The following is a 144179-nucleotide window of genomic DNA, read 5'->3' as shown; positions in this document are numbered from 1 at the left end:
CCCCCCCCTCCTCCCCCCCCCCCCCCCACCCCCCACCCCCCCCACCCCCCCCCCCCCCCCCCCCCCCCCCCCCACGCTAGAATCATAATAAAAGGTGCGAGTGGAACCAGCATACGGGAGAGTTGCCTGGACTTTCACGGAAACCCGCTGGCTCCCGTTGCTGGCGCTCTCCACAGATGAAATCACCGCGTCTCGCCTCCGTTCTTCACAGCTGACCTCAGCAGCCACGACCTAGCTGGTGCCGAAACCCGGGAATCCCTCGAACCTCCACCCTTGCTCACCACGCTTCTGGGAAAGAAAGGTCACGCTGGTACCGAGATCCGCTGGATCGGGCGCATCCAGGGACCACCATTTTCGATATCGCCCGGTCCGGCTGGATGCGAGCGCATCCAGGAGACTTCGAGTCCTAGGACACTCTCTCGGGTCCCGACGGAACACCGGTGAGTATGGGAGCTTGCAAAAGCAGGGAGACTTAAGACAAGCACGTTAACGAGCCTAAAAGCTGTTAGCGAAACGCGGGCAGGGTCCCCGGTGAAAGAGAGGGGAGCTGCGCAAATTGGTCGAGAGGAGATTGAAGCTCACTGTCCATGGTACCCGGAGGGGGGACATTGAATCTTAAGGATTGGGGAAAACATCGGGCGCATTCTTCGCGACAGAGCCTCAGCGCGCCGGTGTCGCTGCTTACTGACCAGTGGAGACAATGTTATGTCGCCATCAGCCTGCAGACCTATGGCCCCCTTGCTGTAGGCCGCCCTCCTTTCGATCTTTCAACTTCAATTTCACCCCCGGAATTTTCTCTATCCTCTAAATTGGACGCCTCGTCCTCCTTCTGCCCCCCCCAATGCTCCCCTGCCTCCTTTTCTCAAATTCTCCCGCGGCTCGCCCGGCTTCCCAATCTCGCTCCGCCTCTTTCTCATTTTCGAAGCCATAGCACCTCCGTCGGTGACGGCACGTAATGGCGGCGGGTTTCAAAACCATCGCAGAGCCGCATTAACCACTCTTAATTCCTGCGTAAAAAAGGAAACCTCTGACGGGAAGACGATACCGGGATATTCACCAGCTTTATGCCCCGTTCACTTCCAATGGATACCGAGGGGGGGAGGATGGTATTGTTCGGCGTGGTTAGCTCGAGTACCGCACCGTTGAGCTATAATATCCTCACCAGAACTCCGCTAAGGCGATCTTGCGGACGTGAGGAAGTCACCAGCCCCTATGTGAGAGGCATGCTAGAAGCGAGTCGCCCAAAGGAATCACCTAATGGTTCCCGATGACTGGAAGACCACCTTTCGTGATGCTTTTTTGAGCCCTGCACGAATTTGTGATCTGGGGAAAGCGAGTTCCGCCAGCAGTGTATCGCTAGGGGAGCCAGCTCGGGCGGCGCCTACACCGCCGCCCAGGCTTTACGGGCTTCGATAGCCTTCGCCAACCCCAACGATCAGATTGTCCTGCACAGAGGCCACCCTTCCTGGTCGCCTCTGAATGCGCCTACAAGGCGTTCATCAAAGGTCCCTAATGCTGGGCCAACCTACCCAAACTTTCTCCACTATCCGGACATAAAACCCCAAAGAGCCCTACGCCGACTTTTTTGTGAACAGGCTCCAGGAGGCGCTTAAGAGGCAGAGTAGATAGCGGGGAGGCCCAAAACGAGCTCCCTATGCGCCTACGCTAAAGAGAACGCCTCCACTGAGTGCCGTGAGGAGCAATCATGGGCTCTAGGGTAAAGAATCCGAACTGGCTGACATGCTTAAGGCTTCTGCCAGGACATCGGATCCTCTGCCCACCAAGCTAGCCTCCTTTGCCGCAGCACTCTCCACCGCCAGGGGACAGCCCCAAGGTGATTGCTTTAATATGCGGCAGGTCAGGACACTTACTCGGAGGGAGTGTAGGCCGCCCGGCGGGGGGGGCCTCCAACCCCGATGGAGGAGGGTCACTCCCCAAGAAGGCGAAGGCCCCTCGAGGTCAGCCAAGAACCCGGATGCCCCCTGTGCCAGAAAGGTTTCCACTGGAGAAGCGACCGTCCGCTAGGGAACTTCAAGCACTCCAGGCATCTCCCCAGCCCCAGGACCAAGGGGAAGGAGTACTCAGGAAGCAGGCCCAAACACCAAGACCCACACCCAAACCACACCCCCCTCTGTTGGCATCTCGGGCTCATGTGCACTCCAGCCAATCTCCTTTAAGTTCCCCCACGAGGTCCTCGTAAGCCTCCCAACCCAATATGGCGACCCCATCCTCAATACCGGGACTATTGGGCTGAATTGCTGCCAAAGCCTGGGCCGCTGAGCAGGGATTGTTCATCATCCCCGGAGGTCATTGACTCCACGCACCAGGGACTCATCCATCTCCCCAAGTCTGGGCAAACATCCCGCAGGAGACTGCCCAGCTGGGACCAGCTGCATAGCCAAGAGCTGGGATCCTCTCCCTGCCCACATGCGCTTCGCTCTGCTGCCGACACAATAAAGGCCACGAGCCCCAGCAGCCATCAGGGCGCAGCCAATGCTACCATCGCGAGCCGTGTGGAAACACCCATCGGAAGCTCCCGGGCCTCAGTATCCTGGAGCTCACCGGTGGAGGGGTGCTCTGTTCAAGGGGCCTGGTGGACACCGGCGCCTGATGTGACCGGTCATCAGAGCAGCCGAGGTGGCCTGACCAGTGGCCAACCGAGACCTGTCCGCGCATCTGGGGTGGGGAAGACAAACCTAGCGAGGCCGGAGCATCCGGGCCCGCTCCACGGTCCACAGCCCAGGGCTCGAGCGGCAGCTCACAGTCCGCCCCATCGCTTCTGGACATCCCATGTCAATCTCTTGGGGAAGGGACCTCGCCATGAGCCAGGTCAAAACGCATCTCTAGTCTGGGGATGGATAAACCCATCCACACAGATCATAGGTCCTAATTGTGCCTTCCGAACTCATTCTCGAACTTCAAGATGGAAAAACTACCCCCTTTTTTTCTCTCTTTTTTCTTTTCCCCTCTATCTTTCAACCAGCAGAGGCGGGAGGGCCAATTGGCTGACTGGCCCTCCCTGGATTGGGGTAAATCTGGGCCCGTTCTGGTGCACCGCCAGCACTGCCAGGACAGGCCCCAGTTTAAAAAGGAGGTTGCCGCCACTATGCCCCTGACAAGCCTGTTTGGCTTGTGGCTACCATCGCCAGGGCGCTTAGCCGAAACCGTCCCCTATAAAGAGTGGTTTCGCGCGGCCAGGGCAGGCTCTCTAGTCAAAGGGATGCTGCCGCGACCAAATTCACACACAAACCTGTGTGGGATTGTGGTTGCTGCGCCTGGCAACTTTATCAATACCACGCCGTCCAAAGGCCAGGCGCTTGGCGGGCATATAAGGAAGCGGTTTCGGGCGGCGGCAATTCCCCAAGATATTCGATTACATAAATTCCAGCACCACATTCCAGCCTCTCAGCTGTTAATCCACCAAGGTCACGGTAAGTACATTTTCCCCGCAAAGAAAGAACCCCTCCCCTTTTTTATTGTGTGAAATTTACCCCTAATCGCCTGATTACTTTGTCTCCCGGATGCGTCCATCACCCAAAAGGCGCATCCAAGCCCTCTTTGTGTTGCAAATTAAGCATGCATACCCACAATTCCCCAGGGTCCACTTGCCCCTCCTTCCTCGAGGATCGGACCCTACGCTTTGACGCACTCCTGATGACGCCTCTGAAGCCAGCTTCCATCAGGATCGCTTCACCCTCTGCCCTTCCTGTCAAACAATTTAAAGAAAGAGGAGTGGGCGGCCCCCAGTAGACTGCATTAAAAGCAAACTCCCTTACGCCAGGCTGCAAAATAAAGCCTGTCAGCCCTATATCAAACACTAACCCAACAAACCTGATTTAACAAACTTGATTTTGACTCTCCTCGGGCCATCGTGCTCTCCAAGCCTGGCAGGACCCGGCCCCCTCCTATGTAACCTGGGGAAGGGGGGTTGTGTTTCAGTCCCTCTTCCTACAGCAGATCTCCGGTGGATCCCGACTTTAAGCCATGACAGGCCAGACCCATGGAATGAAGCGCCAGGAGTGAAATCGACTCCCCATTCCGGAGATGGAACGAATCTCTCTGGAGGATCCCGCCCCAGCGGCCTCGACAGGAAACGCCGCCACAGCATGGAAGCCCAGACGGTCCAAAGAGCCGGATGACCTGGGGAATGTCCAAAGCAACCGCCAGCCATAGCTTCAAGAGCTGCTGGCGCTAATAGCAAGGCCACCCCGAGACGCCAGAGAACCTCTGTGCCGCCTCTCTTTGCAATCATCACTGCCAACCTTCGGGACGGCCCACCATCCTTTGCCTGCTCTGCTGCCTCCTGCCGGTGGCAGTCGGCCACCCCTGACAGATTTGCGACCAGACCAACATCTGGGAGCAATTTGCTGCCGCTGCCAACGCTTTCGTCCTTCTGCTCTGGGCCAAGTACCTAGGAGTCGGGAGCCTGCTAAGCTCCTGCCTGCTCCCCGTTTGCAAAGCCCTGGAGACTTCCCTAGCGGAGTCTGGCTTAAAACCCTTTATGAATGCTTCATCCATCAGAGTACTCTATGAGCGCTGACTGGGGACCGATAAGATTCAAACCCTTCCCCGGCCGGCGCTCTCTCCCTTGTCACCAAGACTGTCGCTAATCACTGGAAGTCCAACACCTGCGCCTCGCATCTCCGGGCGCTGACGAGACGAGGAACCGACCCGAGCCCATTCACCCGGTTCGGGCCAACTGGAACTACCGCACGCCAAGACACAGAGGACATTCCCCCCGTGTAATGCGGGAACATCTCTTGCTCCCCGAAGGGGTTGGTTCTGGACTCTGGCGGGGAGAGAACTTTTCAACTACATCCCTGCTTTCGGCTCTCTGCCAGGACTCTCTGTTGCCTTAGTCGCCTCACCATGCGTCTCTCTGCACTCAGGCTCCACCCCAGGAGCCCGGAAGCGCCGCCGCTCCACTCTGCCTCCCCCTCGACCCCTCTTGCCGGAGCGATGCGCGTTGCCACTCTCCGAAGCGGAGTTCGTCTCCCTCGCGACTTCCTAGTGGGAGTCTCCCTCGACTCGCCCTTACAACTGCATAAGACCATTGGCCGGGCTGGCCTGTGCCCTTGCTATGGTCCATCAACTCTACCTCCATTGCTCTGGATGCTCTTGGCCCCTCCGAGCAGCAGGAACTTCACGGGTCAAGCGACTTTAGATAATCGTGTCAGCTATTGATTATTTGTTGTTATTGTATCAACATGGTAGTGAGAATGTACATAATATGTGTTGTTTTAATCTTTCTGATAATTCCCATTTCATTCATATGAAAGTACGTGAACTGCAAATGGATGTTGTATCTAATCTGAAGTATGACGTTTTACCCCACTGGTGGTCGAGCCCTCTGGAGCTGGCTACCGGGGGGATGGTTGAGTGCTATTGTACAGCTCTGCATTGGCTTGATTGTGTGCCTCTATTGTCGGATCTTGTTTCATTCAATGTATATCTAATATTGCCTGCTTAACATGTGTAAGAAACTCCCTTTGACTTTCCCTTACATACGCTAAACCAAGTCCCTAATGTTGCACAAGCAATCTTCGGCCAGCTTGGCCAAATGGCGGAGGAGACGAAGGCCCCCCCTAAATCGCCCCCTAACATTTCGAGCCTCCCTTCTAAATGTACAAAAAGGAGCAGCTGTAGGGATGCACTGCTGACCCAGCAGCACCGTATGTAGAGCACCGGCACACCGGCGCTCCTGCGGCCTTCTGGTCGCACCGCTCCCCCACCCCTCATCCTCCCGATGAGTCACAGGTCATGAACTGCACCTGGCTCACAACCAACCAGGTGTCCCAGGACAAAGGGACAATGGCCTTGCCCCTCAGGTGAGGATTAGGCCCAGACGCCGATGCTCCTCTCCGCACGTAGCAGCCAGGTGAGATCATACATCACATGATGATCTCTCAGTCCCCCGCTCTCCCGCTCTCCCGGAATTCCCCCCGTTCCGCCCTTCTACACGCCCCCGCTAGAATCATAATAAAAGGTGCCAGGAACCAGCATACGGGAGAGTCGCCTGGAACACGGAAACCCGCGCTCCCGTTGCTGGCGCTCTCCACCAGATGAAATCACCGCATCTCGTCTCGTTCTTACGCTGACCTCGCGGCACGACTACAGAAGGGCAGCAAGCAATGGATAAATACTGTCACTGTCTTCAACCATATAGGCCAACAGAACAGGTTCATCTTACAGTCCCTAGGGTATTAAGCAAGATCCCACATTTGACAGACCAGGCCAGGACCAGAGCCAAAAAGGCTCTGGCTGTGGTCAGGAACAGCCAGATAGTATAAACTGAGGATGTCGTACTTTGGTCAAATTATGAGAAGACAAGAGTCACTAATGACAATAATGCTAGGAAAGGCTGGAGGCAGTGGGAAACAAGGAAGATCCAGCCTGAAATGGATTGACTCTATAAAGAAAGCCTTAGTTTGCAAGACCTGAGCAAGGCTGTTAACAACACGGCATTTTGGATGACATTAATTCATAGGTTCGCCATGAGTTGGAAGCAACTTGATGGCACTTAACACACAGAGACACAAAACTTCCAGGTTGCACCTGGGGATCTCATTCTATTACAATTAATCTCCAGGCAATCAAGATAGTTCCCCTGGGGGAAATGGAGCATGGACTTTCTGGCATTATACCCAGCTAAGGTCCCTCCTCTCCTGTGGTGGGATTCAAATAATTTAACAACTGGTTGTTTACAAGCACCGTTTTAACAACCGGTTCTTTTGAAGTGGTGCGAACCTGCTGAATCCCACCACTGCTCCTTTCTCTGTGGACTAGGCTGACCAGCCGTCCCGCTTTTGGCGGGACCATCATGCCTTTGAACAATTTGTCCCGCGTCCCGCGGGTTCTACAAATTGTCCCAATTTTTGGGAGGCTGCTGCACTGCCTTGGGGGCGCAAGGCAGTGCGGCAGCCTCCCGTGCGCCTGGCCGCAGGAGCGCAGGGCCTTCTGGGGCTTGCCATTTGCCGCCCTGTGACAGATGCACGGCCGCTTTCCCGTCCCGCATCACAAAGGTGACCATCTGGTCACCTTACTGCAGACCATCCTTCCCAGATTCTACCCCCCAAAATCTCCTGGTATTCCCCAACCCAGACCTGGCAATCCTAATCAGACTGGATTTAGCTAACTAGCTAAAGTCTGAGGAGCAAAGTGGAAACTGAACCAGAGTCTAACCCACAGTCCCATAGCTCAAAATCCCCAGTTGCATTTTCAATCTATTAAACTTAAAACTATGGGCAGGGGGCGAGGGAGAGACAGGAAACAACAATACCACTTTGCTTAATACAGGCACATCCAGGTGAAGAGCCCTGTGTGTCAATCTGGACATCACAGTTGATATATAATCATGACAAACAAGACAGGAATAAGAATTTAGAACAGGATCTGCTTGTTTTGACAGACCTTCATAGCCTACTATTATTTGTGAATTCTATTGACACTTTTCCTCCCACCGGGTTGGTCCCCAGGGATACACTGAGGACAAATGGATTGCAACCCTGGTATTATACTCAGTTTCAGAGGAACTTAGGCAAAACAAGAAGTTCCACTGTTCTGAAGCCCTTCACTGAGTCAGAGACAGGACGAGTAACACGCAATGTTTTGCCAGCAAAGCAGGAAGTACCTCCTTGGAGCCTTCAGGTCAAGAAAACAGCAGGGGAAGCGGGGAGAGACTTATGCCCCCTGTCCCCAAGCACCATAATTCCAATCCATATAAGACTCCTATGCACTTGAGAAACATGGAACTCCCTGATCACACCCATTGACTAGATCTGGGGACATACTTGGGGAAAGCGTATTTTTTAGAATTAGCCCAGGGACATGATCTCTTTGTGGGTGTTGTATATCAGTAACTCAGGGCTTCTCCATCATTATGTATTTTTTTCCATTTCAAAAGCAGTCCAAAAGCCAGCACCCTCCGTACCAAAATAAAAACCCATCCTGCACATCACAGTTTAATGTTTATACTAGATGCAATTTGTGTACAACTTTAAAGCCACAAGTGGGGGTCTGTTTACAGACCTCAGTGCCAGAGACAAAAAGAAAACAAATGAACAGCTGTGCAGCCATAGTATGGTGAGATATATTGAGATATACTTGATTGACTAATATACAATCAAGTGAATGGCAGGCCCTTTTCACCTGGACAAGCCCATGACTTCAACATGTATTCACATCACAAGTGGTTGCACATACTTTTGTCCAATATGAAAAATGGGGGCAGTGAAGTGGCTCTTTGTAACTGGCCTGAGTAGCAAATGGTGATATTCTTTTCTCCTGGTGCAGATCTGATGCACAAAAGCACCTAGGACAAGAGACAACTTCAGTCGGCAAATGTGACATGCTTTTAAATGAACTGCGTAGCAAAAGCTTATTGAATCGTTGAAGGTATTGCTGGGGAAGTAATCATCTGCCTCTCTGAATGCCTGCAAACAAGCCCTGCATCCTTTTCTGTGCCATTAGCCATAAACAATTTCTTGTGAGAACAGAATGAGAATTGCAGCTTATTATCAGAAGCTTTTCAGAACAATGCTTTTAACCCAAGTCAGAACCCATAAGCCACCGTTCTGTATCTGCTGCAACAATGATCGTTAGCAGTGAATCAAGGGCTACCTTGACTTTCATCTGTAGTTTGTTCAGCTTGTGACACCTACACATGTTTTTGCAAAATGCATATCTGTTTGCAGGTCTGCTTTTAGAAAGGCCTGTTGCTTGCATATGCTAAGTAGTACCAAACAGCTCTGAGGAGTGGCTGCTGTGAGTTTTCCAGGCTATGGGGCCATGGTCTGGTAGTTGTGCTCCTAATGTTTTGCCTGCATCTGACTATACCAAGTGGTTTAAAAGGCACTGTAGCTGTTCTTTCACTTAGTCTGGCTCTGGGAACAGAGTTAGAAATGACACCCAAAAAACACAAAAGTTCACACAGAAGCATGCCACGTTGCTGGTTCAAGGAGGGGATAGGGAGCAGGCATGGAGTGGAAGAATACAGAGACACCTTTTCTTTTGGTAAAAATTTGCTCATGGAAAACCAAGGAATGGCAGCTAACTGGGAGCTAAGCAGGCACAAGTTTCTAAGTGGTCCCCCCTTTGCCACCCGGGGGTGTAGACCAGCCAGCTGCCTCCTCTTAGGCACGTGGCTTAGTGGCCTCCAACACCACTAAGTTCCCTTGAGGGGCCCTCTACAATGGGGAGGCAGGCTTGCAGGATCCATCCCAATGCCCAGAGGATCCATCCCCCGAAAAGGATCCACCCCGATGTCCAAAATTCCAAGCTGCGACAAAGTAAACAGGACAGAAGTACACAAGCAAATATAATGAACAATGACTATGCTGAGAAAACAAGGAGGGTGAGTGGGGAAGTTGTTGATTTGTCATAAGAAGTGGAGGTCAGTGGAGGCCCGCCATTTATGGCCCTTCAGACCCATAACTTCACCCCCATTTTCCTGATGTACCAGGCTCAGTTTTGCACCATGCTGGTCAATGGTCTGCCCTGAGGACCCCATGAGGCCCACTGGTCTTTCAACTCCTGCCTCCTGGTGCTCTCCTGAACAGCAACCAGTGGTCAGCGGTGAATCAGGACTGCATTTTTAGCTCAACAAGACAAATCTATTCCAAACCTCAAGCCTCTTAAATCCAAAGATCATAACACTCTTGAAGAAGTCCTTGTCAATAGAATTTTAATGCAACTTATGTCAGTGACTGTGCACAAATATATATTTACCTAGTACAGTTCATTGTGTATAGCATCATAACTCTGGATAGTCATATCTGACTTCTACTGTCATAGCTCAAGTTAGCACAAATATAAACCCACTAATAAAAAGACACATAGAAAGTAGACTGGGAAAGATCTGTGGGGACCTGCTTACAACTCTTTACACAGCCTGCCGCACATATTTCTAGGAATTAAGAACATAAGAACATAAGAACAAGCCAGCTGGATCAGACCAGAGTCCATCTAGTCCAGCTCTCTGCTACTCGCAGTGGCCCACCAGGTGCCTTTGGGAGCTCACATGTAGCAACGTAATACGACGCCAATGGCCTTCATTGTTGCTCCCGATCACCCTGGTCTGTTAAGGAACATTTACAATCTCAGATCAAAGAGGATCCAAGATTGGTAGCCGTAAATGGAACTTCTCCTCCATAAAGCTGGTCCAAGCCCCTTTTAAAATATCCAGGTTGGTGGCCATCACCACCCTCCTGTGGCAGCATGTTCCAAACACCAATCACGTATTGCGTGGAGAAATATTTCCTTTTGTGAGATCTAATTCTCCCCCCCCCCCCCAGCATTTTCAATGAATGCCCCCTGGTTCTAGTATTGTGAGAAAGAGAGAAAAAATTCTCTCTGTCAACATTTTCTACCCCATGCATAATTTTGTAAACTTCAATCATATCCCCCCTCAGCCGCCTCCACTCCAAACTAAAGAGTCCCAAACGCTGCAGCCTCTCCTCATAGGGAAGGTGCTCCAGTCCCTCAATCATCCTTGTTGCCCTTCTCTGCACTTTTTCTATCTCCTCAATATCCTTTTTGAGATGACGGTGACAAGAACTGGACACAGTACTCCAAGTCTTGATGCTTCTGCTGCTTTATATAAGGGCATGACAATCTTTGCAGTTTTATTCTCAATTCCTTTCCTAGTACATCCCCAGCACAGAGTTTGCCTTTTTTGGCTACCAGCCATTGAGTTGACATTCCCATGGAACTATCAACTAAGACGCCTAAATCCCTTTCCTGGTCTGTGACTGATAGCACTGACCCCTGTAGCGTGTATGTGAAGTTTGGATTTTTTACGCTATGTGCATCGCTTTACATTTTGCTCCACTGAACTGCATTTACCATTTCTAAGCCCACTCACCCTAATTTATCAAGGTCGGCTTGGAGCTCTTTAAAATCCTTTGTGGTTCTCACCACCCTACCATTTGGTATCATCTGCAAACTTGGCCACCACACTACCCACCCCTACTTCCAGGTCATTTATGAATAGGTTAAAGAGCACTGGTCCCAAAACGGATCCTTGGGGGACACCACTCCCGACATCTCTCCATTGTGAGAACTTCCCATTTACACCCACCCTTTGTTTCCTGTTTCTCAACCAGTTTTTAATCCATAGGAGGACTTCCCCTCTTATTCCTTCATTGCTGAGTTTTCTCAACAGTCTCTGGTGAGGAACTTTGTCAAAAGCCTTTTGGAAATCCAAGTAGACAATGTCCACCGGTTCACCCCTGTCCACATGCCTGTTTACACCCTCAAAGAACTCTAGTAAGTTTGTAAGACAGGATTTGCCTCTGCAAAAGCCATGCTGACTCTTTCTCAGCAGGTCTTGCTTTTCTACATTTTTTATAATTTTATCTTTAATGATAGATTCTACTAATTTACCAGGAACAGATGTCAAACTGACTAGCCTGTAATTCCCCCCCCCCCCCTAGATCCTTTCTTAAAGATTGGTGTGACATTGGCCATCTTCCAGTCTTCAGGGATGGAGCGTGATTTCAGGGATAAGTTGCATATTAAATAGAAGCAAACTGGTGCTATTAAATTAGTGGCACTTATCATTGGGTGTTAATTTGCTCTATTTGCATTCTATTTACATCACAAATCCTTTGTAGTCTGAAAAATATCCAATATTCAGAACCAATGTTTATTCTCTTGTTTCTGTTAACTCACAATAAGCTGCAAATGAAGACGCTCCTATGTCCATTATTACTGCCAAACTCTGGCACAGGACATCCAGGAGATGTTAATCAAGGTAAACAGCCTTTCTAAAGAAGACAGGGTTTGCCTAGTGCATGTTTTGCTGTCAAGTCACTGCTGACCTATGGCAACTTCAAAGGGTTTTCAAGGCAAGAGACGATCAGAGTTGGCTGGCCATTACCTGCCTCGGCGTCATAACCCTGATATTCCTTGGAGGTCTTCCATCCAAATACTTGCAACCGTCAAAGTTTAGAGTATGATTGGACCAAGGGCACTCAGCAAGTTTCCATGGCAGCAGGGGTGTACCACCCAAGGCGAACATATAGGGTCAAATGCCCTCTGGCTGTGGCCATTTAGTTACATGGGGGGGGGGAGAAAAATCACCCCGCATACCCCTCCTCCTTCCCCCCAGGTCCATACATTGACTTCAAAACCTGGTGCAAAAAAAGTTGTTTGGTCAAGGTGGAAAAGGGCATATGTGGGGGGGTCAGAAAACTCAGATTTGGCATCAAGCTACAATTTCCCTAGATACGCCTCTGCATGGCAGAGTCGGGATTTGAACCCATGTTTCCCCAGTCCTAGTTCAACACCTTAACTGCTACACCATTCTGGCCTCAGGATGAAGTAAACAGCAGAGCTGCCATGAGTTCAAGTTAGAGATCATCAACATTGTCCTCGGTATCAATAACACTACATTATTGTTGATTTGCTCATCTACACATGGGCTGCTATACTAAATATGGGTATTAATGACTAGAATTTGAAATGGTTTAGAGTTGGTTTTATTAAATAAGGCAGCTTCAACTATGGTTTCACATGATGTCTTACTCCACACTTGTTCCCTAGTACCATTCTTGTCACAATGGACAGAATATCAACCAAATCTCTTTGGGAAAACAAGCAAAGGCAACAAAATTACATCTGTTGACGCAAGGTGAATCCTGGCATCACAAACCAACAGCCCAATCCAGGGGGGTCTGGACACACCACTGGAGCTGACACAGCCCTGCACTGGCATGGGAGTCCACCTGATTGGCGCAAGAGGCAAATGCGCCAGAGAAGACTTACCCAGGCGGGCAGTGCTGTGCGGTTTCACGGCACCCAACTTCCAAGTTGCCATTCACGCCTAGGTTTGCTAGCACAGCATTCTAGCAACAAGTCAGGTGGTTGAGTCGACCACAGTGGAGCTGGCCTTGGAGATACAGAGATCTGTATCTGGGGGATTTCCACCGCCAGTTTCTGTTTTGTTTTTGGGTTTCCCACACTGCAGGGAAGCCATTTGAGGAAAGAAACTGGACAAAGAACAAATTAATATCTGGGGTGATGTGGTTTCTGAGCTGTATGGCCGTGTTCCGGCAGCATTCTCTCCTGACGTTTTGCCTGCATCTGCTCACAGATATATATACTCCACTTGCTTTTTCCTTTCCTATTAGATCCTCTGAAGATGCCAGCCACAGATGCAGGCGAAACGTCAGGAGACAATGCTTCTAGAACATGTCCATACAGCCCAGAAACCGCACAGCACCCCAGTGATTCCAGCCGTGTAAGCCTTCGACAATACAAATTAATATCTGTTTGATTTAACTTGAAAAAGCTAAAAGCCAGGTAACAATGTCTGTTCTAGACTACAATGTCGAATGTTTTAGACTACAATGTCAAATGTCGAATATTTTAGACTGTAAGTAAGACATGAAGGCCAGGAATCCTAGATTGCAAGCCAGCAAAGCAGTGGGCATCATAGGTCAGGGTTGATAGAAAAAAGTTCAGTACATCTGGTTTTTTATCACTAGACCAGACCAGACAAGGTCTTTTCTCAGATACTCAGCACTGCTGCTCAATTGTTTATTCAAAACTAAAAGTAGTTCTGTAAAAGCTCTTTGTCTCGTGTTTTAGACCAATCACCTGTTTAGTTATGAACTACCAATCAGATTCTGCCATTGTTACAAGGCAGAAGGCGGATATTATAAAGTGATTTTCTTTGTATTATTTCTGGGGCACACACAATTGTGTGTGTCTCCCAAACTTTCTATTTGCAAATAAAGGGTTTGCCTTCATGAAACCCATTATGAGATGTGTGAGTTCGGACTAAATTTATCCAACAGTAGAACTATGAAAATAACTCTCCTTGTGGGTTTTGAAGTTAAGCAAAATTCCCTGCCGTTTCACTCTTAACAGCAAGAAATCCACTGTATAATACAGAAACCATTAGACCTAAATCTGAAAGTAACAGAAAAATAATACCATCAAGGAGTGTGTAGGGTGGGGAAAACACAGAAGAAGCCACTTATGAACATAATGCCATAAAGGAAAAAAACACAATTTTAAAAACACAGACCGATACAACAAGATTAAAAATTAATCAGACAAGTTAAACTTATACTTGGGTAAGCAAGTACATGTTTGTTAATGTGCAACTTCAATGAGCTCATATAAAAATTCGACAGCTATGATCTATCTATCTATTAAAAACAGACATATTACTATTCCAACTTCAGATTAACTAACAAGAATAATATAGCTTGGTGTAACTATGGAATTCTTCAGAGGAAGTGGTTTTCAAACTGTAGTCTGGGAAACTCCAATGTTGAAAGGCAACTTTATATACAACGTCAATCTTTTTGCTGCTAGAAACAAATGAGAGTGTGTACTATATGGGGGGTGAAGTGAAAACTCAAAGACCTGGGCAGCTGCCCACATACACAACACACATTCCCTGCAGAATATTCTATATTTTTTAAACACTACAAGATCCCTCTGCAAACAAATTCATCTTCAAAGAATTTCCTGAACGTGGGAAGCGTGTAAGCTAACACTTTAAGGAGTTACTTAGGTACATGTTCTGCAATGGACGCTCCTTGGAGGAAAGGTAACCTTGGTAATTCCATTTCCTTTTATTTGAGAAAAAGAAACAGCATAGATTTGTAAAGTGAATGTTCATTGGCTGTTTCTCACCACAGATGTATAAGCACACAGGCAAGAGGTATGTCAGTTCACCATAACATGTGAACAGGGCAAGAGTGGTTGTTGTGAGGATAAAACGTGGAAGACGACAGCAATGTTGTAAGCTGTTTTGAGTCCCACTGGGAGGCAAAGAGTGGTATTAATATCTAATTTTAATAAATGTTACTTTAGCAGCAGCTGCCACCACAGCACAATGATCTTTACAGGATGACTGAAAATAATCTGTTTGTACTTAAAAAAAACATTTTAAAACATCTCATTTAAACAAAGTTTTTGCCTGAAATGTCCTCAATTCCTGACATATGCAGTTAGTTAAGTATCCTGTGGCAGCCATTTTGTGGCTGTGCCCACTACCCCATGTCAAAATGTCAAAGGTATCCACAGGCTCAAGAAGGTTTGGACCCTAATCTAAATAAATACTTCTTCCATGATTAAGCCACTGATTTGTGTTGTCAAATGTGACTACTTTCTGTACAGACTTCTCTCTGTGATACACCTCTGAAGATGCCAGATGCAGGCAGAACGTTAGGAACAAGATCCACCAGACCACGGCCACACAGCCTGGAAAACCCACAACAACCAACATCGGGCATGTTTGACATTATTTGACCAAATGGACTATTGGTTGAAAATGTCATAATTTAAAGGTTTTTTAATTATACCATGAAACATTATCACAATAATTATCTACCACAAACAAGAAAGCTTATGAATTTGCTTTCCACCTTTTCATCTAAGAGAGCAAAAAAGCAGTTTACGTTAAATAAAGTTATATAAAGCAATACGGGAACGTCACACAAAACAAAAAAATCTTGCAGGAGCAGGCATCCCATTCAAACCATTTGCGGGAGCAATTACAAGTATATCAATATAACTACAATTTAAAGGGCTTAAACAAAGCCCTTTATTTTGCAGCTACAGTTGTGATGAGATATGTGCCTTTAAGAAGGAGTTGATGGGCAGAGTCAGGCGAACCAAAAGAAGCAGAGGTCCAGGATAGTTCTCTGCAGAAAAACTGCATGGCAGGAGCAGTGACTCCTCGGGTGTAAGCAGAGAACTATGAGGAGACCCCACTGCAAGCCCACTGCGCAGTGAAAAGCCCCGAGGTAAGCGTTCCATGTATAATGGGCCAATGTTTGCAAACCTGATCTTTTAAGAGAGATTATGAGTTAATCCAGAACTGGATGAACCTTGCTTCAAGGCTGTGTCTCTACCTCTTTTCCAGAGAAAGCTCTGCCCTTCATGAATGAGTCATGTCATACACTTCTACATATTTTCTTCATTATTCCCATGACTGCAACAGAGAAACAGAGGCAAAGCATTATACTAGTCCTGAGCTTCATATTACTGAAAAGTCAATACCATTAAGTGGGAGTAAGTGTAGGCACTAAAGATCAGTGTTTTTTTTTTTCTTTTCTTATTTTAGCTTGGGAAAATAAGACTGCAGTTTGATCGTGCCTCCCTTGAAAGCAGGGAGAATCCTCACAATCCCCTAATGTGAAGGATCTTTTAGAAATGGGGAAAGTTGGTCTCCATTAAACCACAGAACTCTGTTGCTCTCCTGAAAAACAATATGGAGTAAAGCATAAAAGCATAAAAGCATAAAAGCAGAATCCATTCTTCTTTGATAACAGCTGCTGCAGCTTAATTTCTAGTCTCACCAAATTCAGGACAATAATTTCATTCAATTCCAGTGTAAACACAAGTATAACAAGGTGGAAAGACGTTTAACATAACTTTGGGTTTCCGGAAGTGCCAAAACTTACAAGAATTTGCAGAAAAGCTGTCATTTTGAAAAACAGGACAACTCTGTCTCTTTCAATGCACGTCCTGTCTGTATCTATACATACCAAGGTCTCTTAGGGTTATGATACCCAAGAGTTTATAAAATTAGGTGCCAAATAGAAAATGTAATCAGGTAATATACCTAAAACTGCAAAGGCATGCATCAGGTTTCATTGAGCTCATTGGGAAGTTTAGCTTTAGACCTTGATCATATAAACTCTCGGAGTCATATAGCATACACCATAGGATTGTTTTATGGAACCACGGAAATGGTGTGTTTTGGCATATAAAGAAACAAACATGTCCAGTTCAGAGTTATTACAGAAGAAATGTGTCCTGTATGATTTGGCTATTTCTTTTTTTTTTTAAAAGGAAAAATAACCGGTATTTCATTTCCTTGTTATATTACATTAATGATTGGTTAGTCCCTCCTGAACTAGTACTTTGTTCACGAGCGAGAATGGAACGCTCAGTGCAAAGTTATTTGGCACAGGCAGCTAAATAAACATTTGTGAACACTGTAAACTTATTCAGTCCTTCCAATGGCCCTCAAACTGCATTTTTAGACTCGAGAGGCAGAAATTCTGGTGCTGTACTAAGCCAGAACAGAATAGAATAATGTCTTGTGGCTTCTGGATGTTATTGCTGGTGTGTATGCCAGTCCTTCTGTGTTGAAAGACAATCAGCTTCTCATGACTTCCCATTTTAGCTTATTTCCAAAAGGAAGAGCAAAGTATTATGTTCGAATCACACCAAAGTCCAGTTCTCAGAGGCAGGTACACAGGAGGACATGAAAGCAAGTGGTATAGAAACCTTAACAAATGAGTAATGCAGCAAGCAAATGTCAGAATCCCCACTCAGCCATGATGTTCACTGGGTGGCGTTGGGTCTCCGTCCTTTTCTCTCTCCACCCCACCCCCACTGCTCAGGGTTATTATGGGGATCAAACTGAGGATGGAAAATCATGTATAGCACCCTCAGCTCTAAGGAAGAGCAGAAGAAAAACAGATAGTGGGAATAAAGTGAACACAGTTTATAGAAAAGACTTATCAACTTTTTAGTTGAAAATTGGAGGGGAAAATTTCTAAGCCTCCTGGGCTGCAAAAAGCACCGAAGTTCAAGTCCTTTTCAGCTCATGAATTGAGGGGGAGGGTCAAGATTTTCAGACATGTGTCTCTATTGCCTCTAACAAGTCCTGATCTTCAGTCCCATCTGTTATGCCCCCTTTTAAGAAGAAGAAGAGTTTGGATTTATATCCCCCTTTTCTCTCCTGCAGGAGACTCAAAGGGGCTTACAATCTCCTTGCCCTTCCCCCCCTCACAACAAACACTCTGTGAGGTAAGTGGGGCTGAGAGAGCTCCGGAAAGCTGTGACTAGCCAAAGGTCACCCAGCTGGCATGTGTGGGAATGCATAGGCTAATCTGAATTCCCCAGATAAGCTTCCACAACTCAGGCAGCAGAGCTGGGAATCAAACCAGGTTCCTCCAGATCAGAGTGCACCTGCTCTTAGCCGCTACGCCACTGCTGCTCTTAACCACGTTCCTCCCCTTCACAGCTGTAGCTCTGCCAGTTAACCCCAAATTTGAACATGTTAAGAAAAAAAAGACCACCATCTGTAAGATAAGCGACTGGAAAAACTGATCTGATCCAAGTTCAGTCAGGTAAACATGACCTGGAACCAAAACCAAGTTTTCTGGCTGCATCTTTTGTATCCTATCTATCAGCATGTAGTTTACAAGCTAGATCAGGTCTGAAGACATTAGAGTCCTTGATATCATCTTGACATTTTTCCTTTGGTCACATGTGGAAGTTATTGTTGAACTCTGGAACTGAAAACAGTGGAACAATAGATTGCCATGAAGTATGGAAAATGTGTGGCCAAAGCCACATAACAAATCCTGAAGAAGAAAAACCCAATTCATTCAAGAGATGAAGAATGACAGCTGATGCTCTGTAATTGGCCATATATGCACTTGTGGTCTCCTTCGCACTGAGCATTCATTCCCTTCACTTTGGATTCTCAGATACGCACACGTTACCCTCTCTCCTGAACTCACGGTGGAGTCTCTCCACGGTTTCTGACACATCTGAAAGTGTGCCTTTTCCTCTTTCTTTGCAGGGAGAGGGACGGAAAGCAATATGAGTTTTGCTTTCTTTGGGTTTTCTTTCTCTTTCTGGCTTTCCCCACCCACGCAGCAGCAGATCCTCCAGCTCTTCTGGACACCACTTCAGAAGGATCAAAAGGGCCGTGGAGGGTTCACGCTGAGAGTCTATATTGCTTGAGCAACAGACCCTTGAAACTGACCTAATTGACCAGCAAATTAACACTAGATCAAGCACCCCCCCCCCAAAAAAAGGCAGCAGGCAGCCTCCCCAGCAGGGAGTTGCACAGTTAATATCAGGAAGTGGGGGTGGGCAAAATGGAGGATCAGCTCAGCTGGGGACACTTTACAGCAGGAGAATCCCGTTTGAACAAAAAACCCTGGGAAAAACTCACAGCAAAGCAAACAGCTTTAAGTTAAGCACTGCATGCACCAATGGCCAAATAGTTCCCCAACTTCTCTCACATCAATCAGCATTCACTGGATTACTAGCTATGGACTGGAAAATACATGGAGATTTGATGGAGCCTGAGAAGGGCAGAGTTTGGGACGGGCAGGGATGTCAATGGAGTTCAATGTCATAGACTCCACCTTCCAACATGGTCCTTTTCTCCAGGTGAACTGAGCGCTGACACCTGGAGATCAGCTGTAAATCCAGGAGATCTCCCGTCATTATCTGCAGTCTGCGGCTCTCCAGGTGTTCATGGACTACAAATCCCATCAGCCCCTGCCAGCAGGGCCAATTGACCATGCTGACTGGGGCTGATGGGAATTGTAGTCCATGAACATCTGGAGAGCCGCAGGTTGCAGACCCCTGATCTAGAGGTTCACAACCCTAATCAGTAGTGAAGTGCAGATTATTTCAAAAAAACAGAACAGAATATATAGCAGTTGAGGGACAGAGAGTTCAGTTCTTCACTCCAGGTTTTCAATTCATGAGGTAAGCAAATTAGTCATACCTTACTCTCTGCTGGTTGGAACAAATGAATGACAGGGAGGACTCCGTGGCCTTATACCCCCACTGAGGTCCCTCTTCTCCCCAGGCTCCAGACTTGTCTTCAGAAACAATTCTGGTACATTTATGAAGAGAGCAAAAACAGCACCATTCCTTTAAGCCTTTCCGGATATTTACCTGGAGTTATGGGGCTGGCGTTTTGACTTGCACTTTATCACATAAGCCATAAAGCAAAAAATCACTCCCGGACTAAAGGCCAGAGGCTGCTTTGTATTGACATTACTGTATAAAACAGTGAATACAAGAAGTCTATAAATATGCAGACACACAGACCATATGGCTTTTATTTTCTCTACTGGATAATGAAATAATCGACATGAGGAATCAAAAATATTTACATTGCATATCCAGTATCTGCCAGCAGAACGTTGCTATTCCTTAAATCTTAATGGAACTAAAGGAGGAAAAATGATCTTTGAATATTTATGACTTAAATAGGATACAGGGATTTTTGTTCAATGCACAAAACATCAAATAGATTTGCATTGTTGCAGTCATCCTGACAGAAAGTTTGACACCATTTGCAGCACGTATGTTACCATGCCACTAAGTTTCTACTTCTATATAATTATGAAAGAGCTTTTCAAGTCACATCTCCAAGCATTTTCGTATCACTATTCTGATGCAGTCAACATTTTTGAAAAAAAATTAAGTGTTCTGGTATTTAGTACCCAAGAAACTAGTTGTTTATCTGAAAAGATTTTCCAAGCACTGCAACACTGGCTGCTAATGTTTAAATTATGTACCCAGAATGATTTCTGTTTTACTTTCCTTTTCCCATCCAGCACTCAAAATCACCTTCTGTAAAGAAGCAAAGGTTGCACGAACGTACCTGGCAAAAAGAGAAACGGATCCAGCCTCCAGTTGTTTGATTCTTTAAACGCTCCCCTCGCACTTCAGTGCTTCCAAAACTCATGTCACAGCCAGCAAATGCTCAAAGCCTGAGGAAACAGATTTCATTCGTTTCTTTTCCTTCCTTCTTTCTTCAGTGCCTGAAAGCTTTACACATTACAGATCTGAAAGAAGACTCATCTCCCCACCCTCTCGGCACTTCGAGAAATAATCTCCTCCCTGCTATTAAGAGCATGTTGCCATTATCTTTTAAAAAAACACGTCACCATGCATATATGCAATAGCTGTGGGAAAGCTGCACTTATTTATGCAGGAAGCTTGAGCCACCGCACTTCCTAGTTCCCAAGTCTCATTTCAACTACAGGTGATTATTTTTAACCCTCCCCAACCACAGCTGCTTTGTGGGGGATTTTCTGAACTGTGACAGAAAGGTTATCATGACTCCCCCAACTGGTGGCTAGAGACTCAGATCTTGACAAAAATCTTCATGTTGCCAAGAGCCATGCAGGGCTTCTTCGGGGTCACTGATTTTTCTGTCCAGCAAATCCTTGAACAGCTGCATGAAGGCAGAAATACAACTAGACCATGCCAGGAAAGGCTACACTTGTTGAATTTCTGCATGAATGCAGTTATTGAAGGCACAAAAGGCACACAAAAAGGATAGTCCTACCAGGGAGACAGGAAGAAAATGATCATAGATATATTACAGAAAAAGGCTACAATTTGTGTTTTGTTAATTACTCCTGTCACCACTTGGAGCAGCACCAGGCAACTAGGTAGGATGCTTCCCACCATAGCAGTGGGAAACCCTACTAAATTCAGATTTTTTTTTGGCCCACAAGGCAGCTGTTTTCTCTGATCCTGCCCCCATGGCAGCCATTTTGTCCCCCTTCTCAGAAGAGTGTGTTGATATACTGCTGTAACAACAGATGTAGTAGGTTCTCTGAATTCTCAGCTTTCATTTTAAGGAAATTACGTTTCCAGCTCCTTCTCTTGCAGAGATAATAAGGGGGGTGGAGGGGAAGCATGTCTTCAGACGGAAAGGAGCTACAGACTTCCTTGGTTTTTTTTTTAACAAAAGCTGGGAACTCCAAGAAACTGGTACACTTATTTTCATGGAAGTATATCAATATCACAATATTCTTGTGCTAACTTTAAAAAAAATTACAACAGCCCTGGTGTCCCCAAGGAAACTAATTCTGGGGGGTTGGGCCATGTTAACTGTGGGAAAACCTGCCACACCAGTGACAGGGAAACCACAAAATCCCATCCCTGTATAAACTAGAATAGACTAACACTTAAACAAGAATAACTGGATAGTATTGCTCTGGGCTGGAAAATTCCTAGAGATTTGGGAGTGGAGCCTGGGGAGGGTGGGATTTGGAGAGGGATCTCAGCATACCCTGTTTCCCCGAAAATAAGACATCTCCTGAAACTAAGAGTTAGTAGAGGTTTTGCTGGAGTGCTAAATATAAAGCATCCCCCGAAAGTAAGACGTAGCAAAGTTTTTGTTTGGAAGCATGCCCGTCGAACAGAACACCAGAGCATGCAGCTGTGGAGCTGAAAAATAAGACATCCCCTAAAAATAAGACATAGCGCATCTTGGGGAGCAAAAACTAATATAAGACACTGTCTTATTTTGGGGGAAACATGGTAGTATAGACTCCACCCTGCAAAGCATCCATTTTTTCAAGGGGAACAGACTCTGTAGTATGGGAATCAGTTGTAATTCCAGGAGATTTCCAGGACCAACCTAATCGTTAGTATGATGAGAAGGAGAGCTGTTGGTGCCCTTAAGCCTTCCCACTGCCTCGTGCCCTGACAATTTTTTCCTCCCAAATTCTAAAGGTCAGCTATCCTTTGACTGAGCAGTAGTGTGAATGTGGTGATTTATAATTTGTGTATAAACTTTGCATCTTCCCACTTCTATAAATTAAATCGAACAATAAGAATGTTCCTTGGCTGTTCAACTTGGGCACTTTGCATAAAGGAAGATTAACAGTTCTGTTGGAACATCTAATTAACCTTTTCCTTAATGTCAGAAAATAAAATAATAATAAACTGGCACCAGAGGTTTATAAAAAAACAAATAATTAAGTGTTTTTATTTATAAGAACTGAATCAGGAAGTTTTTCTGGCTAAGGATAAAAAGCTGGTTTTAGAGAGGTGATTGTAAGTTGTTTCATTATGACAAATCCTTTGCTGACAGTGCCCTTGGCCTGCCCCCACTACATTGGTGGTGGCTGAGGCACTGGGATGCTGGTGCAGCATCCAGCACCGCATCCCAGCATGGGGGGGAGGGCACAGCAGCTGTATGTTGGTGGTTTTCCCCGCTCCACCAGGGCAAGTGCCCTGGGGAGAGCAAATCTACCACGACAGCTGCATGCCACTTCCACAGGCAGATTCACCCCACCCCCTTTGGATGGACTGTGAAACATTAAAACAACATGGAAATTAGCTATGTACTAAATCTAATATACTTGAACTTTTAGAGCCAATCATTTTTAATTTTTAAATATTTATATTCTGCCTTTTTGTGTGGTTCAAGGCAGTTTAAAATACATAATGAAAACATCAAACAGCGATAAACCTCTAAATTCCCCCCAATCTAGTAAAGGCTTGCAATAAAATGCAGCCTTCCATCCAAGAAGCCTCCAGTGACTAAAACTGCTTTATAGAGCTTTGTAAACGTTTTAATGGTTCTTAGTGTGGTTACTACATAGGTAAGGGGAGGGGGGCCTATTCAAATGTGCAGAGCCTTTCTAGTCTTGGAATTCAGAAAAGAGAGCGTTTTTGGTTCAAAGTTACATAGATCTTCCTAAAAAATCTATTTTTTTGTAGTGATTGATGGTGAATATTAGGGAATATTATGTCCCTTCAATGCATTGGTTGTCTGCAGTGAAGTATTTATTTTGCTGTAGGAAAAAGTTTTGGAGTTAAACCTGTTGGAGCCGTATGCCTCTTCAGTCCAGCCTCAATCTCTCGAGTAAGATGTGTATATGTGTTTATACCTTTAACTGAGCCTGCAAGAACTGGTTTCTGTTTCCCCTCTCAAAGCCTGCGTGGGACAGCCCTCACTAGTGTCTTGTTTTGTGTGTTGGGTGCTATGCTGCTAGCAGGCATCAGCTATGGTGTGGTCAGGCAGTTCCTGGTTCAAATCAGGTAGCAGGCAAAGTCCAGACAGTCCAGAGTCAAGGCAAGTGGCAAGCAAAAGCATAGTCAGGCAGTCTAGAGTCAAGCAAGTCCAGGAGTTCAAGCAGGCAGACAGGCTAGGCACAGAAGTACACGGCATGGAGCCAGAGGCGTATCTAGGGAAAATGGAGCCCGGGCAAAATCTGAGTTTTGCGCGGGCACCCCCACCCCATATGGCCAGCCACCCTCCCCCACCACAACCAAACAACATTTTTTGCACCAGGTCATCTCAAAGTCATCATCACATTATAGAACATGCCCCAACACACAAATCTGAACACACGCAGGGCTCCCAAGTTTAAACAACATTGAAAATTATGCTATTTTTTGAAGGGGGGGAATACACCCTGAAACAGCATCACTTTTAATGTTATTTAAACTAGAGAGCTTAGATTCTCCTTTTAAATCCACCTTGAAGTGAGACTCTGGGCTTCCTAGTTTAAACAGCATTGAAAGAGATGATGTTGGGGGGGATGGATCCACCCTGGGACAGCATAATTTTCAATGTTGTTTAAACTAGGGAGCCCAGATTCTCCTTTCAAATCCCCCTTAAAGAGAGAATCTACCCCAAAACAGGACCACTTTCAATATTGTTTAAACTAGGGAGCCCAGATTCTAGGGAGACACTGGGCTCCCAAGTTTAAACAACGTTGAAAGTGGTGCTGTTTCAGGGTAGATTCCCCATTCACCCCTCAAACAGCATAATTTTCAATGTTGGTTGTTGTGGGTTTTCCGGGCTGCATGGCCGTGGTCCGGTAGAACTTGTTCCTAATGTTTCACCTGCATCTGTGGCTGGCATCTTCAGAGGTGTATCACAGAGAGAACTCTATTATACCCTGTGTCAAGACTTCTCTTATAACAGACTTCTCTCCTGATGATACTAGCCAAGTTTGGTGAAGTTTGGTTCAGGGGGTCCAAAGTTATGGACTTCCAAAGGGCGTGCCCCTATCCTCCATTGTTTCCAATGGGAGCTAATAGTAGATGGGACTACCATTTTGAGGGTCCATAACTTTGGACCCCCTGAATCAAACTTCACTAAACCTAGGTGAATGCTTAAAAGTAGACATCAGGCTGAATGAAAGTCGGCATTCATATTTCTGCTCCTGTCCTCCCTGACCCCATCTCCCCACCTATGACTGAGGTAAATTTCCTCTGGCAAACAGAAGAGACAACTACCAGACAGTATAAATCTTACCCAGTTTTCTGCCCAATAACTCTGAGCCAAGAGACAAAACAAACCCTCCATGGCAGAAGAGTGGGTAGGAACCCAAAGCAGCTTATAGCATCAGTCTTTATTCTTAATTTTTCCTCTTTGCCATCAAAGTCACATCTGACCTAAGGTGACCCCAGTGGAGGTTTCAAGGCAAGAGACATTCAGAGATGGTCTGCCATAGTCTACCTCTGCGTCACCCAGGTATTCCTTGGAGGTCTGCAAACCAAATATCTTCCAGAGTGGACCTTGCTTAGCTCTGGAGATCTGACAAGAAATCCAGGGAGATATGTTAGACTGAGAGAAAGTGACTGGCTGAAGCCAGTCAACAAGCAAGCTTCCATGGTAGAGATGAGAGTCAGATCTTTCAGATCTTTGTCTACTCAGGGGTGTCCAACTCTGGTGATTGAGATGTTCATGGACTACAATTCCCATCAACTCCTGCTGCCATGGCCAATTGGTGGTATGCAAGGGAGGGGAGGGAAGAGCGGAGGAGGGTAAGGGAGGAGAGGGAAGGGGGCCCGGCATCTGGACATGGCCCACCCACCCTAGCAGAGGGAGGCAGAGGGGAAGGAGGGGGGCATGCAAGGGAAGGGGAGGAATGTAGGGGAGGGGAGGGGAGGGAGTGTGGGGTAACATGCAAGGGAGGGGAGGGGAGGAGGCCCAGCATCTGGATATGGTCCACCCACCCTAGTGGAGGGAGGGGGAGAGGAAGGAGGGGTGGCATGCAAGGGGAGGGGAAGGGAGCAGGAGAGGGAGTGTGGGGTGGCATGCAAAGGAGGGGCCCCGGCATCTGGACATGGCCCACCCACCCTCGTGGAGGGAGAGGGAAAGGGAGGGGTGGCCTGCAAGGGGAGGGGGGAAGGGAATGAGGTATGGCATGTAAGGGAGGAGACACTTGTCACTGTGAGCATTAAAATAAGATTTGTATACTCCAGCAACAAAAACCCAACTTTATTTTTCTAATTCCATAATTTGTTTTAAGGAATACTGGAAAGGGCATATAACTTAATTTAAAGGGGGAAAATATAATTAATAATTAATACTGTTCCTCGACTCCATCCAAATCCAGGGGTCAGAGGGCAGCATTGGCGGGGCTCTGCAGCCCTCCATAGCAACGAAGGACAGGACGGTGAGTGGAGGGGAGGGGGGAAGCAGTGTCTTCCCGCCGGTGCTGTTTGCACCACACCGACGGGAAGATGGTGCTTTAGAAAAACCTCACTAGTTTTGCGAGGTTAATAGGAGCGACTTCACGCCGCTGCCGAGCAGCCAGGATGGCGCTGCTGGATTTTGCCGTCCCTGGGCCGCTGTAAATCGCCTATGCGGAAAGGGCCATAGACTGGGTTTAATCTTGTTTACAAAATGTTTGAGGGCTGCATCCCCCATGGCTCCAATAGTCTTTAGGGCCATAGCTTTTATAGTAGCCAAGTGGACACTCCAAGTTAAGGTTTCGCTAAAGATAATACCTAGGTATTCAAATGAGCCAAATAATCCACCAGGTAACATCCAGAGAGAAGAAACTTAAGACAGGACAATGATATAACCTTACAGCATTTCCTAAACATCTGTAAAAAGGAAACTCTCTTTACTTGCTCTGGTGGTATATTCCAGGAGGTGGGCATGACAACACTGCAGCAGCCCCAGAATAGAGTACAACCCCCTCAGCAGAGGAATGGTGAACAGAAGATGACATGATGAATCCAATTGGCCAATGGGTTCATTTGGGAGAGAGGATCCTTTCCAAATGACTTTCTCTGCTCTAGTTTCACACTTCAGAAACTAAATAATGAGTTTAAGGCAGCTTCCAGCACTAAGTGTAATAAGGTTATTGTCTACCCTTTATCTTTTCTTATCTATGTATATTGACATAACTTTGAATGTAACCACTTACCGCATAATGTCTACACCCATCCTTCTCTGTTGCCAAAAGAGTCCAGGGTTGCTACCCAAACAGCAGTACAGTCTCACCCACATTCTATTTATTGCTGCAATCCCACATAGGAATGCATTGTGTAAAACACTTAAGAGACATTCATGGAGATTTGCACCAATTATTTAAGCAAACAAGCTAATTCCACAACTTGAAGGGATTGAAATTTTTAGCAGCTTCTTTCTTGCAGTTAGAACTGGTGTACAGTTTCTACTCACTGCTCACTTCTGGGTGAAGGACCCTTGTAGAATGGCAGAGAGCCTCTTAAATTGGCATCATGCTTTGCTGAGCACAATAGTAGCAAAGATAGGTTTGCCAACAGGCCTGGAGAAAAACAGTCTATCCCTTTAATAAAGGCATAATATGTGCAAATGGGCAGTGAAGCTTTTCATGGCACGGAAGTAACAAACACCACCTAGTAACTAACATCCAATTAAGCCTCTATTATTTTAATAGAGGCTTAATTGGATGTCATTTATTGGGTGGTGTTTGTTACTTCTGTGTCATGGAAAACTTCAGCTGATAATTTCCACTTATTATACCTTTATTAAAGAAGAAGAAGAAGAGGAGGAAGAAGAGGAAGAGGAGGAGGAGGAGAGTTGGATTTATATCCCCCCTTCCTCTCCTACAGGAGACTCAAAGGGGCTTACAAACTCCTTTCCCTTCCTCCCTCACAACAAACATCCTGTGAGGTAGGTGGGGCTGAGAGAGCTCAGAAGAACTGTGACTAGCCCAAGGTCACCCAGGTGGCGTGTGTTGGAGTGTACAGGATCATCTGAATTCTCCAGATAAGCCTCCACAGCTCAGGCAGCAGAGCGGGGAATCAAACCCGGTTCCTTCAGAGTACACCTGCTCTTAACCACTCTGCCACTGCTGCTCCTAGGAATAAACTGTTTTTCTCTAGGTTTGTTCACAACCCTACTTATCCAGACAGAATTCAGTACTCCTGTTCCCTCTTTAGGAAGCTTATATAAACTATATAATTTATAGAAAATGTCTTTTAATGCAAATTTCAGTACCACTTACACAAAATGGTCCTGTATCTTTAAAAAACAGCTCAGATGTTATGCTGGTGCATGAGCCTTCCTTTCTAAGTTTTTTATGTTTGTGTGTGTTTGTTTTAGATTGGTTTTAATTGTTTTAATGATGTGTTTTCGTATGGCTTTAATGGGTTTTAAGACATGTTTTTATTATGTATGCTTTTAACTTGTTGGCCATCTTGGTGGCCCTGGTGAGGGCAGAAAAGTGTATCTGGAAGGGGAATCCCTGAGGAATGTAGGTTGGGCTTAAGAGAAAGGAAGGTAAAAGGTGAGGAACAGAGGTATGTATATATGCTGCAGGGAATGGATAAATATCTGCTGTGTGGGTCAGGCAGACAGGAGTGTTTTCATAAGGGGCAATGAAGAAGGTTAAATGGGTTTGTATACAGCTCAGTGGCATGCTTAGGATCTTTGGCTATCTCCTGAGGTAGAGGAGTTCATTAGAGTTTATTACTAGAAAAAATCAAAATTGTCATCAACTCCGATTAAAGTGTCATTATTACTCCACAGACTTGAAATGGTAATTATTCCCTTGAGCTAAACTATAATTAAACTTTCTTATGTAAGGTTTTACCTGTGAAGTGTAGCCTATCAAATTGAATAACTTAATAAAACCTCTCAGATAAGAAACTTCAGCAATAACATGGGCCTTTTAGCCGGGAGAACATCTGAATAAAAAGCATATCACCATGAACTGCTCGTTCTCTCATCCCCAAACCAGCAAGCTACCGAAGTTATTGACCTAGTTCCTCCTGAAAATCAGATCTTACATGGTTAATGTGGATCAAATGAAGGCTGATACTGCTGTTGGGGACACAGTGAACAACTTCAGGAGAGGTTTTCTGAGTATTAACAGCCCCAGAACTGACCAGTCCTCGTCTGTCATATGATATCATTAAAATGGAAACGTGGAGGTTGATACACATTGCTGAACAGTAAACAGAAGTCCATGTGTTCCAATGAATGGCCTTTTGGACTTCAGGTATCTGGATTCAAGTAAGAAGGAAGCCACACATTGCTGAACAGATCTCATAATTTAAAAAATCCATCTCTTATAGCCATTCATTCAGAAGCCGTTTTGATGTGTTTGCACATGAAATAGTGCAAAAGGCAGCACTGAGCTGACCTCGGGGACTCCTCAAATCAGACCAATCTCCATCCCATTTGGTTTTGGGTAAATATTTATAATCTAGGGCGGCAGACACTACACATACAAATCTATTCACGTTGTTATTTATTTATATTGTATTTCCTTCATTTATATCCTGCTTTTCTCCCCAATGGGGACCCAAAACAGCTTGTATCAGTTTCCTCTCCTCCATTTTACCTTTACAACAACGTCATGTAGGTTAGGGTGACAGAGTGTAATTGGCCCAAAGTCACCTATTCGGGTTTCATGGCAGAGCAGAGATTTGAAGTTAGGTCTCCCAGATACTAGTCTGACAGTTTGACCACTAGACCACACTGTTTCCTTCAATTACAGATACCACAGTCAACAGCAATAAGTTTTTGTCTACACACATTATAAAAGCCTTTTTTAAAAAAAATGTTTCATCAAACACCAGACATGTGTGAGCTGTTGATACTTACAAGACACTCAGTAGATGTATCTGAATTAAAATTATTTTAAACACTTCACGTCATCAGTGAGGTTTGATCAAAGAGAACAGCATTAACCTCCACAAGCAAAGAACTAATAACTATGCCTAAGATTGCTTCAAGGAAAAAAGGCAGACGTATAGCCAATTTCTACAGTCTGACATTCAAATAGTGGGCTTTCTTCCAAATATTAGAAAATTTATGAGCACTTCCTTGGTACAGAATTTCACAAGAATTCTCAAGTGTGGCTACATACGTATTCCATATTCTGAGCCATTATCAAAGCTATCTAAAGAACACTCTCCAGGGTATACATCCAGTTAAATAGACCTGAGGAGAATTCTCAATAGACATGGTTAGAATAGCACATAAATCTTCAACACCCCAGGATGTGGATTATGATTTTGACTGGCGTTACCAGTTGGTCTTGAGAAAAAGTATCCTGTCTCTTTAACAGGATTTTTTTAAAAACCTCCATCCATGGCATGAAAAGCTTCAAATGCCCAGTTCCACGCATTAAGCCTCTACTCAAGGGATTGGACATTTTTCTCTAAGCCTGCTGGCATCACTAATTTTCACCTAAAGAAGGACTATTTATACAGTAATTTATATTTCCATAGCAGGTAATATTTGCATATGTATAAAAAGGTATTTTCTAAACCTGTCAATTGATTAAAGATTTTTGACTAATCATCTTCCCTTTAACTGACTGGATTAATGAATTAAACGTAAATCATTTTTCTTATTGCTAAAATTTCTAAAATATAGAAATAATATGTAAGATAACTCAAAATTTAAGAAACATAAGATATAGAAATTTTATTTATACACCTCCCTCCCCTGGTAAACTGGGCTCAGGGTAGTTTACACCATGCATATACATACATAAAAATACAAATTTAAAACCACATTCATGCAAAAAAATCATCATCATCACTAAAGAATAAATTATCCTATAGTTGGTGCCTTTTCTTTCTCTTTCTCTCTTTCTACTGCACTATTACTGAATAAGTAATCTTTGTCCTATGAGGGTGGGAACTGACTTACTATAATGTGTGAGGAGGGGAAGAGTTTTATAAGGTCAGAGAAAGAATTAGAAATATGCTCTATTTTGCCCGAAGGTGTTTCATTTCTCTGTGAGTTCTCCCAGAAAAAAAGAAAAAAGAACACAATCATTTAAAAGAATTGTAGATTATATATGTAGATTATATACATGGATTACATACATTTATATTTTAAAAATATGTATACAATATATACAAAATATGGCCCCTTCAAAAAATGTCGATCTGGCCCTGCCATACCCTCACCTTTCTTTGCTTCCTTCTCCCCTTATCCATCAAACAACTTTTTAAAATCTCTTCCTCCCACCCCCAACTTCAACTATGGGGCTTTCCCCACTTACCATTTGCCGCGCGCTACTGCGGGAAAGTAGCACAGGGTCCAGCGGCGCTCCCCACTTGCAAGGGCGGCAACCACACAGCCGCCCCGATGCTGCCGCTCTCCCGCCCCTTCAGCGCACGTCATTTTTGGCACTGAAGAAACGGCACCTTCACGGCAGTGGGAAACGCAACCCCGCGGCAGAAATCACTCGTGCCAGAAGCGCGCTGGGAGTAGCGCGCCACAAATGGTAAGTGGGGAAAACCCCTACATGTATTATTCATTTACCTCATTTATACCTTCCTTTCTCCACAATGGGGACCAGCTTACATAAACTTAGTAAGCTTACAGCATTCTCCTTTCCTCCATTTTATCCACACAAGAACCCTGTGAGGTAGGTTAAGAACATAACATAAGAACATAAAAACAAGCCAGCTGGATCAGACCAAAGTCCATCTAGTCCAGCTCTCTGCTACTCGCAGTGGCCCACCAGGTGCCTTTGGGAGCTCACATGTAGGATGTGAAAGCAATGGACTTCTGCGGCTGTTGCTCCCGATCACCTGGTCTGTTAAGGCATTTGCAATCTGAGATCAAGGAGGATCAAGATTGGTAGCCATAAATCGACTTCTCCTCCATAAATCTGTCCAAGCCCCTTTTAAAGCTATCCAGGTTAGTAGCCATCACCACCTCTAGTGGCAGCATATTCCAAACACCAATCACACGTTGCGTGAAGAAGTGTTTCCTTTTATTAGTTCTAATTCTTCCCCCCAGCATTTTCAATGGATGCCCCCTGGTTCTAGTATTGTGAGAAAGAGAGAAAAATTTCTCTCTGTCAACATTTTCTACCCCATGCATAATTTTGTAAACTTCAATCATATCCCCCCTCAGCCGCCTCCTCTCCAAACTAAAGAGTCCCAAACGCTGCAGCCTCTCCTCATAGGGAAGGTGCTCCAGTCCCTCAATCATCCTTGTTGCCCTTCTCTGCACTTTTTCTATCTCCTCAATATCCTTTTTGAGATGCGGCGACCAGAACTGGACACAGTACTCCAAGTGCGGTCGCACCACAGCTTTATATAAGGGTTAGGCTGAGACTGTGCGACTGGCTAGCATTCACTCACTGAGGTTCAATGGCTGAGTGAGGATTCAAAGGTGGGTCTTCCAGATTCTAGTCTGAAATTTTGCACCACACTGGCTTTCATGCAGTAGCTGCTGGGTGAGTCATGGTAATCGAGGAGTTTGCTGCTAGGTTTGGCCACAATGAGTCTTCCCTCAAAGGCTAAAACAGACCTGAAAATGCCTTGCGTTTAACTGACAGAAACGTAAGCTAGAAGGCTGGCAATTCTGTTGCCTAGCAATGGTACCTGAGGTAATTCCTTTCTTAAAGCTGCAGGTGCTGCTTGTATTATTTTAACTTCAGAATTTTCTGCCAACCGGGAGCTTTCTTCAAGTTTGTATAAAGATGTATCTTCCCTGTTCATGGTTTCGGTCTCCAGATTTAAGTATCCACATATGGGTCTGTATTGAGAATTAGATATATTGATGACTAGCAGGATACCCGTGCTCCGCTACGGATATCATAAAAAATGCCCCCCTCCTCTTCCCTCCCCTCCCTTGCATGCCACCTCTCACTCACTCTCTTTGCATGACACCCCTTTGCATGACACCCCTTTGCATGACACCCCTCACTCCTTCCCCTCCCCCTCCCTCTGCTAGGGTGGGTGGGCCATGTCCAGATGCCTCTTCGCTGGCTGGGGTTTGAGGAAGCCCACCCGGGAGGCAAAGGGACCTCCTTATTTGGGCAGTGACTCCCCCTGATGTCACTGCCCAAATAAGGAGCTCCCTCTGCCTCCCTGCTGGGGTTTGAGGAAGCCGATTAATCCCTTCCAGGCACTTTTTGGAGTGCCTCAAACTGATTAATTGGATTTACATTGATTCCTATGGGAAATGGTGCCTCAGTTTTCGTCGATTTCAGTTTTCGTCGATTCCTTTTGGACGAATTATCCACAAAAACCGAGGTACCACTGTAATCACCACCCCTAGCTTTGTGGTCTACGTAGCCATACTAATAACTTGTTCAGCATACAGTTTTCATTTCTCCCTCAGATTAAGTGCTCAAAACTTCCCTGTAAACAATATTCTTGGTTTTTCTCTCTGGTTGAAGGATGACCAAGCTGTCAGGTGAACTAACTCTGGAGCACTCTGAATGTCCCTCTCATTGTTATCACCCCCAAAAAAGTATATCTGAAGAAATGACGGCTGCTGCTGGGGTCCTGTCATGAGGCATCTTATCCTGTGGTAGACCTGTCCCTGCACTTTGAATGTTGGCATGAAATTGCTCTCTCTCACCTCTCGGGTTCCAAAAGACGTCATTTGGAAGCATCCATTGTATTTCTGGCAAGCCAAAGAAAGTGTTCTGCCATTGGATGCTGATGCATGAGAAGGCTGTGAAGAGGTTCAGGGTAGGGTTGAATGGCAGGGAGCTAAACTTTACCGCCACTGCAGCACATTCCCGGGGGCTCATCCCACCACTTCAGAGCATGACACCAAGCACAGGACGATTGAAGTCCGAGATCAATCACCTTGTCTCCACAGTAATCAATGTGAGATCCATATTCAAAACCAGACAAATATTTTTAGTCCAAGGTGATAATTAGATTTGTAATCTTTTTTTATTGTAATTTGCTGTAGCGGTCTGGTTAACATGTGGGTTGTTAGAGGAATACTTTTTCACAGCCTCTCTATGAACTTCTGGGTGACATTCAGCATACCTCATCACAGCCTGTCTGTGAACTTCTGGGTTGGGGTGCTGTGTGGTTTCCGGGCTGTATGGCCGTGTTCTAGCAGCATTCTCTCCTGACGTTTCGCCTGCATCTGTGGCTGGCATCTTCAGAGGATTTTCTGGGTTGTTTTTCACGTATTTTTTCAACAACTTCTGGGTTGTTTTTCACGTATTTTGCAGCAGCTTCCTGTAATTGTCTTTTTCTAATCGAATCTGTAAATCGCTTTCTGCGTTTAATCCCTCTCCTCCCTTTAGCTGTTTCAACAGAAGAAACAGGTTTGTATGTGGTGAGGACAGTGGTAGAATCCAGTTGGGCCACCATTGGCTCAATTGTGCTTGTTGTTTGGTGGGCATTATCAGAACTAATTGATTTGACACATGGAAGTAGAGCGTAAAAGTGCCCTTTATTAAAATCTCCTGTGAAACGAATCATTTTTACTCCCTGTACTGCATCATTTAGCTTGGCAAGCAGGTTTTTAACTGTCACTTTTAGGATGTTCGTGCAGATGGCCAGAGTTCAACAGTAATGCAGATGGCCAGAGTTCAACAGTAAATGTGTAATAACTCAAGTAAAACTGAATATTTTAAAAAATCCTTTCTTAGTGAGCACCTAAACCACATAATGAACCGGTGTGCCACATTTCAACTTTGTAGGTTAGGTGGTTTTTTAGTTTTTTTGATGAGTCAGTGAGTCAGTCAGTGGTATTTCGCGTTTATAGATATAGATAATGTGATAGTGTAGAAGGATATGGAGAAAAAAAATCAATTATGTTCCATGTAGAGTGCATGGTCTCATCATGTTGCATTATGCTTAACTTGCAAGAACAGGACTGGTACGAACAAGTAAAAGCAGATTATTGTGGCAAAGGTTAAAAAAAGTGAGGGCTTGAACCCCCAAAGGGGTTCGAACTTGGGACTTAGGGAATGTCCAGCAGAAAATCAGACTGTACACCACTGTGAAATTTATTACTTGCCAAAGATCTACAAGAAAGCTAGGAAAACTTATAAGGAAGCTATTCAGCAATAGCATGCTGGGATTTGGTAACATGGTATCCCCCTCCCCCCCTCCGCACGCATACCAATAAGATCCGCCCTAGCACTCTTGTAAGATCAAGAGAGAGGTCTTACTGCTGCTTGAGGCTAACTGTGGGTGGTCTTGCTTTTATTGCTAAAGATGTATGGAATATTTGAAGTCATACCCTTGTACCTTCTTCCTCTGGATTTTCTGTAATACAGGAATTCTCTCACTCTTCTATGTCATAATGAAAGCCATTTTGCCAGTTGTGTAAACTATTGAAAGACAGTCAGTAATGCTGCATTGCACAAGCATTGAGAACATCTGCACTATTTAAACCTTACATATGAAACAGAAAAACAAGTAAGAACTCAGCTGCTTTATAATCTAAATCTTTGGGGCAATTGGGATCAGCAACACATACTTAGAACTGTCATATGTAATAAAGGGGCTAAAAGAGACTCAAACCCAAAAAACCCAAGTCTGTGATCTTAGGCTTTGTATATGTGTGTCTCCTCGTCAGTACAATTATAGGACTTTTTGCTTGGTCTTTATTATAGCGAAAATGTTCTGTTTGGCAATCCCATCTATGTTTTGATCTTCCAGTTTTTAATGTAATGTAACTTCACTGCCTGGAATCACTGCAACATGCACTAGATTGAGGTGTATGATTAATAGTAAAGGAGACAGTGTTGCTTTTGGCATGCAGTCAAACCTGTTAAATTATGGGTCATGCAAATCTCTGAACATTTCTAAAAATCTGAAGCAGCAGCGGGAGTCATTGAATCAACTTTGTCTAATTCATATTGAACCAACAATGTAGCTTAAGGCAAAGCTGTCCGCAGCTAGGAGTGAGTGAAATTGTCAAGGGACAATTTCACTCAAGAATGCAGTCATGATCATGCGGCTCTATTTTGGCTGAAAAAAAATGTGAGTTTTTTGGTGGGATGGGGGGTAGACTACGTGTTTCTGAACCTTGACGTAATGGTGCCTGCTCCAATGGGGGGGGGGGTTGGCTTCCATTTTGTATGGGTAGTTATCAGTAGTAGAAATGGAAGATGAGAAATTTTTTTGAATTGCTTCTTCAATGTAACTATGCACTAATGGTAGAATGTCTGCACAAAAAAGTGGTAGGCTTTTCTTCTGCATCACAGAAGACATCCCATCATTTAGCAGAAGCGTGTGGAATAAATGCAACTGAAGAGACAATGGGGGGAAAGGAGGGGAATTGAGATGTGTGAAATGCAGGGGCATATCCGCAGAAATTGGTGCCCAGGGTAAGCTCTCAAACTGCACCCCCTCCCAGTTTCTTATGATCTGGTTGTTATGCCCCCATTGAAAAAACCCAAGACCACATTAGCCTTTTTTGTTGCTGCATCACACTGACTGCTCATATTTAACTTACCATCTACCTGTAACCGAAGATCTTGTGCACATGGAGAATTCCTTTGTTTGGCCAGTTGTCCAACAATCTTGCCCTGCGTCTTTCATTCTCTTACATTTTGTACAGTGTTTTTAGTGAGAGAAGTAGCCTTCTCTCCCCTTTAGCACACTCTTTTTACACCTTCTAGTCTTACGTGCAAGTAAAGCCAGTGGGATTCACTTTGCCGTTAGTTTGGGAAAAGCACTGCCTTGAATCCAGATCTTTTGATCCAACACTTAACATTCTGGAATGTCTTTAAAGGTTGGGGTTTCTTTCTGGGTAAATGCAAACCTTATGCCAAATAAAGGCTTATCAATCGGTAAATGCAAACCACAAAACGGCAGAAGGCAGAGCAAAAGGGCATAATGATGGTCATGTAGTTACAAGATCCAAAAATTCTAAATTTTTGACAGTCATTAGAATTCTCTATAAAACTATATTTGTACATGATTCTAAAAACAAAACAGTCATTAATATTCTCAATGAGCTTACTTATAACCCAAGAAGATAAAATTCAGTTCAATTAGTTGCTAATTAATCTGGAAATCATTCAAAATCTTTTTCTGAGATGCATTCGGCACTACTTAAAGGGACATCAGCGGCCAGAGGCATATCTAGGGAAAATGTAGCCCAGTACGAAATCTGAGTTTTCCACCCCATCCCCCATATGGGCAGCTGCCCCCCTCCCCCCCCCCACCACCACCATGCCCACACAACGTTTTTTACACCAGGTCATATCAAAGTCACCATCACATTATAGAACATGCCCCAACTCACAAATCCAAGGAGGGAAGGAGGAGGGGTGTGCTTTTGTGATCAGCCAGCAGAAGGGGACGCAAACGTTAAACAGTCAAACGTGTAACTTTGAATCGTTAATGGTTTACACAGGTAACGATTAACTGTTTGCACAGTTTAACATTAAACTTTTACATGCTGGTTTTTTTTAATCACACCCCTACAATGTAAGTTTCCACAGTAGGAAAAGGTCCCGCCCCATCAAGGCACACCAGCCAATCAGGGGAGACCGGCGAAGCCCCACCCCCACGTGACTAAATGGCCACAGCCCAGGGACATTTGACCCCATATGTCTCCCTGGGTGGTGTGCCCCTGCAACGGCCTTGATGAGGACATAACTTAGCCACCCTAAAAACATAGAAAAAATGTAAATCAGATAATATTGACCTATTTAGTAAATACAGTTTCCATCTATTGTTAAACAAGGATAAAACCCACTCTGATTTTCTTTAAAACCTCATTCTCCATTATATCATTCCAGATGATCTGGTTCAGCTCTTAAGGAGCAACAAGAATGGAACTGACAGCTTTTTAGTTGCTCACACAAAATTCATCCTATGGCATAAAACCATGAAAAGACCATCTTTGAGCTCCTTATCTGGCTGACAAGTAGTTAATTTAAAGGGGAACGGTGACTGCAGAGAGCAACTCTCTCCCCTTCACACAAGTTTGCAAGCTGATCTTGAACATAAGTCTCACTTTTGAAACCAGAGTCACTAGGAATCGCTGGATGATTCTATGCACACCTGGGGCCAAGGCATGGCAGGCAGACATGAGGGCCAGGCACAGGTGGCTTGGTAGCCTTCATGCTGTGCTGGCTGAGTTTGGCTGGGCTGCAGAATTGCTCCGGGTGTTGGTGCATTGCTTAATGCTAGTGCAGACCCCTACTGGCCTCACAAGCTAGTGCAAGAGGTAGCCACACTGGCTCCCGGGCTGAAGTTGTTACCAAAGCAGCATGCCTGTGACTTGAGAAGAGGCACTGCTGTGGTGAACCTGTGACTGGCTCTGCGGCAGCCTGCAAGCGGTGCTCCAAGCAGCTCTTTTCTCTTTGCAGCTGGGTGGCAGCCTCTGCCTCTAACTAGTGGCTGCCTCTGCAGCCCATGTTGACCCCTCTCAACCACGACCCTCTCTTCCCATGCCCAGGGCAGGTTCCCCTCCTTACCCCCATAGACCCAACCCTAGGGAAGGGAGATGCCAGAAAGTAGTCAAGAAGAAATAGTGTGGGCAGAGGGATAGAGGGGAAAGTGAGGTGCCTCTTGCAAGTCCTTGAGGGTTCCCTATTGTGCACCTAATTGGCAGCCAGCACCATTCAGAGTTTTCCCAAGAGCAGGTTGCCTGGGAAGGCTAAGAGGGAAAGCTGAAGACTCTGGGGCAGAGAAAGGTAGATTGGCTGACAGGTGGGAAGAAAGCACGAAAATGGGACAGAGGCTATAGATGCTTTCAGGGAAGCAAAAAATGACGGGGAAGGAGAACATAATAAACCCCACTCAAGTCCTTGCAGGTCACCTGAAGACTAATGATCAGATCATCCAATATTTTTCTTCAGACTGGAGAGATGGTGCTGGGAGAGGAAGCAGAGCATCAGAAAATGGTTACGAGTTCTTTGCCCTAGTATTGCTGATTCGATCAAATTCAAAGCCTACAACAGCTGAATTAAAGCAAAAATAAAAACATTGCTTGTCCTAATCATGGATCTTCCACATAACATAAAATTGGCCTTTGCTCTTCAGAAAACTGCCAAATTACGCAACGTATGGAAAATCAGTGTACGAGACAGGTATTTCTCAGTGCCTTGTTCCACAGTTAATGCCAAAAGCACTCTTCTCCCTATGTCAGAGCAAGGAATGAAGGGCAATGAAAATAATCTATTTGGAATGCTGTACCACACACACCCACTACCTAAGTGCCCGTGATTAGCCCAGCAGTTCAAAACAAGCTGGGTTGAGCAAGAACTTTTCTCACTTTACTGAAATTTACTGAACTAATTTGGATCTTTTCATCAAGCTAATGTGACAAAAGTTTATTTTTATCCAGATTCCGCTGTACCTTGTAGACACAGCACATATTTTATGAAGATAGAATACTCTGTGAATTATGTATTTTAGAACCTTCCTACTATAATGGACAAAGTCAGTCGCCATTTCACATAGGGGTTTCAGTGGCTAATGATATTGCCTAAAACATCCATAGGTTATACCATCTGTTATACCATGGCTCTTTCCACACAAACCAAATAAAACATTTTGAAGGAGGAAATAAAATGTTTCCTTCATGGAGTTCCGCATGGTTTTTAGTCCAAAATGTTTATTCCCTGCCTGAAAACATTTTATTTGCATGCTGTTCCCCCACATTCTTTTTTGAAAACGTTTTGAAAATGTTTTCACTTGTGGTACAATCTCTTTAAAACATTTCCCATGCCTCTCCGTCGTTCCCAGACTTCCTACTCAGCATCATTTTCTGAGCTTGTGCCTGCTGTCTTGCGCTGTATTTCCATCAGGGTTTGGTTTTTTTTTATTTCAGAGGGTTGTGTCTATGTAGCTACATAGACACGACCCCTAGAGAATCACAGCATGAGGCTTTGAAGCTTTGTAGCTACAAATCTAAGATGTTTTAAAAAACAGAACAACTGCAAAATGGCCACCAGGAAGTGTTTTTGAGAAGGTCAGTGTGGACAAATGGTTTTTTTGAAAAGGTTTGCAAAGCATTTTCAAAAGCCTGTGCAGTGGGCCCATCCCTTATGTGAATTTGTATAAAAACATCAAATAGGGCAGCGGTTCTCAAACTGTGGGTCACGACCCCTTTAGGGGTCGAATGACTGTTTCACAGGGGTCACCTAAGACTCTCTGCATCAGTGTTCTCCAGCTGTTAGGGTTGGGGGCAGCGGTGGGATCCAACCAGTTCTCACCACTTCTCTAGAAATGGTTACTAATTTTTTCTGAGTGCCGAGAAGGGGTTACTAAAGCAACCTCCCTGCCCAATTGGGACTGGAGGTGCAGGTGTGCGGCAGCCCCACTGTTTGAATCCCACCACCATTGGAACCTGTTATTAAAATTTTTGGATCCCACCACTGGTTGGGGGTCACCACACCATGAGGAACTGTATTAAAGGGTCGTGACATTAGGAATGTTGAGAACCACTGAAATAGGGTGATGTTAAACTATAAGCCAGAGATGACCCAAGACATTTTGATGCCAGAGGCAGTATATCCAGGTAATTTCTCCATTTATGGGGCTGCCTGTGTGTGCTATCCCTCCTTGGAGCACAAACACAGCACCTGCTAGCATTATGCCATGGTCCAGCCTGTACCTGATCAGGTTAAGCAAGAAAGATCACCTCCTCTTCACTCAGATATTCAGGAGCTTCAGGCTTTGCTGTGGGAGGAATAGGTTTCAAAATCTAGTGCACCAGGGCCGTTCTCAACGCATGGGCACGTTGTACAGTTGCCTGAGGACCCCACAAACATAGGGGCCCACACTAATCTATATATGTTGTGACTTCCTTTCAATAAATAAATAAATAAATAGTATACTCTACTAAACTATACATGTTTATTATTGGAAAATGCATATTTAGCATGTGTTTTACTAAAGATAATGAACAATATTAATGTTAGTTTTTATAACAAGTGGACATTGGCATTTGCCTGCAGTTTAGAATCACAGTCACTTTTGCGACCACATGCGCATGTATGTGTACATACCTCAGGCACTAAATAACGAGAGTGGTTGTATAGTAAGGTGACCAGATTGTCACCTTTTAAAACCGGGACCAGGGTGGGAGGGCAGGCGGGCGCGGGCGCGTGGCCGCAGGAGCACATTGCCTTTTGGGGCGCTCCCCGGTTTCCCGCCGTGTCACAGGGCGGGAAATGGGAGCACCCCAGAAGGCAGTGCAGGAGCGCCCCAGAAGGCACACGCAGGAGGCTGCCACACTGCCTTCTGGGGCGCTCCCCGGTTTCCCACCCTGTGACAGGGTGGGAAACTGGGGAGCGCCCCAAAGGCAGTGCGCTCCTGCTGTCGCGTGCGCAGAAGGCTGCCGCACTGCCTTCTGGGGCGCTCCCCTGCCTGTGACATGGCTGGAAAAGGGGAGCACCCCAGAAGGCAGTGCGGCAGCCTTCCAAAAATCGGGACAGAAAAAAAAACCCGCGGGACGTGGGACAAATTGGTTTAAGGCGGGACTGTCCCGCCAAAAGCAGGACGTCTGGTCACCTTGTTGTATAGGTAGTGGCCCCGGTGCACTGCTTTCCCCGGGGGGCCTCTAATGCTGTCAAGATGGCCTATAGTGCACAACTTCTAGGCTGGAGTCCCCAACCTTTTTGAGCCTGCAGGTACATTTGGAATTCTGTCACAGCAACAAAATGGTTTCCACAAAATGGCTTCCACAGGAAGCAAAGCCAGCCATGAAACAATTGCCATGGCTCAACAATGGTAACCCTGTTTAGATCCTTGTGCTGTGGTAGCAGCTGCTGCCAAAGCAACATTTTAAAAAATCTGCTCAGCTGATTCCATTTCCAATAATCAATCAGAAACCTTGCTGGGCAAAAGCTCTACCTACCCACTTCCTGAAAACACTTGATGAGCACCAGAAGAGGTATCAACGTGCTATGACACCCACAGGCACCATGTTTAGTAGAAGCCTGCTCTAAGCAGTCTGTGTACAAGGGGAATAGCAAGAAGATTTTGGACTATGCTGCTGTTATGATATGTGTAATAATAAATATAGAGGGGAAATAGCTGAATTTCTTTTCTCATTTATGTTTAGTAGTTAGTCTGCATTTTAAAATTCCATCTTACGTAGCCATACCCTCATGCTTTCAAAGTATAAGAAGGAACTGTACAGCAGTCTCTAAGGCTTGCTTCAGAACAAACTAAGGTAATATAATGTAAGGGAAAGTCTACAAACGACGAGGTTTGTACCAATACTATAAAATATAAGACCAAATTCAACCACCAAAGAAACTATAGACCAAAATCTGATTGTAAATGTTTTGGCAGCCAATCCAAATATGTAGTTCTACATAAATAGTTTCCATTGAAATCCAGTCACATAAGTGAGATATTGAGGTCACATATAAGGATACTTTTTTCCTGCACAAAAAGATGACACAGGTTTTCTAAGGTAACACTCCAGGAAGTACCACATGGATGGGTGGGAACAACCTGAAAAAATTAGCCAAGAGATGTACTCCCAGCCTGCGAGGAGAAAGGACAACCCTCTTCAGAGGTCACTGAGATATTCTTCACCTTGTCTATATGTTATTTCTCAGAGATACAACAAATTTTTGAAGATCATCACCTTGGTTAGAAGTCATAAGAACATAAGAACTAGCCTGCTGGATCAGACCAGAGTCCATCTAGTCCAGCATTCTGCTACTCGCAGTAGCCCACCAGGTGCCTTTGGGAGCTCACATGCAGGATGTGAAAGCAATGGCCTTCTGCTGCTGCTGCTCCTGAGCACCTGGTCTGCTAAGGCATTTGCAATCTGAGATCAAGGAGGATCAAGATTGGTAGCCATAGATTGACTTCTCCTCCATAAATCTGTCCAAGCCCTTTTTAAAGCTATCCAGGTTAGTAGCCACCACCTCCCGTGGCAGAATATTCCAAAGTCAGTAAGTTTCTCCTTTATTTCTTTAGTCCAAAGGTGGCCAACAATTATCCCATTAGTCAGATATGGTTTCCCAAAGCATTCCATGCCTCTCGATGATATTTTAAGATGTCATCAAAAGTTTGATCACAAAGTCACACTTCAGGAAAAAGAAAAACAATTCTTTTCCAGAAGCATTTCAACATTTCTTTTATACACACACACACACACACACACTTTTAAACTTCATCTCCTGATCATCACTCACTATTCAAAGTATGGTATGTGGCAAAACAGCCTTCTGCCCTCAAACAACATGCCGAAAAACAGACACCCAACCCCAGTATAGACGTTGACCATTTCTGCTTTAGATTATGTGACAGAAAGAGAACAAAGGGGATTAACCTTTCTGCTTTAACCTTTCTGCTCTTGCTGGCAAATACAGAAGTAAGTGGAAATCTTTTTTGACAGATACTTCTGGCACTATTGGCAACCTGTCAGGACTCCATTTAAACATGTTGCTTTGTTCTGTAACTCCTAGGTACAGCTTCTATGTGCTGCTTTCAACCACCTTCTGAGAAGAAAGTCAGTTCTTACAAAAAATAATGTTAATTTAAGTACAGATAGTGCTTACAATGTCACAATGTACTACATTATACAATGGAAAAGACAAAGGAGAGAGAGAGACAGAAACATTCCTTAGCCTTTGAAACAGGCTGTTAGCCATCTAAGAACTGGCATCGATCCAGTGAGGTAATTGATCAAATGAAGCATAAGCAATAGAAAACAACAGTCGTGTGAATTTTAATATGTTTTTGCTGCAGAGCCTTGGCAGGCGCAGTCTTAACATTGGAGGATCCTGAAAAAAATTGACAGAGGGTAGAATATACACACCAATATTAAACTGCTTCCACCTGCCATGTTGAACAGCTGTTATGCATGAGAGTAGCACATGCATGAGTGTAATTGGCAGCCCAATCCAGACGGGGACGGGAGAGCACATGGGCAGGAGGAAAACCATAAAATCCTCCTCCCCACCCCCCACCCCACCCCTAGGGGAAATATGAGAGTGCAAATGACGGCAGTAAACATTCCTCTGCACTTTCCTTCATTCTTTTTGAACTAGAATGCTGAAAAACTGTTGCTAGCACTCCGACCAGTTCTCAGAGCTGGAGTAGATTTGTCTTCTTTGGCTCATTCCGCACATGCAAAATAATGCACTTTCAAACTGCTTTCTGTGCTCTTTGAAACTGTGTGGAGTAGCAAAATTCACTTGCAAACAGTTGTGAAAGTGGTTTGAAAACGCATTATTTTGCGTGTGCGGAAGGGGCCTTTGCTGAGTTTCTGCAGTAGATAGCAACCTGATTTGTCAAATGGGTGGGCCACTGCAACTGTTCGTACATGTCTAGGATACCGGGACCCTGTAATTACATTCAGCTGATTGTTCCATGTTAAATTAATGAACCTGCTGTGCACAAATAATTTATCATGCATTAGTTAATGAGCTGTCTTCCTACACAGAGGAAAGGAAAAAAGAGACCTTGCTGCCACTCATTCCTGCTCTAGGACCCCACAAGACGGTAAACAGAAATGAGCAGAATCTATTCCAGCTGCATGATCCATTACTTTCACAAGCAGTTAGAAGACTGCTCTCCTGTCACTCATGTCCTAACTTGAATAGTGGGTGTGTGTAGCAGCACAGCGCAATCATTAATTGTACAATGCCATATACGGAGACATGGAGAAGATAGCTAAAAGAAAGTATAAGCAACATGAAGCATTAATTTTAGCAGAGGCTATTTCTTTGACTGCCATGGATGTTTTTGATTCCATTACCAACAGTAAATTTAAAAATATCACTGATATACTGGTAAATTCTCTCAATGAGCTAAGTCCCTCCATCACCATAACTGATTAGAGTCTCTGGTTCAGCAAAACCTGATTCACTAAATTATATATATATAATTCCTTGGATCTTTCTCCCAGATACTATAAAATGGCACCTGGGAAATGTAGCTTTAGTGGATTTATTCCAACACAACACCACCACTGTACCAATGATACATTATGCCAGAATAATCTCTATGTCACTAGTACTCCATCAATGCAAGGCTCAGAGAAACAGAGACAACGTAAGGAGCAGGGTTCAGTCAGAATTCTCCGTTCACTCAAAGATCAGTTCTGCATGGACAAAACAAATGGAAATCCTATGTTGATTGTTATGTACGATTTTGCTTCACATCACAGTGTTCAGTAAAGCTACAAAGATTTGAACTGCATGACTGTCTTGGAGGTGCTTAGCAGTCCACCATCTTTTGTTATTTTCCTCATCTATCTTGGGACAGACAACAGTCCCACAGAATTCAAAGGGGCTTGCCCTATTGTGCAGACAATTGCAGCCACAATTTTTCTGCCCATCAAAGCATTGCTGATGTTGTGTTACAGTACAAAGAGCCCCCTAGTGATCACATGGATACTTTTGACATCAAATGAAACTGATCAACTAGGGATCCATTCTAGAAGCACACATTTCATAGCATAAATTTAACCAGCATTCCGTAAAAAGATTAAACTAAGTCAGCTTATTTAATTAAAACAAACAACTAGGCTTTAGCAGGAGCTATGCATGAAAAACAGTTTGATGTACTTTTTTGTTTATGTTGGAGAGCCAGCATGGTGAAGTGGGTTAGTAGCAGAAGGACTCTAATTTGCAGAACCAGGTTTGATTCCCCACTCCTCCACATGAGTGACGGGCTCTTATAGCGGTATGGTGAACCAGATTTGTTTCCCCACATTTCTTCAGAATTCTCCCAACCCCACCAACCACACAAGGTGTCTGTTGTGGGGAGAGGAAGGGGAAAGACGTTGTGAGTCTCCTTACAGGAGAGAAAGGGGGGATATAAATCCAAACTCTTCTTCTTTTTATGCAATAAAAAATAAGTTAGCAGATTATCCTTAATTTGGGAGAAAGGGCCACAACCTAGAGAAGGAAAAGGAGGTGATTGTGGATATTTTTTCCCATGCACCCAGTAGTTAGGATTCTATGTTATTTGCTGGAAGTCAAATGATAACAACAGTATTACTGAAGTTAAGTAGGCCTGGCTGGAAAACATCCTGGGAACACCATGTAAACATTCCTATGCTCCATTATAGAAGACAGGTGGGGTACAAATGCCATAACCATTGTTATGTTGAACAACCATTCCAATTTTCCTAGTAGCAATATGAACAGGTAATGAGTATATCAACAGTGTTACACAACTATTATCAAACATTTCTACACATTAAGTCCTGGTACTGATGGGAGGTTGCTAATTCTGGGTTGGGAAATCCTTGGAGCTCAGCAGCAGTGGCATACCGGCCAAAAATGGTGCCCGGGGCAGTACCAGCTCCCCACGCCCACCCCATGCTCGACTCCCCGCCCCGTGCCCCACTTAGGTCAGTCAGCTACTCCTGCCCTCCTGCTTCAGCCACAGCTCCTGCCCTCCTGCTGGCTCCTGCTTTGACCGTGGCAGGAGGGCGTGGGAGGCATGGTCCCTGCCCTCCTGCTGGCTCCTGCTTTGACCGTGGCAGGAGGGCGTGGGAGGCACGGTCCCTGCCTTCCTGCTTCTGCCGGGGAGGGCAGGAGGCCACGGCTCAGCACAGAGGGAGCTGCAGGGTGCCGGCTGGGTTCTTGCATCCGGGCAGCACCTGGCACTCCCCCATGTGACCCAATGGCATGCGCCCGGGGCCTTGGGGTACCCCATGTCTCCATAGCCAGTACTCCCCTGCTCAGCAGGGATATGATACCATAGAGTTCAGATTTTGAAACAACTATTTTTTCACAGGGAAACTGATCTCTGTGGTCTGGAGATCAGCTGTAATGCTGAAAGAACTCCAGGCCCCACCTGGAGGCTGACAGGCCCAGCTCACAAGTTCACAAACAAAGAGTAGCATCATTTTCCTAAATTATCGGATTCTGTTCTTCCTTAAACCCTGGATTTAAAAACTGCCATTCCAGTAGTATAATGCAAAACCCACAACCCACCAAATTTCCTGATTATATACCCCCCCTTTTAAAAATAAAGTTGTAAAATAATGTTGTGAAAATCCCTCTCAATCATTGGGGAGGGTCGAAGCAGAGTGGGGAAGGTGAGGTAGAGACAAAGAGAAAAAGAGGCCCTGCCTGTACTGTTCTGATATGAGCATTTAGAGAAGGAGCTGGCAACATGGACTGAGGAGTGGGGGGGAAGGTGTCTGTGGCGCTGTAAGAAAGAGGGGGAGGTGGGGTGGAGCCAGAAAAATACCCTGCTTGTGTGGTTCCCATCGATGTATTGATACAAGCATTTAGAGAGGCAGGAAGGAGTCCGCAACAGGGAGGAGGGTGAGGGGGAAGTGGGCAAATCAGCACAAGGGGGTGGTGGGGGGTGAGACTAGGCGGGCTGGCAGCAGGGGAAGGGAAGAGGTCCAGGGCAAAGCTGTGCTCACTGGCAACTCTGCTCTCTCTGGCTGCAAAGCAAAATTAAAATTCATGCTAGGAGTGTTCTCTCTTGCCATGGGGAGAATAGAAAGTGAATGCGGGCCTTCAGGAAATACGTCCATACAAGAACTCTTGCAGCGACACACATTTGCCCCCATCATGCAGCAGATGCCCTATGCATAATCGGCCTCTGTGTGCCTAAGGCAGCCATTCTCAACCAGGGTACTCGCGGGTACCTCTTGGGGTGCCGTGCGTGGAGCATGTCCCAGGGGGGGTACCATCGGGGCAACACTCACAATTTCCCGCCTCCCTCATTTTTTTTGTGGTGTCTCCCAACCGGGTGCTAAGCAAGGGAGTGAGTTGGAGCTGGCCCAAGTGGGCAGGTGGCCTCGCCATTGTCAAGGTCAGCAGCCACCCCCACCCCCAGTGCTTCCCTTCACCCTGGGAGGGGAAGGTGGGGGGTGTGGCAAGCAGGGGCAATGGGAGGGGAAGGTGGAGGGTGGCGGCAGGGGTACCGTGAGATATGAAGAGTGAGGTCAAAGGTACCCTGACCTCGAAAAGGTTGGGAAACACTGGCCTAAGGTCTCAGGTTCGTTCCCAGGCATTTCCAGCTAAAAGTTCTCAAGTAGTAGAGCTGGGAAAGTGGTCTGCTTGAGACCTTTGAATCCAGTTGTTATACTGGGCTTGATTTTCCAATGAACCAAGTAGAGGAAGTTATATATGTTCATATGATCTAGTGGGTGTTATTAGATTGCCTTGATGGTGCCTTTGGGGAACTGCGTAGAGCTGCCAGCTGTCCAGAATTCTACCAGCTCTACCAATTTTCATGCCTATTACCAGGGCCAAGAAGAAAATTTAATGGCATGTTTTCTGCTCCTGGCTGGTATGCTAGGCCCAGAGGTGGGATCCAGCAGGTTCTCACAGGTTCCCGAGAGTAGGTTACTAATTATTTGTGTGTGCCAAGAGGGGGTTACTAATTGCCACGTGATTTTTGCCTTAGTTACGCCCCTCCTCTCAGCAGTAGCGCACAGAACTTGAAGCAGTCTAGCAGGAGGTGCACCAGCATGCGTGGCAGCCTGCACCTGCGTGCATTTGTTTCCCGCCCAAGGACCGGCGCAGCAGCTGCATCCTTGCCACAGCTCCGCCCAGGAATGCCCCGCCCCTGGAATGCCCGGCCACGCCCCCGTCATGCCCCGCCCAGCCCCATTGGCACTATGCCACAGTTTGAATCCCACCACCATGGGAACCTGTTACTAAAATTTTTGGATCCCACCACTGGCTAGGCTCATTTCATTTCATTGTATTTTGTATTACATGCATGCACCCAGAATGCATTTATGAGTACAGGAGGTAGGTACACCAGTGAAGTTCAAACAAGAAAGGTGAGTGATAAATGCAGAGAACAAATAAATATTTTCCTACTTGGTAATTAAGACTGAAATCATAGCCAACCTAGAAGATTACTTGCTGACTTTGCAGATTTTGCTAGCACGATCGAGCCTTCAGATCATAGCCTGAGAAATCTGCATTCTAATCTACCTTTTAAAAGTATGTAACAGAAAGACCTCTGAACAATGCTTTGTATAAATTTGTGTTGATTTTGCTTGTTTATTAGCACTGTCTTTTGAGAAGAAGACTCTCTGGTCTCAAAAATTCTGTCATGTGTATCCAATTTGCATCTAGGATACTTCATGACCACAGGAATAAACAACTACATATGCAGTTCGGAGTGCAGGACAACATATCTTTTTGAATGTCATAATTCACAGATTCTTTAGGTCACTGACCATCATAGAATTGACCCATTTCATTTAGCTCAAATTTATACATTTTATTCTGTCAGATAATAGGGTTTGAAAATGATCCAGGTAAAAAAAAAACAACCCTACAAATATCTTCAAGTTAAGCTTGTGTGGGCAACTTTTTTGGCTCAGTAACGAAATTTCCACTAACTTCAACTGGACCACAAGTTTCCTCTGTGAGAACAGACGATGCAGTGCTGTGCTAGCGGGTAGTAGCTGCTTCAAGAAAACTGTGGAGGGAGAGCCACTGATCCTTTAGAAGGCAAAATGCCCAACACACACACACACACACACACACACACACACACACACACACACATTCACACACAAACGAATACCACAAGTATGAATGCAATGCTTTGCTGTAACTGTGAAGTCTGAAGCATAGTTAAAGGCAAAGACCAAAAAAAACCAAGAGATAAAACATTTGATCTCCTGTATGCATGACAAGATCTGGAAGAAACACAGCAGTATTTATAGTGATATAGATAGAGTAGTCTCACCTTTCTCCTCTGCCTTGGTGATTCACAGAAAGTCACCAACAGTCCTGGAGTGGTTTCTCCTGGATACAGTTTGTTTGTTTTCTGGTCGCGGCAGCTGTTTCTTCAATACCAGAAATAAAGAAATTAATGACAGCTTCAAGTCCAGGTAATTTAAACTCCTTTTCTTGACCAGTCCTCTTGTTTTTTTCCCCTATACTCCCTTTCAGCCCTATTGTACTTCCACAGTTTCCACAGAGATAGGAGCTGCCAAAGTTCAGAGTCTCTGTGTCCCAGCAGTGTTAGGCAACCTAATATGGGAGTTTTTCTGTCATACCTACATCTTCTGCTTTACATGAGAATAGGGCAATTGCGCCTCCAGCAACAGGTCTAACCCAAAGAGGGGCTTTACAACTACAAAAGGTTACTCACAGCAATTGATACAGGCAGTTTGTGTCTGGAGGCACCACCTCCTCCTCCTCTTCCTACAAAGGGTAAATTCATGCTATATTTCAGGAAAAGTAGTGCTGGAAAGAGTCTGCCTCTACGGATTCTCACAGTCACTGCCTGTTGGGATGAAGAATAAGAAAGTTCATCCAGTAAAGAAAGGATGCTGTGTACTCCCTTGTGAAAGTGTAGCTACTGATTATGAGTTTATTTATTATATTTTAATAACAGCATGGAAAAAATCCTAGTGGTGCAGTTGCTTAGGAATGCAGGAAAGATGTTTATGTAGAATTTAATGTACTGGGCAAATATCAATCTGGTATCCATTTGGTCTGTAACATAGACAAATCAACCTTATTTTTTTTCTTAAGTACAGCTACAGTTATCAACTGAGGATTGGCGGATGGAAGTAAATGTTGACAGGATCAAATATTTCATGTATTTGCTTACAGATCACCTTTCCACAATTCAGTGCACACGTTTTAGAAGAAATTTAGCATGGCAGATGTGAAAGTCAATAGTACAGTTTATATCATGCTCACCCAGATACAACTGCAAAATATTAAAGAGTAACTTGGGGGTGTAACTTGGGGTGGGGGAACATTACTATCCAGGTCTGTCAAACCAATGCTAACCTACTCTGTTTTTTATTAAATAAGACTGCCATACTGACAATATCCTGAACAATGTTGCTGTTATGTACATATAATTCACCACCTTCTCTAGATCATGCAGTATAGGTGATTTTCAAACTACTGAATGGCTGTGCTTACTCATTCAATGCAATTTGGCCATGGATAAAGAAATTTCCCCTCTGCTGGCTATGAACAGGTACAGTTGCATCTGCATACAAAGTTTTCCTGTTTTGTACCTGCAAAGACAACCCTGTGCATACAGAGGGGTTCTGTATCACGGTCTTTATTTTTAACTTTTTCTCCACAGTACTTACCAGTCTTTGAAGAATTTGACATCCTAATTATAAATTTAGCTTTTTTTCTTCTGCAGGAGCCAATTACACACAAGCGTGCTATCTGCTATCTCTGTCTAGATTCTAGACAGGGGCTCAGTTTACTGAGGTGTGTGCTGTTATTCAGCACAGCCAACTGCCTGTATGTGAGGTTGTTTCAGAGCTTTAGATGTCAGTTTGTTTTTTCACATGGTTATCTGGGAGTGTGATGCTGAAGTGCATTTTGCCCTCTGGGCTGGAGAGGTGGCCACGTGTCAAAGAAACTTCAGCGCATTTTTTATCATCCAGTCAGACCTGTTTCTGATTAGTTCTTTCACTTTAGTTAGCCTCAAACATACAAAACAAACCCAATTCTAAAATGTACAGAAACTGAATAAAAATTCATCAAAAAATTATTCAAAACCCATTTCTTTTACCCGAGAAACAAGCCTGACCAACATTGTATTACACTTTGAATAATTATTTTGACACGAGGCACAATTTGTCGATTCATCATAACTTAATAAGTATAATGATTCCTCGATCGTTTTTCTAATACTTTTTAAATATAGCACAGAATTTGTAAACATCATCATACTACACAAACAATGGCTAGCAGTGTGCCTTACTTAGTGGAGAAATTTCATCAGAGATGTTACGAAAAAAAATTCCTGACTAGCAGCACATTCCTAAAGCCGGTCTGTAAATTGCTTAGGATAGCAATTAAGGTGCATGTTAGAAATATAGAGATAGGCTGACATATTTGGACATGTTTGGGTGACGTACTCTGCCAGGTCAGGAAAAGGGCCCAGAAACAGAGGGCCCTGAGGGGTGTTTGGGGAGGGGGCTTTATTTGTTTGTTTGTTTATTTGTTTATTTGTCTATTATCCCACTCTTTCCAAACAAAAGTTGGGCTCAGAGTGGTTTACAGTACTAAGACATACAAAGTACATAAGACATACAAAGCTGATACAAAACTGTAAAACCTGGTTGACTTATCTAAAATGCTTTGTCAAAGAACTCCCTAGTCCAAGGGATTTTCAGGATTGGCCAGCAACATGCAAAAGTACAAAACCCGGGGAAAGCAGTTCTCACACTTCAATCTTAGGGCCTTTCCCCACTCCCTTCCATCCCCCCTATGCCGCGCACTGCTCTCAGCGCGCGGCATCCCAGCCGCGCGCCCAGGCGTCCCCACGACCCCGTGCTCTGTGCGGGGTCGTCAAAAGGCACCGTTCGGAAGAGCGCCTGGGATGCCGCGCGCTAAGGGGGCACGACAGCGGCAGCGTCGGGGCGGCTGCCCATTGGCCGCCCCTGCCGTGGGGAGGGAGGAGGAACCCAGTGCTACTCTCCTCAAGTAGCGCGGGGCTTACGGTAAGTGGGGAAAGGCCCTTAGTTGCAGCCACCAGCCCCTTTTCACTACCGCCAAAAACCATGAGGCAAGCTTCCAACCTTCCTGGGATTAAAGTTATGAAAGTCACTCCTGCAAGTTAGACCACTTGAAATGTGAGTTTCGCAAAACAACTATCCTGATAGCCACGTAAGCCTAGGTACTTGAATTAGATTGAAGTCACTTAAAGACAAAACACCACGAGATATTATTAAAGTGGTGTTTGTTCAAATTGTGCAAGAATATTTCTAAAAAGAATAGTGAGCAGTGAGGATTAAAATAACAAAGCTAAAAAGAGGACGAACAACACAGTAATAACATTAGTTCAGATTACCAGATCTTGTTCTTCCAGCTGAACTCACTGGAATACAAAAAAGTACCACTTGATCTGCTTCTACCAAACTATAGCAAAGGAGTAACACTTCTATCCTAAACAGAGTTTTATGCCTTTCTAAGTCCATTGATTTTAATGAAGGGTATAATTGATTTGGATTGCACTTGAGCAACCCAATTTGGGGTGTGTGGGAGAATCCCCTTTGGAGGTTGTGTAGGCTTATGCCAGCAGATTTGCCCTCCCAGGGGCATTTACCCCAGTAGAGAGGCAAATCTGCTGGCACCCAGCCACTGTGAGGCCTGAGATGCCTGGTTGCAGCAGCCAGCCTCGTGTCAGTGCTCCTGAGCAGTGTTGGCATGGGGGCAGGCGCGTAGTTACAATGGGAACATCCAGGGCGGCGCCATTGCAATCACATGGGGAGGTGGGGCCAGGGGAATTTTGGGGGTGGGGTGGAGTGGGGCAGGGGCATTTCGGGGGTGGGGAGAGGCATACAGGCAGTTCATATCCCGGGCGCAGTTCCCCCTTCTCTTCATCACTGCATGGGTGGCATAGCAGGGGTGTTTCTAGGATAGAGCCAGAGGTGGGATCCAGCAGGTTCTCACAGGTTCCCGAGAGTAGGTTACTAATTATTTGTGTGTGCTGAGAGGGGGTTACTACTTGGTGATTTTGCCACGTGATTTTTGCCTTAGTTACGCCCCTCCTCTCAGCAGTAGCGCGCAGAACTTGAAGCAGTCTAGCAGGAGGTGCACCAGCATGCGTGGCAGCCTGCGCCTGCGTGCATTCGTTTCCCGCCCAAAGACTGGCGCAGTGGCTGCGTCCTTGCCACAGCTCCGCCCAGGAATGCCCCGCCCCCAGAATGCCCAGCCATGCCCCCATCGTGCCCCACCCAGCCCCATTGGCGCTACGCCACAGTTTGAATCCCACCACCATGGGAACCTGTTACTAAAATTTTTGGATCCCACCACTGGATAGAGCCAACCTTAGTTGACTTCCACTGGCTGTTCAGCCCCCTTGCGCCTATGGAGGATTTAAAGGGTTCTCTCTTTTTTTAAAAAAAACTTTTTGGGCTTCCCATGTTGTGGAAAAGACCTTTGGAGGGGGTGGGGTGGCGCCAGAGCAGCACCGTCCTTTTCCACCTGACAGCTTTGAATTGGGCTGTCAGTCTAAAGCTAAGCACCTAAGAAGCCAGCCTGGTCATCCACATCTCTGATAACAAGATGTGCGACATGGACCAACAGCTTTCACACCTCATGCTTGGAACATACACAGGGGAACTTTGCTGATGCGAACTCTGGAAAAGGGGCACTTTGCAAACATAGCCAAAGATGAGAATAACACAGTGACAGCAGGATGCAAGCACTGCTGTCTTCTTGAAAGCCTTATAAGTAGCTAACGCAGAACACAGATACCAAAGCAGACTCTCCATTTCTGCAACTGTGGATCCAACAGCAATGACACCCCCCAGACACAGACAGATATTTAAAGGAGGGTAAATTCCCTATCTCAACCTCTGACACCTGTCCTTACCTCACTGTATGCATCTACTGTACAAAGACAGTGTCTTATATTAATGTTTGCTCCCAAAGATGCACCATGTCTTATTTTCAGGGGGTGTCTTATTTTTCTGCTCCACAGCTGCATGCTCTGGTGTTCTGTTCGACGGGCATACTTCCAAACAAAAACTTTGCTACGTCTTACTTTTGGGGGGGTGTTTTATATTTAGCACTTCAACAAAACCTCTACTATGTCTTATTCTCAGGGGATGTCTTATTTTCGGAGAAACAGTATTTGCTGAGACTGATTGGCCAGCATCTGTAGTTTCAGTGCGCATTTAGTTGCTCTGCTTGGGGACTGCAAATTCCTGCACCTTTGCAGACTGCCTATGAAAACAGTTGTTTAACTACAAGAGTTGTACCTAACATGGTGATAGCAACAGATCTTAATTGTGATTCCAGTTACTATCTTACAATGGCACCAGACACTAGCTGAGTAGATCCTTGTTTGACCTGCCCTCATAGCTCTGTTACCTGATGCTGTTCAGTAAACGTTTAGATTGTTTCACACAGCTCTGTTTTAATGGGGTTTTGTAGACAGGGGTCTATGTTCACCCCCTCATTATTAACCTCAGTTGTCTTTAATACAATCCCCACATTGTGAGGGTTCACTGAATCCTGCAGAGTTGTGCTCTAGAAAGAAGAAGGAGCAAGTCACTATCTCCCTGTTCTCTGCTGGAATGGAAGAAACCATGCAGGTGGCATGATGGGAAAAGAGGCGGAGAATAGCAGATTCTGGGATGAGCAGCACTAACAGAAAGCAGGAGTCAACCTCATGAATCCAGTGGACGGCTGGTCAGAAATGCCATGCACATTATGTGTGTGGTATATCACAGTGGCTCATTCCGCACATGCAGAATAATGCACTTTCAAACTGCTTTCAGTGCTCTTTGAAGCTGTGCAGAATAGTTAAATCCACTTGAAAACAGTTGTGAAAGTAGTTTGAAAATGCATTATTTTGCGTGTGCGGAAGGGGCCAGTGCTTCCCAGTCATCCCTGGAACCTTGAACCCCTATTTGGGGCAGGGTGTGGGCATTCTGAAGGAAATTCCTCTGCCAAGTGAACTGCAATACCTGAGTGATATGATTGGATGTCCATGCTTCCGTCACTGGGTGTTTTTTACCTGTCAAAAGTGAATTTGTTGCAGAAGGGAATCTGAATATCATGTTACTCACAAGAATGCAGGAGTTACAGGGCTGCTACTGGATATACCACAGTTCTCCAGATAGCTGAGGGTGCTGAGTGTTCCTTCTCCAATTCTGTTTTGTGGGTAGGTAGAAACATGGTGATTTCAGGAAAGTGTCCTGGCATTGCCATGCGTTGGTTGCCTGTGTCTATATATAGCTGGCAAAGGGGCATCTTTAAGCATGCCACTAAGTGAGTGATGGATGCGAGGAGTGTCACTATAGACTCAGATTCAGTTGCTATGCTTCAAGTGCTTGTAACTGGGGCTTTATTTGTCAAGTTTGTCATTTTGCTTTTCTGCTGTGGGAGCTCAGGATACTAATTTAACACACTGACATTGTGCCCAGTGATGATGATGTACCAGCATCCCAGTCTTAGGCTTGAGCTGTTAAAGCAACATTTGTTGTTTGAAAACCCCCTGGGGCCACCTTAAGTCAGCTGTGACTTATTTATTATTATTATTTATTTATTATTATTATTTTATTAAATTTCTATACCGCCCTTCCCCGAAGGGCTCAGGGCGGTGTCAATCATTCCAATAACAGTTAAAATCCATTTCACCCCAATCCCAGTTAAAACCATATACAAATTATAAAATTCAAAGTTCCGATGGCGATTAAAATTATTTCCCCTTCCCCCTTCCTGCCCCCCCCCCACAGGAGGCCAGATTTTTCCACAGAAGTGAGATGTGAGAAGTGACTTGTGAGAAGTGACTTGACAGCGCACACATCCCAATACGAAAAGGATCAGTATGAAACAAATCATCTTTATTTACACTGTAGACACGGCGAAAACCAAGATTTGGGTTATATTTCGATAGGTGCATCTATTTTTTTCTTAACTAGAGCTCTCAGAGTGACTCATAACAGTCAAAGTACAAATTCCGTGGCATACCTTATGATTTAAAAAAAAGATAGCATAAATACATCGACTGAAAGAATGGTTCAAAAATAAATGCTAGACTGCAACAAACAAATCCAAACCAAGAAAAAAAAATTAAAATGTGTGTATCTAGAGGAGTAAGAAGATGAAGAATTTGGGGGGGGGGGGTATGAATCCAAAATGTTATGTTAAATATAGCAAACAGGGTTACCAACTCCAGTTGAGCCTGGAGTTCTCCCAGAATGACTGTTGATGTCCAGATAGCAGAGATTGGTTCCCCCAGAGGAAATGGTATCTTTGGAGGGCGGACTCTGTAGCTTCACATCTCTCCTGAGTCCCCTTCCTCTTCAAACTCTGCCCTCCTCCAGGCACCACCCTCAAATCTTCAGGAATTTCTCAAGCCGGAATTTGGAAACCTAATTACAAGCAAATGGGCATGATGTGGGCAATTTGCAGAGCAGGTGCAATTGTTAACAAGGACAACTCATATTTACATGAATTCTGGATTTTTCCCCTGACAGCCACTGTGTATATAGATACATTATAGAGACATGGTTGGTATGTGAAAGAAGACAGGAATGTGAGGTACTGAAGGTGCCCTCAAGCCACAGCTGACTTGTAGCAACACCATGGAGTGTTTAAGCCAAGGCGTGTTCAGAGGTGGTTTGCCATCACCTGCCTCTGCATGGGCTGAGAGAGCACTGAGAGAACTATGACTGCAGTGGAGAAGTGGGAAAACAAACCTGGTTCACCAGATTAGAGTGCTCTGCTCTTAACCACTACACCACACTGGCTTTCTAACAATGATCGTAATGTTACCCGCTGCTAGGACAATTTGTAACAGTGATTCACCTGAGCAGCAACAAATCGGCTGGGAGGCAAGATTTTCTGAATGAAAAGATTTTACTATAGCACCAATGAATCTTCCACTACAAAGACTTTTGCTATGCAACCACGCTGGGCAGGGGAACATGCAGGGTTCTTATAGGGTCTTCAGGGTTACATCAAACAGGGCAATCAAGAACACAATAGACAGCTTCTAAGATCAAAGGAAACGATTTAAAACACAAGACAAGGTACTTCAGAAAACAGTGAATAAAAGCTGGCGACTTCTCGCAATGCTATGTCACCAGGAGAGTTCGTAGAGGTGGGAGAGTCGAGGCGGGGAAAGTCCTTATCTTGGGTGCTGACCACAGTCTTTAAGAGGAGGGGCTGGTGGAGGGCTGCAACCCTCGCTTGGGGGTCCCGCCACAGCCGTTTGTCAAGGTGGGGTCGTTGAAAACAAAAGTAGCAGTTTGGCTGCCCGGGGTGTGGATGTTAGAACACAATAAAGAATCCAGCACCCTTTTGTGTGAGTTCATTGTCCTTTGTGATTGGAGATCCGGGGTTATTGTGAATATAATTAAATCATCTTCAGGGTACATGGAAGGAAAGAGGCAATCAATCTGCAAGTAGCTGAAGTCCCCCAGAGAAAACAAAAAAAAACTATCTAACAGAAATGTACCTAACTAAATATAACAGAAGGAAAAACAAGTTTTAATCATGCAAAAATGTGTTATTCTATTGAGATTCACTGCTCACAATAAGAGTCATGTGTCTAAAAAAATTGTGTAAAGATCAAAGCCTCCTTAAGTGTGCTGCTACATCCGATGTTGTATCATAACCAGAAGCAACAAATGTAACTTTAACAGCTCAACCCTAACACTGGGATGCTGGTACATCATCATGGGCACAATGCCAGTGTATCTATTTAGTACCTTATGCTCCCACAGCAGAAAAATGACACCATAGCAACTGGATCTGAATTTCACAGTAGAAAAAAGTTTGGATTTATACACACACACACCTTTCTCTCTTGTAAGGATACTTAAAGGGGCTTACAAACTCCTTTCCCTTCCTCTTCCCACAGCAGACACCTTGTCAGGTAGGTGGGGCTGCGAGAGTTCTGAGAAAACTGTGACTAACCCAAAGTCACCCAGCAGGCTTCATGTAGAGGAGCAAGGAAACCAATCCAGTTTACAAAATAAGAGTACGCTGCTGGGGAATCTAACCCAGTTTTCCAGATTAAAGCTCACTGCTCTTGACCACTACAGGGCTTTGGTGTATGTATTTATTTAGTAGGAAAGCCAATCTCCCTTGGAATTTATATGAACACTTTCAGTACAATGCCAAACTGAAGAACATCCGTCTAAACGCACTGAAGTCAACGGGCTTAGAAGGAGCGTGCTTGGTTTAGAATTGAAGGGTCACTCCGTCCTGTGTGACTTTCCCAGCAGGCTAGAACTGTCAGAGACGTATTTATTGCTCTGCTTCTCAATCCAGATGTGAAAGAGAGCCCGCGCGACGCCGCAGTTCCAAGTAAACACACGCGGCCGCCCCCGCCAACCAAAGAAACAAGCGGCCTGGGGGCTCTGCCCCGCCCACAATTTCCCCGAACCGTCGCGATCCCTGCGCATGCGTCATCCTCGAAAGTACCCTCCCTGCCCTTCCTTCCTGCCCTTCACTTTCTCTCTCCGCCTGACGTCACTCACGTCCTGTGCGCTGATTGGCCGGCGCCTTCCCGCTTCCTTCTTTCCTTTTGACAACCCGCCATTTTGAAACGTTGTTGATTTTCTGAAGAGGAACGCTGAACTCGCGCCCGGCCCCGCCCGCCGCTTTGGCCTCCCCGTCAACCGCCGCCCCCTTTCCCCTTCCGTGGGCGGTTTTTGTTGGCTGTGGCCCTTGTTGCCCTCTTACCTTCTCCGGCAAGCAGGTGGGTGTTCCTTTCCTCCCTCAGTAACGGTCGAAGCCCGTTAACCGAGGGGCGGGGGGGGGGGGCTGTTTTCGTCATCCCAAATGTCCCCAAGCCGATCTGAGCCCACCGAATCTGCCGAAACATCATTAGAAACGGAAGGAGAGTTGGGACGCATGAGAGCCTGCATTGTATGCCTTTTGAATGTTTAGGATTTTTTTATATGCATGTCGGCCGCCCTGATTTTGAGTATGGGCAGGGTATAAATGCAATAAAATGAAAACAGATCCCTGAAGAAGAGATCTGTGTAGCAATTGTGTAGCCTACCCTACCTTGTTCTGGAGAGGACTGAGTCAAGTTAGGTTGTACCCAAAACATTTCTTAAATAGTAATACACTTTTGTGGGAGGCTGTTGTCTGTTGCATGAAGTGGACTCCTGAGGTGGGGAAGGGATTTTTTAAAGGGCCAAAGAGGAAGAAAATCTATCCAGTTTGCCCCAGATTTTTGATATATTGTTTAACAACAACCCCCCCCCCCTTCTATCTCACGGAGCAGAAAGGTGGTGTTATCTAGCCAATTGCCCCTTTACAGAAGACAGGAGAGAATGTAGCCTGATGCCCCTCTTCTCTGCTACCTTCCTTCCTGATCCACGTGGCTTTTTATTCTTAAGGATCCTGTGACTCCCATCATCTACTGTTTGAGGGTTGTAGCAGGCAGGAACCAGTCCACCAGTACATACCTAGTGAAATCCAGCCATATGCGTTTTGTAAATGAAAGACAAAAATCAGTTGAAGTGATTGGTAAACTCTGGTAATCAGACCTACTGTATTTTGCATTCAAAATAGTACAAGAAAAATATATTTATTTTTCTTGCATTTGTTAAATTTTGATTTGCTTCATTCTGTAACTAGGATTTACATTTTGTGGAGTGTAGAATCTTTTTTAACAAAGATCCCTGGGATCTAATGGGTTACTATAAGTATGCAAACATGAGTTGAGGCACAGTCCACAGCCTGAGGCTGCTGGAGGTGGAGCCTCCAGAGAGCTTTCTGGCAGCACAGGGAGGCAGAAAATACAGGAAAAAAACCTCCCTGCCACCAGAAAGCCCTCCATAGGACTTAATAGACTTAACACCACCCAAAAGAGTGGTGCAGGCCCAGGCCAAGGCATGCACCAACAGGGCTGGCAGGAGCACTGGTGCAGTGCCCAGCACCATGTCCAAACATTCCAGATGGCTGTGCGGCTGCTCACCATCACGTTTACCCCTCCACCAGGGTAAGTGTCCCAGGGAGGCCAAATCCATCAGTGCAGGCCCGTGCCACCTCCATAGGATGATCCCCCCTCCCATTTGGTTTGGGGTGTTAAGACTGAGGAATAACAACTAAGATAGCCACCAAAAGAACTTAATCTTTGCCTTTTCACGATTTTACCAGTATGTTCACAGTTTAAATTGTGTTTGATAAACTTTTTAAAAACAAAACACAGAGTACATGTTACAGTCATTAAGATGTTGTCTCTGTGTATATAACCAGCTTGCCTAGAACAAGTTTCCTTTGAAAGGGATTATTCTTTCTTTTTCTTAGTATCATGCCTTGCACAGTAATTAACGAGGGAAAATGTGAACATTTAGATTTCTTAAATAACTGAATAGTTAAGTTGTCTGTCTCTAAAGTAACTGAGCACTCCTTGCCTGCCCCAGCTGTGTTTTAAATATAATGGAAAGTCACTCTTTCATTGTTGGTGTTTTTCCATCTTCTATTTTTGTGCAGTTGAACCAGCCATGACTTCTATTTCCGAGAAAGATGACGTGCAGTCTGCTGAGCAACTAGAAGAAAGAGAACCTAAAACTGAAAATAGTGATGAGGAGGAGGAAGAAGAAGAGGAAGAAGAGAAAGGTTTGTGATATCCTTAAAAAAGACAACTGTTATGGGACCATGCAAAGCAGGAGACTTGCCATGCACACATGTTAAGGAGGACACATGTTAAGGAGGAGATTTGCCATGCACACATCTTTGAATGTCAGCTCCATGCTAATTTCTTTGAATTTCTTACACATTTAGAGGCTGTAGGTGCAGACAGCTTCTGATAACCCGTCTAGATAAAATGTTTGTACATACATTGCTACAAGAATTATAATTTAAAACAACTGCCTATGCTACAATGGGGTCTGTTTATTCTGTGACTGCATTCTGATAGCAAGGCAAACCTCCATTTGCTTGTTGATGTGTTCACATGAAGTCTTCCTGATTTCAGAAGCCTTGAATCAAGCTGTAGTTTGCTGTGGATTCCAGGGCTAATTCCAGAGCATTCTGCCCCTGTGTTCAGACTCCTTCTGTGGATGGTTCAGTTCAAGGGCTGCAGTTCAATCTGTTCCTGTGCCCTGGTTCCCACTGCAAGAAAATGAGTCCAGTGCCATCACTTCCCTTAACTTAATTGTCCAAGCAGCAGTTTTGTGGGCAGTAGGAAAAGTCAAAGAGGATAGCTAGCCACTGTTTCACCAGTAGTCTGCAAAGCTCAGTTGAGAAGCTTGGGTCTCCCCCTGCTTTTTCTTATTAATCTTTTCAGTTGAATGCTGTTGCTGGTATCTTGTTCATTAAACGATAACAGTCACTATGTATGATAACGTGTTTCTAATGTCAGGGATGTGGGTATCTGATAGTACTTCTTTTTTTTGTTTGCATGCACTGCATATTCATAAAGGAATCTTTCATACTTTTATACTCAAAACTGACTGCTTGTTGAATAAAGATGTGCAGATTAAGTTTAGCAAATACAATAATTATAATCACTTTTTATTTATTTATTTTATTTTAATTAAATTTATAGGCCGCCTCATCCCCAAAGGGCTCGAGGCGGCTCCCAAAGGGAGTTTTTAGTATTAATGTGTTAATATTTCTAGTAAATAGCAGATGTGGGTCCCAAAATAAACTCTAGAAAACCTACACATGACATGATTCTGTTTATTAGAGCAACCAAATTACATATATTGTTGTGCCGTGTGTTATTTGGTTAGCCCTTGTAAAAGCTGTCATGAGTGATGTGATTGTAAGGTATGGCTAGTGTTGCTACTAATCAGACAACAGTCATGAAGGAGTAACCACATTCCATCAAAATGATGAGCCTTTCTTCTTAAGCTAGCTCTGTCCTATGATCTTGGTGCTTTCTCTCTGTCTAGTCATTGAGGGGTGCTGATTATAGGTAAGGTTGATATTTAAAGTACTGCCTGGTCGCTTCTGACTTATGTGAATACTGTGAATGAAGGCCCCGGAAAACATTTGTCTGGATATGCTTCTTTGCTTGGACTCCCCAGCCCCAACCAGCCTTTCCCTGAAGCTACTATTTGTGGAGGTCTTGGGGAAAAAAACGACACCATCAACTCACTCAGTCATGTTGAATGTCCAGCCACAGCCTTGAGCTCACCACCGACAACCACAGCAAGCCATAAGCTGCTTCTTGGGAGCCCAGAGCCACAACCCGGTGGTTGTATATGTGTGCTCATGTGTGAGTGCTTAGGGCAGTGATAGTGAACCTTTTTGAGACCAAGTGCCCAAATTGCAACCCAAAACCCACTTATTTATCACAAAGTGCCAATACAGCAATTTAACCTTAATACTGAGATTTTAGTTTAGAAAAAACGGTTGACTCTGAGGCATGCGTTACTTGGGAGTAAGTTTGGTGAAGCAACCTTGCAACGCTTCAAACGGGTGACTCATGACCCTAGGAGGGTTTACTCAGAAGTAAGCCCCATTGCCAGCAACCGAGCTTACTCCCAAGTAAAGGATAGCACTTTAGTTCTTCCCATGAAAATCAGTGGGGTTTAACAGCGCTTAACAGGGTTACCTACAGTGCTTCCCCAAAACTAGGTCTTCGGTTTAATGCTAACACTGTTATCACACTGGGGGCCTGGCGGGGGGAGGGGTGTGGGGGGAGAGAGAAGTAAAACTTTCGCTTTCTGAAACCCAATAAACCCCCCACCACAAAATAGAAGTAAAAAGACAGTCAAGGAAGGCAATCCTAAGCAAGAATGCTGTGCAATGGGTGGATAACTTCAGGAAAGCTAAATTGGTGGAGCAGCCATCTGATCTGCAGTTTTTCCTTCACATGTCATCACAGGACTTCCCACAAAAATTCAACAGGAACAGAAAAATAAAAGCAGTTCTAGCAAAGATCTTGGTGTGCTTTAAAAAAATCCTAAATGCATCTTGGTTGCTCCACCCTAGGCTTGATCTGCCCAGGCGATCGGCAAAAATTTTTTGGGTCTGAGCGTTTCCCCAGTGTGTGGAAAGGAACACATTTTGTTTGTTCAACCCCTCGAGCAGCAGCAGCCAGCCTGCTGCAGCCTCCAGCAGGTCCTGTATGCACGCGTGCTCACAGAGAGGGCTCTGAGTGCCACCACTGGCTTAGGGAATCAGTTTTCAGGTGAATATTTATATATAAACGAGAAATACCACTGACTGACTGACTGACTCATCAAAAGAACTCAAAAACCACCGAAACTACAAAGTTGAAATTTGGCACACCGGTTCGTTATGTGCTTCAGGTGCTTGCTAAGAAAGGATTTTCCAAAATATTCACTTCCACTCGACTTATTAGATATTTACTGTTCAACTCTGGCCATCTGCATGAACATTCTAACTGTAGCAGTTAAACTCCACGAGTTTCATGTCCTTCAACATGGTACTTTCAATGGTTTTTGAGTTATTTTGATGTCAGTCAGTGAGTGGCATTTCGCGTTTATTTATATATAGTTTCATGTCCTTCAACATGGTATTTTCGATGTTTTTTGAGTTCTTTTGATCAGTCAGTCAGTCAGTGGTATTTTGCGTTTATATATATAGCTTCGTTTCACAGGACATTATAATGAAGGGCACTTTGAAGCTCTATCTTCATTTGTCACATCGACAAGTTCTGCTAATGCCCACCAAACAACAAGCACGTTTGATCCAATAGTGCTCCAACTGCATTCTAGCACCGCCCTCCTAAACGCATACGAACCTGTTCCTTCTGCTGAAACTGCTAAAGGGAGAAGAGGAGTTAAACGCAGAAAGCGATTTACAGATTGCATTAGAAAAAGACAACTACGGGAAGCTGCTGCAAAATATGCGAAAACCCACCCATCAGTCCACAGACAGGCTGTGAGGAAATATGCTGCATGTCACCCCAAAGTTCACAAACAGGCTGTAAAGAAGTATGCTGAATGTCACCCCGAAATTCATAGAGAGGCTGTGATGAAGTATGCGGACTGTCACCCCGAAATTCACAGACAGGCTGTAAGGAAGTACGGAAGTACGTAGCAAAGCACGGGTATCCAGCTAGTAGTTCATACCTGTTTCTTTTTTATCCAGTGAAATTACAGTCATTTTCTCTTTGTTTATAATTTTATTTTGGGGCACCCCTGCCGAGATCTACCTTGGTATATATGGACTACAGGATTTGTCATTATTCTTTTCTGGAACCCTTGTAGCTGATTTCCCTGCTCTGAGTCCAGTTTAGGGTAACAGGGAATGCCATAGTATGAATTATCTTAATTTGGTTCCTAGGAGCACATCTTTACACTTAAGCATCTTTTCTAGCTCCTTTGTAACTGCCCTTCCTAGTCTTAGTCTATTGATTTCTTGCTTGCAGTCTCCCATTTGGTTGATAATGGAGTCAAGGAATTGAAAATCTTTACCATTACCAACATTAAAGTTTTGTAATAGTAAAGCTGAATCTAGAAGCTGAAATAGTGAACAGGTCTATGACTGGAGGAATAAGGTATTTTGATTCTGAAGAGGTACAGGTGTACCTGGTCATGCTGGTTTCTAACCTTGGATTTCTTCAGGGACTTGTCTCTGCATGGAAACTGAAATTGAGGAAGTCTGCAGGAGTGTTTTTTACTATTTCCTTTTGGTGTTAGGGCTGCTGTTTCCATCAGTTTCAGACATGGCCACATCCATACTTCTGTAAATTTGAGGCTAGACCGCCATAATGTTCAGTGTGTGAATCTAGCTCTGCTGATTGCTTGTCAGTGACTTGCTTCTGCAGAAAGCTTGCATATTCTGCATCCTAGAGAAGAGCAAAATTCTGGTTGAAAGTAAGAGGCATGGAAAAGGTTTTGTGTTATCTGTAATGGCTGATCAGGCTTTCAGCAGCTGGTAAATTTGTGGGTGGAAGAAGACTCAAGAATACAGGGGTAAAGAATACCTGTGCACAGAAGGAAAATACTTTTAATGATCTCTTTCAGAAAAGAGCCTCATTGTTGAAGGAAAAAGAGAAAAGAAGAAAGTAGAAAGATTGACCATGCAAGTGTCCTCATTACAAAAGGAGCCTTTTACAATTACACCTGGTAAGTTTTTAAAGTTTATTTCTGTAATAAGCTCAGACGTTTTTCCTTTTTTTTAGAGTAAACTTGCCAAATTAGAACAGGTTTTCTCTTAGAAATTTATCTTACAGCAATAAATTATCACAACCCCTGATCGAAGTCTCTCTCTGATTTTCTACTATGTTACAAATAGCAAGTCTCTTAGACTGGAGAGTTGTGAACCACACACTCAGATTTTACTGTGCCGTGTCCACTGTCGAATTCAGCTGTGTGAGGCAAAGTGGGTTTCTCTTGAGCATGTTTTCTTTTACACACCAAAATTCCTTTATCTTCCACTAGAGAACACAAAAGTGACAAAATCCAGGCCCCTTGACTCTGGATCTTTCATAGTGTGTAGTGGGTTATGTGAGTTGAGCCCAACACAGGAGACGCATATAACAAAACATATTTATTTAGTAGGCAAGTGTGACCCATAATTCCTTCCCAGTTATCAGAGCTGGGTGGTGCATTATGCTTAATTATTGCAGTGTTCTTTCAGCATTTCAGACTGAAAGACAGTAACTATGTAGCTTTAACAATTTGCTATTTTTGTTGAGGAACAGCGTCTAAATCTTGCTTAATGTAAAATCATGCTTGACTCCCTGCCCAGTAAGGATACATCTTCTCCCTTCTCCCTCCAAAACCCCAACTTGTCCATTGGCTGACTTAAAACAGCTCACATTTTTTTCCCCCTCACCCCAGAATTTAATTAAACCTTTGAAATCCAGTTGGTCTGTGCAGAATGGCAAGAATCACAACTGATGTTTGGCTGCCTGGTGATTTGAATAGGCTTAATCTGTAGTGAGTTGGGATGAGCAACTTTTTTTCCAGCAATTTTTGCCTCCAGCTTTTAAAAACTTGAAAATTGTCAGAAAAGCCAATAGAGTCTAAAGGTTTTTTTTTACGGGATTCAGCTCATTATAAGAAACCAGCAGAGAAAATAAATTTCTTTTTTTAAGGATTTTATTGAGAAAATTAGAAAATGGAGTAAAATAAATTTCCACTCACAATCACTCAGTTCCTGGGGATAAAAACACACACATAAAAGTATTGTCGAAGGAGTTCATGGCCGGACTCAACTGGTTGTTGTGGGCTTTCCAGGCTGTGTGGCCGTGGTCTGGTAGAACTTGTTCCTAACGTTTCGTCTGCATCTGTGACTGGCATCTTCACAGGTGTATCACAGCGAAAAGCGACACAGGTGAAATGTTAGATCTACCAGACCACGGCCACAACAACCAACACACATGCAAGGTTTCCTAGGATGTAATTTAGAGGTGAAAGACAGGATTTGGATATCGAGAGAGGAAGGATGGGAAATCAAATATTATATATTTATTTTATCTTGTAGTGGACGTCCAGGAGACAGAGACCTAATGACCAGCACTAAATTCTGTTCCCCCTTACGTCAATCTGCTGTCCCTCTCAGAAACAGTAAAAATAATGCTGTTTTAATAAGTTGTCTGTAATAAACAAGTTTACTCATTAAGTAGGTAATTAGATGATGTTCTACTTTTCTGTCAAGACATCCAACATCGTGCACGTTTTCCTTTCAGGAAAGGGGCAAAAACTCTGTGAAATTGAAAGGATACAGTATTTTTTAAGTAAGAAAAAAACAGATGAACTTCGAAATCTGCACAAACTTCTTTATAATAGGCCAGGCACAGTAAGTATTCTTCAATTATTCTCTTTCATCTTATTTGAGATTAAGTGTGAATTATAGAATGGCTTCTTATAGGCATTTTATTTAGGGTGTTCCACTTCTTTGTATAAATGCTTTAGGTAGCTAGAGATTCCTGAGATGAGCCTAGATGAGTTCTATAATGGAAATGTGTTTCTTTGAATTTCATAGAATGGACATCCGGATAATTAGCCTTGATCCAAAGAGCTATGCAAGAATGCTCTGATAGATAGCCAGTGCTATGTGTAACTTTTGACTTTATTAAATGCTCTCACGAACTGCCTTGAATCAACTCAATTTCAAAAGCCAGTTTCTTATGAAGCATTGAAAGGTAATATTTGACAGTCCAATACCTCTTTGCTTCTGAAACTAGCTGGCTGGGCCTTTGGACTGTGACCAGTTGTGTTTGTGAGATAAGCATCTGTATGGTCCATTTTTAAAAAATGCAGACCTAGTTTGGTTTATCTTGGTTTGTTTTAAATATTCTTTGAAATAAAAGAGGTGTACTAGGATAATGAACACATAAAGTTGCGTCATAATCTAACTAACGGCACTTTGTTGAAAGTAAGCCCCATTGAATAATGGTGGTTTTACTTCTGAGTAAATATGTTTAGGATCTCTGCATTAGTCTTTCAAGATTTACCTGCTTTGACTGGCAATGTCTGTCCCTTTTCTGATAGATGACTTTCATATCATCTGATACCAGACCCTGTAAATTCTAAACCAGAGGCAGACAACTTATGATGCTCCACATGAAGCACCCATAGGTTGGCCGCCTCTGCTCTAGACGCTGTGGATTGAATCTGGGACATTCTGCTTGCAGAGCTTTGTGATGTATTTCTTCTGTACTTATACTAACAATACATTGTATGATATGGATGCTACTGGTGCCTTCTGGTACAAGGGTTCTTTCACAAATGCAAGGGGTTTTCTGCTGCAGAAATGGCTGTTATGTTAGCAAAGCCTTCTTTTACCAAGATGCCTAGCAGAAAAGATCCATAGACATGCCTGGACCATTGATTGATTGATTGATTGATTATATTTATATACCGCCCTCCCCCGGAGGGCTCAGGGCAGTGAACAGCATAAACATAAATAGGGCGCACACGACTAAAAACTAGAATCCATTAAATTAGTTTCCTGGCTCTATATAAATAAAATAAAACCCCATCTCATTAAAACGCAGCGTACTAAAATCAACATAATAGATGGCACCTACTATCAAATCCCCTAAAAGAAAAAGGGGGGGAGGGGGCAACAGGATCCACTGATGTTATAGGAAGGGGGGGCCATCAGCGGCCAGCCTCCCCAAAGGCCCAGCGGAACAGCTCAGTCTTGCAGGCCCTGCGGAACTCACTAAGATCCCGCAGGGCCCTGACAGCTGGAGGGAGAGCGTTCCACCAGGCTGGGGCCAGAGCTGTAACGTCATTTATAGAAATGTGAAAAAAAACAAAAACAGCTTCCATACAAACACAGGAACATTCTATTCATGTTTTCTTGTTTGTTATTGGACAACCGGTTTTAGGATACCTTTTGATGCCAACAAGTATTTGCAGCTTGTAGTGTTTCTGTGCTCCACGGTTCTTTGAATTCATGGACAGGTTTCTTTAATAGGAATTGCTACAGCAGCTGCAAATTGTGATGTTTGATCTTTTTGCTCTTTTTTAAAGCATCACGAAATAGTCATCTTTACGCAAAAATGGTGTGTGGGCCAAAGCAGGGCCTAGCAGTCCTGTTTTTGAACTTTAAAGAAACAGTTTGTGATGCACAATCTCTCAATTAATTTCAACTATTTTAATTTTTTACAACATCTATTGTGTTGTGCCATAGGTTGCGTCACTGAAGAAGAATGTGGGACAGTTCAGTGGGTACCCGTTTGAAAAAGGAAGTGATCAATATAAGAAAAAGGAAGAAATGTTAAAAAAGTAATGTTTTAATATTTCTTGATATAATTAAACTGTATTAATGCATACATTCCAAATCTTGGGTAAACTGCATAAAACCCATTTCTATCCCAGAATGTCATTTAGTTAACATTTGCACTCTGACAAGCATTTTGTTGTAAGCTGCACTCTAAACAGTACTTGGGGTGTAGTGTATATGTGAATACTTGTATCTGAGAGGAATTAGTTTACTAAGGCCGTTTCTGCATCGCCCTGAGGTTAATCGACGCCTGGGCTGTGCGCCAAAAAAGGCTTCCCAGGCCGCAGCAGCAGCTGCACCTGAATGGCGCTTCCTCCTCCTCCCAGGGCGGCTGTCATCGCAAACAACAACCCCTTTAAAGGTTAACAATCCCGCTGTCTCCGCCTCCCCCCCCCACCACGGTGTCCTCCTCGCTTCAAGTGGGAGGCCGCAGCCCCGCCCCACACTGTCCCTCGACCTCCAGGGGTCGGAGGGCAGCTATGGCTGGGCTGCACGCCTCGCAGGCTAATTCCAGGAGGACACCGTGAGTGGGCGGGGAGGGCGCAGAGGCGCCGCGGAGCCACCTGCCGCCTGCCCGCCTCCCTCGCCCGCGGAGCAGGCTCCCGCCCCCACGCCGGCAGAACTCCTGCCGGCTTGGGGGCGCCTCCTGGCCGTGCAGAAACGGCCTAAGAGAAGAGAGCAGCACGTAGACCAGCCCTGTGCCACGGATTGGTGGGAGCATCCTCCGAAGGATGGAGAGGGAGCAGACAAGGACCCCACCAAGAACAGGGGGCAGTGAGCAGGCCAGCAATGAACGTACAGGCAAGCAGGGAGCTGAAGATCTGAAAGGTGAGCAGATAGCTGATGATGGGGAGTGGGCAGAGAACAGGTGAAGGGGCAGGCGGAAGAGGAGCAGAGAACAGGTGAAGGGGCAGGCGGAAGGGGAGCAGAGAACAGGTGAAGGGGTAGGCAGAAGGGGAGCAGAGAACAGGTGAAGGGGCAGGCAGACAAACTAAAGATGGGGCATGAGAGGGGGAGGCAGCAGAAGAAAGCAAGGGGCTATTGAGGTTTTCAGAGCAAGTAAAGGGGAGGCAAAATTGAGATTCCCCTTCTTTAAGTTCTTTCAGGTATCCATTGGTATTAGTGCATAGAGGTGTTTGATTCTAGGTACTTATTAATTCTTAGTTGTAATCCACTTGATAGTCCTTGTGATTAAAAAGTAACATCAAACATTATTTTCTCTGTATTGATTTCAAATTGTTCAATAATTTTTTCTCTCTACAGATACAGAAATGCAATGCTGAAAAGTATATGCGAAGTTCTTGATTTGGAAAGATCAGGAGTTAATAGTGAACTGGTAGCCAGAATCTTAAATTTCCTGATGCATCCAAAACCTTCAGGCAAGGTGAAATGAGATTTATCTGTTTTTAAATCACTCTTGCGACACAGATTAGCATAAGAAATGGAGAGGGGAAGTCTGTAAAAAGGTTCATGCTTTTAATATTTAGATTCAAGTACAATAGCACTTTGGAAACAAACAAGATTTTCTGCATATGAACCTTTCAGAGTCAAAACTCCCCTTGTCAGATATCTTGACCAACACAGCTAACCTCTGAAATGTGTGTGTGTGTGTATATATATATATACACACATTTATATATATATATATATTCATACACACATACACATACATATATCGTGTTTCCTTTTATCATCAAGAATATCTCTGAACAACTTTTGAGCTACCAGCAAGCATCTCATAACTGTTTTATGTTTTTGCTTGTGGGAAGCACAGGGGAATGGAGGAAACCACTGTGTATAAAAGGCAGAAATAGGCAAAACTAGACTAGCATTATGTTAAAAAAATATTAGCAGCATAAAAGCTGAATTGAACATTGGGATTCCCCCTGAGGATATTTTTTAAAGGAATCAGCCTGGCACCTATTAAGATGACTGTATAGCTGAGAATATTTTTTGAGAAATCTGGTACTCATTCAAAACAAACTGAGGAAAAGATGTTTATGTAATTCAATGGATAATGACCATAAAACTCAAATACGAAATCTCCTAGTTGATCTTGTGCAGTCTGGGCAATTTTCGCCCTTAATATTTCTATATAACTGTATTTTTGAATGTGTCAATATTTTATAGCCATTACCAAAATCTAAAAAAACATCCAGCAAAGGAGGTAAAAAAGAACGCAGTAGCTCTGGAACAGCAAGAAAAGCCAAACGCACCAAATGTCCTGAGATCCTGTCAGATGAATCTAGTAGCGAGGAAGATGAAAAGAAGGAAAAGGATGAATCATCCGAAGAAGATAAAGAGAGTGAAGAGGAGGTAAATGCTGTTTATGGTCTGCAGAGGATAACACTGACTAACCGCAGAGTTTTTTCCCACCTTCCTCTTCTGCTCAGCAGTCCTGTATTTTTTCATTCCAGTTTTTGTTGCTGTAGTTCATAGGTGACCATAGAACGTGCACCATATTGCAGTGGGAGAAAGGGGATAGCTATAAGTAGTCATTGGCTGGTATCTGCACTAGCAAAGCAAACTCTGTGGAGCAAACGGGCCAACACAAGGAGGGAGTGTGTGACGTACTGTTTTGACAGGTCCCTTGATCTTCAACATTGTTTTTTGGGAATGGCTCAGCAAACGACCATTCTAAGAGGTTGGACCCCCCCCCCCCCCCCACTACGCTTAAGTTGCAGACAGCTAGCACCAAGTACAAAGGATTTTAATTGCAGCGCTGCTGTGTTCAATCTTTGCTGCAAGAAGAACTTTCTAACTATATCTTTTCCAGTAGATTATTTCTGTAGTCTTGGGAGAACACCGTAATGTTAAAAAAGTAATAGATGTTCTGTGATGTTCTTTTTCTTTTCAACAGCGACCTAAAAAATCAACTCAAAAAGAAAAAGCTAAGCAGAAGACAACTCCAAAAACCAAAAAGGGCACAAAGAACGCTAATGTCAAAAAAGCAGATAGCAGTACAACCAAGAAGAATCAGAATAGCTCCAAAAAAGGTAAATCCCTATTTCAAGAACTTATAAGAGCCTTACTAGGTAGACCAAAACTGTTTTCAGTTATCTACATATTCCTTTGGAATCAGGTGATTTAAATTTTCCTGATTGCTACCACTGCCATATAGTCGCCTGTTTTCATGTTCACCATTGGCCATTGAAGCCAACACTGGAATCCCTGGGTTGAACTTACCTGATATCTCTGTCTCTCCTGGTATATTTCCCATGGATGAACCAATTACAAAGATGTGGTAAGTTGCTGGGAATTTGAATGTTTACTCTTACAGGCAAAAGAAACAAGTGATTGTTGTACACATGCACATCCATGTGGCTGGATTTAAAGTTGTTATTATAATTGTAGTGTGCTTAACATGTTAGACCATTGGAAATGCAGTTACAATCTTAACAAGAATTTGTGGAGGGGTGACAAATACAGTTATTTCCTATGAGAGAGAACTTGCTCTTTATACCTTACCTAATTACACTTTTCTGAAGATGTTGCACCAGAAGCAACAGAGGCTGGCTACCAGCTCCTGGCGGGGAAAGACTGGGAAAAATGCTAGCAGGCGAGTGGTAAATGAATAAACAAAGTTTTGTTCAGACTGACAAAGTGGCATGTAACAGTGGAGAGGAGCTCGGTGTTACAGATCCAGAAACCCCTTTATATATCGAAATCCATGGGGAGGGGATTTATAGCCAGTGCATCATAAATCATCATAAGATAATACAGAGTACATATGTTATGAAAGATTGACATATTTCATTGACATTTCAGAATTAAACATCCTTTTGTTATCTGTTGGGAGTATCATCATAATGGTCTCAAAATCTTAAATAACAGTTTGGTTGCTCATTTGACTGATCTACTGGTACAAATTGTCAGATTGATAAGAGAAGCTGTTTACGCTGGTATTAAGTTACCCAGGTCTTAAAATAATATTGAATAAATCTAAAAGTATTTGGGAAAGTACAACATAAAAATACATGGAAGAAACCAACTTTTATAATGGCTGCAGTTATAAGGAAATGTTACAACTGGTGCTTGTATTTCTTCCAAAACAAACTCTTCCTGTTTGTTTGTTTGTTTGTTTATTACATTTATATACCGCCCTCCCCGAAGGCTCAGGCTATCTTTAAAGGCAGAAGATAACACCAAAAATACCAAACGTTCTGTTTTCTTGTTAAGTAAAATTTGCTTAATGATCTAATTCCTTGCATAATTGTAACGGTGGGGGGGCTGGCAGCGTTTCTTTTTCTAACAAAAAACTGGTCAAGTGCAAAGGCTTCTGGGTTCTTAATATCTATTTGATCTAGAGCAGGGGTAGGGAACCTGCGGCTCTCCAGATGTTCAGGAACTACAATTCCCATCAGCCCCTACCAGCATGGCCAATTGGCCATGCTGACAGAGGCTGATGGGAATTGTAGTTCCTGAACATCTGGAGAGCCGCAGGTTCCCTACCCCTGATCTAGAGTCTAAAAATTAGACTAGACCCGGCGCTACAAAGATGTCACATGAAGAAAACTCAGATTATATAGCAAGGAGCTTCGGTCCAAAAAGTTACTTGACATCGTCCCGGCCTCCAGTGGGGTTGGGGGAAGTACAGGGAAGGTTTTTACCGCCATCTGAGTTTTATTCTGTATTTTACTCTGGTTTTCTTAGAAGCATATTGTCATTGGTTTTAAATATTATATTAATAGTATATTGTGTTGTTCACCACCCTGAGCCCTTTGGGGGAGGGCGGCAAATAAATCTAGAGAGAGAGAGAGAGTATAAAACAAACTGCTCATGCTGAAAGTGACAGCAAGGTAACAGAATATGTGTATGTCAGTCTCAGATATTTTGGCAAATTTTCTGTAGGGGTGAAGGCTGCACAGTTAAAATAAAGACTTCATGGGGAAAAGTTTTGAGGAGGGATTGGTGGTCTCAAAAACTTATACTGAATGGAAATTCAGGCACAATAGGCAGCAAGGGGAAATATGGATTCATTTGGAGGAGCAAGAGATCTTTGGTTGGCTGAGAGCTGGTGCAGCTGAAAGAACCACAGACATTTCCTCACCCTTCCACCCCAAACCTTTGGAAGTTTCCCTACTGTGAAAAAGCACATGATCATGTAGTTCTTCTGATCCTAGCCAAAATGCTGACCTTGGGGAAAGAAAAGAAACATCCAATCTCTGTGTTTTAATAAACTAAATATCTTTCATGTTTAGAAAGCGAATCTGAGAATAGTTCCGATGATGAGCCTTTGATTAAAAAGTTGAAAAAAAAGCCACCTACAGATGAAGAACTGAAAGAAACTGTGAAGAAGCTGTTAGCGGATGCTAACTTAGAGGAAGTCACCATGAAGCAGATTTGTAAAAAGGTAAGTGTTTAATATTAGTTTTGTACACCAGTATGTTACTGAGTGTGGGTCTTTCTGTGTGAATATATCTATGTACACACAAACATTCATGTTCTCTTGGTGCAGAAAAAATAACGTAAAAAATGGATGACTTTTATTTTCTTTGACAGTATTTGAATCCACTACTGTCAATATTTTACTGTTTACCCTCCAGCTCCTCCATAGGGCAGAATCGAGACATGCCTTATTTGTAAAATGTGCGATGTGACCCTCGTACTGAAAAGTTTGGAGACCTCTGATTTAAACAAACCAAACAGCGCTCCACTTGAACATTCAAGTCTGATTCACATGCAACGAGGAGAACACTAGGATCACAAAGGGGCTTAGAAGCTGCTCCTGATTTTACTATGTGTTGGAGAAGTGGAATGCCTTTCAAACAGATACCACGGGCAGTTTCTGTAGTTGCCTGTTCTTTTAGATCAGAGGTCTTCAAACTATGGCCCTCCAGATGTTCATAGACTACAATTCCCATGAGCCCTACCACTTGGCCATGCTGGCAGGGGCTGATGGGAATTGTAATCCATGAACATCTGGAGGGCCATAGTTTGAAGACCCCTGTTTTAGATCATCAGGAATGTATTCTGATTGTACCAGTTCACTGACCTTCATGTTACATTGGTTTCTCTAGGTATATGAAAACTATCCCACTTATGACTTGACTGACAGGAAAGAATTCATCAAAGAGACAGTGAAAGAGGTAAATGCTGGATCAGGGAAATGTGGTGTGTGACTGAAGTATTTCATGTTTCAGATGTTTGGATATCTTTTAGACTTTTGATTTGATACGTGTTTAGAGTGAATATTATTTTTTTTACTTGAAATAATTGTATAGGAAGCTATTCGTTTAGGGAAGAACCGATATAGGAGTGGGTCAATAGCAATGTGTGTATTTATTTAAAATAATTGTAACCCACATATATTTAGAGTCAGGGGAGCTAACAGTAAAACAAAACATTAATGTCCATTAACAAAACAAAAATGTACAAATTAAAAACATATAGCAAAATAAATAGTTGATCTTTTCCCCTTCCCCTCCATGCCTTCTGAAATACAACTCTTGCACAGTTAAAATGTTGCAAATGAAAGAATTTCCAATGCTCATTCTGGTAGGCAATTCCAGTGAACTACACCTACAACAGAGAGGGCCCATGATCTAGTTCAGTGATGGCGAACCTATGGCACAGGTACCAGAGGTGGCACTCAGAGCCCCCCCCCCCCCACACACACACACACATCCAGACTGGCCTGGGCCGCTGGGCTCGATTATTAGCATTAAACCTAAGACCTAGTTTGGGGGAAGCAGTGTAGTTAACCCTGTTAAGCTCTGTTAAACCCCACTGATTTTCATGCGAAGAACTAAAGTGCGATCCTTTACCTGGGAGTAAGCTCGGTTGCTGGCAATGGGGCTTGCTTCTGAGTAAATCCTCCTAGGGTAGTGATTCACCCGTTGGAAGGGTTGCACAGTTGCTTCAAAGCAAAGCCACCGACTACCACCAAGCTTACTCCCAAGTAACGCATGCCTCAGTGCCAACCATTTTTTCTAACCTAAAACCTCAGTATTCTGGTTAAATTGCCGTGTTGGCACTTTGCGATAAATAAGTGGGTTTTGGGTTGCAATTTGGGCACTCGGTCTCAAAAAGGTTCGCCATCACTGACCTAGTTGCTGCGATACAAACCTAAGAGGATACTCCAAGGAGAAGGCTGGCTGAGGAACATAGCTGGCAGGTAGAAGATGCAGTTCAGTGAGAAGGGGAACTTCTTGAGTTCTGGGGTGGTGGAAGCAGGAGTAACAGTTGGAGAAAAATAACTTTTCAAAGATAATACCAAGCAAAACCATTTAACAGATTAGGAAATGTTAGCATGTCAGGATAGGATACGGTGATTAAATAGTTGGGAAATATGCATGAAGAAGTTGGGTTAACTTCTGAATCAATCCACTTGCTCAGGTTGCTAAACAAGTTAAAATGATAATATGCATGTTAACAGTTTGTATTTTTCTTGAGTATCTTATTAACCTTCCATGCCTATTTGTATCAGCAATTTTGCAGAAAGGATTTGTTGCTAAACTAGGACTTCACAATAAGTTTATTTTCATGGCAAGTCGAAGTGAATACTGCATATTCAGAGATGGAGTTTAAAGGAAAATAGAGGTACCTGGTAGCATGGGGTCTTTGATAACTCTCACTCAGTCTTTGCCATGTTTACTTGGAAATAAGGTCTGAGTAAGTGGGAAGATGGCAAGGCAAAAGAGCTTCCATGTAGGATTGTGCAAAGGCTCAAGGACTCATTTATACTGTGGTAGAAGCTGCTCAGAGCATTGGTGTATACTTTATTTGCATGCAAGAGATCTATGGCCCTTGCTGGTACTGTACTGGTGGGCTGTGTAGGTTACGTATGAATCCCGTTGATCTCCCTGGAACTTAGTTCCAAGTAAATGGTTAAAACAGCAGTCCTGTTAATATGTTTTGAGTAAGAGGGGGTTTAAATAGTATGAATAGAAGATTAAAAGTGTAAAATGTCTTCTCTTCCAGCTTATTTCGTGATCTGATGGGGAAGAAAGCGAAGACTTGATATTAGTTCCCATGGATTTAAATATTTTGTAAACACCAGCAAAAATGTTAATTTTTTGCCCTTTTTTATAACATAGTGTTTAGTCAGGGAAGATTTTACAGACTTAATTTTCTGAGTGTTGGTGGAAATTGCTTTAATTTTTAAAAAATTGTGTTTAATGCAGTTTTTAGGTTTCTGCATGGTGATAAATGTTCCCTCCCTGCTTTTACTTTGTACATCATGAAATTATTTTCTACGTTTAGATCTGTTATAGCTGTTGTAATTTTTATTGCACTGTAATGTAGAGAATTTTTTTTAAAAAATCAAGTAATTTGAAAATTTTAATAGCACGTATGCATGCAAAGATTGTAAAATATTGCAGTATTGGGCATTACATTTATTTTGGATACATATCCGTTCTCTTGATTCGGAATAAGTCACATTTCCTGACTTAAAATGTTCTAAAATCCTCTTGCATGTGTATACATCTGAGAACCGTCAGAGCAAAATAATTGGCACATAGATGTTATTTTTGTACCTTTCTGTTGTATATAAGCTTAATTCAGATTTCTTGACAATTTTTTAAAGAATAAATGTGTTAAGAGAATTTATGACCAATGTCAGTGTTCAGGAATAGGCTGAGATTAATTAGGACGCAATTGTAACTACCATATAAGAGTTTGTTCACCTTGAAATAAATTCTAATTGCACTCTTATTTTTCAGTGTTGAAATTGGTAGTAGGGATTATCGTTGATCTTGTTCCAAAGATTTGACATAATGCCCTGTATGCAGAAACTTAATGTATAGGGGAAAAATATGGATTTGACTGCTAAGAAAAATAATATGCTTCTTTAATAAGCTTCCTTGAACAGATTACACTTTGAGAAATGGATCCTATTGAGTGGGTATGTGGTCCACAGTTCTTGAATAAATGCAGTACAACTAGTAGACAGTACCTAGAAAAATAAGCCTTGTGATGTAGGAATGACTTTATTATGGACCCTTACTTTCTTGGTAGCGTCAGCTGGACATTTCAGTATTCTTATCCAGAATGAGAACGTACTTTAAAGAGGATAAATGCTTAACTGTTGCCTGCAGTGTTAACTGTCGGTTTTTGTTGAATCTTTTTTTTCTAAATTAAAACCTCAGTTCTACAAATAAATAGGCATTGAAATTTGGACCCACAAATATTTGCTCACAACTTTGTTACCTTTGAAAAGGTATATAAGATGATCATGAACTGCAGTCCTTCAAATGCCAAACAAGTATGTGTCATAATGTGAGATGCAACCTCTTCATGATTGTATTCATTACAAGTGCTGCAGATTTTTAAATATTGTAGTAATGTGTAGTTGATCAAAGCATAAATCTGCATTCTGGAAATATTAAGCTAGCTAGTAAGCTGATTGATCTCTGCCATTTTTACCACTTGTTGTGCATGCCATTCTTTATAGTAAGGCAAATGTAACTCTCAGTTTTGTAGTCAATAAATGTCTTTTAAGGAAAATGTATATTTTGAAATTTGAAAACATGTACAGTAAAATTTGATAAAGAACCAAAGGTGCCTGTTGTGTCTCATCTAGATGGAAATACTCAACACTTTCCCTGAAATAATGTGCAAAAATCTCCAAATCCAGAGGGGAGAAAAAATTTTATGTACTGTAAGATTACCTCGTTATGACATAAACTGTCCCCTACTATGTACAGATATGAATTGTTAAAATATATACTGCCCTTAAAAGCAATAGAGTGTTGGCACCTTTGTGAAATAAGCTGGGTCAGCTGATGTCTGCTTATCTCCCAGAAGAGACCCAATGCAGTACTGTAACAGACTACATCTTGGGGTAGGTATAGACTCATTCCGGTTCCTAGAGATAAAACCATAAGATTAAGTGGTGTAAAGTTCTAGAATGTAAAGACCATTTTCCTCTGCTGACACTTGTGGCAGTGATTGCTGGTTGCATTTTCCATTTCAGCCCATATGGGGTTGATACTGGATTATGCATGTAAATCAGTTTATAAATAACAATAGCCTTTAAAGTCCCAGGATGTATTGGATTGGATGTGTTACAATAGATTTAGTCCATCATTTTCATACTTTTATACTTTGTTATGATTTATCTCCTAGGTTCTGCAAGAATCAGTCTTTAAAAGTAGGATTTACAGTACGAATAGAGATATGACAGTGCAAAAAAAGGTGTAGCAGAAATATAATAACTGAGTGGCAAATAAAGATCCTTTTTTCTTCTGGTGGAGTATTTGTGGGAGACTGAGGTCTCCACCCCTTCTACAGCCAGCACTTTGCTAAGGATCTTACAGATATATTGTTGAATTTCACAGCCAGAATCAATTGGCTGTTGTGGGTTTGTTGGGGTGAATGGTTGTGGTCTGGTAGTGTTTGCTCCTTACAATTTGCCCACATCTATAGCTGGCATCTTCAGAGGCATGTCATGGTGAGAAGTGTTTCTCTCCATAGCACAACAAAATGTGGCTACAAATACTGAAAAAACCCAAAACTAAAAACCAGAGACATTCAAAGACAACTTCAAATTAATTCCATCCAGACACGTGCAAATGTACCTCACTCTCTTGCAAAGTGGACTAAACATACCCCACCATACAATCACTCCACACTGCGCTGCAGAGAAACACATGCCCAGAGAGCGTGGGGGAGGGTGTGTCTCTTGCTGGGCCCTAAGTGGCCTGATGGAGGCTGGGCAGCCAATGGGAGTGCAGGACACACAGGGCTTTGGTCCCTATGCATCCTGTACCATAATTGGCTAAGAGTTTGTTGTCAGACCATCGGACCCGTAGCCAACTATTTATAAAAGTGAGTGGTTCTTCTATACCAGTGGTTCTCAACCTTCTTAATGCCGGGACCCTTTAATACAGTTCCTCATGTTGTGGTGCTGGAGGTTTATGTGCACTCTTCCTGTAGTGCGTGTCACTGTGGGATCAGGGCTTCTCACCACCTGCTGTTTGAAGACATGGAAAGTTAGTCTGATCATCCAGCCTTCCAGTTAGTGTCTACTGGTCTCTCTTGCCCATGAACCACTTGCTTGAGCTAGGCTGTTGGGGCATCTTACTTCCCTAGTTGGCTGCAGGAAAGGACATGGGAACAGAACATCCAGTTAGCAGTGGACATGGTTTCTCCATAAGCAAAGGTGCATGTCCAAGGCAGCTATGATCTCTGTGGTAACTCACAGAACTCAGGACAGGCCATATGAGAAATATAACTGGTTCTGAAAACCCAAGGTATTTTTTGTAACAGATATATGTCCAGTAACTCACATGTAGGACATCAAGGGTATGAACATGAACCACTGATCTGCAAAGGTCAGCATTTGCTCCTTAACTGACAGCACCTCTCCAGCCTTACCACTTACCCTTCCATTGTTCAAAGCTGTGCCATAAATTTAACAGTATTCTCTGCATAGAAGCCAAAAAGCAGCAATTATTGAAAATGCCAAAGAGACATAATTATCTGGTTCCCTAGCTCTAATGCATCCTGTTTCAGGCTTTCAGAAGCAAAATCACCTCCCAGAACTTGCCATGTAGTCGCTTTTCTTTGAGTAACTTTTTTTTTTGAGTTAATATAATTCTACATACTTGGCCATCCGTCAAATTCTACAGGAAACACAATAATTCATATATAGCTTCATTCTGAGAAGGATTGTAGAATTTTGTCTCCTTCATTTCAAGAGGATGAACAGACACAACCAAGACAGCACTTTCCAGTTTTATTATGTCACCATTAAGTTATATGAGCGGCACACTGCCTACATCATGCTCCCTAGCCAGAAGATTCCTTTTTTGATGTAATCCCAGATTATTTACAAGGCATAAATCATATGTACACAATAGAAAAATGAGCATGCTTAGAAAATAAACTCCACAAGTTTTTTTTTTTTTTAATTCTTTGGGATCTTGTTATGTGAACCCTCTGACTTTTCCTGAATGAGACTTAAATAGATGCTTTAAAAAAGTTGTCTCCATTATCTCAGCACACTTTTTATGTACTCATATTTCTGCTGTTTAAGCACTTCTACGAGGCTATTATTTACAAGTACTTATAAAGCAAATGGTTTCGTATTTACAGAATGAACTTCCATTTTGTTTGTTGTCCTACCAATTACCACAAAATCTTTACAAGTAATGCCAAATGTTAAGTGCACAAGAGCTTTGCTTCAAAAAGGTTTGAACTGTTCACTTCAGACTGTCCCTGAGAGCACATCGGTCTGGTTTTGCATCCAGATAAAACAAATTAGCACTTCAGCTAACAGCAGACTACTACACAGCAAGGAGGCCAGTTCCAGAGATGGGCCAGTTAACCTGGTCTAGTCAGAAATTCACATTATTATCATTTTCCCTATTTCAATTTTGAAAAAGCAGTAAATGCAGGGAGATTGAGCACACCACTTTTGAAATTTCCCACTCATTAAATATTTTCTGTTGCACTAGTCAAACGACAGTTGCTCAACTACGAAGATCATCATTTATCATCCACCACCACCGCCTCAGCCACCTCTTCTCTACTGTGATCCTATAAACAAAGTACTCTGCCCGGTTATGGGCAGCCCTGCTGATTTCAGTGGGGGAAAAAATGAAAACATCTGCTTAATTCTGTCACGGAAAGTGGTGAAATTTAAATGTGCTTAAAGCAGCTAATGCTTGCATGGTAATTTACCTCTTCATAAAACAGCACAATTCACAAGTCTTCAATGCCCCACCCTCACCATGCCATAACAACTATACATGGAAATAACTACCTACACACAGCTCAGATTAAAAAATTTCACTATACTGAAGAAATAATCACAAAGTCAACAGTTTTGGCTGGCCTGTTTACATGATCAGCAAATCTCAAGTCCCACCCTATTATATTCATAAACAAGGTGTTTGACATTTCCTATGAGAATAAAATAAGGTTCCTAAGGGACTGTTCTATGCCTTTCTTTTAATTGCCAGCCAACTCTACTATTATGTTTGAGAGCAGCTCTAGTAGTTTGATTTAAAAGGGATCATCTACATTGTTCAAAACATGATTGGAGGCAACCGACACCTTTCTTTCAAATCCACCATTTGCTATTGAACTATTCAACAGTCTGCCCACTGTTCTTTTAAAAATACTATCATGATCAAGTTTCCTACAGTTTAACCTCAGAGGGACCAACAAGGAAAGCACAGAGGTCTGGGCACTCAAAGGCCAATTGACATTGCTCATAAGTCACTCAGCATCCCATGCTGAAAAACATGGATATAACTGCATCTTCAGGTGGAGAAAAGTAATGTGAAACAGAAGATGATGATAGTTGTCTCTTTGTAAGTATGACTTCGGGATGGAATGATACGTAACCCAGAACATTTAAATGGAAGAAGCTTTTTTTTAAAAAAAATCTGTAAACAGTAGTTCAGCATTCAAAATGCTGCTATCTTGCTTGCTTCTCGGACGCCACTCAAATATGCTCCTGTAACTGTCTGTGGAAAGTGCCTGTTGGTGGCCTATTTGAAAAAGAGAAAGAAAATAAATCTGAGAAATCACCATATGAAACAAAGGGCATTAATAATGCACAATGCTTGCACAGAGTCGCCACAAAGGTTGTCGTTTTGATTTGGTCAGGGATTGCCATGAAATAGTCCAAATCAAGTCTAGGAGTACCAGGCACGCTCACATGGATAGATTATAATTTACACAGGACTTTGATTTGGTATAGAGATGCTCACTTTGTGGAATCGTGGGGGTGGGGGTTAAGGGGGTATGTTCAAGGGAAGGAGTAGATCCAACCATTTTCCAAGGAGCTCTCCTCAAAGTTAAGTGGCTCTTCCATTGGAGGAAGGTTTCTTATGCTGGATGAATGCTTCAAGACCCTGGTACAGTGGTAGCTATGGGAAGTCAAGAGGGGGACGGTCTGTGAAAGATGTCACCAGCATTTTCCAAGTTGTTCATGTGGAAGGATTTCGATCTAAATAAATCCTTTGCCTCTTGCTTTCTGCCACAGTGTCAAATGCCCCCTCTCCATGCTGTTCCTGGACATTTCCAATCCCCCAGGGGACATTCCATGGCAAGAAGGAAAAGGTGAGAAACATCAGCCTCTGCAAATGTTTATATAAACTTATGTGTAAATCCACCCCCACCATTATATTTTAGTCTTCATGTATATCTTTTTCTCCCTCTTTTTTAAAAAAATATGATTCATTGCTGGATTTTAAGTTTTTCCCTTATTCTTTAAGATACACAATCGAGTGATTTACCTCGCCAGCAAAGAAAATTGTTCCTTGTATGTCTTCAGCTAGGATATCATAAGCTTCACCACTGCCACCAGTCTTTACAAAACTATATGCCATTTGGATCCAAGGTTCTTTGCTCCATCGTGTAACAAAGTATTTAACTGGGTCTGGCACTTCCTGCGTTATAAAAGCAAATGAATCACACAATCTAATTAAGAGATTAGGCCATATGCATGGTACAACATATTTTAAATGCCTATTAACACTCAGAGAACACAGAATAACACTGTTGCTGAAACACAGGCATGTATTACTTTTCGTATCAATGGGGTATTTTATTTATGTATTCTATTAAAGATATTTATATTTGACCTTCTCTCCTTAATTCTGCTAAACCAGCACACAAAGATGTAAAGAAAAGGTCAATGTATACAGAGGTGAAGCTCCAAGGGGACGGGGGGGGGGGGGTACGCAACGCACCAAGCGAATGCCCCGGTGGGGGCATGGCGGAGACGTTCCGGGGCAGGAGGGGGGGCGGAAGATGCATCAGTGCACCGGGCGCTTTCCCCCCTTGCTATGCCTCTGAACGCATATATTCCTGCCTCTAGGTTCTTTGAAATAATTACAGAGAACTCAATGGAACAAGTCTATAATAAGTGGTAGAGTGTTATTGCTAGTGTCATTGATTCAGAAATGTGCACTCAAATACTGCCAGACATGTAGAGTGTAGGCCAGGAGAGTTTACACACTTGTATGGCGCTGAGTTTTACAAAACATTTTTTACAGCCTTGTCTCATTCACAGAAGTACAATCCTGCATATGTCAAGGGTCTGTTCACTTAGAGTAGCTACTTCAGGGGCCAGGAAAAGTGGCTGAGAACAGACTACCTGTGGCCTATTAATCTCTTGAACTTCTGAATACATGCTCTCCTCTCCAAGCTACAAGCAGTCAATTCCCACTTCCAAGATTTTTTTTCCTTCCACAGAGGAAGCCCTAGAACAGGGGTTGGGAACCCGCGGCTCTTCGCTGCTTCTCGTGTGGCTCCCGGGCAGAAAGGCAGCGAGGTAAGCGGACGAGCAAGCAGAGCGGGGGCAAGCGGGCGAACAAGTGAGCAAGGCGGCGAGCAAGCGGTGGCGGGTGGGCGGGCGGGCGAACAAGCGAGCGAGACAAGCAGGCGAGCGGAGCTGGGGCAAGGGGGAGCGAGTGGGGGCGGGAGAGCGGGCGGGGGGGCGAGCAAGCGAGCAGGGAGGCGGGTGGGCGGGCAAGTGAGCCGGGAGGCAGGCGGGCGGGCGGGCAAGTGAGCGGGGGCGAGCAGGGGGGCGGGCGAGCACGGGCGGGCAAGTGGCAAGTGAGCGGGGGGGCGAACAAGCAAGCAAGGCAAGCCGGGGGGGCGGGGCGCGCGAGTGGGTGGAGGAGTGAGTGGGGGAGCGAACGGGCGAGCAAGCAGGCAAGTGAGCGGGGGGGCGAGCAAGCGAGCAGGGGGGCGGGCGGGTGAGCAGGGGGGGCGAACAAGCAAGCGAGGCAAGCAGGCGAACGGAGCGGGGGCGAGGGCAAGCAAGCGGGCAAGTGAGCAGGGGGGCGGGCAAGTGAGCGGGGGGGGGACAAGCAAGCAGGGGGGCGGGCTGGCAAGTGGGGGGGCAAGCAAGCGGGCTCCAAGCGGGCGGGGGGGGCGGGCGGGCAAGCGAGCCAAATGGCTCTTTGAGTAAAAAAGGTTCCCGACCCCTGTCCTAGAACCACAGAGAGACAAGGGGAAACCTCTCACATTCATACCATCTGGTAAAAAAAAAATCAGGATAACGTAACTTTCCATCACAAAAATGGAAGTGATAGTTCCTGCGTCTCCAGATACAACACAACCAGCAATTCAAACATAGGCACTCTTTTCAGAAAGAGAAAGTGGCCAGGCATCTCTTAATTGGACCGCAAAAAAGAATCCAAAGTATTGTGTTTTAAATAGTTTCATGAATGTTTTAAATCAAGATACGAATAGCCATATGTTCATCCCTCCTCGCTATTTGAGAGAACAGACCTACTTGTTCCTTAAACAGTTCACGAAGGACAATCATGCACTGTTGGAGAACCTGCTTATCTTCCATGTTCTTAATACTTGTCACGGCACTGCCAGTAATGACAGACATCAGAACACAGCCTTTACGCTAAAAGCAAAACAGAGACAAGGATAAGGGCATTGAGGATATATTGTAGTTATATAGCCAAAAAGCCTCCCTCTTCAATAACTTTCTAAAATAATGCTATTACCTGTTCTAAAATATCTTCTAAAATAATGCTATTACCTAAAATAATGCTATTATGGGCACCTACATAAATTGTAGATTTATTGGAAAATGCTCATATCCTGTGTGCATATAGTAGGACAATGTTGACTAAGTGTCCATGTTATTGTATTTATTCCCCTACTTTTCTTCCCAATTCAGCTTAGGGCATCAAAGAAGTTTGCAACATTGCTCTGTCTTCCTCCATTTCATCCTACCCTGTGAGAGATCGCAGGAGAGAGATGGGCCCAGGGTTACCCATGGCATAGTGGGAATTTTAACCTGGATCTGCAGGAGAGAGATGGGCCCAGGGTTACCCATGGCAGAGTGGGAATTTTAACCTGGATCTGCAGGAGAGAGATGGGCCCAGGGTTACCCATGGCAGAGTGGGAATTTCAACCTGGATCTGCAGGAGAGAGATGGGCCCAGGGTTACCCATGGCAGAGTGGGAATTTCAACCTGCATCTGCCTGATTCTAGTCTGATACTCTAATTGCTACAGTATGATTTACATGGCTTACTAAGAAACTAATGAAAAAAGTTAAAAACCAGAGCCAACAGACATTCTTAACATCAACTCCATTACATCTAATTTTGAGTGTCCCACTAGAATTCTTTAAGCACCGATTTACACTGAAACAAAGGTGGGAAGAAGAACATATTTGAAAGCATGCCCTGTTTCCAGTATTATGTATCCAATACCTGTGGGTCCATGTCATAGAAAACACTGAACAGGCCACGCTTGTTGGAAGAAGGAGGAATGTGGCCAAAAAAATCAGCTCCTTGAATTTTGCTGTCCCAGAACCTGTAAGGAAACTGCAGTGCAATCTAGACAAAGAGAGCAGAAATCAGAACCATCAGACTTTTTGTATTTCACAAGCCCCTTTGTAAATTCCCATATTATTAATAAATTTTAAAAAACCACCTTTGTTGATCCAGGGTACACACTTCCTTGGAAGTAAGCACAATCAAACTTAGTGGATTACCCCTAAGTAAACAGGCAAAAAGATTCCTTATCCCAATGTTCTTAAATATGTATAAAGTAGTCCATTTTTAGCACAAGTGCAAATTCCAGTGGCTCCTTTAGTATTTGCAGATGCTTGCAATGTAAATACAGTAACTTGAGCTTAGTTCTGGCTTGTAGAAAGCTAGCAGCACTAAAGAAAGATCTTTTTTAAAAAATCAAAGAAAAAGGGATTGGGAAACAAATTGGGAAACATACACAGTCATCTTTAGCGCACCAGACCTGCCCTCTGATGTCCCAACTGCTTTATGGCAGGCTGTAGATACCATTAGATTGGGACATGGGAAACCATGATTCAAGTTGACAAAGAAAGAAAATGGGGTGGGTATTTAATTAATCTGTACCACATCTGCTACCAAAGCATCCTTGGTGGCTATTTGGTCATTCAAGCCTTCAAGATGAGGCAGTTACATCACTAAATAAGCAACATTACTATTTTTTCTTTGAGCTTAGAAGTTGTGGCGTTTCTTTATAAATCTAACAAGCAGAAGCATACGCTGCTTTCAGACACTAAACTGTAAGATAGTTCCCCTGAATCCTGTAGAATAGGATAGCCAGAAGAATATCATATCACTGCATCGAAATAAAAACTCTTACCTTCTCGATGATTCCCACTCCTAAACTATTAATAGCTTTCATTTTTCTCTCCGGCAAAGCTGGGTTAAATTGAATGGCACCTTTCTGAAGTACAGTCAGAGGTATGGCAACTAAAACCTGGGAAGGAAGAGACAAACCTAATTAAAGTACAGTTAAAGGAGCTCAGAGTAATGGCTCATCTTTTAGAACTTCTGCTCTCGGGTCATTCCAATCGTTGAAATCTTTGGCCTATGAGCTGCTATTAAATGTGGAAGGCAACCATTGAGTAACTCTGGGACACAACCTGAGTTTACCTGGAATTGAGGCCTGTTCTCCAGCCAATAACAGCCTAGAGTAGAAAAACATGCAGCAAAATGGACACGTCAACCTTCAGCTGAGATCCAACAGCTGCTGATGCAGCCTCATCTTTCCATCTTAGCCCTAGAACTTCTGTTGCTTTCTCTGGTGTCTTGCTGCAAGATCACTTACTATTCTGTTTTAGACTTCAGTTCTCCACCTTCTCCCCACCTGCCCTGAGCTCAAACCAGGACAGAATCCTCAAAATAGCTGCAGCTTCACAAGCAAAAATTTCCATATTCAATCCTGGAATCTCCACTTAACAGATCTTGAGCACTAGGAATTGAGAAAGCTCTTTATCTGCCTGAAATTCCTTAGATCTGCTCCCAGACAAACAATACTAAGTTAGGCAGACTGTGGTCTAATCCAATACATGGCAATTCTGTGTGTACATACTAAGAATAGGGAAGCTTGGCAGGCTCTGTCCTGATTGGTGAAACTTTACTCCAGATTTCTGAATGTCTCCCAGCAGTTCCACATAGATATTTGATTGCACTGACAGCAAGAGGATACCCTGCAGACTCTCAAATGCCAGAGGATCGATTGTCCAGAAGTTTTGCAATACCACTTTCTATAACCCATTAGAGCCACTACAAAACTGCTTCCTAGTGGTATCAAAAGCCACTGAATGGTCCAGATGAACTAACAGAAATTAGCTCCCCATGTCAAGCCCCTAGCAAAGGTCATCCAGTAGGTGTGTGTAGGTCCCACAAATAGTTGAAACCTAGAATGAAAAAAATCCATAGGATCAGACATTATGGTGTCAAAGCATCACTACTTGCTTGATCACCTTGCCCCCCAAAAGGCCAATCAAACCCGAGGTGAGGGCTGTTCAAAATGAATGGATCCACGGATAGTTCCTGCTTCCTTCTAGGGAATCAACTCCTCTTGTAATGAAGCAGTTGTGTTTTGTTTGATTTTGTTTCCGGGCAATTTATGTCAGAACTGGGAAAAGAATGAAAAGTGTGACCTTTTGGGCAGTCCACTGAGTTCCGTCTACGGCAGTTACTTGGACCTCTTCTCCTGAACAATCAATACCACGGACCTGTTTAAAAAGAGGAGAAAACCACAATTGCGAAATGAGTTTTTGTGCAATTCTGACACATGGATACAAGTGTGGGTTTGCATGTTTGTTCTGTAATTTATACTTTGCTTTCCTCCATTCTGGCTTTTCATAAATGGAAGGATATCCGCTAAAAGAACTGATGCCAAAAGCAGAAAAATGAGCCTACATACCATGGATAAGGGGTCAAACAGGTAACGAAAGAGCAGTTGCACTGGATGAGATTAAGGGTCCATCGAGCCCAGCCTCCTGTTTCACACAGTGGCCAGACATGTCCCCCAGCCCCAGTCTACAAGCAAACACTGGAAACCAAAGAATTCCTCCATGGTTGGTCCCTTCCAGCACTACTAGAGTTTCTGTTCTCTGTTCATGGATCAGCAAACTTTGTGAATGGCCAGAGGACGATGCAGACATTATTTCACTTTTTAATGTTTTCTGCAACAAGGGAGGGATGTTGAATAGAATCCCACTACCCTTATGATCCCACTGCCCTTGTGATTCATGATCCCTTAACATTTGACCCTATGTGCTGAATTATATGCAGCACACTCTGTGACCCGGCTCAAAACCTGTCTTGCCCGCCCAATCTCACAAGAGTGCTGAGAGAACAAAATCTACTGAACACTTATGGTAACAAGAATGTATAAAAATTCTGGTGTGAATAATTCATGGCAAAAATATTCATTCATTCATTTTCATTTGTTCGCCATTCTCAGGGGCAGTTACAATAAAAACCATAAACATTTCATGCAGCAATGATAAAATCACAATAAAGCCCCACCCTAGAAACCACAAAAGTAATCTAAAATCTCAAGCACCCACCCATGAAAAGGGAGGGATATACATTTTAATGCATGTATTCTAACTGGAAAGAACAAGACAGTTCAAGCAGTTAAGTTCCACCTGCTTTCCGTCTAAGCAAAGCCAGCCAAACTGGACACTGATGAGATGAAAAACTGCTGTTCTCTCCGTTTCTTCATACTTACTGGGGCCTTTAACCGAATGTCCAAGCCTTCTGCCATTTTGTCCATTATGGAAGAGTACCCTGAGCTTAAAAGAGTGTGATCACCAGCAAACTGAGCAAAAAATTCATTGTGATCCCAGGAGCGTGCAGAAACCTACGGGGAGAGAATAATTGCTTCATAATCAGTCATGTAACATTACTTGAGCATGGAAAGATAGGCCTTCTAGGAACCGAACTAGATATATATTTTGATATATATTTTCTCTCCTCTCAGCTCTTAAGGTCACAGGCCACACTTTGGTCTTCTTTTTAATGGAATGTAGTTGAAGCTATTTATCTCGAATCACAACTACAGCATCTTTCATGGCCCAGGACGTTGCTGTCTTGGAACGATCAATATGTTACTTTCTCACAGATGACTTGCAGCATTTCAGAACAAAAAGCCAGCACAGTATAGTGGCTGCAGTGTCAGATTATGACATGGTAGACCAGGGGTCTGCAACCTGCGGCTCTCCAGAGGTTCATGGACTACAACTCCCATCAGCCCCTGCCAGCATGGCCAATTGGCCATGCTGGCAGGGGCTGATGGGAGTTGTAGTCCATGAACCTCTGGAGAGCCGCAGGTTGCAGACCCCTGTGGTAGACCCAGGTAGTAACACTCCACTCTGCCATGGCAACTTCAGCAGGGTGACCTTGCTCTCTGTCTGGAGTCTCTATCTGTTTAACGTACTTCAGAGAGTCGTTGGAAGGCGAAAATGGGGGAGGGGAACAACACTGAAACCACTTTGGGTCCGCACTGGGAAGAAAGCAGGGTGTAAATACACAAATAAAATAAAGAGGTTACCGTAGTTTTAGACTGGCAGGAGGCCGTCATTAACTGTGTGGAGCCAAGTCATGCCATGTTTTTCCACAGCAAATGATCAGAGGACCCCAACATCCAAAGCAGATCCGTGTTTCATACAGGTATAGATGATTTGGATTTTTCTTTTAATATGGCATACTGGCAAAACAATCTGGTACGCCCAGACTTCCCACACTCACCTCATGGAGGTTGCTGCCACAGGCATATTCAAGGTTACTGAGGTGAAATTGCAGGACTTTTTCCTCCAGTTCACTGAACTGGATACCAGATTCCTGCATGAAAACTTTATAGATCTCTTGGATTTTATCTGCAAGGTACGAAAATATTCCACAATTACCCCTAGCGGTTCATTTTTCTTAGAACCTCATCTGCAGTAACCTAATTTAATATGCAAGCAATGAATTCTGCTTTAACATTAAAAAAATTTTAGGAGAACAGAGCACTCTTTTACAAGAAGATTCTTACAAATATAATAAGAGCAGGATCTGCAAGAGCAGGGGCATCTCATTTCTTCTCCCTTACCACTTCCTCTTTCTTCTTCCTGAAACCTCTGCAGCATCTCCCCTTTTCCTGCTTCCTTCACACCTATTACCGTGTTTCCCCGAAAATAAGACAGTGTCTTATATTAATTTTTGCTCCCAAAGATGCGCTATGTCTTATTTTCAGGGGATGTCTTATTTTTCTGTTCGTTGGGCATGCTTCCAAACAAAAACTTTGCTACGTCTTACTTTCGGGGGATGCCTTATATTTCGCACTTCAGCAAAACCTCTGCTACGTCTTATTTTCAGGGGATGTCTTATATTTGGGGAAACAGGGTAGCCTTTCTCTGTCCACTTGAATTCAGCTCTCCCTCCTTCTCTCCCCCAGCAGCTTCTGCCCAGGAAAACTATGGCTAAGGTGTACAATGCTCGCCACTGAGCCCAGATGTGTGGTAATCGTCAAGGTATCTAGAATTTTCTGCATGCAATGCAGGTGGCTCTGCCACTGAGCCACCGCCCCGCCAATTCATTTTAATCAGTTAAATGCTGCAGCTCTAACTTGTTCTGATTGCAGTATTTTCATAAAATTTCTCAAGACATATACAGATAAAGAGTCAAATCTCATAGTGTGGGTAGAGGGAAACCGTTAAATTTCACAAGCAGACTCTTCCTGTTCGCACTGAACAAAGAACACATCTGTTGTCTTACCTACTTCCTATACATTCAACAGCACTGCATCAGAGAATCGGCTGGTGAATTTTATACAGAATTTCAACACATTGAACAGGACGTAAATGTAATTAAAGGGATGTGACTTTAATCACAATTTCTGTGCACCATTAAGTGATCTGCTTCCAGTGGTAATTTATAGCACCTGAGGAAATGCTGCTTCGGCATGTCCCTGAGGTCTGGAAGCAGTTTTTCCTGATTCCAGGAAAACACGATATGGGCGTTCAAGATCATTTAAAACAAAATCAATGAATTGCAAAGCAAGTTGGTCTAGATTTCTGGGTACTATTTCCACGGCTGCAGTACCTCATTTGTTCCTACTACTTTTTTGAGTCTTAAATGGTTTCTCCTTACCTCCAAGAGGAACATCTTGATGCTGATTTTTATCCTTTCTCCAATCAGCTACAACATCGAGGATGGCATTGAAATGGAAGTCCATACGCTTATCTATCGTGGGGTCAGTTATCCTCCCGCCTTCCTGAATCAGGTCACACTTCTCCCCGAGTTTATGCATCTTAGCTCCCATCTTTAAAAAAAGATTTTAAAGGGAGGAAGAGGTTCAGACTATCTTTCAAAGGAACACTGATCAACTTCACCACCCGGCAATAGGATGTTTTTGCAACCAACTTTAATATATATATTTTTACACAACTCTCTGAATTTTCATCAAACCAGGGGGGATCAAAATTCTGATATTTCCATTTAGAAGATCATAACTATTTCAATTATAATAATGATAATAATACGAAGAGTTTGGATTTATATCCCCCCTTTCTCTCCTGCAGGTGACTCAAAGGGGCTTACAATCTCCTTGCCCTTCCCCCCTCACAACAAACACCCTGTGAGGTAGGTGGGGCTGAGAGAGCTCCAAGAAGCTGTGACTAGCCCAAGGTCACCCAGCTGGCGTGTGTGGGAGTGCACAGGCTAATCTGAATTCCCCAGATAAGCCTCCACAACTCAAGCGGCAGAGCGGGGAATCAAACCCGGTTCCTCCAGATCAGAGTGCACCTGCTCTTAGCCACTGCTCTTAGCCACTACGCCACTGCTGCTCCTAAAAAAAAAAGTTATGAGTACTAAGTACTAGTGGTCTAAGAAGTCTATTCTGTACAGCAAGATACCACACATTTCCATTAAGACCATGTCATACAGCAGGGAATTAGTCCTATATAAACAGCCATTGCTTGAGAAGAAACTGTCAAAACAGAACATTTTAAAACAAATTTGTAGAAAAGTAACCAACTTTCCTGACCATGCAAGATAGATCCTTAATGTTACACTTTCACATGTAGGGAAATAAAGCGGAGGACCTACTTTTCCCAAGATTGCCTGATGTTTCCTAATTTGCACCTTAAACCAGATCTCTCAGACCCAAGCCCAAGAGGCCTTCCAGGGGGCTACAGCAGACTGCAAAACATGCCTCCAAACTACATATGCACAGGTCAGTGTATATTAACCATACGCTTTCCAACTGCAATGTTTTCATCGGTAAAAATGCAAACCCACTTGCTCACACATAAGTGCTACTGGATTGTTGACACAGCCATTCACAATCTGCGCCCCTTTCCCAACAATGAGTCCTTTGAACGTCTTGTCGTCCCACACTCGCCCTCCGATTCTTTCCTTCGCTTCAAGGACAAGCACCTGAGACACATGAATAGAAACGGTAAGGAAACGGTGCTATTAAAAGGTAATTCCATCAACAGAAACATATCCCTCAATTGGCTTGTCATTAGTTGGTGACTATAATCATCTTGCTAAGAGTTTATTCAACTTCTAAGAGAAATAAGATAACTAAATTGCACAGTGAATCCTGAACCTGGGAGAAATTCAGAACCCACACATCAACACAGCATTCTTCTTTTTTAAAAATAGATAAACCAGATGTAAACCAGACTGTAAACCAGTCTGTCTGAAGTGCTGATATGCTGTCTCAGATAAAGATGTCAGTAAGGTCAGTTGAGATGCAGAAGTCAACAAAACTGTATGATTCCGCATTAGAATATAGTCCCTAATAAATATGAGAACTATCGTTCATTTTTATAACCTGCCTTTGCCAAAACCATTATTTTGTGCATTATTGAACATGGTACTTTGATACAAGAGCATTTATAGTTCACTGTATTTTTACTTTGAAACATATGGGAAGGGAGCAAGGCTAGGAAAGCACTCAGACCCAGGCAGAGCATTCTATAACATTGCAGGTCTGGCATGTTGAGTTATTTTGGGGAGGAATATACAACCCTACTAACATCATCTTCTGTGACAGGTTGCACTACGCCACACAACAAACCCCATTTTGCACAAAATCTTGCATGTTGCATGATCACATGAAGTAGCCTTAAACTGTATCTAACTATTGGTCCAGCAAGGTTGTTCATTCTGATTGGTTCTCCCACCTCTCAGACAGAGGTCTTTCCTATCATGTACTACCTGATCCTTTTGACTGGAGATACCAGAGACTGGTTCTTCAGTCATAAGAACATAAGAACATAAGAACAAGCCAGCTGGATCAGACCAGAGTCCATCTAGTCCAGCTCTCTGCTACTCGCAGTTGCCCACCAGGTGCCTTTGGGAGCTCACATGCAGGATGTGAAAGCAATGGCCTTCTGCTGCTGCTGCTGTTCCTGAGCACCTGGTCTGCGAAGGCATTTGCAATCTGAGATCAAGGAGGATCAAGATTGGTAGCCATAGATCAACTTCTCCTCCATAAATCTGTCCAAGCCCTTTTTAAAGCTATCCAGGTTAGTGGCCATCACCACCTCCTGTGGCAGCATATTCCAAACACCAATCACACGCTATGCGTGAAGAAGTGTTTCCTTTTATTCGTCCTAATTCCCCCCCCCCCCCCCCCCCAGCATTTTCAATGAATGCCCCCTGGTTCTAGTATTGTGAGAAAGAGACACGCTGTTAGTGCCAGAGGGAACTGTACCTCCTGGAGCTGAAACAGGGCACTCCATGCTCAATTAGCAAACAGCCCGAACAGACTGGAAAAATGTACAGAAGTGTTCAATTTCGTTTTTCTTTTTATCTTAACATGCCTTACCTTGATTCCAAAATTGTGAAGTTGCCTTGCAGCTGCTAATCCTGCTGGACCAGCCCCCACCACAATTACAGATTTCTTTAAGAAGAAGAAGAAAAGGCACCAGTGAGAATATCTGTGAAGGCTGTGCAAAAGGTAGGTCACGGTACAAAGTTCTGCTCGTAGGCAAAATTCTCAACTGCCAACATCACAGGCACACCTGAGCAAATGTTAAAATAATGCACAGATAACTTTCTGGGGAGGAAAGCAGACCTGGACAGCTGTGAAGGAAAACTCTGCAATAATCTGGTCCTGAGGAGGATTATTGAATAATTATTTTCATATAGATAGACGCAAATGTATTAATGATATTCGTTAATGGCTTTTAAAAGTAGCATATAAAAAAACTCATTTTGCAGCAGGACACAGGAAACTGCCTTACACTGAGTCTGTCAAAGTCAATAATGTCTTTTCTGATTGGCAACAGCACTCCAGAGCCCTGGGGAGAAGGTGTCCACATCACCTCCAGGACACTTTTTATTGAGGAATGAATCTGAGACTTTCTGAATGCAAAGATGCTCTGCCCTTTTACCATAGTTCCTTCCCAACTTGTGCTAGAAAGAAGAATGAAGCTGCCATTTCCCCCTAAGAGCAGAGGCGTAGCAAGGGGGGAAAGCGTCCGGTGCACTGGTGCATCCTCCCCCAGTCCCACCCCAGAACGCCCCCACCACACCCCCCACAGGGGCACAGGCCTGGTGTGTTGCATGCACCCCCCACCACCACCCTCTGGGAGTGATGCCTCTGTCTAAGACAGTGGTGGCGAACCTTTGGCACTCCAGATGTTATGGACTACAATTCCCATCAGCCCCGGCCAGAATGGCCAATTGGCCATGCTGGCTGGGGCTGATGGGAGTTGTAGTCCATAACATCTGGAGTGCCAAAGGTTCGCCACCACTGGTCTAAGAGGATAACTGCACTTTATGCTTTTTAAATCGTCTCCTATCCTAAGCCTCAGGAGGAAGGGCAGCAATAATTTATTATTTGACCTGAACAGATTTACTGAGTACAGCTTGATGCACCCCCCTCAGGGTTTGTTTTTCAGCAATGAGCTTCCAATTTTAAGAGCGTGCCCGCCCCTTTTAAGGCAGTTGTAAAGAGGCGACAGTCTTCAAGGTGACCATTCCCATTCCACCCCCTCAGCCACAAAGCTGGTTTACTTTACTTCCTTTTCTCCTCAACCCGCCAGAATTTGTCTGGATTTACCTTACTTGTATGGTGAATCTTAAAAGTACTCACATTGTGATACTCTTTTGGAAGAAGACGCTGGTCGGGATTAACAGACAAAACCCCTGTATTGATCAGACCTTTCCTGGTCATAAAATGAAGTATCCGCTCTGTCTCCCGTACACAGCGAATACGCACAAGACCTCGCACAATGATATAATGAGTACACTTCTGAGGGGCGAGAGGTTCCTGTATGTTGAGGGGACAGAAAGGACAAAACTTTCAAGTGGCAAGAAACATGCTGGTGGTTCAGATTACGAGGCTTAGCTGCTAACCATTTCTCTAAAACTCATGAACACTACTGTTGTCTTACTGCAACTGAGGCAGCATGTTGTTTCGGCGAGTGAGAGAAGCAGGGAGCAACCCTGCCGTACTGTCTCCCTTCCAGCCCTTTTACTGACAGTTACAGGTGGAAAAACAAACAGGGCATGCAGGTGTGGGGAAGCACAACACAATGACAGTGTTGGGCAAAGAGCACAGGGGGATTTGAGCAGGGGAATTGGCATTTGCACGTGCACACATTGGAGCCAGAGAGTCTGCAATGTCAGCAGTTTTCTTTGAAACCACCTTTGGAAGGAGAGGTCAGTCGCACGTGGGAGGCCTTTTTCCAAGCAATCTATTGCTGTACTCAGGTGCCCCCCTGGATGTTGGGGGGCCCTTTTCCAAGCAAGGTGCTGCCGTACTCGAGAGCCTCCCGGGCGCTGTGAGACCCCTTTCCAAGCAGAATGGCTGCCGTACTCGGGAGCCTCCCAGGCACTGTGCCCCCCAACACACTACATTGTTATGAGTAATATTTCACAGTGATTCAAGACCATGAACATCTTATAAGCAAGCCATAGCATAACATTTCTGAAAAAAAAATATCTGAAATATCTAGAAGTGTCAGGCCTGGATCGGCTGGGGCCTGGCATCACAGGGTTGGAGGTCACACCTGCACTTGCTGTTATCTGCGGCCTGAGGGCCTTTCTGTTCTATTCTTCTGAGCCTTGCTTGTAACTAGTGAAGTATGTAAACCTTCCCCCATCTCCTATTTCCTGTGGAAGGGAGTATGTCTGTTGCTGACCTTGGGCTAACTCAACAATTCTGTATTCACACTATCCTTTCTTATGCAGACAATTGTGGGAATCAATGAGAGGGAAAAACATCTGAATGGGCCATGTTGAAGATATATACTAGCTGCAGAAGGTTGAATGCCAGCTCTGGCTTTTTGCAGCTCAGGTCTTGACACAGTTCAATAAAGCTCTCGAACCATTCCTGAGTCTTAATCATTGACTGGCATAACAGACCCTTACAAGAGGAGACTCCTCAGAGGAAAATAAAGCATACTTCAGAGGACAGTCTCCCAAGGACTCAGCCCTCTCCAAATATGAGGTAAGCAGAATATTTTGTCCCAAGGCTAGAAGGACCTTGCTTTAAAAACCCTCTCACAGGACTCCTTATGCTGCCCACTAGCCAGAAAGGCATATTACCTACCCACTGTCACCCACTTAATACACTGAGGTAAAGTCTGCTGTCACTTCCTGAGCTACCACTCACCATTCTTTGGAAGCTGTTTCCCCATGATTACTAGATATTTTTCCCTCCCCTTCTTTTCAAGGAGGAATACATGTCAAGGGCATTGCTTCTCAGCACTGGTGTTCCCCTATCAACTCGGCCATCCATATTTACAGCTAGATGTTGTACCAAAGAACACTGGGAAGCTTTTCTGGACACTACCTCACATACAAGAAAATCAAAAATTCTCCTCTCTCAGTCCAGCCGGTAGAGGAAAATCAGTTTTTCTTAAACGAAAAGAAGAAGCACCTTTGATTGCAACTAGAACATGCTTATTAATGGTTGCATGTCATAGCTGCAGATTGAAAAACAGAGTCTGAGGTAATAAGGGTTGAAGAAGTACTGGGTAAGATTACAAAATACCAAAATCTGAGAATGGAAGTTGAGAGATTATGGCACAAACCAGCAGTTGTGGTTCCAGTGATTATCAGCACACTGCGTGCCATATCAAAAAAACGTGGACAGCAGTTGAACGGTCCACATACTGATAAAATCTCCATCTATTAATTATGAAAGGCCATATACATTACACTGATACATTACTACACCGTAGGTTCTTGGGAAGAACCAGATGCGTATGAAGGCCAACACCTGCTGAAGGTGGCTGTGATTTCATAAAATAGTAATAGTAATAATATTAATAATGAGCGTCAGTGTGGGGTAGTTGGATTAGGATTTGGGAGACGTAGATTCAAATCCCTACTCTGCCATGGAAGCTTGCTGGATGCCCCGGGCCAGTCACAGGTACTCAGTCTAACATACCTCACTGAGTGGTTGTTGGGGGGGGGGGGGATGGAGTAAAGGAAGGTAACATAAGCCACTTTGCATCACCATTAAGGAAAAAGGTGTGGTACAAAAGAAGTAAACAAATAACATTAAGCAAGCAAAGTATTTTATAAAACGGTGAAAGTATTAAATGTTTAAGAAATGGATAACCCTCTGGGAGGTATGAAAACTCTGCTCATTTTTTTAGAATTTTTAAAAACATTTCAGTCAATCATATAAAATCAGATTTCCTCGTAGTAATTTAAACAGGATTTAAATTATCTTGATTTATATCAGTCCCTCCTGCACTCTCTTGACCTGCAAGTTTTTCAATTTGTTTCAATGGAAGAGACAACTAAATATACATATTCTTCCAGTGTGCTGTCCCCTCCACTGAAAATCTGATCCATGGGCCCAATAATGGTTTGTATCGGTGTACCAACATATATTTGAGACAAGCAAGATACACTAGATAAGAGACAACAAGGAACAATTCGTAGTAAATATACTTTAAAAGTTAGATTACTTATTTGATACTGTTGTTCCAAATTTTCAGTCTTGCTTACTTTGCAGTTTGTGTACCACAGAGCCAGAATGAGGTTTCTCAAAGCCAGGTACATGGTGGGGTCCCTCGAATATTCTGGAAACTCATAGAGTTCATCTAGTTCCATTACATCTGGCCTTACACAGAGTGCTTTACCACATTCATTGGGCTGATAGAAAGGCTGGAAGTACTTGTTCATTCCTGAAAGGTAACAGAATGGAACACAGGATTAGTTTTACCTAGCACCTCCACCATGAGATCCTACTATTTTTCATTAAGGTGTGACCAAAGCGGGTCAGAGCATCCTCACAAACTGCATGCATGGAGGGTTTGCAATAGGATGAGAGGCAAAATAAATCACCCCCACTTCTCCACTAACAGAAGTGCTGTCTTATTGGCGAAACATCATCTTCAGCTGCAACGATTTGGCTCCCCGCCCTTAACCCGTGTTTCTTGGCCCGGGCGGAAAGGGCCTTAGAGAAGCCCAACCTAGAGGAACAACAGCTGCACAGGAAGAACTCACTCAAGGTTCAGCATGCTTATGAAATTGCTTCCTGCACGCCCTGGAAGTTCATGTGCAGGATCAGAATACAGTTTATATGCTGTGTGGTTAATGGCTTCACAAAAGGCAAATTTTTTTATCCTCTTTGATCTGAGATTGCAAATGCCTTAACAGACCAGGTGATCGGGAGCAACAGCCACAGAAGGCCATTGCTTTCACCTCCTGCAGGTGAGCTCCCAAAGGCACCTGGTGGGCCACTGCAAGTAGCAGAGAGCTGGACTAGATGGACTCTGGTCTGATCCAGCTGGCTTGTTCTTATGTTCCTTTTCAATCAGATCACAGCCTTGCATGGAACTTGTACAAAATTAAGTGCTACCCATGCACTTATTCGTGAGGGCACAGAAACATGCAAGCAGGAGAAGGTTTACCAGCTATAGTAGGCGGGGTCTTCAAGTGCTCCATTTTTACAGCATTGGATTCACCAAGTGACCGATGAGTGCTGGTGCAGGAGGGACTCATGCCCACGCAGTCTGGGTAGTAGGCAGACAACAAAGGTGCAGCCATGCTATCCTTCAGTAAAGGTGGGAGAATGAGCATGGAGTACCACCAGGCATCTGAAACTTCAGCAACTCTCTGGGAAGGAGAAGAAAAAGAAGAAGAGTTTGGATTTACACCCTGCTTTTCTCAACCTTAAGGACACTCAAAGTGGCTTACAAACTTGTCTTCCTCTCCCCACAACAGACACCATTTGAGGTAGGTGAAGTTGACAGAGTTCTGAGATAGAACTGTAACTAGCCCAAGGTAACTCAGTCGGCTTTGTGTTAAGGAGTGGAGAAACAGTCCAATAAGAGTCTGCTGCTCATGTGGAGGAGTGGGGACTCAAACCCGGTTCTCCAAATCCGAGACCATCGCTCTTAACCACTACACCATGTTAGAGAAGCGGCAGATGGAGAATATGAGGAAGTAATTAAGATTCTTTTCACATGTTCCGTCCTAGTTCCTTGTCTTCAGATCATAAAAGCACTGGCTTAAGAGACAGATTCATACAAAATATTTCCTTCTTAGCACTGTGATTATGAGCAGGACTAATATTTTCCCCACAGTAATTCCTGGCCTATAAGATTAATAAGGTTCCTTTCAGGATCTGTGCAGCTAACTTTCTACAAAGAGATGTTCCAAGGAAAAGGAGTTGTTACAAGGGAACCAGCAGGAGTATGTAAAAATGCTCCAACCATGCTTTGGCACCTGACCATAGCAGTGGGGTAGGTTCACAAAAGAGTAGGCCATCCTTCAGGTATTATGGTCCTGAATCATGTAGACTTTTAAAGGTCAACACCAACATGTTGAATTGTGCCCAGAAACAGATTAGTAGTCAGTGGAGATGGGCCAAGACTGGACAGATATGGTCCACTCCAGTCAACATGCAACCTATGACAGATTAGCTTTAGGGTTTGCCCTTTTACCTTGGCACTTTCAAGTGTAGTGCCAAGACCTGAACAATTATGTTAATTATTTGTTTACCACAGTACACTTGTGTGTGTTTGGGCCGTCAAGTCACAGCTGACTCAAGACAACCCTATAGGGTTTTCAAGGCAAGAGATATTCAGAGGTAGTTTACCTATTTCCTGCCTCTGCGTGCGCTGAGTTTGGAGAGAACTGTCAGCTCTCAAGGCCATCCAGCAAGTTTCATGTGGAGGAGTGGGGAATTGAGCCCAGTTCTCCAGATTAGAGTGCACCATTCTCAGCCACTCCCCCATGCTGGCTCTCTCACGGTTTATTCAGATCAAGGAAACTTTCAGCCTGTGTCATTTTCACACTTCCATCCTCCCAAACATATTTTTACACACAATGCTTACCAGATCCTCAGGCATGGAGCACGGATCTGAGCCTTCCACCTGAAATAAATGCAACCATGTCAAAGAACAGATCTAAACAAAGCCATAAGACATTATTAAACCAGACGAGCATCTGAAGCAATGGTATACATTCTGTTAGTAAAAAAAACAAACTTTGAGCCAGATAGAACCTTACCCACAATGTGAACGTGTGTGTAAAGTCCTGTCAAGTCACAGCTGACTTATGGTAACCCAATAAAAGGCACAAGAGAAACTGAGATGATTTGCCATTGCCTGCCATTGCATAGTGATCAGAGACTACTTTGATGGCCTGCAATCCAAATAACTAACTGGGTTTATGCTGTTTTGCTTTCGAGATCTGATGAGGTCAGTCTAGCCAAACCCCAAAAGCAGAATGCCACTAATTGTCAAATGCTGGAAAGCAGTCAGTAGATGGAGGTTGTTTCGGGCTTCTGTGCTATCTGAGTAGCCACTGTTGTCCATAGGACTCTGGACTACATAGCCCATTGGTGTGACACAACGCAGCTTCTCTTATACTCTAACAGCTGCTGCTTCTAAGGAAGCTTTGGGAGATGGCAATTTGAAATACAACAGAGGAACTTTGAAGAAATTCCCAGTTTTCACCACAACTCCTTCCCTGTAGCTGCTTTTTCAAATGCAGGTATGCAGCCCCATCCAATGAGGGGGGGCAAAAGTGCTTTGGGGGCGGCGTGATCTTGTGTCAGCACATTTTTCCTTCCCAGGGCACTTACCCTGGTGGAGGTAGCAGATGTGCTGGTGGCTACCAATCCCTCAGCCCCACACGGCAAAACCCAGATATCCAGGCTGCAGCTGGGAATGCTGCGCCCTGTCCCTTGGACTTGCGCCACACTTTTGGTGACACAAGTCCTATAAGCCCTATGGGGCTTTCTGGCGGTGGGGGTGTTTTGGAGCTTTTTCTTGCTCCCCACGCTGCTGGAAAGGCCTCTTAAAGGAAGCAGGCAGTGATGCACTGGCGTTGCATCCCACAGCCTCTGTCTTTGGATGGGGTTTCCCACCTCATAAACATGTCTGTAATCCTTGTTGGGAAGGGAAAACAGGTTGGGGATGAAGTTGAAATGGGTGGCTTAAGGATTCTCTTGCCACTTCCACTCATGCCCTCCTAAAGCTGTTTTCTCAGCAGTATAATTAGTGCCTTCTTTCTCTCCTCTCTTTCATACTGACAGACACACACACATAGCATGTTCTCTGGTTCCTGTTTATTACTTTCCTTTCAGGAAGCTTACATTTAGATATGTCAGAAGGAAAACTAGACACTTAAAACTGATTCACAAGGACCACAAGAAGACCTGTAAGCCAAGTAAGGCTTTACTTCAAACAGGAGACTCAAGCCTTTCCATCTAGATCCGTGGTGGCGAATCTTTGGCACTCCAGATGTTATGGACTACAATTCCCATCAGCCCCTGCCAGCATGGCCAATTGACCTTGCTGGCAAGGGCTGATGGGAATTGTAGTCCATAACATCTGGAGTGCCAAAGGTTCGCCACCACGGATCTAGAATAACAGCCATTTCATGCAGTAGTCAAGGTGCTCTTTAAAGGACAATACATGCACTGAACAGCAACACCCAAGAGATTTTCAGGAATCAGCACTAGACGTTCCTGAAAAACAGTCAGGGCTGAAGCACCTTATAATTCTGGGATGCATGCACCACTAATAACAGTGACACAATGCAGTGGTTTTTAGAAAAGCACCAGCTCAAATGTTTAGGACTGAGGAAAATGTCCATGTCTTACCAACAGGGAAGTCATTAGCATTTTAATAGGTATGAAAATAGAAGATACCTTGATGGAATTGTTGAGCTTCATGCCACAACGATATGTTCTGGCTATTTGTGAGGTAAGTTGGATTTCCTTTGTCAGTTGACGCCATTTTCCACACTCAGGTTTCATGCACTGTGCCTGGAAATACAATAAAAGAAATGGTAACCTGCACTTTTTTAACAAATCAGATCAAGAACCAAAGGAACATCAACAATGAAGTGTTCACAGAGAGAGAGAGGGAGAGATTTCAACATCTGAGCCAGACTTCTAAGAGATATGAGCAGCAGTTAGAAAAGCAAGTTCTTCTTAAAGGTTTCATCAAACTGAGCTGTCATGGCTCGACTATAACACAACAGATTAAAAAAAACTAATGCAGTCTATACCTCATCTGCCATCCTATCCACTGCCTCAAATCCTTGCAAAGAGATTAGACACTACAGCACTCCTTTCTCAGTTAACAGAGAAGGAAGCCCAGCAATAGATGTCACACCTAGCAATCGAATACTTTTTCTCAGGTAACTTGATTCAAGAAGCAGAATGGAAATAAATCATTTCAGGCTCCCACAGTAGCCTTCAAAAGGTTGCACTACAAACAGCAAGAGCAGTGGTTCTCAACCTGTGGGTCGGGACCCCTTTGGGGGTCGAACGACCCTTTCACAGGGGTCACCTAAGACTCTCTGTATCAGTGCTCTCCATCTGTAAAATGGATAAATGTTAGGGTTGGGGATCACCACAACATGAGGAACTGTATTAAAGGGAAGGTTGAGAACCACTGAGCAAGAGGAACAAGATGCCAATCTAGGCAATATAGTAAGAAGAACTACCACTAAGGAGATTTGGTCTCACCTCCCACTTTAACCTAATCCTCAGAGATAGCTCCCTCCCTGCCTTTTAAACCTCAAGGCTGGATTACTGTAACTCGCTCTACACAGGTCTGCCCTTGAGACTGCTCCAGAAGCTACAACTGGTCCAGGTGAAAGCTTAATTACACCTATGCTCTGCCACCTGCACTGGGTGCCTGTTGAATTCCAGATCAGATTCAAGGTTTAGAATTAACCTTTAAGGCCTTGAGCGGTCTGGGACCTTTGCATATTCAGGACCGCATCTCTTCACTTTATTCCTCTGGCAGAAGTCTCCTAGTGGTCCCTGGTCCCAAAGACATTTGGCTGGCCTCAACCAGGGCTGCTCCTGACTGGCAAAACTCCTTGCCATCTGATAATAGGGCACCGAGGAATCTCAATCAGTTTCACTGGGCCTGCAAAATGGAAATGTTCTGCTAGGCCTTTGGTTGAGGTCTATTACATCTTGCTGGCCCCCTGGCTTTTATTCACCCTCCCTTCCCTGATTGAACAGCAATCTGATTTATGATGGGACGGGGATAGATAGTCTTTAGGCTGTGTTGCGGTATGCCATGAATATCAAATTAGTCACCATTGGATAATTATATTTGTATTTTAACGTTTTAATGGTTTATGTAATATTGCTATTGTGAACCAGTTTTATGATTTGTTATATTAAAAATTATGTATATAAGCCACACTGAGCCTGGCTCCAGCTGGGAAAGGGCAGGGTAATCAATCTAATAAATCTAATAAATCAATCTAATAATCAATCTAATAAATCAATCTAATAAATAGATAAAAATAAATAAACCAATTAACACTGTTTGTTCTTGGAATCTTTCCTGGCGTTCTCACAACATATCTCACAAGACCACATGGTGCGAGTTTCCCCTTTTCCACTGTTTGAAATTGTCACCCTGTCCATTTTGTTGTAGTTCAAATGAATGGTATTAGCAGTATTGAGTCACTAATTAAATAGAGGAATCTCAATTCTAAGTTCTTGTTGGAGATATTTATTTAAAGCATTTCTTAGCTGTCTTTCTACCTTGTGGAACTCAAGGCCGCTTACAGTATAAATAAAACAATTAACACACACACACATACACACACACACATATATAAAAGGCCACAATTTAAAATCTCAGTAACAACTGCCAATAAATAAAATTCAGTGCAGTCCTGAAAGAGGGAAAGGGGATGAGGAAGATCTGAGATGTACAAGTCCCACTCAATTGACATAGTTCATCAGCAGAGAGGTACAGTACTGGGCTCTATCTGCTAACTAAGGCCCCTTCCGCACACGCAAAATAATGCATTTTCAAACCACTTTCACAACTGTTTGCAAGTGGATTTTGCTATTCCACACAGCTTCAAAGAGCACCGAAAGCAGTTTGAAAGTGCACTATTCTGCACGTGCAGAATAAGCCTAAGCCTCAAATCAGTTTGGTGACTGAAAGCATAGAAGCGGTAATCAAGATGTACAAAGAGGTTACAGTGCAATCCTAAACAGAGTTATAGCAGGTCAGTTGAGTTCAACAGCCTTGGAATTCAGACAAAGAATGCCAACCCAAAGAAAATGATCCTCAAGCATTAAATGCACTCCAAGTCATTCCTGATCTCCTGTTGGATATTCTCCTTAAGAAAGCAAGGTCTACTTCCTTCAGAAGGGGTTAATGTATGGGGGGGGAGGGGATTCAAAACTGTATGTGCATTATTTCACAGCAGGGTATCTTTATGAATAAAGCCCTTACCCAATAAGGGAGCTGCTGGTCAGCCATAAACGCTTTAGGACTAGGTTCGCTTTTCCCATTACTGGTCCAAATCCGTTTCCAGGCAGTGTATTTTTCATAGCCATCTTTATGACTAGGAGAAATGACGGAATCAGTGGTAAATAAAACTAACAGAAGGGCCAGTACAGTATTTTAAAACTTCCAGACATGAAATGCTAAGAACAAGAAACAGACATGAAAGACAACAGGCTTGATTTTTCCAAGTAAGTGCAGAAGTTAACAATATTATTGTGTTTGTTTTTTTACCTTGTTCCTTCTGATAACTGTGCCAACTCAGAATTCCCAAAGTAGAAGTAATGCATACTCATCCTATGATTAATTCAGGAATGTATTTGCATGATTCCCTGATTATGGAGACCCTTATTTACAACAGGATTTCCCTGTTTGAATATCTACCATCTACATCAACAAGTTTTTCACAAAATAGTTCATGCTTCAAGAAGAAACTAAGGCCCTTTCCACACAGGCGGAATAGAGCATCCCAGGGATGGCAAAAGCACCACCCCTGGGGAGGTGTTCGCACAGCAGCCACTGCTGCAATGCAGCAGCGCCGTGCTCGCGACACCCAGGCGGCATGGAAACGCCCCTTTTGAACCTCGCTCCACAAGCAAGGCTTTTCAAAAGGGGCGCCTTCCAGCTGCTGCCGTGCGAACAGCAGCGGCTGGAAGGTGGAGTTTCCCTCCTGCCTTCCCCGACAGGCTTACCTTCTCCTGCTGGCTCCCGTCGCGCTGTGGAGGCCAGGGGACACGCCCCCCTGGCCTTCGTCTCCAGAGCCGTCGCTCTGACCAGGGGGCGTGTCCCCTGGCCTCCACAGCGCGACAGGAGCCAGCAGGAACAGGTAAGCCGGTGGAGGAAGGTGCAGCCTGTGTGAAGGCTGCACCTTCCCCTGCACCCCTATGGGGACCATCTGTGCGAACGGTCCGGGGGGGGTGCTAATTTATGCTGATGCACTCCCATTCAGTGCCCGTGTGGAAAGGGCCCAAGATCCTGACTGGTGTCACTTTTTTTTTAGTCAACAGCATTTTGTAATAGTGTTCCACAGTTCAAAATGGTATAAATGCCCATTAAAGTAATTGCAGCAGTAATGACTTTGAAATTATGACAGAGGTTGGTTGAATGATCATAAAACGGCTGCCATTGATGGGCCATACTTTAACTGTGCACAGCTATCTTCTTTTTATAAGCATCCAGTAGATATTTAGCAAAGAATATACAGATTATTAATATTAATCATTTCTTGTGTTTTACCACTATTGCTTCAAAAAAAGGGAGGTGTTTTTGTATCATTGTGATACAGCTTATTCCTTTATTGTGGCATCTTTTAGAAATAAGCACCAGTGTTGATTTTCAGCCACTGGCTTGAATCCCATGGCATGTTCTTGCTGGCAGAAGGAACCCCAGTGAATAATATTGCAGAGGAAGTCATGCTGTCCTGATGGAAGCTCTTCTCCCTGTGGGATCCAGCCCGCTATCGGCGAGTTTCAGTAGATTCAGTGTTAACGCAGCACGGTTATTTTCAGCCACATTTCAAAACACAATCAAGTAGAAATAGCAACGTATAACAGTATTTGTATTGAACAGAAACAGCCCAAATCTTAAATATCTTCTTGCTTTAAACAGATTAGGTTTAAACAGCAAACCCAAGTCATCGCTTCAGAAAGCTTAAAGTTACCTTCTATAATAATGATCAAAACATTCATTGCAGAAATGCTCCCCACAGGAGAGATGGTACCATCTTGACGTGTAGCCATTTTTAGCACATCTGAAACGCATGAAAACCAAATGTTACAGATTTATGTGCTTTTATAAAAAGCTGTCTATTTAAGCTTTCTGTGAAGCACTTCCACTTACGTATACTAAACCCTAAACTAAACAGAGGAGCAACAAATGCCTTGAAAGGATATAATGGATCCTACAGATCTGTTCCATTAATAATGGCATTTTTGCTGATGCCCGCGTTTCTGGGCGGATGAATGCCTTGGACCAGGAACAGATCCACAGCCCAAACTCAATGCTATTTTCAGTGTTGGCTAAAACCAGTTCTATTTCTACTTAATGCTTTTCCTGGCTAAGAAACTGGAACATGGATCTTCAATCTTTTTGATCCTGCAGGCACCTTTGGAATTATGACAGAGGTTGGTTGAATGATCATAAAATGGCTGCCACCGAAGGACCACACTTTAACTATGCATTGTGTGTGAGGACATACTTTCTTTGGTCTGCTATAAACCTACTGCTCATCAACTTTATTGGGTACCCTAAGCTATAATATTTTAGGAGAGAAAGAATATTTGTTCATTTTCATGTACTATTTTACAAACCTCTATCAAATCAATGCTTAGTTTTTACTCTAAACTGAAAATTATCAAACACTTCAGCCTTTCTTCATAGGGTAGCTATTTCAACTTTTTGTAAAATTGCTTTCCCTTTTCTACTCCTTTTCCAGATATTTTAAAAAACCGATACTCAGAGTATACTCCATCCCAAAAACAACAACATCTCAACTCTGTAACCAGTATATATTAAGCAAATTTGTCCTGTTTGTAAACTGACATTGCTTTGCATAATATCAGAGGTGGGATCCAGCAGGTTCTCACAGGTTCCCGAGAGTAGGTTACTAATTATTTGTGTGTGCCGAGAGGGGGTTACTAATTGGTGATTTTGTCACGTGATTTTTGCCTGAGTTATGCCCTCCTCTCAGCAGTAGTGCGCAGAACTTGAAGCAGTCTAGCAGGAGGTGCACCGGCGTGCGTGGCAGCCTGCGCCTGCGTGCATTCGTTTCCCGCCCAAGGACCGGCGCAGTGGCTGAGTCCTTGCCACAGCCCCACCCAAGAATGCCTGACTACGTCCCTGTCGTGCCCCGCCCAGCCCCATTGGCGCTACGCCACAGTTTGAATCCCAGCACCATGGGAACCTGTTACTAAAATTTTTGGATCCCACCACTGCATAATATCTTCCATTTTAGGAAGTGGAAAGTACAATTCAGGTCATTGAAGCTTAGACCCTTAAAAACAAGGAATGCTGGGCTCTTAGATTTCAGTCAGTACTATTGTTTGTGCTCTTTATAATCATGAGGACTAGAAAGTCTCTCCCTTTTAAAATGGAAGCTGAGCTCTGCATCTAGTATCACATTTTTAAAAGGTTTTCTGTGCTTCCAGCATACTTTCAGCATATTTGTATCTCTTTGAGCACACAGGCTTTGGAACAACAACAAAAGTGCTCTTGAATGTATTACTACGGAGTCACTTTCCACAGGATTTTGAGGCAGGAATTGGGAGTTGTGGGAAGAAGCAAATTGAAGGGAATGCATGAAAGTCAGCCTGATTGTTATAAGCTGTTGGCAACTGTACTCTAATTCTGTCATTAAAAAATGCCTTTGTTTGAGCAACCATAGAACCCTTCCATTATTGGACAGCACATAATTGCATGAAACAGCCACAACACTGGACTGACATAGTCACCCAATGAGCTAAGTGTGTACATTTTCACAAAGAACAGTAGGGTCTCCTCAAACAGCATGTGTAGAAAATAGAGCACAGAGCTTCAGAACAAGGCAGATTAAAAACTGAACAAGGAGATTCAAGCCAAGAAAGGCCTCTTTTGCTTAACGCGTAGGCATTGTCACAAAGAAAACAGTTACTCCACCTATAGTTTCTCCTCCATGGTTCTGTATTTACTAATTCCTGAGGGAAGGAAGTTTAGAAATGTAATTTGTCAGTTATCAGAGTAACTGTAAACACAAATCTGGATATTTCCTAGGTTAACCCCCACCACACACACAATATTGTACCCATGGGTGCTGTAGCACCTATCAGCACTTTTCCTGGTGCCGGCCAAATGCTTGTAGTAAATGGGGAGGGCCCGTGGGGATTTTTCCCAGCAGGGTTTCTGACTGGCTTTGCCTGAAATATTGCATAATTATATTAAAGATTGTTCACTGAGAGTCTGTAGTTGGCCCCACCTCCCATGGTAGCCATTTTGTGATCATGCACACTGGCCTCTGACAGAATTCCTACAGGTGCCCACAGGAACAATACGATTGAAGATCCCTGTTCCCAGCCACAGGAAGTGGAAAGAAATGGAAGAAGGAGGTCTCGATTCTTCCTACAAATACTCATTTAATTAATCTTTCTTCTGGGTATCTCATGACCCAGTGTGGGATTTGTACTGATCACTACTTTATGTGACTTTAAAAGGAAATTAGACAAACTCATTGAGAGCACATCAATGTTCAGAGACAGGATACCTCTGAAGAGCCAGTGCAGTATAATGGTTAAGAGCATTGGACTCCAATCTGGAGAAGCGGGTTTGATTCACCACTCCTCCACATGAGCAGCAGACTCTTATCTGGTGAGCTGAATTTGTTTCTCCACTACATGGAGCCTTCTGGGTAACCTTGGGCTAGTCAGTGAGAGTTCAGTACTCTCTCAGCCCCACCGATCTCATGTGGTATCTGTTGTGGGGAGAGGAAGGGAAAGAGCTTTGAGACACCTTACAGGAGAGAAAGGCAGAGTGTAAATTCCAACTCTTCTTCTCTTCTTGAATGTCAGTTGCTGGGAGACAACAATAGGGAAGGTCTGACCCCTATGTAGGGGTCTTGTAGGGATCTAGCTGGCTGTGGGATATAGGATGAAGGACTGGATGGAAGTATCAGGAGATTTTGAGACAGTCTCTTGACTCTTAACACATATGTGTATTTAAGTAAAATATGTATATACCTCCCTTTCTTCTAGGTATCTCATGACCCAATGCGGGTAATAACAATATATACCAACGTGACAAAACATCTTAAAAACAAAACTAAAAACACACTAAAAACAAAACTAAAAATATACTGTGCTCCAACCAGCAGTGAATTCCCTTTGCCCAGGCACATAAAATTAGGAGAAAAAACAGCACGAGAATTTCTCCAGAGATAAACTAGAAATGGAAAAAAGCTCTCCCAACACTTTGGTGAAGGATGGGAACAGGTGTCAAGAGAAACACAGACCTTTCAGCTGCACTTGCAAAGCAAACTGGACAGGCTGCCGTACACCCTGCCTTTTCACACTTTCGATACTTTTTCTCTGAAGAATCTTCATCGTCTTCCACTGTATCAGCAGCTTTCCTCCGTACCTAACGAGAAACAGCAATGTAAAATAATTCATAGCAGAGGTAGGGATCCACAGCCTTTATCTGTGAGGTTTTGTGACTCAGTAGTGAAGGAAAACAGCTGCATGAAGTTTTCACCTCATGGGGCGAGAGCACTCCGACACAAAACTACTCCTGCAGGTAGCTTGGGATGGAGAACACATCTTTAAAATAAACTAAAATAGTTACATGTGCTGTGTGCATATACGGTTCATACTGAAATATGTACAACAACACAAGCCTTTATTGGCATATATACTGAAATATGTAAAAGTTGCCAGGTAAAGGATGGTTCATAACTAGCTTTCTAACAGAAAAGCAAACATTTCAAAATGACTGCATTTTATGCCAGTATACTGAAATTAGCTTGTCTGAGCAAGCAAGCACAGGACACATTAACAACAACAAATATGCACTCAGTTTTATCCAAGGACAATATATAGCTTGGGCTGCAATCCAGTTCAACTAAATTACTACGATTTAAATCAAACTAGTTCTATTGACTTCAATGGTACGAACAGCCCAATCCGGGGGTGGGGGGGGGGGGGGCGACAAATCAGTTTCTGGATGTGGTGCGGGCCCATGCCGGTAGATTTGCCATCCCTGGGGCACTTGCCCCAGTAAAGGGGGAAAAACATTGACGAGAGGACATTGTGGCCCTCTGGGATGTCCAAACATGGTGCTGGGTGCAGCGTCAGCATTCTCACACTTTAAGCAGCCCCACAGGTGCAGTGGGCATGTAGCCAATGTAGCTGCCTTCCATCTGGCCTTTAGAGCTGGGAACGCTGCACCTGGGCCTCGAAGTTATACCACTCCAAAAGGGTGGCAAAACTCCATTCAGCCCAATGGAGGGTTTTCAGGTGGCCAGGGTGTTTTTCTTTTTGGCTGGACCCCTGCACCTCCTGAAAGCCCTCTGGAAGCAGAGCAGTGGTGGGGCTGTCCCTTGCTGCAGCGCTTTCTGAATTGAGCTGTAAGAGTACAAGCCAAAAACTCAATGTAATTCAGCAGAATTTGTTTACAAGGAAACGCGCAAAGGATCTAACAACTAACACCTAGTGCCTGGATTGAACTTTTAAACACACCAACAAACTATCGTAATGTACATATATCATTACACCCTTCTAAACCCATTGATTGAACAGACTCATAAGGATTTAAGTCTGCCTAGGATGATGCTCTCTATATATTTTGGATGGAACCCAATTGGCCCCCTTTTTATTATTACACACTCACATTTAAGTACACACACCATTTCATTTAATACTTAGATCTATTTCAATTACCTGCCTCCCTGAACTCCTCAAAGGAAGGTTGTCATGAGACTGATCCAATGTCACTGTTTTTTTCTTTGCTCGGACCCTCCCAGAAGACATTGTGCTGCAGCGTAAAAATCAAGGCGACGTTTAGAGCACTACCCAAGTTCAAATTTTGCCCTAAGAGCCTTCCTACAGCAGGAGGGAGGAACTCTCCAAGTTGTCCATGGTTAACATTCCTAAATTGTGCAGGCCAGTCACAGAGTTGCTAGCACGGAGCTGGGCAGGAGACAGAAAGAAAGAAAACTCAGGTTGCCGTACACAGGAACATGACATAAATAATAGCGAAAGATCTATGAAAATGAGGAATGACTTTCCCAATCAGTCAACCCCTGATTGTATTCTAGGAGTCTCCTTTGGTTGGTGATCAATGTACTGGCAACCAGAAACTAGGGATGCTAGCCTTTGGGTGGGACCTGGAGATAACCCAGAATTACATCTCATATCTGGACTACAGAGATCAGTGGTCCTGGAGAAAATGGATGCTTTGGAAGGTGGAATCGATGGCATTGTGACATCACTGAGGTTCCTGTCCTCTTCAAGCTGCACTCCTAAATCTGAAGGCGTTTCCTACCTAGATCTGGCAACCCTACCCCGCATCCAGGGAGGACCTAGAAACTCTACCAGAAGAAGGGGCAGGAAAAGGAAACAAATGAGAGAATGAGGTGTGCACTTCTGACAATGTTGAGCAGAAAAGGCAAAGCCAGAACTGTGCAATCTCAACCCCCACATCCCAAAGATTCTAATTACAATTATTTCTCCAGTATACACTGTAGCACTCAACAATAATCCATTAATTGTCACAGCAACTCCATCAACAAAGTCATTTTATTTGTTTTAACAAATTATTTCAACAAATTACTTTATCTCATCTTTTCACTGAGACTTCTGTTCCAACAAGGAATGAGAACCACCTCCAACGCCCCTTCCACACATGCATAATAATGTGTTTTCAATCCACTTTCACAACTGTTTGCAAGTGGATTTTGCTATTCCACACAACTTCAAAGAGCACTGAAAGCAGTTTGAAATGCATTATTCTGCATGTGCGGAAGGGGCCCAAGTCTCCAAGCAAGCTGTGCCAATTAAGAAACTATTCTACAGTTATACTTTGTAAATTGCAATGATGAAGTGCAAAAAAACCTCTTTTGTCAGCAGGAGAGAACACCAACACAGAGAAGAAAGAACAGAAGAAAGGCAGCCTTGAGAGAAAAGAAATCCAAGGGATCCACTGCTTATAAATTGAGGTGATCCTTTTATTTAAAAAAATATCTCTGCTGCTTTCCCACCCAAATGTGGCCCCCAAGGCAGAAAACATTAAAAAATTTTAAAATATTAAAGCAGTGTTTAAAATAAGGTATAAAGTATTTTAACAATTCAATAAAAACATATAGACATATATTAGCATTCCATATACCCTTTCCCACAAAAAGACAACAGTAAATTTATGCAAACAGAAAATGAAGCTCAGACATATATACACAAGCATTAAAATATTTCTATAGTGGTGGAAAAAAGTGTAAGTGTTTTGTAAGTACCAGTAAGTACTATTTTGAAAATAAGCAGTTGATTAATTTATTTAGCTGAAACAACTGAAGTCCTAATATAAGTATTCTTTTATTGCTGCTTTTTACTACAGCAATTATCAGAACTTTCTAGATTCCCCAGACATTTTTGGTCAAACTGAAATAAAAGAAAAGGGGGTGGGAAGAATAAAAAATGACGAACATGAAAACAACTCTAAACGTGCAAGCGTAAAAATAAGGAAGAGGAGGTCCCAGGCAGACTTAATAAGATACAGAAAGAATTCTCAAGTTGCACAACAAGATACCAGGATAAAGATGCCATGCTAACTTTTCTGTTTAAAAGATACAAGCTGGCAGTAGTTTAACCGCACCTCCACAGCTTTATTAAGAACCCATTCACTCCTCCTAACTTCTTCATTACACTTCTCCCCTTGTTTCCACTTATTCCTGTTGATTTTCATGGTGACTGATAGTCAGCATACTGGTGTTGGCCTGTTTGTAAGGGATTCTGGTAAAGTAGAATTCAAACACTGAGGCACTTAATAACCAGCTAAAAACCTGCAGTGCGTCTTCTAAATCTATGGCAAGCCGGCCATCTTTCTCCCTATGCCATGTTCAGAACCCAGCATATGTATTGCTAAACATTTCCAGGGTGTTCCAACAGGCATTGAAAGCTGAAGTCTGCAGAAGGTACAAACAAACAACTTGTTTCAGATTTGAAGGCCACACCCAAGCATTTATATTAGGAGAGCCTTGGATAAGAACTCCCATTCCACATGCAGCAAGCCTATATAGTTTATTTATACTAAGTGGATGACACAACGCTTATGGAGAATGTGAATCCCTGTTGAGCAAATTTATACAGTATGTATGAATACACATTTGTCTCTTTATTATGAAGCCACAATGTGACTCTCTTGGAATTAAATGGAATTCAGTGTAGTTTTATTCCCAGTGTGGTGTGTTTACTGTACTGAATAATAATTCATACAAAATATATTTTATCCCACATAACTACAGACTTCCAACTCCATCCTATCTCTCCCAGACTACAAATGCCAAAAGGCTGGGCTGCAGTTATGCTGGAAGGAAGATTAATATTTTCAGGGTGAATAATTTAAATAGCAGGAAGGGCAGGTTTCTCCTCACCTTGGAGTCAAATCACCCAGTTTTCAGCTAGCGAATGAATGCCCGTCCGAAGCACTTTGAGACAGAGCTGTAAGGATATAAACAAAGGAAAGCACAATGAAAATGAGGACCCAGTTTTTAGCCACTGCTCCAGTGGCTAACAAAGGCTTACTGGATTATGTCTGTAACTGGCCATTCTGAAGCAGCACTTGCTAAAATGAACACCAGGGAAGGGAAACCATATACAGTGAGAGCAGGTCTTCATAAGGAAAGGGGCCTTTTGTCACAGACTCGTTCCAATCAATGCATCCAAGTCTACGTGACAACCGTGCGGACATCTACTAGTTCACAAGGCCAACAATAGAACTGAAAAGTTCCGCACAGGATCTGCCTGCAAAGTAAGCAAGCGGGTAATAGTCCCAAATAAAGCGACATCCTCCTTTTAGAAAGTATGGATTCTCCAATTTCTGAGGCAACACCAAAGCCTAAAAATATACACAAAATCATGGGATTAATCCATCCACTTTCAGGGCTTTCTAAAACACAATAGATTACAACACTGGGTTTAAGGTAAGAGACTACAGACAAGGACATCCCTGTGAAATAATTCATTGGGGGGAGGGGCTATCGCATGAGCTCCCATTTGTCTAATAATCCCTCCGTAGAATTACACAGTATCAAAAGCGAAGGGAATCCATCCTTCGGGTTCTCCTAGAACTCTCCAATTCAGCGTCTTCTTTCTCAAAGGGCAGGACTCGAGCTGGTGCCTGCCCCTATCCTGGATCCCAAACGAGACACCTCATTTCAGCGCTCGTGCATTATGCGAGTCCTCATGGACAGAAGAAAGTCGCTTTGCTTTCTCAGCAGCACGCGGCTATCGGTCCGCAGATGTGGGCAGGTCCGGGCTCCAACGCAGCCACCGAGCGACAAAACTCCCCACATGTTCCTCCTACAAAGCCACTCTCCCTTCCACCCGCACCCGCCAGATGCACGCTGTGCAAAAAAGGACCGCCCCCCCCCCCTTTTCCCCAGCCAGACCCACCCGGAGGGGAGAAAGCGGCGCTCTGCCTGTGGCTTTGTGCGACTCACTATTCCTGGTTGCAGCCAGGAAAGCGACGCTCTTTGGCTTGTGCAAACAGAGGCAAAAGACTGCTTTGGCAATACGCTCTGGCTTCTCCAGCCGTCCCCCGGAAAACAAACCAGCCACCGGACTCACGCACCTCCGGGCTCGCCACCAGCACCATGCAGGCTTCCCCGTCCCCCTGCCCTCCGCCCCCCCCCGACAGCTGCTTCCGCTGTCCTCAGCGCGTAACGTGTGGAACAAGGGGAGGAGACAGTGTAGCCAGCTTCTGGCTTCCTCTGCTTGCCGGGAGGAGGAGGAGGAGGGAGGAGACTGCAGCGCCGGACCGGGGTGAGAAGCGCTGGGAACTCCAGGCAAGAGCAGGAACTGCAACCAGCAGCTACCCTTGGTTTTTCTCTCTAATTCTGGCCGGCTCGTCCCAAGGTGAATTAAAAGGCGAATTAAAGGTTAGTTTAAATATCAGCTCTTCAAAATTAAGGGTCACTGGGAGAGCTCGGCTGTTGCTTCTCCGGCTGGGTGGCTGGAGGTTTAAGGGTGGTTAGATTCGAATCCAGGCCAACAAGAGTTTCAGGGTATACATTAGCGAAGCGCCCTTTATCAAAAATGGAGCTTGTGCCTTTTTATCTCAGCCAAAAGGTGGGGAAGAGCCCTGTGACCCAGAGGCCCCTTCCACACATGCAGAACAACGCACTTTCAATCCACTTTCAGTGCACTTTGCAGCTGGATTTTACTGTGCGGAATAGCAAAATCCACAATTGTGAAAGTGGACTGAGAGTGCATTATTCTGCACGCGCGGAGGGGGCCAGAAAGGACGCAAGCATAGCATAAGTATTCACACGACACATTAAATGGGACAACAAAACCTATGCAACTAGGATCCTTCTTAAAATTACTTTATACTATATATATTTTAATTGAGCATTTTAACTTTATACTGGATGTGTGTGTATTATATGTGTTAGCTGCTCTAAGCCTGGCTTTGTCAGGAAAAGGTGGGGGATAAATCAAATAAAAAGGTTAAACACAAGTCTATAGACCACAGTTGTTAAGCATTTATCCAGGCAAGTTTATAAAACCAGCCAGTGCAGTGCAAGCCTGTTATCTGCACAGAAAAGCCCTCTTGCCTACTTAAGTTTTGCATAGTTTGTGAAAGGTCAGGAGAGTGACCACCTTTTGCAGGCCATTCCACAAGCCGCAACAGAGAAAGCACACGTACAGGCAGTTGTCGATTTTGTCCATTTGCAGCTTGGCACCTGCAGAAGCCCCTGCTGCCATGAGCAGAGATCCTATGGTGGAGTACAGGGAGAGAGGTGGCCCCATAAATAAGAGTATTTAATAGCCAGTCCCCTAAACTGAGTCTGTACACACATTTCAGGGAATGCATGTACAATATACTGTAAAAACATGATTTTCTTTCTGCACACATCTGATCAGCCCTGGAAGAATTGCTGTCAATTAGCTTCTTTTGTCTTCAGTGACATTAACCAGCAGACAAATCTGATTGGCTGTATGGTGTTAGGACATCATCAGATTATTAGAAGAGATCTCAGTTCACTGAGCCCTTCGGGGGTAGGGTGGTTTATCAAATCGAATAAATGAATAAATAAATAAATAAATAAATAAATAAATAAATAAATAAATAAATAGATGAACATTTAGCTCTATATTAATGATAACCCCTTGTTTTTGTTTGATTTTATGAAATTTATGCCTCATCCAATTCCTGACCAATGTCAGGCCCTGGGCGGCTTACAGATTCAAATTAAAATCCAATACAACACCAATTTACATTTATAGTATAAAAATTAAATTATAGCATAAATACAATAGAGCTATACCTGGGGGTTCTCCATTCCCCAAGAGCAGCATTTGGGGTTGCCAAGAGAGGGAGAATCAGCAGAAATTGTCTGCAGAAATTCTAGGTGGGACCTAAGGTTATGTCTGTCACTATGGGTGTGCTTTCTTTGTATACAAATATTCCTCAAGCTCGAGTTTTTCTCTACCTTTTTTTCTTCTGATTTTTAGAAGGGTTGGCCAGTTACAGGTTTGCTCTCTTGTTATTTTATTCTTGTACACAAGGGCAGATAAAAAGACATTCTATCATTCCTGTGCATATTAAGGAACTCAGCATGAATGTTTCCCTACTGTCTGCTGTGTTGTATGCTGTGATGTGACCAAAATTTTGCCTCCTGGCTTTGTCAGGATACACATTGGGAAGGAAGTGTCTGCTAACTCATGTCAGTCAAAGGAAATTAATTTTGCAGTTTAAAGAAATCATGGATTCATGTAACAAATTGGGTTTTTCTGCAGGTTCTGGTTTGCAGAAATGTTATAACAGTTAATAAAATGTACTGAGTTATTAAGGAGAGGGACATTCTTTAGTGAAAATATACAAGGATTTGGCTAAGGCAAGCTGGACATTTTTATCAATAATCAAAAATGGTTATAAGACTGATCTCTCTGCACAGAGGTGTTCTTGGACTATGGAGAATGTTTTAGACATCTCTGCAAGGGAAGAGGGCGAAGACTCTGGGTCACAGCGGAACAGAGTGTTGACTGAAGAAGAATGGCTGACGAAGTGGGAGCTGAGAAACATAGGATTTCATAATGGACAAGGACATCCGTATGTAACTCCCTGTTCTCTACCTATGTTATAATAAAACTGAAGTTTGTAGAGAAGTTTGACTCTCACAAGATTTGTAAAAAGGTTTACAACCAAATGACCTACAGTCATTATTGTTTTATTTATGCTGTAACGCATTCCCCTTCAAGCAATTTAGGGCAGCATACATAATCCTCTTTTCCCTATTTTATCCTCACAACAACTTTTTGAAGTTGGTTAGTCAGTGCGGGTTTATGGCTGGAAGGGGGCAACACTCGCTCCCTGGCATCTTCACTTAAAAGGATGAGACCATAGATGATATGAAAGACCCTTTCCTGAGACCCTAAGCAGCTGCTGTCAGTCTGTCATGGGTCAGTCCCGGGACAGCAGAGAAGCCTCCAAGGAGAAGCCATTTAGGAGAAACCAGCTCTGGTTAGAAACCCAGAAACAGCAGGAGGAAGTATTGACAGAAGCTTTTGAATCTTGCTGAATGTTCCCGACTCCCAGCCAGGTGCCAGCTGAGGGAACCCGGACCCTTAGTCCACCAGATTCGTGTGCAGAGCAATTCAGGAAGCATTCGAGAAATAAACTGCAGATTAAAAGACTGGATCTTGTATAAATACTGTTTGTTTGACAGTAGTGAATCTTTTCAGGATGAAAACTAAAGTCTGCCCAACTAGTTACAAATACAATACAAATACAATACCTTTAATGGCATATAAAAAGTGGTAAAATGCCCAACTAGTTGTAAGAGAGAGTGCCAGGATGGCAGACAGTTGTGGTGCGATTTCCTTGCATCTGTGCTGTCGCCCATCTTACTGGTCTTGAAAACCTGTTCTTCGGACTGCAACTGTAAGACTTCATCCACGGCTTTCTACCTTCTTGATTATGAACTGATACAGGCTTTCTGAATGCAGCACTTTTTGTGTTTGCTTCTTGAGTTCGGCTATAAGTTCTGAAACCCAACTACTGGCCTTTGTCTGAGCCAGCACAGCATTTGAATAGACAGTGCTGACCTCGATAGACCAATGGTTTGATTCGCTGTGGCAGCTACCTGGCAATGACCTGTCTGGGGCCAACAGTAAGACTCCTGGGTAGAGTGGGGAGGAACCCAGGCCTGGAGTTAGTTGAAGCCAGGGTAGCATCAGGAACAGGGCCACTTTGCAGTCTGTCAGAAAGATGCTCAGAAGGCACGGAGGTAGTAGGTGAGCTTGGACAAGGGAGCAGAGCTCTCTGGGTCCAAGTGGTTTAAGGTAGGTTATGGCTGTGGAGAACAGGAGCTGACTAAGGAGCAGAAGACAGAGAAGAGGAAGATGGAGCTTAGCACAAAGACAAAGTGTAGCGCTGGAACTGTACTAGGGGGAAAGGGAGAAGGCTGGTTGGAGGAGGAAGGTACAGGAGCAGAGGCAGAAAGAGGAAACCAGGCCGGCCAGCCAGTTAAAAGCCTCTAGCCTGACTCCAGTTCTGGCTGTCTTCTCTATTCATTCTGCAGATTATCACCTTTTAAATACTTATGCAGGTAACCTAAGGGTCAGGGAAGCTGCTATCTTTGAAAATGCATGCTCAAATTGTGACACCTTTTAGTTTTGTATTTTGAAGTTTACCGGTAGTTATAAAAAATGGTTGAATCAAATGGTTGTATTTAATATTTGTCTTCTTTGCATGCCTTGTTTGCATTTGATACATCCTAATTTAGTTGTTAATTCCATTTTTGGTTTGTGTTTATACTACCCTATAACGGTAAAGGCCAACAGCTGGACAGTTCCAAAGTCTGCTTCCGTTATATTGAGATTTTCAGAACAAACCAGCATTGGTTGTTAGGTCTTTGAGGCTTAATGTCAAAGGGAGCTTGCTGTGAATTGTCCTCCCCTTCACATAGTTAAATGAGCAAACACTTTTCAAATCTAAACTGTTAGTATATTTTGCATGTAGAATTCAGTTATGTTTTTAAAAAAAAAAATAACCTTTCTTTTCATCTGCAGATGTCTAAAGAAGTATTTGGATATTTTTCTCAATGGCAGAAATGGACTGAGGATATTTTTCCCACTTTGTGGCAAAGCTGTTGAGATGAAATGGTAAAATGCACTGCTCCAAAGTATACGGCAGCTTCGAGTGTTAATGTATGGATCAGTGGCTACATTTAGTCTACATTCACATGGAAGGTCTCCATTGGAAGCCACATTTAAATGATTAGACTATGCAAGAGAAGTAGCATTCCTCATCAGCCCTGCAGGCATACTTCAAAGTCTGCTCCAGTAGTATAGCTTATAAAGAGGCATAATGTCCAGAACCAGCATGGTATTGGTTAAGAGCAGGTGGAGCCGGGTTTGATTCCCCACTTCACCTGAGTGGCAGAGGCTTATCTGGTGAACCAGATGTGTTTCCACACTCCTGCATTCCTGCTGGGTGACCTTGGCTAGTCACAGTTCTTTGGAACTCTCTCAGCGCCACCTACCTCACAAGGTGTCTGTTGTGGGGAGAGGAAGGGAAAGGAGCTTGTAAGCCACCTTGAGTCTCCTTACAGGAGAGAAAGGTGGGGTATAAATCCAAAACGCTTCTTCTTCATAACATTCCTGAGAATAGTGAGATCAAATTTCACACTCTCTGGTGCTAGACTTCCAATCCTTCCAGATATAAAGGGGTATTAAACTGGTTATGTACAAGGTGGTCTCTGTGCAGTTCACCAGATCTAACGAGGTTTACACTTAATAAGCATATTGGGCACAGTCATTAAGGTGGTACAGAATTTCTTTGGTCTTTCATGCCTGTTTTGTTTGTTACAGGCACAAAAACATGTTGCTCTGCCGTATGTGTTTGAAAGACATAAAAGGGGACACTTGGAAGACTCATTGGGATGATAACGATAGCAACATTTATCAAGAATTCAGTGGCTGCTCTGATTTAGTCAGGACCTTTCTTACACCCAGCAAAAGCCGAACGGTTTAAACACTGGACGTGGCTTTTCAAATTTAAGAGAAAACAGTCAAGCCAAAATTTAATACTGATGCTTAACTGATTGGTATCTTCATACCATTAATATTTATCCTTGTGGACACTGACTTTTCCTTCCTCATGGGCAACTGTGAGATGTTGTCTCTGCATGGCTTCTCTTCATTTTGGGCACTATATTTTCAGGCTAGTAAGTGTTCACTGTAGTTTCAGTTGGGTAGCCATGTTAGTCTGTTGTAGTAGTAGTAGTAGTAGTAGTAGTAGTAGTAGTAGTAGTAGTAGTAGTAGTAGTAGTAGTAGTAGTAGTAGTAGTAGTAGTAGTAGTAGTAGTAGTAGTATAGTAGTAGTAGTAGTAGTAGTAGTAGTAGTAGTAGTTTATTTATTTATTTACTTACTTACTTACTTACTTACTTACTTACTTACTTACTTATTTATTTATTGCATTTATAGGCCGCCTCGCCCCCGAAGTGCTCGAGGCGGCTCACAATATGGCCGATCACTAGGACAGCAAATCAACACAACACAATTGACCAAATCAACATGACACAACTTAAACCCATTAAACCCATTAAAAGCAGCAGTTACTAGTAATAAATGTAAATTAAAATTAAAACAACAAGGTTGTTTAAAAACAGGCGCCCGATCTTAAAGGCGAAAGAGGGGAGGGAGTAGGCGGGGCCCAAGATGGAATCAGGGCCCAACCAAGATGGAAAAAGCAGGCAGCCTCAGTTTTCAGTGGGGGCGGTAGAAGAGTCTTATAGGACCTTGAAGACCACAAAATAAGAAGGCATGCTTACTTCTATCCACCTCCATAGGTTAGCTGACATGGGGCACCATATCATTGGCGTAGAAATCAGCGAAATTGCTGTGAAAGAATTTTTCACAGAACAAAATCTATCCTATTCTGAAGAAACAGTTCCTGAGATCCCTGGAGCTAAATTATTTAAGGTTTGTATTGAACCTCCCCCACCAAGCTTTCTTTGTCTGAAAACCTATTTATTAATGCAGATTGCTAAGGATCTGACTTATGCAAATCATATTTTACCTACCTGGAGTCTTTCTTTCCCTCTTTCCTATTTGGATGGAAAGTTCTCCTGCTTCTTTTCTCAGTGTTAAGTATGGTTTTGTGTTGTGTACCCTGATACATGTGGTTACCCCATAAGGCAGAAATTAAAACCATGGGTTGTAAATTATGTCACAGAGGAACTTTGTTTAGCATAGTTTGCATCAGTAGCTGTGATCCAAAACCACAGTTAACATATGGAAAGTAGTGTGGAACAGCATGGCTAGATTGGCAGAATCCAGATGAAGGGGAGGGCTCTCAACTTCCATGAGGAGCTTGGAGACCTCCTGGAATTGCAGCTGGTCCCCAGATTACAGCAGTCAGTTCCCCTGGAGAAAATGGCTTCTTTGGAGGGTGGGTTTTATGTCGTTATATCCTGCTGAAGTCCCGCCCCTCCCCAAATTCCACCCTATCCAGGCTCCTCCCCCAAATCTCTAAGAATTTCTTAACCTGGAGCTGGCAACCTTAAAACGGGTCCGCTTATAAACTAGATGTAATTGAAAGGAGCCAGTGGCTGGATCCCAATTTGCACAGTCTTATTTGCAGGAAACCAGAGCTCTCTTTGTACTAAGTGAAGCTGTTACTTACAGTTCCTGCCTTGTTTTCTGCTGTCTGCACTGATTTTTCTCCCGGTGCACTGATTGTGACAAAATAATCTAGTGATATGCTTGTGTTGGAGGAACTGGAATCAAGTGATAAGTTGTAGAGAGAACATTTGAATTTGGATTGATTAACTTAATATTAAACTAGCCAGTTGTGGTTTCTTCGGGGGGGGGGGGTGTCTTGAATTATGTTTAATCTTTGTGTTTTACTGTTTTATATTAATGTGAGCCACTCTGAGATTAGGAAAAGGTGGCAGAATAAACAGATAAAAATAAATACAATTTCTGATTTATTTATTTGAATATTTATTTTTAAAAAACCCTTTCCTTTGTGACATGGCTTACAATTCCCAATATCCTCCCAAATAACAATGTAAAGTTCCAGCACATAACATGGCTTTACAGTGCCTCCCAAAAATGTAGAAAGATGGCACCCCTCTCATTTCTGTGAACCTATTCCTTAGGATGGGAGCTGCTGTAGAAAGATGGGCTCTAATTACCACCAACTGGGCATCCTTAAGCTGGAGAACCTGACTAGACAGTAGATCATTATCTACTTGAGTCTTCCAGAAAAAGGTGGGGTATAAATATAATGTAATAAATAAATAACAATTTATGAATTAAATGTAATTCTTGGATGTCACTTCACTGTATTTCTTCCTGAATGCCTTAACTGTGAAAAAAATTCTCTAATAAACTTCATTTCCATGTGGGAATTTCCTTGAAGACCATGGATAGATTATATAGCTCATGAATCTGATATGCTACTCATACAAAAACTGAGAAACAACCATCCTTTTAATATCATTTGCATGGAGTTTTCTGAAAGTAATCCTATTCGTGTAGGAAATTGATTTTCAAGAAGCCCTTAGATAGCTGACCTATTTCAAAGTTAAGAGGATTTATATAAATGTCCTTATTTATTGCACCCTTTACTTCTGTCCAACAAAACAGTTAATGCTTCAAGGATCTTTACATTTTTTAAAACTTGATGATAATTGTACCTTTTGCTTTGTTTCATTTTTTGAAACATTGATTGGAAATTCATTTTCTGTTTTTCATTTTAGAGCTCATCTGGGAATATTTCTTTGTACTGTTGCAGTTTTTATGACTTGACGAGGTAGGAATGAAATGATGCTTTTGAATCTTATGTGTTCGATGTTTTCTAGTCATTTTTGGCCGGAACTCACAAAAGTCTGAAAAATAAACACAAAAGTACAGCTGAGGCTGCTCATTCCATGTTTCATCTTCTTAACATACGGTGTCATTCCCAGACAGCTATCATGCAGCTATTCATGATCCACTAAAAATGCTTCCTGCTCATGAAGTTAAAGATCTCTTGTGGGCATTGAAATGCATCATTTTATAGTACTTTTTGGGATGTCAAGCTTTGGTTAGAAACCCCAGATGCAACCTTTAATAGGGGAAATCAGGAAATGAGATGAGAACTATGCCCTTACTCTTAAGACATAAATTTTGTTCTAGCCAAGTTGGTCTGGGATCACTTTTGCTCCTAAAGGGAATGCATCAGATAGCCTTAAGACAAAGTCATTTTCTTTTGTTTCAAGAAGAGACTTCTAATGAACTTTTATTAGTTATTGTGCAACAGATATTTCAGCAAGCAGAACCACTTCTAAATGATGTAACTGCTTAACTCGTCGTCTGATGGATCCAGTCTGTTGCAACTTTTGAGCTGATGCCATGTTTTTAATAAAGGACTCAGAATGTTTATGAAAGGGCCATTTAAAAATGGTTCCCTGGTTCAATGTGTTGTCCAGTGAAAGACAACTCAGAAAGTCAGATTGTGAAATATAAGGATCACAGCCATAGCTTGGCTAAAAGCTAATTGGGCCAAGGCGTATCTGATATGTACAAATGATTATATCATTTCTTTCTTCAATCTGTATCAGTCATTCTGACAATATAGTCCTAAGCAGAACTGATACCCTCCTGAGGACCAAACGAGATGTCTGACCACAGTTCAACACACACACCCTTTTTGGATGGGGCTATTAGAAAGGTATATGTCTGCTTAGGATGGCACTGTACCTTGTTTTATATATTTCAAAGCTACATTGAAGTTAGAATTGAGGAGTGGGGGTTTGGTTAAATCGGGCTGCAATCCATTCCACTGTTATCTGGAAGCAAGTCCCCATGAACACAGAGGAACTTCCTTCTGAGGAAACCTGCACAGAATTGGGCTGTGAGAGAGTTCAAATTTTGGATCATTAATTTTATTATCTATATCATCATTTCCATCAGCAAGTGGGTTTGTTAGACTTTCTCTAGCTGTGCACAGCCACCATTGAACTGTCTGGTTTGTATACTTGAAACATGCAAGAAAAACCACCTGATGCCTTAAAGGGGTAATGCGTAGGTCTTTTCAATTCTCCATGAATATTCCTATTGGATAATTTGGGTGATTTTTGTTCATGCAGTATGGGACCACAGAGAGTAACTTAAAAATCCTATGCTGCTTTTGTGGAAAATCTGCTTTCCTGATAATAAAAACAAGTTATATTCCTGCTAAATAAACAAGTTATTTTCCTGCTAATGAAAACAAGTTATCCACAGTTTGTAATACACAACTTTTAATCTCCTTGTAGCACAGTTGCTGGCAAATTTGATGCAGTTTGGGACAGGGGGTCTTTCGTAGCTATTAACCCTTGTGACAGAGAACGGTCAGTAATTTATATTGCATTTGATTATACATTAATTGATCTTTACTGTTTATTAAAGCCTCTGGCTCTAAGGGAACAGCTGTTTCATTCTCAGTTTAGTTGCTCAATAATTTGCACTAGTTACTCAGCTTCTCAAGCTACTTTTAATAGGACTGTCAGGTTCTTCTCCCAAGGCAGGGAATCTCCACCCCAGTTTTTATTTCCTACCACCAACCCTCTAATAGTCAACAGGAGCAAAAAAAAAAAATTTTTTTAATTTACCTTCAGCTGACAGCGTTACATCACTTCTGGGGAAAACCTGGAAGTGACATCAGTCTGCTCTATGAACTGTTGGAAATTCTGTGGTAAAACCAGAGAGTCTCCAGCGATTCCTAGTGCTATTAAGGACCTGGCAGTCGGCATGGATCAACTACCCCTTTTGCCCATTAGATTAAGCAACCCTGAGTGGAGCACAGTCCATCTGTTCCCAGAGCTTACCTGCAAAAGCCTCAGCAAAGTGAATGGTAACTAACTGCTCAAGAGCACTAGTGTTCCTTTCAGAAGGGCTTGCTCAGAAGAATTTCCTGGAAAATTGGGCTCATGGATTCATTGCATGTAAAATCTATACCCTAAGATGGTCCCTTCATCTTGCCTACCTCACAGGGTGTTTGTTGTGAGGGGGGAAGGGAAAGGAGATTGTAAGCCCCTTTGAGTCTCCTGCAGGAGAGAAAGGGGGGATATAAATCCAAACTCTTCTTCTTCTTGCCTCTTAATAAAGTCCCTTCTAGAGCCATTATATTATATTCGTGTGGAATGTTTAAAGCAAAGCTCTTGTTTAGTTTAGTTGTGCATATTTACTTCTTGGTTTATATATGCACAAATATGATCGGGGCCTGATTTGATTTATTTCCTTTTTAGATATGCCAATTTGATGTTATCACTAATGAACGTGGGGTGTTGCTGTCTTCTCGTTACTGTGTCATATGATCCAAACAAACATAAAGGTAACATCCCGTAGTCCAATCTACAGCTAAAACACCTTAGAATTTAACAATAACTTCAAACAATCCAATTTCCCGTCACGAGATGCCTTTTTGTGACTCACCTTGTTTGGAAGTGGGGATTATAATGAACCTGAATCATTAAATTAGTTCAATATGGAATTATGTGTGGAAGAAGCCTTCAAAATCAGGTTTGCCAAATGTATTCTAGCAGACACATGATATGTCCCATTATAGTATTATATTTAATTACTTCTTGGTCCTTAAACAGAGCCCAGAAGACAAAATTCTCATTAAAAAGTTCAATTAATATAACATAAAAACGGGTCAGTTAACTAATTATCAACAACACCAAATAAACCAGCCATTCATGAATCTTCATGACATTCTTTCTCATGTGCAATTGGAAAAACAGTTGTATGAATCAACTTTTTGACTCAGTTTAGAGACAGTTAAAGTGAGACCTGTGTTTAGGGTCTGGGAACAAGCCATGATTTCCCTATTCCTCTTTACCTTGTTTTGAATAACTTTGAGAACCCAGCTTATCAGAGTGACTTTAAGCTGCATATCTAGTTTGGTTATTTCTCCTTATTAAATGTGCAAGTTTCTTTCCCAGGTCCGCCATTCTATGTTCCTGATTCAGAAGTTAAAAAGTTCTTTGGTGAGTCAGTTCAAATTAAGCTTTTAATTTCTACCAAAATGAATTTGATCGACCAAAACTAGTTCCCTCCCTTAGAAGACTTTACAACCCCCCATGGCCTTTACATCAGTGCCTTTGCCATCTGGGGTTTGCTGATCTTCCCCCTGAAAGAGGGTTTGGAAATGGATCTGTCGGACGCCATTGCGTGTTAGTTTTAATCTTTCTACTAGTTTTTATTTTACTGCTGCTTTTAATGGTTTTAGTTATTTTACTTGTATACGTGCATTTTTATCTGTATATGTGCATTGTATTGTACACCGCCCAGAGCCCTACGGGGATGGGGCGGTATAATAAATCGAAAAAAAATAAAAAATAAAAAATAAATAAACCCATGCTAACTATGGGGAAAGCTTAATGGGGAAATTTCAAAAGCCTCTGTGGGGGCATGACAATACTTATTTTTCATATTTGAAAAATGTTTGCTTCCATATGTCTGCAAGCTTTAAAGCAAATTATTTGTTAATAATGGCAGTTGTGTGTTATGCCTAAACTCTACCAATGTAATTTCTTAAAGGACTGAAAATGCCCTGGTAGACTAAATCCCTGAAAAATTGAGAGTAACCTTTTACTTACTTTAGAACTGTAATGTGACACTCTCGCTTTCATTTCAGGCCAGTGCTGTGATATCAAGCAACTTGAAAAAATAGATTGCTTCCAAGAGCGTCACAGAACTTGGGGTCTAGATTATTTCTGGGAGGTATTGTACATTCTCCAGTTAAAATAGCAATACAACTCTACGAGGGCAAACATACACAGAATCCTACTCAAATTCACTCAATGGACTCACACCCAGGAAAGTATTATTAGGACTACAGTCAAAACTCTTAACTACATTCAGGGAATCACTATTTGATTTCATAATACCGTGTTTTGTCCATTCAACGTGAACCATTTTCTGGATACTTGATTTGAAGCATGATAACCATGTCTAAAAATTGTACATTTCTATAAAAATTATTTTACTTTTGTCTTTTGTCTCCTGAATTATTTTATAAACATGGGTGAAGAATGACTTTGAGTACTATGAAAGACATGATTGAAAGGTAGGGTTTTTGTACTACAGCAGCTGTCCTGTTTTCAGTGAACAACTACAGTGGACCATGAAGCTAGATTACAGTGGTGGCGAACCTTTGGCACTCCAGATGTTATGGACTTCAATTCCCATCAGCCCCTTCCAGCATGGCCATGCTGGAAGGGGCTGATGGGAATTGAAGTCCCAGCACATCTGGAGATATGCCAGTTCACACCTACTGGAGCTAGAAGATTCACATGACTTTAAAGTTCATGGAAACCACTTGAAAGCCCTCTGCTTTCTAGTTTCCAGAGTTTGGGGGAAGTGTATCAACCCATCATCTTTGTATAGCTGGTGAATGAAACATTGTTGAAGGAAGAATATTTCAATACCTCATGTACCAAGATTGCCATGTAGAAGTGTGCAGTGACTCTGATTTGCAGTTTAACTGTGCAGTCCTAAACTGAGTTGCATCAGTCTAAGTCCACTGAAGACAATGCACTTAGAAGGTTGTAACTCTTTCCAAAAACCCATAGTCAGTGGATAAAAGGTATGATGTATAGAGCCTGTGTGGTGTAGCGGTTAAAGCAGTGGATTCCAATCTGAGAGCCAGATTAGATTCCCCATTCTCCACATGAGAGTCTTCTCCCACAGCTCCCTCATGCTCATCAAGGCCTGTCCCCACCGCCTACACGCATTGAGAGTTTAACGGACATAGAAGTCTTCTAGGCAACTTTAGGCTTCACAGAAGCATATCTCAGAACTCTCTCAGCCTCACCTACCTCACAAGGTGCCCATTGTGGGGCGGGGAAGGGAAAGTGATTATGAGCCACTTTGATACTCTTTTCAAAAGATAAAAGTGGGACATGAAAACCAGCTCTTCTTCGTTCCCTTTGTGCCATTTGGATCAATCGCCGTTTGTGTCAGAACAGTTGTGGTATTCATTACCTGTGCTGCTGTCTTGGTAATTAAAGCCTTCCTTCTGCTGAGGCAGCCTGTTACCTCTACTGTCAATCAGTGCCATTTGCTGCATAAGCATTCGGCATTTCACTTTGATGTAGGGCCCCTAGCTGATGGAAGCTTAGCTGCTGTGAGTGATGAAAAACCCATTTTAAACTTGGGGAAACGCTGAGGAAAAACGTGAAGGAGGGACCAGCTGAAGTTGCCTGCAGCAAGAACGTTCCTCTCTCTCTTCCCTCCCGCACCCCTGGAAGGAAATAAAATTAAAAAGCTGCTTGGCCAAAAGTGGGCTAAGATTATGAAGGAATACTTTCCTAATTGTCATATTCGAGCATCTGTCTCCACCCCGCTTCTAAAAATTAAGACAACGTAGTTTGTAGGATTGGCAGCTGCCTAGAGCAAAAAACTCATCTGAGATTTTGTTTACAGGCACTAAAGCGGACAGATCTTCAAAAATAGCTTACTAGTCTCATAAAGACAACTGAATAAAATCGGTAGGATGTCTAGGGCTGTATTTTGGACCTGCCTGAGACAAAGGAGGATGAAGAGGGGCAGACAGTGCTAATTGATTTCCCACCCTCTCCCTTGTTACAAGATCTGCAGTCATTATGATTGGTTTTTTCCTGACAGGATGTCAATGCATTTAGAAGTCAAGTGGTGTGCAGACATAACTAGGAACAATTTTCCCTGTTAATGACGCTCACATACAGCTGAGAAGGCTGCACCTGTTCAATATCTACTTGTATTCAGCTGTTACAGGCATTTCTGCCCTGAAAAAATGAAGGCAGCCTTCCCAGCAGGATTCCTGTAGCATGGCTGTTGAAAAGCTGATTGAAGCAACTTGTGTAGTGTGTGTGTGCTCGGTGCCGTCGCTTCACAGCTGACTTATGGTGGTCTTGTAGGATTTTCAGGCAAAAAAAGGCATTTGCAGGTGGTTTACCCGTCGCGGTGGCTGACTTCAGATGGAAGAATGGGGAATCAAAACCCAGGTCAACTCCCCACTCAGGAAATTCAATTCAGATCAAACCAAGTTTGAAAATAAACCGCATCTTTTCATCGAGGTTTCAATCGCCCCACCGCAGCATGTTTCCAGTGAAGACATCTAGGCCTATCTTGGGTTCAAGAAATGTAACAATCTCCACTACCACATGATCGCCTTGGCAGGTCTCTTCTGATTGGCAGGACCTTTTTTTTCTCCTGCAAAAAACGCGGCTCAATAGCCAGCACGTCTCCCTGCTCAAATTTCTGGCTGGTTGCCTCGCTCTCGTATGGCGAGAACAGCACTGCGCCGCATTCGATTGGTTGTGGGCATTTGGCGCCATGCTCCACGGTGGGAAGCCATGAACTTCAAAGATTAGACCCTCGATCTTCCCCTCCAAACTGGATCAAAGACGTGTTTTTTGAAAAAAGTAGTACTTTCAAGCAGGTTCGGCAAAGACTATTTCGTGTGAGTATCACGGGATTAATCGACTGTGGAGAATTGGCCCCAGTTCTCCAGATCAGAGTCTGCCACTCTTAACGACTACACAACACTGGCTTTCAGAAGAACAAAACAGTTCTCCCTGCTTATCTGCAAGTGAGCAGCATTCCCGAATCAACCAGTAAGAAACAATTCAGCTAGGCTGAAATAAGGGTGGCCCTCTTTCCTCCAATCTGCAGTTATTCTCCGCCTTAGCAAAAAGAAGTATGCTGCATTTAGCAGTCCTGAACAGCTAGTTAGTTTTCTTATTTTATTTAATTCATCTTTGTTATGAATACTATAAGTCTCATTGTGTGAGTCAAGTGGCTTTCCTGCCTATCAGTTGGCCACATCATGGAAGATCCTTAGGAGCTTCTTTCACAAGCTGTTTGGTTAGCTGCTAGACTGTTTGCCTGGCAGCTTTCGAGGTGGCCTCTATCTAAGCCAGTTGCTTTGAAATGTCATCTTTTCTGGAGACAATCCCAACAGGCCTCCTCTTTTCCAAGACATAGAAACCAGAGAGAAAGCCATGAGGCAGCAATTTCTCAGTTGAGACACTTAGGTGGGCAGTAATGGATGTAAATTGGCGATGGCTTGAAAATCAGATTTAAAAAAATCAAATGTCCTTGTTTCTTATTCCCATTTTCTCCTCCCTCAGGCATCTATTTTACTTACACGACAAAGGTCAATACCATACAGATAGACTATAATCAGTGACATAATCCCATGGCACGGGTGCCAGAGGTGGCACTTTCGGGAGCCCCTCCTCTCTGTGGGCACGCACACACAGAGTTCGTCATATGGGGGGTGGAAAATCACCCTCCCCCCCCCACATCTAGGCTGGCCTGGGCCACTGAGCACGACATGCGCACACCGTGGTGAGCAGGGAGGACTTGGCTGGCGGGCCTAGTGCCTGTGCTCCAGGTGGCTTCTGCCCGGGGGGGGGGGTGTGTGCAGAGGAGGCAGAGATGCTAGAGAGGCACAGAGCGGTGCACACAGGACTTGCTGGAGGCTAGAGCAGGCTGGCCCCTGCTCGAGTGGGTAGGGCGGAGGAAGCGGGAGCCAACCGTTTTTTTCTAAACTAAAACCTCAGCATTCAGGTTAAATTGTTGAGTTGGCACTTTGCGATAAATAACTGGGGTTTGGGTTGCAATTTGGGCACTCGGTCTTAAAAAGGTTCACCATCATTGGACTATATATACCCAAATGACCTCCTGCCCATATCCTTCTGTCAATCTTCTCCATCACATTTCTTCATTGTTTGTTAAACTTCTAGCCCAGCCTAAGTTGCCCCTGTTTATTAAACCTTTTTTAACATATCAACATACAATTTGAGGCAATTTATAATAAATTTTTAAAAAATCTTGTCCTCCAAACTTAAGTTCCCTTAGTCAAAAGATTTTTAAACTTTCTAAACAACTTTGTGTATTCTGACAATAGCATTGATTTTAAAAGGCGGAGCCTTTATGAGGTTGGTTACGACACTGCTAGTGTTGTTAAAGCAGAGTTGGAGGCACTTTTTTTTTTGAAAATCAAATCTCTTCCCATCTCTTTTATTTGTTTTAGTGGACTTTAACCTTGCATTGATCCTTGATAAACAAAAGGGCCCCTGTTGGCAGCATTCAGATATCTATCTTGCAGAACTGAATTGTCATGAATACAATTATATCGGTACATGACAGTTGAAAGAATCATATTTACATCCATTTTAAGTTAAAAAATAAAAACAAGTTAAAAGTAAAACACAGAAGGAAAGATTTAATCGTTTTCTAGAGCTCTCCTGGCTGATGGGTCTTCTGAACCTGTTGTATTATATCAGGTTTCCAGAAGAGGGCAGCAAACGACAACCACATATTGCACATGGACGCCTGTCTTAGAATTCATTGACCTCTGATGTAAACGGATCTTGTGACCACCCAATGTGACCAGATGGCATAAAGCACCACTGCGGAGTGTAAGCAGAAATCCTCTTAGAGTTGTATAAATGTCCGTCATGGCCACTGAGAAAGTAGAGATCATGGCAAAGCTGGTTGATCAGACAGAGACCAGTCTGTTTGAATGCAAAGTGTGCTTTGAAAGATACAGCCAGCAGAAAATACGTAGGCCAAGAAACTTGCCATGTGGACATGTTATGTGCCTGAAATGCGTCTCTTCTCTAGCTCATCCACGGAATCTTGTTGAGGTGTCCTTTTGGGTCAAGAGTTTGCAAATCTCTGAGACCAGTGACTGTTTGTCAGCGTAATCTCTTGATGGAAATATTGAGCCCTTCGGCTATTCATTCTCCAGTTTCTGGAAGGACGATTGGGACAGGTGAGGATATGGCTGTGTCAGCATCTCATGTCTTAACATTTGGCCTTTCCTTTGGAGGATGGGGAACGCTCCTCAATCCAACCGGTATTGCGGTCTGTCAGAAGTTCACACAGCAGTGGGCCCAATGATGGCAAGAAGAGGATTAAGCTGTTTACTTTCAACGGGAGCTGCATGCAACAGTTTGGAGAAAGAGGAGGAGCAGGAAATGACATTATGTACCCAACTGATGTCACTTTCACGTTGGATGGTCACATTGTAGTCACAGACAGTGGAGACCGTTCTGTCAAAGTGTTTGATTTTAATGGCAGAGGCAAGCTTTCAGATCTCAGACCTTCTTTGCCCTGGGCTCGACACTTCGAGAACGATATTGTCATGACCGATTCAGAGGCAGGAATTTTGTATCGCTTGACAGCTGACTTTAAAAAGGGGGAATTAAGGGAAGTGAGGAAAATGTATTCTAATCTGTGTAACCCAAGAAAAGTGGCCGTTTCTCAGGCTTCTGGGGCTATTTCAGTAATAGAACATCTAATGGCAAAAGGCCCAAGCTTTGGCTGCATCAGAGTGAAAGTCTTCAGTGCAGATATGAAGCTCGTCAGCCAGGTGGATAGTTTTGGCCTGAATCTTGTGTTTCCTCAGATGTTATGGACTACAATTCCCATCAGCCCCTTCCAGCATGGCCATGCTGGAAGGGGCTGATGGGAATTGAAGTCCATAACATCTGGAGTGCCAAAGGTTCGCCACCACGGAGCTAGAAGATTCACATGACTTTAAAGTTCATGGAAACCACTTGAAAGCCCTCTGCTTTCTAGTTTCCAGAGTTTGGGGGAAGTGTATCAACCCATCATCTTTGTATAGCTGGTGAATGAAACATTGTTGAAGGAAGAATATTTCCACACCATGCAAGATTGCCATGTAGAAGTGTGCAGTGACTCTGATTTGCAGTTTAACTGTGCAGTCCTAAACTGAGTTGCATCAGTCTAAGTCCACTGAAGACAATGCACTTAGAAGGTTGTAACTCTTTCCAAAAACCCATAGTCAGTGGATAAAAGGTATGATGTATAGAGCCTGTGTGGTGTAGCGGTTAAAAGCAGTGGATTCCAATCTGGAGAGCCAGATTAGATTCCCCATTCCTCCACATGAAGTCTTCCTCCCACAGCTCCCTGCGCCCATCAAGGCCTGTCCCTCTCTACCGCCAACGATTGAGAGTTTGACTGACATGAAGTCTTCTAGGTGACCTTAGGCTTGCCATAGTTATCTCAGAACTCTCTCAGCCTCACCTACCTCACAAGGTGCCCATTGTGGGGCGGGGAAGGGAAAGTGATTATGAGCCACTTTGATACTCTTTTCAAAAGATAAAAGTGGGACATGAAAACCAGCTCTTCTTCGTTCCCTTTGTGCCATTTGGATCAATCGCCGTTTGTGTCAGAACAGTTGTGGTATTCATTACCTGTGCTGCTGTCTTGGTAATTAAAGCCTTCCTTCTGCTGAGGCAGCTGTTACCTCTACTGTCAATCAGTGCCATTGCTGCATAAGCACTGGGCATTTCACTTTTGATGAAGGGCCCCCCAGTTGAGGAAGCAGCTGCTGTGATGAAAACCCATTTTAAACTTGGGGAAACGTTGAGGAAAAAGTGAAGGAGGACCAGCTGGTGTTGCCTGCAGCAAGAACGTTTCCTCTCTCTCTTCCCCTCCCGCACCCCTGGAAAATAAAATTTAAAGCTTTGGCCAAAAGTGGGCTAAGATTATGAAGGAATACTTTCCTAATTGTCATATTCGAGCATCTGTCTCCACCCGTTTCTTAAAATTAACGACACCCGAGTTTGTGATTGGCAGCTGCCTAGAGCAAAAAACTCATCTGAGATTTTGTTTACAGGCACTAAAGCGGACAGATCTTCAAAAATAGCTTACTAGTCTCATAAAGACAACTGAATAAAATCGGTAGGATGTCTAGGGCTGTATTTTGGACCTGCCTGAGACAAAGGAGGATGAAGAGGGGCAGACAGTGCTAATTGATTTCCCACCCTCTCCCTTGTTACAAGATCTGCAGTCATTATGATTGGTTTTTTCCTGACAGGATGTCAATGCATTTAGAAGTCAAGTGGTGTGCAGACATAACTAGGAACAATTTTCCCTGTTAATGACGCTCACATACAGCTGAGAAGGCTGCACCTGTTCAATATCTACTTGTATTCAGCTGTTACAGGCATTTCTGCCCTGAAAAAATGAAGGCAGCCTTCCCAGCAGGATTCCTGTAGCATGGCTGTTGAAAAGCTGATTGAAGCAACTTGTGTAGTGTGTGTGTCAAGTGCTGTCAAGTCACAGCTGACTTATGGTGGCCTTGTAGGATTTTCAGGGCAAAAGGCATTTGCAGGTGGTTTGCCGTGTGGCTGACTTCAGATGGAAGAATGGGGAATCAAACCCAGGCCGAATCCCCACCAGGAAATTCAATCTAGATCAAACCAAGTTTGAAAATAAACCGCATCTTTTCATCGAGGTTTCAATCGCCCCACCGCAGCATGTTTCCAGTGAAGACATCTAGGCCTATCTTGGGTTCAAGAAATGTAACAATCTCCACTACCACATGATCGCCTTGGCAGGTCTCTTCTGATTGGCAGGACCTTTTTTTTCTCCTGCAAAAACGTGCTCACGTCAGCACGTCTCCCCCCGCTCAAATTTCTGGTTGGTTATCGTTCTCTCGTGCGAGAACAGCACTGCGCGCACTGATTGGTTGTAAGGCATTTGCGTCATGCTCCACGGTGGGAAATATGAACCAAGATTAGACCCTCGATCTTCCCCTCCAAACTGGATCAAAGACGTGTTTTTTGAAAAAGTAGTACTTTCAAGCAGGTTCGGCAAAGACTATTTCGTGTGAGTATCACGGGATTAATCGACTGTGGAGAATTGGCCCCAGTTCTCCAGATCAGAGTCTGCCACTCTTAACGACTACACAACACTGGCTTTCAGAAGAACAAAACAGTTCTCCCTGCTTATCTGCAAGTGAGCAGCATTCCCGAATCAACCAGTAAGAAACAATTCAGCTAGGCTGAAATAAGGGTGGCCCTCTTTCCTCCAATCTGCAGTTATTCTCCGCCTTAGCAAAAAGAAGTATGCTGCATTTAGCAGTCCTGAACAGCTAGTTAGTTTTCTTATTTTATTTAATTCATCTTTGTTATGAATACTATAAGTCTCATTGTGTGAGTCAAGTGGCTTTCCTGCCTATCAGTTGGCCACATCATGGAAGATCCTTAGGAGCTTCTTTCACAAGCTGTTTGGTTAGCTGCTAGACTGTTTGCCTGGCAGCTTTCGAGGTGGCCTCATTCAAGCCAGTTGCTTTGAAATGTCATCTTTTCTGGAGACAATCCCAACAGGCCTCCTCTTTTCCAAGACATAGAAACCAGAGAGAAAGCCATGAGGCAGCAATTTCTCAGTTGAGACATAGGTAAGGTAATGGATGTAAATTAAGGATGGCTGGAAAAATCAATTTAAAAATCAAATGTCCTTGTTTCTTATTCCCATTTTCTCCTCCCTCAGGCATCTATTTTACTTACACGACAAAGGTCAATACCATACAGATAGACTATAATCAGTGATGGCGAACCTATGGCACGGGTGCCAGAGGTGGCACTCGGAGCCCTCTCTGTGGGCACGCACACACAGAGTTCGTCATATGGGGGGTGGAAAATCACCCTCCCCCCCCCACATCTAGGCTGGCCTGGGCCACTGAGCACGACATGCGCACACCGTGGTGAGCAGGGAGGGACACAGCTAGCCCAGACCTAGTGCACCCACTGTGCTCCAGGTGGCTTCTGCCCAGGGGGGGGGTGTGTGCAGAGGGAGGAGCAGAGATGCTAGGGAGGCACAGAGCCCAGTTACTGGGACTTGCTGGAGGGCTAGAGCAGGCTGGCCTACTTTCCCGGAGTGGAGTAGAGGCGGAGGAAGCGGGAGCCAACCGTTTTTTTCTAAACTAAAACCTCAGCATTCAGGTTAAATTGTTGAGTTGGCACTTTGCGATAAATAACTGGGGTTTGGGTTGCAATTTGGGCACTCGGTCTTAAAAAGGTTCACCATCATTGGACTATATATACCCAAATGACCTCCTGCCCATATCCTTCTGTCAATCTTCTCCATCACATTTCTTCATTGTTTGTTAAACTTCTAGCCCAGCCTAAGTTGCCCCTGTTTATTAAACCTTTTTTAACATATCAACATACAATTTGAGGCAATTTATAATAAATTTTTAAAAAATCTTGTCCTCCAAACTTAAGTTCCCTTAGTCAAAAGATTTTTAAACTTTCTAAACAACTTTGTGTATTCTGACAATAGCATTGATTTTGGAAAGCAAGGCCTTTGGTGAGGTTGCAGACACTGCTAGTGTTAAGAGAGTTAGGCACTTTTGAAAATCAAATCTCTTCCCATCTCTTTTATTTGTTTTAGTGGACTTTAACCTTGCATTGATCCTTGATAAACAAAAGGGCCCCTGTTGGCAGCATTCAGATATCTATCTTGCAGAACTGAATTTTCATGAATACAATTATATCGGTACATGACAGTTGAAAGAATCATATTTACATCCATTTTAAGTTAAAAAATAAAAACAAGTTAAAAGTAAAACACAGAAGGAAAGATTTAATCGTTTTCTAGAGCTCTCCTGGCTGATGGGTCTTCTGAACCTGTTGTATTATATCAGGTTTCCAGAAGAGGGCAGCAAACGACAACCACATATTGCACATGGACGCCTGTCTTAGAATTCATTGACCTCTGATGTAAACGGATCTTGTGACCACCCAATGTGACCAGATGGCATAAAGCACCACTGCGGAGTGTAAGCAGAAATCCTCTTAGAGTTGTATAAATGTCCGTCATGGCCACTGAGAAAGTAGAGATCATGGCAAAGCTGGTTGATCAGACAGAGACCAGTCTGTTTGAATGCAAAGTGTGCTTTGAAAGATACAGCCAGCAGAAAATACGTAGGCCAAGAAACTTGCCATGTGGACATGTTATGTGCCTGAAATGCGTCTCTTCTCTAGCTCATCCACGGAATCTTAAGTTGGAGTGTCCTTTTTGCCGAAGAGCTTGCAAATCTTCTGAGACCAGTGACTGTTTGCCGCTGCTGCACTTGATGGAAATATTGAGCCCTTCGGCTATTCATTCTCCAGTTTCTGGAAGGACGATTGGGACAGGTGAGGATATGGCTGTGTCAGCATCTCATGTCTTAACATTTGGCCTTTCCTTTGGAGGATGGGGAACGCTCCTCAATCCAACCGGTATTGCGGTCTGTCAGAAGTCTGGCTGCATAGCAGTGGCCCACGATGGCAAGAAGAGGATTAAGCTGTTTACTTTCAACGGGAGCTGCATGCAACAGTTTGGAGAAAGAGGAGGAGCAGGAAATGACATTATGTACCCAACTGATGTCACTTTCACGTTGGATGGTCACATTGTAGTCACAGACAGTGGAGACCGTTCTGTCAAAGTGTTTGATTTTAATGGCAGAGGCAAGCTTGTGATCTCAGAGTCCTTCTCTTTGCCCTGGGGCCTTGACACTACGCCTGAGAACGATATTGTCATGACCGATTCAGAGGCAGGAATTTTGTATCGCTTGACAGCTGACTTTAAAAAGGGGGAATTAAGGGAAGTGAGGAAAATGTATTCTAATCTGTGTAACCCAAGAAAAGTGGCCGTTTCTCAGGCTTCTGGGGCTATTTCAGTAATAGAACATCTAATGGCAAAAGGCCCAAGCTTTGGCTGCATCAGAGTGAAAGTCTTCAGTGCAGATATGAAGCTCGTCAGCCAGGTGGATAGTTTTGGCCTGAATCTTGTGTTTCCTTCCAAACTCTATCCCAGTGCCGTCACCTTCAACAAGGAAGGACACGTTATAGCAACTGATGCCTCTAACCAAACAGTATTTGACCTTGGAAAACCCGAAGATTTCCCTGTATGTAAACCCATCATTACACAGGGTCTTTCCTACCCCTTGGCGTTAGCTTACACTGCAAATAATTCTCTGATTGTCTTGGACGGGGGGGATCATTCTTTAAAAGTATATACCACTTGTTCAAATATTGGGGAAGAATGATGTCTTGCAAACTGATGACCCAATACAGTCTACAACCCAACACAGGTAACATATAGCAAGTTTTTTGTAACTACCCAGCTCCTCTGGCAAGAGTCAGTTGGAGCCTCCTCCATGTACAACCGCAGTAAAATGCAGTCTTGTTGATATAAAACAGACATAGGTCAGCCATCCTCTTTGCAACTGATAGCGATAAGGCGTAAGAGTTCTAAAACTGAGGCTGTTAGTGTTGGGTTTTAGACAGGCTCAGGTTGCTTTATAATGTAGTTGGGTCAAGTGAAAGCATTCTTTCAGTCTAGCTCTATGACCTACTATGGCACCAAACAGAACATGAACTGCAACCTCTGCATCCATAAATTATGATACTGAATTGGCCATTATGAAATAACTGGATATGAAATGCAGTGCTACTACAGCCTGTGTCTTCACTGGACATATTGCAGAGGGCATCCATGACTCAGCTGAGCCAAACAAAACAGGGCAAAGAAAGGGGCATGTAGCTGGTAGCAGAAATGGGTGCCTCTCACTTCGATGCCACTGATTTGACATATGCTTTGGTGCCTCTTAAGCTGGTTCTGCATGCCTAGTATCTAGAGCAAAGCCTTTTAAATGATGTTGCGCTGGATGTTTCTATCAGAGATCACACCTACTTCATTTGCCTCCTGCTGGATGTTTCTGCAGTACCCGTGGTCCCATGCATCACTGTAACAACACTTATGAGAGATTGCTTGTGTGATTAAATGAATAGTATTTTATCCATTGTAGATTTAAGAGACTGCAACTGAACTGTACTTCTGTGTGTTACATGTCTTGAATCGTGTCATATCTTTTCTTCAGATGAATGCAAGGGTCATACTGTTTGTTAAATTTAGCCACGAGTGCGTTGCCTCAGATTTTGCATTTCACACCCACACCATGAATGTCCTTTATCAGCTGTGAGTTTTAGCAGAGGAATACAGAGATTAACCCATTCCCATTCGGCAATTTTTCTGTACAAGGGTTCTTCCCCATCTGTTGTCCACACAAACATGAACACACACACACACCCCACTATCATAATGAAAAGAAAAAAGTACTTTCCCCTTGTGGAATGAAAAGCCACTGGGTGGTGGATAGGAGAAATGGCCAGAAATGAGCGATTCAGTGTTCCCTTTGAAAGTGATGACAAAGATACATGCAGTTATTGAAACCTGTAATTTGATGCCAATGTACAGGCTTTTGCATAGTTAGAAACTGTGTATGATATAACAGAAGAAGGAACCAGTTTATTCCAAGGAATAAAATACATTGTCTGTTATTGCTTTCCCGAATGCAGTGTAAAAGTAATTTTACAACTATACTGAGATGAATTTAAGAAATCTCTGAAATGTTGTGTTGATTATCTGAGCTATTTCACTATTGGGATAAGAAAAGCTCAGCGCTTTGTACCTTTTAGTTATTCTATTAGATCTCTTCACTCACTTACTCAACATTTCTGGATATTTTAAGGAAGAAACTCTTTTAAGCCCATGTACAATTTTTTCCTATGGAAATTCCAATGGATAAAAAGGGACTGACAATATAGTTTACATAAACCTGAACCATTTGAGATTATTTAAATCCTGTTGCAGAATGAAGTTGCAGACAAACAGTTTGAATGCCCAGTACTGTGAAATAACATTGCCACAAAAAAGACTAAATAGATGTGCTATATTTGTAAAATGCTATTTTAACAGAAGTACCCTGGAGTATCTATTTATTTTATTTATATTAATTTCAATTGAGCTTGCCTAGAAGGTGTATTGTAGACTGAGTTTAAAAGCACCTTTATCTCACTAGTTACAGACTGAAAAACAGAATGTAATGATAGAATTACAATAATTTACTTATGAGTTATTTTAAAAGGAAACTACTTTAATAACAAATGCTTTTGAAATACAATGTTGATGCTGCTATTTCACATTTGATCTTGAATGTATCCAATACTGGGCTTTTGAAGACTGCTACTAACCTTTCACCCTCTAGCTCAGGGGTCTGCAACCTATGGCTCTCCAGATGTTCATGAACTACAATTTCCATCAGCCCCTGCCAGCATGGCCAATTGGCTGGCAGGGGCTGATGGGAATTGTAGTCCATGAACATCTGGGAAGCCACAGGTTGCAGGCCCCTGCTCTAGCTGAAATCCCCATTCCAATGACCACTAGAAACTAGACTCTCATCCCTACCCGCACCTTACCTTTTATTCAGCATTTTTTCAACAAAGCCTTCAAAAGGAGACTCTGCTGATAAAATGTTGAATCGGATTGTTCGGTAGCGTTAATTTTATTAACACATCTGACACCTTTCATATCCTCTGTACGTAAACTATTTAATGTAAATAAGTAGTCTGGGTTGTTAATTACAGCTTTAGTCATCGGTTGCTTGGAGATTTTGAATCCTTTTGAGTTTTGCACATCAATGCTACCAATTCATGTCCTTCTAACTCTTTTAATCTTTTTTGCTTTTGGACCGTATTTGCTGTTCAACAATGTTTCAATAAACCCATTCTTGAAGGAGCCACATGACTCCTTTTTTAGTTTTGCAGTCACAGTCACAGACTCACATGGCTAATGCACAGGAATTTGTAGCCATATGCTAGAAAGCTCTTTGTTATGAAAAATCCTCTAGCAGAGTGTATCAAAATATGCTGATATTAATGCTAATTTGGATGTGTATCAAAGTGTGCATCCCACTGGAATGAACTGTAGACAGACCACTTCTGCATTTGAATACACAACTGGGATACTTTGTAGTTTTTTAAACTGTGTGAAGGAATGTCTCTCATATGTCTGAGGATTCCCATTTAAAAGGGGTTTAAAAGGGAGAGAAATCCATCCCATGAGTCTTCCAACAGTGGGCATTTCCCCACTCACCAGGATCCCCCCTATGCCGCGCGCTGCTCTCAGTGCGCGGCATCCCTGGCGCGCTCCCAGGCATCCCCACAACCCCGCACTCTGCGTTCCCACGACCCCCATGACCCCGCTCTCTGCATGGGGTCATCAAAAGGCACCGTTTTCTCCAGCGCCAGGGATGTCGCGCACTGAGGGGGCGCAACAGCGGCAGCGTCAGGGCGGCTGCACTGTCGCCGCCCCTGTCATGGGGAGTGCCGGGGGACCCCGCGCTACTTGAGGAGAGTAGCGCGGGGCTTAAGGTAAGTGGGGAAAGGCCCAGTTAAGAGACAAGCCTCTTCAGAGAATAAAGGATTCCAGAAGGAAGAAGAAAAACAGCGTTTGGAGGACTCATGACTGAAGGTGTATGTTCTAGAAAAGGGGCCAAGGCTGACTGGAAGAGCAGTTGTCTTGTCTATAGGAAGTCCCAGATGCAATTCCTGGTTAAAGAGGATCTCAGGAAGCAGCTGTTAGGAAAGATATTTCTCTGCCTGATATCATGGTGAGGTTTTGCCTGTTACAGCAGAAATGATGAGATAGATGGACCAATAGCCCGACTTGAATAAAGCAGCGCTGCACATTTTTGTTCCTCCTTAGGGTGAGCAGAAGCAAACTACTTCCCCTCTCACTATCATGAGGGCAGAATGTGTGCATAACCTTCAGCTCCCACTTATTTTTTCCTCTTCATCTCAACTGCCTGCCATCTGCTACCTGCTACTAGTGGTTGGTGAAAGGAGGAAGATGGTGCTCAGTAGCTTCTACACAGCCTTCTGCCTCCAAACTCCCCACTGGCCTGATGTGTTTTTGTTTTACATGCTGGTACTTTTTTTTCTTTATATTAAAAAACAGGATTTCCTGCACATTTAGGGAATACTCTTCATCGGTATGGAATCCCTCCAGTCCTGTCTCTGCTGCCACTTGGGCATCCACTGTCTTCCACACAAAATTCTTCACAAACTGGGGTGGCAATATCCCACAACTTTCAAAATATCTTCTCTTCTGTTGTCCATTCTGGTATGTTTTAAATATCTGACATAACTTAAAGGGCTGCTGGAGAAATCTCAAGTCACACTAATGTTTAGGGAATCTGGAAGTAACACATCCCAAGGGACATATCGGCCTTTATTGCCCCTCATTGTCCATCTAGAACATCTCAGTCAAATAGAGAACAAGTATAAGCAGGCTTCCTCAGAAGTAAGTCCCATGAAAGATAACCTTTTTCCTTATAAACCTTCCCAATAACTATGGTCATATTTCTATACTTTGCCTTCTGAGATTAGGTGGGTAAAAACTAGGGAGACAGCCTTCTTAGATAGAGGCATCGAAATCTGGAACTCTCACCCTAGGAAGACTCATCTGTACCCTTCTGTTGCCATCTTCCACCAGCAGATGATGACTTTTTTTTTTTTGTTAGGCATTCCTTCAATGAGCCTTTCTTCATGCCCAACAGTTTTGTTGTTTTTAAATATTTAAATATTTTAGATCTCGTTTAAATGGCTTTAATGACGGGCTTTTGGGAATGGCTTTTATGGTTTTAATGTGATTTTCCTTTGTATGTTTTAATTTGTTAGCTGCCTTGATACCCCTGTGAGGGAAGAAAGGTGGGATATAAATTTTGTAAAATAAATACACACATGTAATTCAGGAAGGCTTTCTCTCAAGGAAGTCTCTTTAGGATTGCAGCCACAGAATACAATGTTGCTGTAGAACACTCTGTTCCAAAGGTTCACAGTGTATAACAGCAAAACATTAAAAACAAAACAGATTCCCAGTCCCAGAGAGGACTGGGAATTGTAACAACCAGCTGTCTTGCTACTTTAATATGGCTAGGCCACCCAATTCATTGGATCCAGGGACATGGTCATGAAATGGTGGAGGAATCATGTAGAGGCTGGAATGTCTTGGTCATTACACTCCTGTGAAGGGTGGAAATCAGCAGAAAAAGACTTTTGATTTGTAGGGTAGCCTTGCTAAGGGTTTGAATCAGGTGTAAAAGATAACAAGATTAGACAGACAGACAGACAGACTGCCTTGAATAAGGACAATAGAAAGGTGGGATATAAATACTTCTAATAAACAGAATAAAAACGACAAAAATGTCTTTAATGGCATAAAAGGGGAAAAGTTAAAAGCAGTAACAAATGCAAAATAAATGCAGTGCACACTAATTCCGGTTCCTTCGTCCAACAACATATGCTAGACATTGGCCCCTTCCGCACGTGCAGAATAATGCACTTTCAATCCACATTCACAATTGTTTGCAAGTGGATTTTGCTATTCCGCACAGCTGCAAAGTGGATTGAAAGTGCATTATTCTGCATGTGCGGAAGGGGCCATTCAGTCACTTTTGTAGTAATTTCAGGGTTCCTATCTGATAGGAGAAATTTGATTTTTTTTTTTGTCTGGACAGCGCATTTCTTGTAACAATGGCAAAATTTGTTGCACTCACTTGCCATTGTATCTTGGGCAATGTAATAATATATGTTTTATGGTTTTAGGTACCCTTCACTGACATGGACATGTAAACAGAATAAAATAAATACACAACATATAACAATTGATTGTGAGATAATTAAAAGGAGTCCACTTACACAAAACTCAGCTAAGAATACCTGATTTTTCACAGTAAAATTGATTATGGTTAATGTGGCATATAATGAAGGAAATAGTTGCTGATTGCTATTTAATTTGAACAATGTGTTACACATTTCCTCTTGTAGTGATGCACTGCTGACCCAGCAGCACCGTGGTA

The 144179-nt window shown here is 43.4% G+C and overlaps 4 protein-coding genes across 13 annotated transcripts; 3 read left to right on the top strand and 1 right to left on the bottom strand.

Annotated features, from left to right (window-relative positions):
- Positions 1-58394: 58394 nt before the first annotated feature.
- Positions 58395-78004, top strand: DEK (DEK proto-oncogene). Its single transcript, XM_048507778.1, has 11 exons — positions 58395-58581; positions 60330-60455; positions 64784-64885; positions 66454-66563; positions 68409-68503; positions 69765-69885; positions 70632-70817; positions 71362-71497; positions 73703-73854; positions 74522-74590; positions 76425-78004. The coding sequence occupies exons 2-11, from the start codon at positions 60341-60343 to the stop codon at positions 76434-76436; spliced, it is 1098 nt and encodes a 365-aa protein (XP_048363735.1). The 5' UTR covers positions 58395-58581; positions 60330-60340; the 3' UTR covers positions 76437-78004.
- A 2167-nt stretch (positions 78005-80171) lies between these two features.
- On the bottom strand, positions 80172-115380 carry KDM1B (lysine demethylase 1B). Of its 8 annotated transcripts, none has more exons than XM_048507690.1 (22): positions 115274-115380; positions 114075-114141; positions 111370-111618; positions 109947-110071; positions 106629-106718; positions 104918-105029; positions 102346-102462; positions 100523-100561; positions 99095-99299; positions 98187-98365; positions 95314-95490; positions 94042-94116; positions 92502-92639; positions 91353-91524; positions 89970-90097; positions 88951-89082; positions 87872-87946; positions 86566-86682; positions 85647-85772; positions 84706-84828; positions 82697-82849; positions 80172-81946 (listed from the first exon to the last, which is right to left on the bottom strand). In XM_048507690.1, the coding sequence occupies exons 3-22, from the start codon at positions 111457-111459 to the stop codon at positions 81863-81865; spliced, it is 2457 nt and encodes an 818-aa protein (XP_048363647.1). In that variant the 5' UTR covers positions 111460-111618; positions 114075-114141; positions 115274-115380; the 3' UTR covers positions 80172-81862. The 8 variants fall into 8 exon arrangements, with proteins under 8 accessions (XP_048363647.1, XP_048363651.1, XP_048363646.1 ...); XM_048507694.1 differs by having other exon boundaries at positions 111370-111463; XM_048507689.1 differs by lacking the exon at positions 115274-115380 and adding an exon at positions 115096-115265.
- Positions 115381-115427: 47 nt separating this feature from the next.
- On the top strand, positions 115428-127680 carry TPMT (thiopurine S-methyltransferase). 3 transcript variants are annotated; one of them, XM_048507697.1, is made up of 9 exons: positions 115428-115580; positions 117603-117757; positions 119719-119811; positions 121501-121633; positions 123418-123470; positions 124957-125031; positions 125929-126014; positions 126628-126672; positions 127323-127680. In XM_048507697.1, the coding sequence occupies exons 2-9, from the start codon at positions 117618-117620 to the stop codon at positions 127433-127435; spliced, it is 738 nt and encodes a 245-aa protein (XP_048363654.1). In that variant the 5' UTR covers positions 115428-115580; positions 117603-117617; the 3' UTR covers positions 127436-127680. The 3 variants fall into 3 exon arrangements, with proteins under 3 accessions (XP_048363654.1, XP_048363656.1, XP_048363657.1); XM_048507699.1 differs by having other exon boundaries at positions 115429-115557; XM_048507700.1 differs by lacking the exon at positions 127323-127680 and adding an exon at positions 127029-127304 and having other exon boundaries at positions 115429-115580; positions 126628-126757.
- A 9560-nt stretch (positions 127681-137240) lies between these two features.
- On the top strand, positions 137241-140517 carry NHLRC1 (NHL repeat containing E3 ubiquitin protein ligase 1). The gene has a single exon (XM_048508435.1). It carries the CDS (start codon positions 137304-137306, stop codon positions 138522-138524), a length of 1221 nt encoding a protein of 406 aa, XP_048364392.1. The 5' UTR covers positions 137241-137303; the 3' UTR covers positions 138525-140517.
- The last annotated feature ends 3662 nt before the right edge of the window (positions 140518-144179 follow it).

The sequence above is a fragment of the Sphaerodactylus townsendi genome, linkage group LG09 (assembly GCF_021028975.2).
Source record: "Sphaerodactylus townsendi isolate TG3544 linkage group LG09, MPM_Stown_v2.3, whole genome shotgun sequence".
In the NCBI taxonomy this organism is placed as follows: Eukaryota; Metazoa; Chordata; class Lepidosauria; order Squamata; family Sphaerodactylidae; genus Sphaerodactylus; species Sphaerodactylus townsendi.
Note: the sequence above shows the minus strand (reverse complement) of the source record. Positions and strands in the feature narration are given on the sequence as shown.

What these genes read in the sequence shown, in the direction of transcription:
- KDM1B (XM_048507690.1), bottom strand. Translation starts at nt 111,459, where the DNA reads ATGTCTTCTGGGAGGGTCCGAGCAAAGAAAAAAACAGTGACATTGGAT. An exon ending in GTGGCAGCAACCTCCATGAG is followed by an intron (nt 89,083 to 89,969) that starts GTGAGTGTGGGA and finishes CTCTCCCCGTAG; the next exon opens with GTTTCTGCACGCTCCTGGGA. An exon ending in GTGAACTGTTTAAGGAACAA is followed by an intron (nt 82,850 to 84,705) that starts GTAGGTCTGTTC and finishes TTTATAACGCAG; the next exon opens with GAAGTGCCAGACCCAGTTAA.
- NHLRC1 (XM_048508435.1), top strand. Translation starts at nt 137,304, where the DNA reads ATGTCCGTCATGGCCACTGAGAAAGTAGAGATCATGGCAAAGCTGGTT.
- TPMT (XM_048507697.1), top strand. Translation starts at nt 117,618, where the DNA reads ATGGAGAATGTTTTAGACATCTCTGCAAGGGAAGAGGGCGAAGACTCT. An exon ending in AAAGCTGTTGAGATGAAATG is followed by an intron (nt 119,812 to 121,500) that starts GTAAAATGCACT and finishes CCACCTCCATAG; the next exon opens with GTTAGCTGACATGGGGCACC. An exon ending in TGATCCAAACAAACATAAAG is followed by an intron (nt 126,015 to 126,627) that starts GTAACATCCCGT and finishes TTTCTTTCCCAG; the next exon opens with GTCCGCCATTCTATGTTCCT.
- DEK (XM_048507778.1), top strand. Translation starts at nt 60,341, where the DNA reads ATGACTTCTATTTCCGAGAAAGATGACGTGCAGTCTGCTGAGCAACTA. An exon ending in GCCTTTTACAATTACACCTG is followed by an intron (nt 64,886 to 66,453) that starts GTAAGTTTTTAA and finishes TTTTCCTTTCAG; the next exon opens with GAAAGGGGCAAAAACTCTGT. An exon ending in ATAAAGAGAGTGAAGAGGAG is followed by an intron (nt 70,818 to 71,361) that starts GTAAATGCTGTT and finishes TCTTTTCAACAG; the next exon opens with CGACCTAAAAAATCAACTCA.